This window comes from Amblyraja radiata, chromosome 16 (assembly GCF_010909765.2).
Source record: "Amblyraja radiata isolate CabotCenter1 chromosome 16, sAmbRad1.1.pri, whole genome shotgun sequence".
Taxonomy (NCBI): Eukaryota; Metazoa; Chordata; class Chondrichthyes; order Rajiformes; family Rajidae; genus Amblyraja; species Amblyraja radiata.
Window position 1 is genome coordinate 22,343,760 of NC_045971.1, and position 108,476 is coordinate 22,452,235.

Here is a 108,476-nt window from a genome sequence, read left to right on the forward strand (position 1 = left end):
CCCACTAAGTCCGCACCAACCAGCGATTCCCGCACATTCCCGCGATTCCTCGTATGTTGCAAAATATACTTGGCCAATAAAGTATGATTATGATTATGATTATTACGATTATGATTAATACTATCCTCCACACACTAGGGACAATTTACAATTTTACCAAGCAAATTAACCTACAAACCAGTACATCTTTGAAGTGTGGGAGGAAACCGAAGATCTTGGAGAAAACCCACGCATGTTACAGGGAGAACATACAAACTCTGTACAGACAGCACCCGTAGTCAGGATCGAACACTGGTCTCAAGAGCTGTAAGGCTCCAATTCTACCGCTGCACCACCGTGCTCTTTGTTCAATGGACATTTTCATAGCATTGAACCAATGAGCGCCATTCACAAATGCATGCTCGTGGTGAACATCACAACATGGTAGGGCACTGTTTTATCTGGCACCTGCATATCTGTTCAGTCTGAAAAGTTGCATAGCAAAGTTAGATCTAGCAGGACATGCAATAAAACAAAAGGTTTAATGAACTGATTGAATTAGATGAACAAACACCACAGAGTGAGAACAGAATTAAAATAATTTGATTTGACTCAATGGCAAATAATAATAAGTAGAGAACAAGGAACAGACCGAACATGGGGAGGCTGACAGAAGAAGAAAAAGTGGATAGATAAAACAAACAAGGATGTATTAACTGAGCCCGAGGCAGCTGTCTGCCGAGATAGTAGGTTTTGATGGTTTTCAGCAGATGGGTTCTGTGAAATATATCCTGACACTGCTACAGCTAGGGCTACATTCCTTCTCCCCAGAGATGCTGCCTGTCCCGCTGAGTTACTCCAGCATTTTGTATCTATCTTCAGTTTAAACCAGCATCTGCAGGTCTTTCCTACACTGCTACAGTTAAGTTGGATGCCAAATAATTTCTCTGCAACTGATAAAATCCACAGAAAGACTGAATTACCAGGGTCTATTTTGGTAAAATTTGATCCCAATGTAAGTGAATCAAGGAAAAATAAAACGAGGACATTAGAGAACTGTTTGAGAGACCAATGAGTAGCCATTTTGAATGGTCTTATAGGATTGTGAAAGAATTGTATCGAGTCATAGATTCATACAGTAGTGAAACAGGCCATTCCACCCCACTTGTCCACACCAACCAACGTGCCCCATCTACACTAGTCCCACCTGCCTTCTTTTGGTCCATATCCCTCTAAACCTACCCTATCCATGTACCTGTCTAAATGTTTTTTAAACGTTGCGATAGCCTCAACTACCTCCTCCGGCAGCTTGTTCCTTACACCCACCAACCTTTGTGTAAACAGGTTACCCCTCTGGTTCCCTTTAAATCTTTCCCCCCTCACCTTAAACCCACGTCCTCTGCTTCTCGATTCCTCTACTTTGGTTAACCCAATCTATTCCTCTCATGATTTTGTACACCTCTATAAGATCACCCCTCTTCCTCCGGTGCTCCAAGGAATAAACCTCTAGCCAGCTCAACCTCTCCCAATAGCTCAGTCCCACGAGTCCTGGCAACATCCTGATAAATCTTTTCTGAAACCTTTCAAGCTTGATTACATCTTTCCGATAACATGGTGACCAAAAGTGAACACAATACTCTAAATTCAATGTGCATCATATCTAGTGAATTAGAGTGTTTCACAAGAATTTGTGTCAACAAGCACAGTCGGCCTATCATGAGTCACTACAGTAGCAGCAGACCTAGGATAGGAGGGAGACAATTCACATTCAGAGCAATATTGTGGACAGTCGAATCAGTGATTCAATATGCCTTTGAAATCATTTGTCTCCAGTATGGATACTTGAACAAGGTATGTTGACTTGTTGGAAGATTATAACTTCGTTGTAACAGCACATACATGACATGGGACTCCAAAATGAAATGCTGAGCATTTAACATCAAAATTGGAAGAAATTACATTGTTGTGGGTTTATCTACCAGGTACAATTAGGTTCTCTTCACTATTATGTGCAGTTGGCAGTCGAGAGAGTCAACAACCTCAAGTTCCTGGGTGTGCGTATGTCTGGACTATGGGATTGGTGTAGATGGGACATCTTAATCATCATGGGCAAGTTGAGCGGAAGGGCCTGGCCAATCTGAAACAATGTGAAGAAGCTCAGTGGCTGAATCATTTGGAGGATGATTTTGAAAACAGCATTAATTGTTTGGTAGTTTCAAGGGATTGGCATGGATTTCATCTCATGTTTGCAGCCTGTCCTCATTTTTATTAAACCAGCAGCGGCCAGTATGAGACATCTTCCCTATTCACAATTGGGAGGGCACAAAAAACCACCAGGTACATATTCTTAAAGGTAAAGCCTGACATCTTAAAGGAGGGGGTGTCTCCATCAGTTAAGGGATAGTAGGGAACATTATGTTGCAGCAAGAGTTAGGACTCCCAGTCTCTCATGGGTAAAGAATGTTGAGTCACAGTTAGAGAATGGAATGGAAGGGCATATAAATGGTGGAAAATGTCAGTGTTTTTCTCCTTAGGACCTGTCTTTGGGAATGAATGACTGTACCAAGATTCATTCTTCCTCATGTCCTCTCCTATTCTCTACTTACTCCCTGTGAAACTCTGCTATAATTTGGAACCACCAAACTTAACACCCTTACTTCCCAAGCCCGACCCTTCAACTTGAAATGTGTTTGTGTTAACACAAGTTGCAACTAATTCAGAATGATAGAGCAGGATTCACTCAACACTACATAGAAACGTCAACATTAATGTATTTCGTGGTGAGCCCACAAATCTTTTAACTTCAAGGTAAGAGATCCCAACTGAGTCAAAGAAGGCACCAGTTTAAGCAATTTCCCTCCATGCCATAGTGCGCACAAAAATATGTTGCAACTGTTGGAATTTGTAGTGAATAAAATGATATCTATTCATTTTCTTTCATCACACTTCAATGTTGCTAATGCCATAATACAATAATTTTCTCAGCTTTGTATTTCAGAATATCTATCTATCTATCTATCTATCTATCTATCTATCTATCTATCTATCTATCTATCTATCTATCTATCTATCTATCTATCTATCTATCTATCTATCTATCTATCTATCTATCTATCTATCTATCTATCTATCAAACTGTGTGCCTGCCGCCTGCCGTCCGTCCGGCTGCCGGCTGCCTTTCTTCCTTTTGATTCGTTCCATCGTGTGATGTCACAATGCCCAATACTCGCAGATGTCCAATCGGAATGGATCCATTTACATGGCCGGCTGCCGGCTGCATTTCTTCCTTTGATTCACTGCAACTCCGAAACAAGACGCAGAATTGCCGACATCTTTTCCATTTCGGTAGAGATTTCACTTTTCTTTCCAAGTATCCACTCCTCATTACATTTCGTCGTGTTCAAGTACACATTTTTAATCAAATCCTTCCCCCCCCCCCCCCCCCCCACCCCAATATTTCAAAAATAAACTGGCTTCTCACCCATAGAAGCAGCCCCAGCCCCAGCCCCTGGTGAACGTTCCATCGTGTGATGTCACAATGCCCGATGCTCACAGATGTCCAATCGGAATGGATCCATTTACATATGCCTTTGCAGGAGCACAAGCACTTGGTCAACGTTCCATTGTGTGATGTCACAATGCCCAATGTTCACATATGTCCAATCGGAACTTAAGAGGGAATTAGATGTGGCCCTTGTGGCTAAAGGGATCAGGGGGTATGGAGAGAAGGCAGGTACAGGATACTGAGTTGGATGATCAGCCATGATCATATTGAATGGTGGTGCAGGCTCAAAGGGCCGAATGGCCTACTCCTGCACTTAATTTCTATGTTTCTATGTTTCCCTCTCCTTACCCCTCTCCCTCTCCCACCCATCCCTCTCTCCCCCACCCCCCTTCCCTCTCTACCCCACCCCCTTCCCTCTCTCCCCCCGCCCCCTTCGCCCTACCCCTCTGTCCCTCTTCCACCACTCCCCCTAGCCCTCCCTCCCCACTCTTCCACTTCTCTCCCCTTACCCCACCCCTCTCCCTCCCCCACCCCTCTCTCTTCCCCTCCCTTTCCCTCTCTCCCCCACCCCTTCCACTTACCCCTCTGTTCCTCTTCCACCCCTCCCCCGTCCCTCTTCCACCCCTCCCGCTACCCCTCTACCCCTCTCTCCCTCCCTCCCCACTCTTCCGCTTCTCTCCCCCTTCTCTCCTCCCCCCTCCCTCTCCTCACCCCTCTCCCTCTCCCATCCCTCTCTCCCCCACCCCCTTCCCTCTCTCCCCCTGCCCCCTTCCCCCTATGCCTCTGTCCGTCTTCCATCATTCCCCCTACCCCTCTCCTCCTCCCTCCCCACTCTTCCACTTCTCTCCCCCCACCCCCTCCACTCTCCCTCCCCACTCTTTCCCCTCTCTCCCCCCACCTCTCTCCCCCTACCTCCCTCCTCCCCTCCCTCCCCATCCCCCCCTCCCCCACATCTCACCCCCTACCCCGCTCTCCTTTCTCTCCCAAATCTGTCCCGTTTCCTCCTCCTCCTCTCCCCTCCTTCCCCTCTTCTCACCCCCCTCCCCCCACCTGTGTGTTTGGGGGGTGGTTAATGTGAGTGTGATGCCGCAGCCCCCCCCCCCAAATTTCAAAAAATACTGGCTTCTCACCCATAGAATCAGCCCCAGCCCCTGGTGAACATTCCATCGTGTGATGTCACAATGCCCAATGCTCAAAGACATTGTTGCCATAGAGGGAGTACAGAGAAGGTTCACCAGACTGATTACTGGGATGTCAGGACTTTCATATGAAGAAAGACTGGATAGACTCGGCTTGTACTCGCTAGATTTTAGAAGATTGAGGAGGTATCTTATAGAAACTTACAAAATTCTTAAGGGGTTGGACAGGCTAGATGCAGGAAGATTGTTCCAGATGTTGGGGAAGTCCAGAACAAGGGGTCACAGTTTAAGTATAAGGGGTAAATCTTTTAGGACCGAGATGAGAAAAACATTTTTCACACAGACCCTACCCCTCTCCTCCTCCCTCCCCACTCTTCCACTTCTCTCCCCCCCTTCCCCACTCTTTCCCCTCTCTCCCCCCACCCCTCTCCCCCTCCCTCCCTCCTCCACTCCCTCCCCATCCCCCCCTCCCCCACATCTCTCTCCCCATCCCCCTCTCTCAACCCCTACTCCGCTCTCCTTTCTCTCCCAAATCTGTCCCGTTTCCTCCTACTCCTCTCCCTTCCCTCCCCTCTTCTCACCCCCCCTCCCCCCACCTGTGTGTTTGGGGGGTGGATAATGTGAGTGTGATGCCGCAGCCCCCCCCCCCCCCCCCCCCCCCCCCCCCCCCCCCAATATTTCAAAAAATACTGGCTTCTCACCCATAGAAGCAGCCCCAGCCCCTGGTGAACGTTCCATCGTGTGATGTCACAATGCCCAATGCTCAAAGACATTGTTGCCATAGTGGGAGTACAGAGAAGGTTCACCAGACTGATTCATGGGATGTCAGGACTTTCATATGAATAAAGACTGGTTAGACTCAGCTTCTACTCGCTAGATTTTAGAAGATTGAGGGGGTATCTTATAGACTTACAAAATTCTTAAGGGGTTGGACAGGCTAGATGCAGGAAGATTGTTCCAGATGTTTGGGAAGTCCAGAACAAGGGGTCACAGTTTAAGGATAAGGGGTAAATCTTTTAGGACCGAGATGAGAAAAATATTTTTCACACAGAGAGTGGTGAATCTCTGGAATTCACTGGCACAGAAGGTAGTTGAGGCCATTTCATTGGCTATATTTAAGAGGGAGTTAGATCTGGCCCTTGTTGCTAAAGGGATCAGGGGGTATGGAGAGAAGGCAGGTACAGGATACTGAGTTGGATGATCAGCCATGATCATATTGAATGGTGGTGCAGGCTCGTAGGGCCGAATGGCCTACTCCTGCACTTAATTTCTATGTTTCCCTCTCCTTACCCCTCTCCCTCTCTCACCCATCCCTCTCTCCCCCACCCCCCTTCCCTCTCTACCCCACCCCCTTCCCTCTCTCCCCCCGCCCCCTTCCCACATACCGCTCTGTCCCTCTTCCACCACTCCCCCTACCGCTCCCTCCCCACTCTTCCACTTCTCTCCCCTTACCCCACCCCTCTCCCTCCTCCACCCCTCTCTCTTCCCTTCCCTTCCCCTCTCTCCCCCACCCCTTCCCCTACCCCTCTGTTCCTCTTCCCCCACTCCCCCGTCCCTCTTCCACCACTCCCGCTACCCTCGACCCTTCCCTCCCTCCCTCCCGACTCCTCTCCCCCTCTCCCTCTCCTCCTCCCTCCCCCACCCCCTTTCCCTCTCTCCCCCACCCCCTTCCCTCTCTACCCCACCCCCTTCCCTCTCTCCCCCCGCCCCTTCCCCTACCCCTCTGTCCCTCTTCCATCACTCCCCCTACCCCTCTCCTCCTCCCGCCCCACTCTTCCTCTTCTCTCCCCCCCTCTCCCTCCTCTCTCCCCACTCCTTCCCCTCTCTCCCCCTCCCCTCTCCCCTCCCTCCATCCTCCCCTCCCTCCCCATCCCCCCCTCCCCCACGTCTCTCTCCCCATCCCCCTCTCTCACCTCCTACCCCGCTCTCCTTTCCCTCCCAAATCTGTCCCGTTTCCTCCTCCTCCTCTCCCCTCCCTCCCCTCTTCTCACCTCCCCTCCCCCCACCTGTGTGTTTGGGGGGTGGTTAATGTGAGTGTGATGCCGCAGCCCCCCCTCCCCGCAAACGCCGTTAGGGAAACAGACCCAACGGGTCTGCACTTGGTCTAGTATCTCTTAAAGATTCAATAAGGTATAAGGTTCCAGTAAGTTTACTATATATACCAGTACATAATATTTTATCAATCAGGGAGCAGTATATGACCAACCAATGTCATGCTAAGAATATCCACCCTATAATTGTACCAAAGCATAATGAAAAATCTTTTTCTGTGCCTGTAGTAATACTGGTATAGTATATTATGGTTTTGTACATTGCAGGATGTGACCACAACGTACTTGGCATGTTAAGCCTCCCCCTTCTGAATCTCTACATTTGAATTAGGTTTTTATTTAAATGTATTTTTCTTTGGAAGGAAATAAGTACAGCCTGGTTAATTGTATAAGGAATGAAATAGGGCTCGCTTTGGATGTGTAAAGTGAAAACATTTAACAGCCACAAAATAAATTCTAATCTTTTCCAGCTCCATAACAATTCTATGATACTGCATGATTCTACAATCAACCTCTCCAATGCTGATTCATTTTAACTCCTCTTCCCATTCCCATATTCAGTCCTTGGTCTCCTACATTGCCAAACTGAGTCCACACACAAACTGGGGAACAATACCTCATATTCCGTTTGGGTAGCTTACCACCCAATGGCAAGAATATTGAATTTTCCAATTTCAAGTGATAACCCCCTTTATTTGGATCGAGTGCAGGGTGGCTCATGAAAATACAATATTGCTTATTGGGCAGAAAATATTTTGTTCATCATTTTATCTTTTCTTACCTTCTCTTTTTGTGGTTTAATGTACCACGCAGGACACTACCATTGTTCCTTGCTCACATATCATTGCCGGAATGAGAAAATAAAGCTGGCACAGGGTGGCACAGTGGCACAACTGGTAGGTCTGGTGCCTTGCAGCACCAAAGACTCGGATGCAATCCTGACCTCAGGTGCTGGCTGTGTGGAGTTTATATATTCGGCCTGTGACTGCACGGGTTTTCAACAGGTGCACCGGTTTCCTCCCGCATCCCAAAGACGTACGTGCGTTGGTAATTAATTGGCCTCTGTATATTGCCGCTAATGTTTACGTGAGAATATGAAAGTGGGATAACATATAATTGTGTGATCAATGATCGGTGTGGGTTCTGTGGGCTGAAGTGCCTGCTTCCAATTGTTTATTTCAATCAATTCATTGAAAGCCAGAGGAACAAATGACCAGCAACTTGGAATCATACCATGTACTGTATCCATTGTGCTGAATTGAGGTTTTAACATCACGATTTAAAGCTAGAAATGTTGAACGTTGACAGAAATGTAACAAGATCCAGATGGGGATCCTCATTCCTAAGTTGGGCAAACGTGTTTCAACCAATAGCTATAAGACTTTATAATGAGCATAAATAACTGCACTTTTTTAAAATTAATTGTATTTTAACCTGTATTTTAACGTATTTTAACTTGTTATGTATGAAAGCGTGGTGTTATGTTTGTCTTGAAGCTGTCGTGGCACTGTAATTTCCTGAAAAGGATTATTAAAGGAATAATCTAATCTAATCAATGAGGTTGAAAAAGAAAATGGCCTGTCTATTCTAAGAAATAATGTTGGTTTTCCAACAATGGAAGCTGGGTCTATTATTGCAAGGTTAGAAGCAGAACAGTCTTTAAGTTTTACCATTCACTAAAAATCTAGTCCAACATAATATGTTAAAAAAAAATGTAAGCCCATTTGTTTAGTTTAGATGAGTTTAGTTGAGTTTAGTTTTTAGTTTAGTTTAGAGATACAGCATAATGTAGGCGAATAATGTTTCTGTAATCTGTGACACAGGTTTATAAAATATTGTGTTGGAAAACATCCTCGAGTACAAAACTAGAAATACTCCCATATCAAAATATTCCATTGATGAGAAGGATGAGGAAGGACCTCACTGAAACTTACCAAATAGTGAAAGGCCTGGATAAAGTGGATGTGGAGAGGATGTTTCCACCAGTGGGAGGGTCAAGGACCAGAGGCCATAGCCTCAGAATAAAAGGACATACCTTTAGAAAGGAGATGAGGAGGAATTTCTTTAGTCAGAGGGTGGTGAACCTGTGGAATTCATTGCCACTGACGGCTGTGGAGGCCAAGCCATTTGGTATTTTTAAGGCACAGCACCCAAGCAGGATACCGGACTTTTCTTTTATCCCTATTGCGATCTACATAAACTACCCCATGTCTACTCCACCATTGAGTGATGGATGATCCATCTTTCCCTCTCAACCCCATTCTCCTGCCTCTCCCCATAACCTTTCACACCCTTACTTATCAAGAATCTGCCTAACTTCGCTTTAAAAGTACCCAATGATTTGGCTTCTACAGCCATTGATGGCAATGCATTATACAGATTCACCACCCTCTGAATAAAGAAATTCCCCTCCTCATCTCCTTTCTAAAGGGCCTGTCTCACTTGGGCGTCATTTGCGCGTCACTCAGATGGCGAGTGAAGATTTTGTACGTCCCAAAATCCTGGGGCGCCGACGCACGACCGAACGTCACTGCCTACGTCATCATGCACCAGGCGCGTGTAATGCGCACCACGTCGTGCGTCGTGACACGTAAATTATGTCGCGTAAATGATGCCCAAGTGGGACAGGCCCTTTAAGGTATGTCCATTTATTCTGAGGCTATGCCCTCTGGTCCTAGACTCTCCCAATAGTGGAAACATCCTCTGCAAATCCACCCTATCCAGGCCTTCCAGATAGGCTTGGATTTGGCCCAGGCCCCAGGTGTTGTGAGGCAGCAATGTTAATGTTTTGTGCCACCATGCCCACTTTAAGATGACTTTATGTGTATCACTTAAAATCAAATTTCTTATCTGCATCAATGTTGAAGTGGCCATTGCAGACAATATCTATGGGGTCAACCAAATTGAAACATGGTTTAAATTCCTGATTATTATTTAGGGATGGTCTTTGCTACTTTTTTTTTTGGTGGGGAGACCACAAGCTTTCCAATCCTCACTCTGGCTGATAACATCCTTCAGACAAACATTGTGCTGCCTGGATGTACTTCAGTGCAGTTCAACCTCAGCCACTCATCTTCTATCAGCAATGGTTCGAGTCGACAATGGTTGCTTTGAAGAACCCAATCATAGTGAGAATACCAAGGAGGTTAGTTGCCAGTAAGTAGAAGATTGTGGAGATTAACAGCAGTTTCTTGAGGTTAATATACACCAGTATGTGAAAAGCTGATGAGTCACAGCACTATGGTTTGTATCATGTGTGCATTGGACACTCACACATCAATGGCAACCCATCAAATTAGTGCAGGTCTCCAAAGCAGCAATGCTTTAACATGGATAACTTTCTCTTCCTTATATGTGTAATGATTCAAATGAGTTTGAGAGGAAACATCTCTTTGTAAAATCTTCAAACACAACTTTGTATTTCCTTTTTCCCCTGTTTCCATGCTCTATGACTCGATGACTCTGTAATTTTAATTTGCTTCAATTAGTTTAGAGTTTAGTTTAGAAGTTCTGCATGGAAACTGCATGGAAACAGATTTTGTGCCCGCCGAGTCCACACCGACCTGTTCACACTAGTTTGATGTTATCCCTCTATCTCATCCATTCCCTACACAATAGAGGACATTTCACTGAGGCCAATTAACTGGCAAACCCACACATCTTTTAAATGTGGGAGGAAACCGGATAACCCAAAGGAAACCCACACAGTCACAGGAAGAACGTGCAAACTGCACACAGACAACAGAAGTTGTCGTTGTCAATAGAAGGCGGAAACCTAAGAGATAGGAGCAAGAGTAGTTCATTCTGCTTCTTGTCACTGATCTGTCATTCAATAAGATTGTAGTTGGTCTTTCACCTCAACATTAAAGAACACAATTTGCATTACATGGGCCACATAGGTTACAGTGCGATGAGGTAAACATGTTTAAATCTCTACTTCGAAGGCAACTACAGATTCTTCTGCACGACTCTCCATAATGCATGGTTCCTCAGGAAGGTAACGTTTGTGTTATAGCAGAACTATTTGTATTAGCTGCATATTCCTTGGTTCCTTTAATATCCACAAATTGACCTGATCTTGGCCTTGAATTACTCAGTAACTGAGGTTTCACTGCCTTCTAGCAAGGCGGATTCCAAGGATTCACTCTTCACTGGATGAATAAATTGCTACACATTTCACAGCAGAAAATCTACCTCATTGTGTTGAAAAAAGTTTAAAAAGGGAAACGGTGTCTTAACTTGGGAAAGTACGCAAGCAAAGGTGAAAACAAGTAAAGTTGCCATGACAAGTTGACCCAGAAATCGGAAGGATCACTCTGGCACTCGCTTTGTGTCAGAATAAAGCAAATCAATATTTGCAGCGCCACTATGGCAGTAGAAGAAAGTTAATGCACTGGAAAAGCCAGAATGTGTAAGGATCCTCAGAGAGTTCAATGAGTTTGATGTCATTTGAGATTTTTAGATTAGATTAGATTAGATTAGATAGCCTTTATTGTCATTCAGACCGAAGTCTGAACTAAATTGAAGCAGTCATACATACAATACAATACAATAAAAAACAACATATAAACACATATTAACATCCACCACAGTGAGTCCACCCAACATCTCCTCACTGTGATGGAGGCAAAAGTCTTAGGTCTCCAGTCTCTTCCCTCCTCTTCTCCCTCTGCGCTGAGGCGATACCCCCCGGGCGATGTTACAACTGTCCCGCGGCTCAATCACCGCGGCCCGGGGTGGTCAAAGCTGCCGCCCACCAGTCCTGCTGACGCAGCCGCTGGCCCGCGGCCGAACCCCGGACTCAGGCCACCGCCGCCAGAACGCCGTCCCAGCCACCGGAGCACCGTTCCAGCCCCGAGCCGGATTGCCCTCACGTGAGTACCGTTACCGTCTCAGCCTCGCGCCAGGCCGCCCCGACATGGGCGCCACTCCTCCCTCGGGCTGGGCCGCCCCGACTGGGCACCGCTTCTCCCTCGGGCTGGGCCGCCCCGACTGGGCACCGCTTCTCCCTCGGGCTGGGCCGCCCCGACTGGGCGCCGCTCCTCCCTTGGGCTGGGCCGCCCCAACATGGGCGCCGCTCCTCCCTCGGGCTAGGAGCGCCGTACCTCCCCGAGCTCGGCCACTCCGACGGGAGCACCGTTCCTTCCTCGGGCCGGCCGTCCTCACGGGAGCGTCACAGCCCCTCACAAAAGCACTGTCCAGCCCCGAGCCGGGCCGCCTCACGCGAGCGAGCCCAGGGTGAGTCCTGGCGGGCTCTGCCTCCTGAGCCTCGAGGTCGCCAGCTCCGCCATTAGGCCTCAGCGCAGACGGAGGCAGAGAAGGGGAATACGACAAAAAAGTCGCATTCCCCCGCAGGGAGAGACAGCAAGCCCTGTTTCAACCCCCCCCCCCCAAAACAGAAACTAAAAACCAAAAACTAGACTAACCAAAACAAAATATAAACAGCACAAAAAACACAAAACAATGGGAAGAATGCAGAGAAAGAATGCAGTGTGAGCTCAGTCGAAGGTGAGCCTTCCATCGTATGAAAATATGGGAAGTAGTTAAAGGCGTCAGTTGTTGGCGGCATTCAGAAAATTAGTAACTATCCCAACACATATCAGCTGCCATGTGTGATATCACATAAAGGGGTAGAACTTGCTGGTCATTTTCCAGAAAACAGGACAGCTTTCAAAGCAGGATGTCCAGTGTCTGACCTGGATCCATCTTACTGGAGTCATCAGTATCAGGCCCCCTCTAGAAATAAATACCAAGGCTAGGAAGCAAGAATTCTCTTCTGATTGTCTATTGTCTATTGTCTGTTGTCTATTGATTTGCCCCCAACTCGCCAACACTATGTTTAGGTTGGGATATTTTCACACTGAGAGTTGTGAGTCTGTGGAATTCTCTGCATCAGAGGGCGGTGGAGGCCGGTTCTTTGGATACTTTCAAGATAGAGCTAGATAGGGCTCTTAAAGATAGTAGAGTCAGGGGATATGGGGAGAAGGCAGGAACGGGGGTACTGATTGGGGATGATCAGCCATGATCGCGTTGCTTGGCGGTGCTGGCTCGACGAGCCGAATGGCCTACTCCTGCACCTATTGTCTATTGTCTATTGTAGAGGATTTCCTGCAATCACCATCCTCAGCCATTCCTTCCTGAGAGCTGCCTTGCCAACATTCGCTCAGTCAGGACATTGAGAAAAGTAGGCATGCCCACTTCCAGTCCTAGTCCTGCAGCAGCCAAGTAGTCTAAACACCTTATGTCTGGCTGGGATCAGTTTGGTTTATACCCCATATGGTATATTTTTATGATTTAATGGTTCTGCAGAGGCAACTGTTACTACACAAACTATGATCCTATTGTTCGATGAGACTTCCCATTGTTAAATATCTGTATATAGAAGATAGACACAAAATGATGGAGTAACTCAGCAGGCCAGGCAGCACCTATGGAGAGAAGGAATGGGTGACATTTTTGGTTGAGATCCTTGTTCACACTGAGAGAGGGGAGAGGGAGTCTAGAGATATGGAAGGGTAAGATGAAAGTGACAGATCAAAACAGACGATGAGAAGGAAATGTAGAATGGTTTATTGTTAGTTGAGGGGACGGTGGTAAGGAGGCATACAACCAGTAACATTAATCAGAAGGACAGTGAAACTAATTAGAGAACGGGTGGGGGAGGGATGGAAAGAGAAGGAAAGCAATGGTTACGAAGTTATATACATTATACAATATACGTTATCTACAATATACATTTCAGGTTATTTCATTTTTAACAATACACTGTGATATGTTCGAGACGTAGTTATTAATACCTTAAATAAAAACTTCTGCTGTAAAGTTAAATGCCTCAACTTGTTACCAGCTACTGTTTCTTGATCATTATCATGCTGAATCTACTTAGAACTTGTCTGCTGACAAATGGCACTATTGGCAAAAATAAAACATCTGAAATTTGTTCACCATTAAAGCTTAATACATTTTTGCAGACATTACTGCTGCATGTCTCAAAAGCAACTTTGGTATAATAATAATAATAATAATAATAATAATAATAATGGATGGGATTTATATAGCGCCTTTCTAATACTCAAGGCGCTTAAATAATCTGTCAAAGTAACCATCAACATAATGGGGACTTTGTATGTGCGTATCGAGAGAAAAAGGTGGCTCTAATGTTTGAAGAAGGGTCTCGACCCGAAACATCACCTATTCCTTCGCTCCATAGATGCTGCCTCACCCGCTAGGTTTCTCCAGCATTTTTATCTACCTTCGATTTCTCCAGCATCTGCAGTTATTTCTTAAATATTGGCTCTATGATTCAGTAGTCCCGATGCGGTGACTGGCATTCATTGCCACAGGTGGCCTGTGGAGGCCGTCAAATTCTTAAGGCAGAAATTGGCAGATTCTTGAATAGTACAGGTGTCAAAGGTTATGGGGAGAAGGCAGGAGAATGGGGTTGAGAGGGTAAGATAGATCACCCATGTTTGAATGGTGGAGTGAACTTGATGGGCCGAATGGCCTAATTCTGCACCTCGAACTTATGAATTTATGAACATGAAGTTATTAATGAAAGAAAAAGGCAATGAGCGCAATGATAAACGCAGCTCCACTAGGAAAAGAATGATGGCTAAAAAAGATGCAGCACTGATCATGGGTAGAGAATCATGTTATTGTAACAAGGCTGAGGCTCTTTGTCAGTACCTAGAAGTGAAAGAGTCATAGGGCCATACAACACGTTTTTCGTTGTTCGTTTTCCCGACATCATGGCTAAGTTGCATTCCATGACCAATTTATAAAATCTTATATCACAATAGCTTTATAGTGTTTGCAAGTTCACATCCAGATACTTGTGCTGATACCAACTCTGAAGCTGTTTTGATATAACAGGATTGGAATGTAGAAATAATGTACTGAAGCTTGCATTTTGCAATGAAGCAATCTCGAAATCTTATCAGGTTGAAATTCCAGAAGTTATTAAAATACTTAAGGGGATTTTCCCAAATTTTAAGTTGACCATGACACTTGGACTTGTCTGTGTGTGTTTTGTTTTAATACATTGCTTCATTAACACAAGTCATGCCATGATAACATAAACACCATTTGTTTCTGCACACCGCTACACCTTCTGTGTGTACGTAGGCATTCTATATTTTCACATTCCAAATCAGAAAGTGAATATCAGTGTTTACTTTATAAACAGGGTGGTATATTTTTCTTATTAAATATCACATTTCTGAAGTGCATTAACAGTACCAGGTAAATGCTAATGCCCAGAAATTGCACTGCACCGATTTTTGATGAGCTAAAACTTTAATATATTTCTTGAAAGATGCAGCAGGGAAACAGGCCCCTCGGCCCATCAAGCCCACACCAACCATTGATCATCCGTTCACACTAGTTCTAAGTTATCCCGCTTTCGCACTTACTCCTTACACACAAGGGGCATTTTACAGAGGCTGATCCTACAAAAGCCCACAAGTCTTTGCGATGTGGGAGGAAAGCAAAGCACCCAGAGGAAAGCCAGAGGAAATTCACAGGGAGAATGTGCAAACTCCATACGGACAGCATTTTAAGTCAGAATCGAACCCAGGTCTCTGGAGCTGTGAGGCAGCAGCTCTACCAGCTGTGCCATTGTGCTGTCCGCATTCTATCAGGTCCCCTGAGATAGGAGTGAAAAGGAATCATCTTCAAACTTTAGAACTATCTATGATGACTACGATTGTGCAGGTTCATAAGTTACGGTGCAGAATTAGGCCATTCAACCCATCAAGTCCACTCCGCCATTCAATCATGGCTGATCAATCTTTCCCTCTCAAATCCATTCTACTGTCGTCTCCCCATAACCCCTGACACCCATCCTAATCAAGAATCAGGAAACAAGCCTGGAAAAGTTTTGCATATATAACTCAGTGTTAGCGGTTACAGAGAAAAAAAACAATTTAGAAGATGATATGAGCCACCAGCTAACAAAAGATTAACAAGTTTAATAGATGAGATATTCAATAGACTGTTCAATAGATATTTTGTTTGAACCTTGTATGTTTAAATGACAATAAATGGCATTCTATTCTAGACTGGTCAAATAGTTAGTGGAATAATTTACCAACCATTTGTCATATTTAGTTATATGAAAGTCCTAACAACTTACAATGGAAACTTAATGCATGGCTGATTGTAGAAGCTTCACCACATATCGGATATGGTTCTACAGTTCAACTTAAGAATCAAGTAAACCTATGAAAGGGCATACACCATAGCTAACCAATATCCCATGCTATTTAATTCTTGAAAACTTTAAAAACTTTAAATCGTGTTTGTGCAAACCAGACAGAAAAAAATCAGATGATTATCTTGTTTTTATGTTAATTATATTAGTTGATGGGTAATATTTGCTGGAGCTGTGGAAGTTGGGGTGAGATTTGGCTGTGGAAGTTGGGGCGAGATTATATCTTCTGTTTATTTTCATCGGATTTGAGAGGACATCTACAACAGAAAAGCACTCCCTCTGTACAGCACTCCGCCTATCTGGACCAAGTCTTCAAGCCATGGAGTGGTACTTAAATGGTCATAGTCTCCTGACTCATTGACAATAATGCTACCAATGGATAGAAAAGGTTTTGAGGGATGTGGGCCAAATGTGGGCAAGTGGGACTAGTGTAGATGAGGCACCTTGTTCAGTATGGGGAAAGTCGAGTCGAAGTGCCTGTTTCATTGCTACATGACTCTATGACTCTATAACGTTGACAGCTTATATATATCCAAAAAGAGTGTAAATATGCAATGTCAGTAAAAGAACTACAATCTATCATTGTGTTCTTACTTCAACCAGAACTCACTAATATACACTACGATTGTTATGTGTTAGTGAATGACTTAAAGGAAATATGCAGTCACGAAATGCAGCTTGTGTTAACATGCAGAACCTCTGGCTTATTTATCATAAATATAATTTCTAATACTCAGTGCACAGAATATAGGAAAAGGTACAGCTGTTTTATTTCTATATATTACAAACATATTTAAAATATGTCATTAGAAATATCAACAACTTTCTTTTACAAATCTGTACAGTTTTTAAATGATTGGTAGATGTTCTTTGATTGGGAGGAACTATCAGTAAACATAAGTTCATTAGTTCATAAGTGATAGGAGTAGAATTAGGCCATTTGGTCCATCAAGTCTACTCCGCCATTCAATCATAGCTGATCTATCCTTTCCTCCTAACCCCATTCTCCTGCCTTCTCCCCTGACAGTCGTACTAATCAAGAATCTATCTATCTCTGGCTTAAAAATATCCATTGACTAGGCCTGCGCCACCTTCTGTGGCAAAGAATTCCACAGATTCGCCACCCTAAAGAAATTCCTCCTCAGCTCCTCCCTAAAGGAACATCCTTTAATTCTGAGGCTGTGCTCAACATAACCTTGAGCACCAATGCTCAACCTAACTTTGCCGTCTTTAAAAAAATGATACTGCTAACATAATGATGCTATTGAACAAAGAGCAGGATCTGAAGATATTTTTAATGCACTAATTTTATGAGCTCACCTCAAACTGGTTCCTGGCAGTGTCACAGATCCAGGCAGCATTTCTTCCTCACTTGTTTTTTGTTTCCATCTAGTTGCGTCTTCGTTGTTAGAAATTGGCCTCTTTTACCACAGATGGCCTTTCTTTATAATATTTGCTTCACGCTGATCGCCAGCCTTATACTGTAGGGCCTTTTGTTAGATAATTCCTTGTTAGACTAAATGTCTGCACACCTCTAACGCAAGTTCAAAGGCAGACAATAAAGCAACTCAGGTATAATGCACCTTGTTAAACTGGGCTGTAAAAAACACGTGGTGACTTCAGCTTCTGTATTGCAGATGTTTGTAAACTACATGTTATGTCGTTAATGTGTAATTATTATGAGAGGCATGGTTTAATTAAGCAGCAGTATCTACCTGGCAGCAGATGTTTCCATGACTTCAAAAGCAGCTTGATGATGAAAATAGTTTTTACACAATTATTTCTTTTGAAATTCGTTTCCATCCGTTGAATTTTAAGCTTAGGGCAGCAGGAAATTTAACATAATCAAGTTGAAATCATTTTGCATTTGACAAGAGCTCCTTAACTTTGAAATGCATTTCGAGTCATGCATCATATAAATGTAGAAAAATCAGGACCACATTTTACTAAAGGACAACAATTGACGAGTAACCTTCTCCATTTAAATGTAAAACATTTAGAACCAATGTCTATGAAACTTAAAATAAGCCATTAAATTATCCTGGCCAAATGTTATATGTTTAAGGAGATTACAGGGTTACAGTATATTTTGAGAGGATGATAGTGAAACTAAAGAGAGATAGTGAGGTTAAGAAATTGCAGTTAAAATTGCTACTGTCTATGCAATGGGTACTAATGTGTAACTACCCATTAAATCAGACAGAAAGAGGTTTAGGGTGGAATATTACAGAATTGTTTGCGTGATGCTAATTTTGCAATAACTATCCGTATTATAATGAGAATAGTTTAATGCAAAGTCTCAGGATTATTATATTTTAACAGTAATAATCACCCAAAACCAAAGGTATTCAATTATGCTTTGGGACACCATAATTGAAATATTTAAAGTTTAATTGTCCTTTCTGTTATTTTAGCAGCTGTATCACCCAATTTACTCTGGAAATGTAGGAACTATGTATTTATCTTTGTCCAATTTTGAATAAATATTGTTTCTCTCCTGGTCGTTAAGCAATGAAATAAAAATAAAGAGATTATTGTGTCGTAAAGTCATCAGATGTCAGTGCAGTGTATTCTGCCTCCAAACTGCAGTCAATTTCAAAATTTACTGTGAGAATCTTGATTTAGAGATGATGAGATCAACTTAAGGAAATATGAATGAGCTACATTTTCTTTTAAATGTATGGTTTTAGTCCAGTTTCCAGTGAATACGTTTCAATTCTTTACTAACAATTTTCAATTCAAACAAAAACAATGTTTTCTTTTTATACTGTTCTAAATAACAATGCATAATTTACACAAGAATGTCATGGTACAACTGTACAAGTCGTTGGTGAGACCCCACAGGGAGGATTATGCACCGTTCTGGTTGTCCAGCTATGGAAATGATGTCATGAAGCTGGAAAGGGGTACAGAAAAGATTCATTCGGATGATACTGGGTTTTTGTGGCTTGACTTAGGCCAGTAACCTTTTTGGCACCAGTACGCGCATATGCGAACAAAATACTGTAAGTGGTATGTACCTTTGTTAGGTTCCTAAACATGGGATCAACAAATTGATATGTTATTTGTGTCCCCTTCACGACCCCCAGGTTAAAAACCACTGACTTAGGCTGTAGAGGCTGGGACTTTTATCTCAAATCTAGTAGGAGGTTGAGGGATGAACATTGAAGTTACACTAACTACATAGCTGGATAATGCATGTGTGTTGAAAAAATAGCACAGATTGAGAATGCAGGTCTTGACAGGAGCACGATCAGCTTCTATTGGTTTTGTTAAAGTGTTGGTTAATATCTGAGGCCCTGTCGGAGAGTCCACCATTAAAGTATGGATTTAACTCCAATGCTCCAACATGTTTCAGAAAAAAGGTTAGTTGGTTAGTTAGTTTAGCTTATTGATATGTGTGTCAAGGTATTGCTGCGTGCTATCTAGTTAGCGGAAAGAATATACTTAATTAGAATCAAACCATCGACAGTGTACAGATACATGATAAAGGGAATAATATTTAGTGCAAGATAATGTTCAGTAAAGTTCAATTAAAGATAGTCCGAGAATCTCCATTGAGGTAGATGATAGGTCAGGACCGCTCTCCAGTTGGTGATAGGATGGTTCAGTTGCTTGATAACAGTTGGAAAGGAACTGGCCGTGAATCTGGAGGTGTGCGCTTTCAAACCTCTGCACCTCTTGCTTGATGGGAGAGGGGAGAAGAGGAAGTGTCCGGGTGAGACTCATCCTTGATATTGCTGGTGGCTTTGCTGAGGCAGCGAGAAGTGTAGATGGAATCAATGGAAGGGAGGTTGGTTTGCGTGATGGTCTGGGCTAAGTCCACAATTCGCTGTATTTTCTTGCAGTCTTGGATGGAGTTGTTCCCAAACCATGGTGTGATGCATCCTGATAAAATGCTTTCCACAAAGCATCTGTAGAAGTTGGTGAGAGTTGATGGGGGACATGCCGAACTTCCTAAGCTTCACGGGAAGTAAAGGCATTGATGTTCTTTCGTCGTCATTGCTTCAAAATGACTCTAATGCAGCCCACAATTATTTGCATGCATATCTATTACAGTAAGGTACCCAAGCATGCAACAGGGATTTGGGATGTACGCTCCTACATCTGTCTCAATTCATAGTTATATCAGCTGATTCACACACCCTGTAGTTCCTGCCGTGCTCTGCCACTTTAAATGGTCCCATCTTGGAGGGAAACCAAACAGGGATGTCAGAGATTCCCGGGTGACTTCTGAAATTGGACGTGGCTGTTGTACAGAACCACCCAGCAATTGCTCAGGTCATGCATCAATCTGCCGTGTTTACCAAACCTTCCATCCACCACAATGTCTAATTTGGATTTTAATCTCAAGAATTAAATGTGAAGTTTATGGCACAGCTTGAACGTTCTGGAACCTTCTGGGTAGTGCCTGCATTTTCCCACATTAAATGTCTAATTTTAGCCAGACCACACTTGGGAGGGACTGAAAAGACATCAGAAGGTTGCCCACAGAGAGAAAACAGCAGAGGGAACCTACTTGGTACATTCCTGCAATCATCTTATTCAGTTAACGACTGGCCCTTTAACACAATTACATCGTGCTCCAGTTAAACCCTGCATAGGGAGAGCAGCTGATCACAATCCCACAACACATTTCCTGCTTCTTCTGCTCCCTCCGTCAGGGAGACTTGGGCAGAAGGGACAGCCTAAGGTGCAGCAGAATATCTCAGAACATTTTAATTCCACAGCAGTTACAGGTTTCCTGCCACTTAGGTGGGCAAACTGGAGCCATTGAGTCAACTTTGGCTCCAACTAACATTTTCATTGGCTTACGAACCCAAACAGAATATTGAGGAATTGGCTTGATTTCAGTGCAGTGTGGTCGCTGAAAATATGATCCACTTCAGCTTGAAACCAAAAGCATTCTACAGCATTTCAATGATCTTTCTGACACCGTTATGACCATCAGGAGCAGAGGATTTCTGAAAGAGGAATGGAAAGTAAAATTACAAACAGCAAACCAATCCAACAATGGATCATTTCAAACTCCAGTCAAAGCTGTAACGTTATGCTTCACTCATCTGAAAATACTTTAAGGTTTGGCTGCATGGTCACCAATTAATAAACCTGTTGCCAGAATTGTTACCTGCTTGGCTCCAGTTCTGATTTATATTACCCAATGCAAGTTTCTCTGATCATGCACTATGTTATAAAGAGTAGAATTTCCATTGAGGTACTCCCAGTCTCGTTTCTACCACTTCTGCAGGATTTCCTTTGCACTTCCATCTAAACCACAATCAAGGATGAGGTTGGGAAAATGGCTGACATTATCAAGGACCTTTCTCACCTTGGTCATTTCCACATCTCCCCTCTCCTGACGGGCAGAAAATACAAAGCCTGAAAGCATTTATCAGCGATTCAAAGACAGCTTCTTTCCCGCTGTTATCAAATTACTAAATGGTCCTCCCACAACCTAGAGTGTAATCCTGATCTTCCAACCTACCTTGAATTTTTTCTTTGTCACGATAACAGTGGAACGCCAGAGGCTGCAAGAAGACTGACAGAAGTTTTTTTTTAATTATGAGAGGCATGGATAGGGTAGACAGTCAAATCTTCCCTTCCAGGGTGGAAAAATCAAATACTAGAAGGCATGGCTTTAATGTGAAAGGGGCAAAGTTTAAAGGAGATGTGTGGGGACAGTTTTTTACACAGAAGGTGTTTAGTGCCTGGAACGCGCTGCCGGGGTTGGTGGTTGAGGCAGATATGACAGTGGCATTTGAGAGGTTTGTGGATAGGCGTATGGATATGCAGGGAATGGAGGGATGTGGATTACGTGCAGGAAATAATTCACTTGCTATTCATAGTTATATCAGTAAATTCAGTCCCACTGGAATTCCTGTTGTGCCCTACCACTTTACATGTTCTCATCTTGCAGGGAAATGAAACAGGGAAGTCAGAGATTCCCAGGTGACTCCAGAAATTGGACATGGCTGTTGTGCTGAACCACCTAACAGTTGCTCTTCTGCCTCTCCTTGCCCACTTCCACCCATATCCTTCCCTCTAGCCTTACATTTCACTTCACTCCTCCTCTTCATTCCTGATCTGACACCCTTTTCTCTCCCTTTCACCTCTAGCCATTGTCACTTGCGCCACCCATCTATCAATCACTCCAACCCCCCTCCCCCCCCCCCCCCCCCGGCCCTTCCACCCATCACCTGTATCCACCTACCACTCGCCAGGTTTTGGCCCATCCCACCTCTCTTTTCCAGCATTCATAACCCGAAATGCCGTCGGTCCATTCCCTCCGCAGAGGCTGCCAGACCCTCTGAGCTCCTCCAGCACATCGTTTTTGTGCTATGGTTTACACTGCTCACACACGGGATTCCTTACACATCATGTGTATAAGGAAATACAGAACCCACTACCCCGATAAAAACCTGGTTCCCTCCAGTGTGTGCTGCTATTTTAGTGAGTGTTTCCAGACGCTTCGTGATTTCTTTGTTCTTTAGTGTTAAATGTATGTGTGAGAATCGGCACAAGCAACACTCATCTCTCTCTGCAATGTTGGTTTCATTACCATCGCAGGGCGTGACTGGGCAGGCAGAGCTGAGAACAGCCAGCAGACTATACTCATCCACCTGTTTACCGAGAGGAACATGTTTGTGAAGAGCTTTGTACGATTAACATCAAAGCATGTAGTTCTCAGCTTTATCTGAGGCAACTTTGAAAGGAATGTGTGTTCTGTTTACTAAATGATGTTGGGCAACAACTGCAGACACTAGGAGAGTTTCATACAGATGAAGCCAAGGAGAGAATGGCTCTGTGGAGAACAGCAGAGACAGGGCCTTCATACTGGTGCTACTAAAGGATTATACCAGCTGTGTTTTCTTAATCCTGAAATCCAAACAACCCGAAGGACAAATGATTCCGACAAACGTGGCAAGATTTTGAAAGTTCTGCACAACTATTCCATGTGAATAGCCGGTTTTGATTAAAAGCCACCCTTTGTTTACTTAAACTGATTTATTTTTGATATATATATATATATATATATTTATTTTAAATGTAGATATTATTAGAGAAGATATAGTGGATGTGGAGAGGATGTTTCCACTAGTGGGAGAGTCTAAGACCAGAGGGCCCAGACTCAGAATAAAAGGATCTGCCTTTAGAATGGGGATGTGGAGAAATTTATTTGGTCAGAGGGTGGTGAGTCTGTGAAATTTATTGCCACAGACAGCTTAGTTTTTTTAGTTTAGATATTTTTTGTTTAGTTTAGTTTAGAGATACAGCGCCCTTTGGCCCACCGGGTCTGCGCCGACCAACGATCCCCACAGATTAACACAATCCTACACACTAGTGACAATATTTACATTTACCAAGCTAATTTACCTACATACATGTACGTCTTTGGAGTGTGGGAGGAAAATGAAGATCTCGGAGAAAACCCACAAAGGTCGCGTGGAGAACGTACAAACTCCGTACAGACACCACCCACAGTCAGGATCGAACCCGGGTCTCCGGAGCTGCAAGTGCTGTAAGGCAACAACTCTACCACTGCGTCACAGTGCCGCCCATCTTTAGTTTTGAGATACAGCATGGAAACAGGCTCTTCAGCCCATCGATTCCACACCGAGGAGCGGATCCCGCACATTAGCACTATCCTACACAATAGGGATAATTTTATATTCATACCAAGCCAATCAACCAAAAAACTTGTACGTCTTTGGACTGTTGGCGGAAACCAAAGATCTCGGAGAAAACGTATGTGGTCACGGGGAGAACATACAAACTCTGTAAAGACAGCACCCGTAGTTGGGATCGAACCCGGGTCTCTGGCGCTGTAAGCACCGTAAGGCAGCAGCTCCACTGCTGCGCCACCGTGCCGCTGTGGAGGCCAAGTCAATGGGTATTTTTAAAGTGGAAATTGACCGATACCTGATTAGTAAGGGTGTCAAATGTTATGGGAAGAAGGCAGGAGAATGGAGCAAAGAGGGAAAGATAGATCAGCCATTATGGAATGGTGAAGTAAACTCAATGGGCTGAATGATCTAAATGTGCTCCTATTACATGAATATGAAAATAAATGGTGAACTGTTTGGGTCACTCAGCCTGAAACGTGGCACTGAAGCTTGAGTACAAGATGAGCTGTCTATGACATTTCTCCAGAACTGCCAGTGATATTTCCTTGCACCGACTAGATATCTGTCTGATACATGACCCTAATGCCCCTGTCCCACTTAGGAAACCTGAACGGAAACCTCTGGAGACTTTGCGCCCCACACAAGGTTTCCGTGCGGTTCCCGGAGGTTGCAGGTGGTTGCCGGAGGTTGCAGGTAGTGGAAGCAGGTAGGGTGACTGACATAAACCGCACCGCACGGAAACCTTGGGTGGGGCGCAAAGTCTCCAGAGCTTTCCGTTCAGGTTTCCAAAGTGGGACAGGGGCATAAATCAGCCCCAGAGATGATCACCAAACTCTGCCACTGTTACTTGCATGATTGTTGAGTCTACTGTCCCACCAACTCTGTCGTCCCACCAATGGGAGGATCCTTGAGTACTGACAGACTCTGGTCATCTTTCCACCATAAGTCCTAACCCCACAATCCTTCAAACTGATCAAACTTGGCAAAAAGTGGAATATTCCTGTTCAGGGTCTATCAAGAAATAGATTTATGAGTTTGGAAGTGGGGTCAGGGCTTGCAAGAAAAGGTGAGGATGGGTGGGGAGTTGAGCAGTAATCAGGATGATTGGCTCAATTGGCTGTGGTGGGTCAATAAGTAGTCACAGGGAGGTAGCACAAGCTCAGTCTAGTTGGGGATACTTGGTCAGTGGCCAGGGGGTGTTGGTAATTAATGGGTGTGCTACAAGACCCAATTTCTTGGTAAATTTCTGTTTAGATTTGAGCTGAATTTTTTATCATAGGATGATGGAGGGTCTCGACCTGAAACGTCACCTGTTCCTTTTCTCCACAGATGCTGCCTGACCCACTGAGTTACTCCAGCATTGTGTGTCTATCTTTGGTGTAAGCCAACATCTGGAGTTCCTTCTTACACATCATAGGATATAATTTGGTCATAGTGATATTAGATTTTATTCGTGGGATGGGGGGGAGGGGGGAGGGGAGGTGGGGGGGAGGGGAGGTAGGAGGGAGTGCAGGGGGAAGGGGGCACTACCAGTCTCAGATCCAGTTTATACAATTACCCTTGTCTCTTGCAACTGATCAAAGCACTGCTGGAGAAAAATCATATCTACTGATGTCTACATATTACCTTCCCTTTGTGATAGATTAGCATGAACTGGAGTGGATTATCCAGGAAGAGTGTGGTAAAACCATGCCTAACACCTGAAAGATGTTTCTTTTTAACAAGTGATGTTATCACTTATTGAATTGAATTGAATTGATTTTATTAGGGACAGTGCATATTAATAAAACATTTGCATGTAATATGCAAGATTGTAGCCAGTGGCTAATTTCCATCTTTAGTCCCACACAAGATAAACACATCCCAAACAAGGTAAAAACAAAACACAAAAACAAAAACAAAACAAACAATATGGTTTAGCCTGCAGTCATAACATAGAATAAATAACAAACACTCAACACAGTTTAAAGTCCCAAAGTCATTGTCTCTTCCCTCCTTGCTCTCCCTCTGCGCTGAGGCAATCCAAGCCTCTGATGTTGTGACCCCGCCGGGTGATGGTATGTAAGTCCCGCAGGCTGAATCCGAGCTCCGCAAACGGGCCGGTTCAAACTCCGCGGCCCGGGGCGGTCGAAGCTGCCGAAGCTGCCGCCCTCCAGTCCAGCGGACGCAGCTGTAGTTGCGGGAGCTCCAGAAAACAGAACTCGAGCTCCCGATGATGTCGTCCACTGGCCCGCGGCCGAGCCTCCGAGGCTCCAAAGTCGGGTCGGAAATTGTGCCGCACCGCAACCACAGCCCCGAAGTCAGCCAGGCTCGCGTTGGTAAGTCCTGGCTCTGCTCCACAGCCTCCACAGCCTCGAGGTCGGTCGCAGTTGGAGGCCGCCAGCTCCGCGATCGGCCTCAGCGCAGACGGACACGGAGACGGGGGATACGGCAGGAAAAGTCGCATCCCCCCGAAGGAAGAACCAAAAAACACACCACACCCACCCCCCCCCCCCCCCACACACACACAGCCAAACAAACTGAAACAAACCGCAAAAACAGGACAAAAGAAAACAAAAAACAGAAAAGACAAACGGACTGCAGGCGAGCCGCAGCTGCAAGGCATAAGGGTTTAAATCATAAGGGTTTCATTGTGTTTCCCTGTGTCTGACCAGCTGCACTGGATTAGAGGTGCGAAGCAAGCCTGGGCCTATGTATTCTTCTAGCTATCTATTGATCACGAAACTGGAAAAAGCATAGCAGCAAATATTCTTACTAATGCCTCAATGCAACTCCCTCTAGAAAGAGATGAGACATTCTATAACGCGGACCATAACCTGGCAACTCTCGCATGCGGTCTCCGCGGACTGTTTCTATGCACCTTGTATTAATTGTGGATTGTGCTTTAGGTATGGCAATACTTTACTGAACCATATGCAAAAAAAGAATTCCACTGTAGGTATGTACATGTGACAATAAAAAACCTTTGAACCATTGACCCATTGAACAATTGAACTCCATTGAGCATGGGATTGAGATCCTTCAACCTCCAGGCCAATCCCAACCATACAGTCACACACTCCAGATAAGTTCTGAACTACATAGTCATGGGGGTAGTTTGCACCAATATTGTTGTTTTGTTTTTTATTTGTATATATGTCTGTATGTGTGTGTGTGTGTGTATATATATAAGTGTATGTATATACACACACACATATACATACACACTCTGAACTTTCTCTCGTTTATTATATTGTTTACAAAGTACTATGTTTACATATTGCGTTGTGCATGTAAGAATTCCATCGTTCTCTCTCGGACATATGACAATGAAACACTCTCGACATATCTCTTCCCAGGATGTGAAACTTTGTGGAGTTACTGTCTGAAGAATACCCATTTTAGAATATATTTAAAGACGCTAAATATTCAAATTGTGTCCTTTATGTCACTTCTTAATTCAGATTTCAGATACAATTAAAGACAAACACTTAATTTGCAACAAAGGGACACAAATTGCTGGAATAACTCAGCGGGTCAGGCAGCATCTCTGGAGATCATAGATAGGTGAAGTTTGGGGTTGGGACCATTTCTTTTGTGTAAACCAGTATCTGCAGTTCCTTGTATCTGCATTTAGTTAGGCACTATATGTTCTTATTACCCATAGCCAATTAAACAAGAAAATAAATTTACCAAAAATTAGATGCAACTCAAAATATTTTGAAGAAATATCCAAAATATAATTTTGTTTGCTGTTCTCCTTTCACAAGCCACCGTTTTTTCCAAAAATAATTTTCCATCTTCAGCATAAATAAAATTAATTAATTATTGCAGAGCTCTACATCTTATGCTTTCCTCAATGGATGAAAAATAATGAGAACATAAGAAGTTAGAACATGTGTGAGAAAGGGAAACAATCAGCGGGAAAAGAAATATCGGGAAGGGCGCAAAAACCGAGGCCCCATCTCACTCTTAATGCTGATTGTAATGTTCTACCCAGGCCATTGCTATTGGTGCCAAGTCTGCTCTGGCCAGGAGTGAGAGGGTGGGGGTATGCAGGGAGGGGGTTGGTGGAGTGGTAATTTGTCTAGGTTGGATGTGTGTCGTTCTTCGTGGAAGGATCTCCAACAACCTTACAATCTTCAGAGAATGTTCATCTACATATGGGATAGGGGACATATGCTAAATCAAAGGAGTGGCACAGTGGCTCAGCTGGTAGAGCTGCTGCCTCAGAGCAGCACAGACCCTGGTTCGATCCTGACCTTGGGTGCTGTCTGCGTGGAATTTGCACATTCTCCTTGGGTTTCCTCTGGATGCTCCGGTTTCTTCCCACATCCCAAAAAGGTGCGTGTTTGTAGGTCACTCTAAATTGTATAGGGAGTGGATGAGAAATATATTCATCGTGATTTTTAGTGTATCGATCACGATAAGTTTATATCAGGGGATGATCAATCTGGTGAAAACCTGCCGATATGTGCACAATGCTGCTTTCTTCTTGGGAATTTGCCATTTGACAATAGACGCTAATCTGCAGCAGTCCAACGTGGCATTTGGATCCAGTGGGAATCACAAAGTTAATGAATGAAACACATCACAGCTTCCCTGCAGCATCTGGGCATTGCAAATTAAAGGAGTAGGAAAAATAATGTAAAGATCATGGATTGAGAAAGACTTAGATTAACCTTGCAACACAGTGGGCAATGCCCAAACAAGCACCGTGTGAAGTTTAGCTTTAAGGCATAAAGAGAAAGAATGAAGGGAACACAAAGAACCATCAAATTGTCGAGAAATATGGCATTAAACATGAAAGGTGAGACAGAAGACAAATTCACAACTGACAGGTTCAGAAATCGAATCAGGCAAAGCAGCTAAACTAATTTCACTCCCCCTTAACTAGCAATGCCTTTTAAAGCTTTAAGTTTCCTTACTTATCTTAAACAGCCCCATTTTTCCCAATAACTCACCTCTTATTAATCATAGCAAAGAAACTGGAACACAATTGTTCAAATTTTACACCATCATGGACAAAATAAATGTTCTTATTTCATACAAATTTTAAAATAAAATAATATCTGACGGAACGTCAATATTGAATTTAATTTGCTCTTTTATACATAGTGTGCTATTTCATAAGTTATGGGAGCAGATTTGGGCCATTCGGCCCATCAAGTCTACTCCGCCATTCAATCATGGCTGATCTATCTTTCCCTATCAACCCCATTCTCCTGCCTTCTGCCCATAATCCCTGACACTCGTACTAATCATGATTTCAGGGAATGTTGTGGTAATTTGGATCAAGGGAGAACCATTGTAGACACCCACCTGATGGGATGTGAGGATATTTTAACCCATGTTTGTTAATATATTTCACCTACGTCAATAGTTGACTGACCAATTACTGAAGGCTTTTAACAGATTTTAATGAATTCACAGGTCACCCTGTTGTTTTAAGTTATTCAATTTACTGACTATTTGTCAGTGGAAAATATTTTTGAAATATTCTCTTTTTTGAAAGTTGTATTTGTTTTGAGGGGTTGCAAAGACTTGAAAAATATTTCTGGGTTTCATAGCAATAACATGTGACAACACATTTTTGTAGCATGTTAACTACAAGAAGACGATATATACTGAGATCTCATCAAAATAAGCTACTTTGAAGAAGTTCTCAGAAACTCAGCAGGCCAGGCAACACTTGTGGAGGAAAATAGACTTGGTGGTGAATCTGAGGAATTAATTGCCACAGAGGCTGTGGAGGCCGTCAATGGATATTTTGAAGGCAGAGACAGATAGATTCTTGATTAGTACGGGTGTCATGGATTATGGGGAGAAGGCCGGAGAATGGGGTTAAGAGGGAAATATAGAGCAGCCATGAGTGAATGGCGGAGTAGACTTAATGGGTCGAATAGCCTAATTCTGCTGCTAACACTTATGAACTTATGAAAATTAACATTTTGGAAAAAGAGTCTTATCAGTTCTTCCAGCATTCTGTATTTTAAAACATACTAGACCAAGGGCAGACCCGTTGGGACTGCTCCCCCAACGCAGCCGTTCCCTACCCGTAGCCCCCACGGGAGACGTGGTCCTCCAACTCAAGCGGCCCAGGAATGAGCAGTGCGGCTGGTTTTAAATGGCGTCTTTGAGGCGAGATGCGGGCGCCAGCAGCCGTTATGGTCGCTGGCCAGCAGGAGGCGACAAAATGAGTGAGTGGGGGGGGGGGGGGGGGGGGGGGGGGAGAAGGTTTTAATGAAAAATGCGGACATAAACATAACGAAATCTAATGAGGAGTGGATAGTTGGAATGGAAAGTGAAATGTCTACCGAAATGGCTGCTTCTATGGGTGAGAAGCCAGTTTATTTTTGAAATATTGGGGGGTGGGGGGGGGGGGGGGGGGGGGGGGGGAGAAGGATTTGATTTAAAACGTGTACTTAAATACGACGAAATGTAATGAGGAGCGGATACTTAGAAAGAAAAGCGAAATCTCTACCGAAATGGAAATGACCTCGGAGATTGAGTGTCTGGATTCGGCGTGGCAATGAATCAAAGGAAGAAATGCAGCCGGCAGCCGTACATGTAAATGGATCCATTCCGATTGGACATCTGTGAGCATCGGTCATTCCGATTGGACATCTGCGAGTATTGGGCATTGTGACATCACACGATGGAACGAATCAAAAGGCAGAAAGGCAGCCGGACGGCAGCCAGACGGCAGGCGGCAGGCACAGAGTTTTAATAGTATATAGATTCTCATGATTTTAATCCCCTGATGTCTCCTTGAGATTGATATACATAGGATTTTTCAGTACTGCAGGTCTACTCGTGGACAACTGCCTGTAGCAACAAGAATGTTCAAAACCACTGATGCATATTAATTCCAAACAAAACAAAAGCAGCCTAAAAAAACTTGGAAGCAACAACTGAGCTCTTATGACTGATAGCACACATCAAAAGCCTTCTATTATCAAGGAGAAAAATGACTCGGGTATCAAAGTCTTCCTAGGTATAAAATAAGTTAGTGCATCAATTCAGGCCGAGGGAAGTGAAAAAGGTCCCAGGCAGCTGTATTTACAGCACAGAGATAAACATGGTTTGATCGTTGAACGCCACAGAAATGACAAGGGAAGTCCTCATTCTCACCCAGGCCATTGAGGATGAGCAGTACCCGTCCCCAACATGCAGAGATGTCAAGGCTGGAGAATGAAACTGCAAAGAATTTTAATAGAAGTGAAGGTGGGTGACGTGATCATTTCAAAAACCCACATAGATTTTTGAAGAAAAGCAGCAACAGCCTTCTGAGGCAGATACGATAGAGGCATTTAAGAGGCTCTTCAATAGGCACATCGCTATGCAGAGAATGGAGGGATATGGATCATGTGGAGGCAGATGGGATTATTTTATCTCAGCATCTGGTTTGGCATAGATATTGTGGGCCGAAGGGCCTGTCCCAGTGCTGTACAGTGCTGTGTTCTACGAGATCATTCACTCAGGTGACACCTTCTGCTTCCACTTCCTTCCTAACCTCCTTCAGACTTAAGCCTGAAGCTTTATTTTGTTTACTCTGGCTTTCCTTCTCAGCCCTCTCAACTTGTCCATCATACTAACCCGCTGTATTTTTGATAGCAGTCCCACTCGATATCCCTTCCTGATTTCCACGTGTTTGCATCACACCTGGCGCCCTTTCCTCAGGTGAAGGAACCATGATATTTAAAACAACCTTCTTTAAAACAATCACATCCTGACTATCTTTGCAAACTGCCTTTCTGCCTCTAACCTATCGTTCGAGACCTTTCCAAAGACCTTCCACAGTTCCAAAGCCCTTGGAAGTTGTCACTTCCCAGTCATTCCTGTAGCTCCTTGCTTAAATATCTTGTATCAAGGTTCCACCTCTGCTATTGAATCAAGTTACCTTGATTTGACTTGGGGGGGGGGGGGGGGGAGGGAGTGGGAGAAGTGATGTGGGGGAGGGCTTGTTAGATCGTTAATTACCTAAAATTGGGTCATTCAATGTTCGTACCATTAGGTTGTAAGCTACCCAAGTCCTTTTATCCCCTTCTCTACTCTGTGCCCCACATGGATGTGCACCCATTTCTCCTCTTCCACCCGTTCCACATACATTCCGTCCTCTGGCTTCACATTTTTGCACGTCTTCTATCCTTATAGCTTTATCTCACATGTTTTATCTTTTCATCCTATGCCTCTGTCCTACCATTTGGCAAACAGAAACCCCCTTCACCTGTATCTACCTATTACCTACCAGGCATTGTCCCACCTCATTTCTCATCCAACTTTCGCCCCCCCCCTTTACAAACAGTTCACAACCAGAAACAATTTTTCCATGGTCTCCAGAGGTGATGCCAGACTGGTTGAGTTAATCCAACATTTTTTTTCTTATTTCCTGTATGATTTAGTATATTAAGCTATGCCTCCTTATTGCCTTCTGTTTTGTTGCAAACGTTGTTAAATTAACTAACTATCCTTCTCCAACCCTTCTCTTCTCCCATCCATCTCTATGGCACTCACTTGATTCCCTATGTACCTATTCAAATATATCCAGAGCATTTTCTGCAATGAGTTCACTTCATTCATCTACAGTGCCACCTCAGCAAATCCCCTGAGATTCAGCTCATCTTCTTTTCTTTTCCTCATTTGTCTTGGTCTATTTGCTCATACCATACCTGACCTGTTGTACTTTCTGCAGAGATGTGCATAGGACTTTACATTTGACATATTTTGGAAGGCCACATGCCCACATTCTTCATGTCTCTATGTGGGTTTTACGGTGGCGAAGCGGTAGAGCTACTGCCTTACAGCACTAGTGACCCAGGTTCGATCCTGGCCTCGGGTTCTTGTTTGTACGGAGTTTGTAGGTTCTCCCCGTGACCGCGTGGATTTTCTCCAAGGTATTCGGCTTCCTTCCACACTCCAAAGACATACAGGTTTGAAGGTTAATTGGCTTGGTATAAATGTAAATTGGCTCTAATGTGTTTAGGATGGTGTTAATGTGCAGGGATCGCTGGTTGGTGCAGATTCAGTGGCCGATGGGCCTGGTTCCATGCTGTATCTCTAAACTAAACTAAACACATGCTGTATCACTAAACTAAACACGTGTTGTATCTCTAAACTGAACTAAACACACCCATAACCTTATATAGTGTATAATTTGGGATGATTGTTGAAAGGGGGTATTGCAATTTGGGGTATCTCAAAGGGGGTATCACTCTATCTTGACTCTCTCCTCCATTTCATCTCCTGTATTTTTGAACGCACCCTGACTTAATGTTGTTACCAGATGCTAAACCTACGCAAGTTATCTCCTCTTCTAAATTAATCACAAGGAGTTATCTAAATCTTAGCATGAATTGAAATTCAAAGTCACAACTTGCTCCTTATTCCTCACAGTCTTTTCAGCCTTAAGCCGATGGATAAAGTGCACAGCAATTGCACATTGAAACTGAAAATATGTGAGCCCCACACAGTCAGGCACTGAAGAAAGTTGTCTTGTATCTGACACTAAGAAAGCATCTGTAATAATAATGATATGATATGCTCTCAAATCATGTTGGCTGAATATGAAAGCACTTTGAGAGGGATCCAGAGAATGAGTAACCCAAAATAAATCTTCTCACTTTAATTCCTTGTGTCGTTAGTTTAGTTTAGTTTAGGGATGCAGTGCAGACACAGACCCTTTGGCCCAACGGGTCCGCACCGACCAGCAAACCCCACATGTTAACACTGCCCTGCACACACTAAGGACAATTTTTACATTCATACCAAGCCAATTAACCTACAAACCTGTACATTATCGGAGTGTAGAAGGAAACCGGAGATCCTGGAGAAAACCCACGCCACGGGGAGAACCTACAAACTCCGTACAGACAAGCACCCATAGTCAGGCTGGAACCCGGATATCTGGCACTGTAGGGTAGTATCTCTACTGCTATGCTACCATGCCACCCTAAACATTGTGAACCAAAGTTCCCTGCTACCTGCTTTGACAGAGAGCATTTGCGTAAGGAATCATTCCTTAATGAAAAAAACAGAAGCTTTTTGTTCAAATATGATTTACATTTTTTCAGATAATTTTTAAATTTTCATCATCTTTCAATATCGCCTAACTTTGTGTGTGCAAAGAAAACTTACAGTCTCAAATAGTTGCCTTGCATTGAGGCTATGACTAACTCATGAGCTGGCCATAGGTTTTATTCAGTGTCTGTGCTGAATACATAAAACAAACAATGTATTTTGCAGCATCTTGTATTTTGCTTGGGCAGCTTACAATCCAGTGGTATGAATATTGATTTCTCTAACTTCAAGAAATCCTTGCATCCCTCCCTCTTTATCCCTCCCCCACCCAAGTTGTACCAGCTTCAAATTTGTCTTATTGGGTGTCATTGTCTATACTTGATTTCACCTAGGCCTCAGCTAACAATGGCCTGTTTCCTTTATCACGGTTACTTTTTTGTATATCTTTCGTTGATTTGTTCTACAATACAATACAATACAATATTTATTACATGTCATTTGAACCTCAGTGAGGCTCAAACGAAACTCTGTTTCCACAGCCATACAAACAAAGACAATTTCCTACAAGACATACACACAATTCAATTTACAGAAATACCATCACAGTGAGGAGGAGATTCACTGTGATGGAAGGCAAAGTCTTTTCTCTCCCCTGCACCATTTCTCTCCCAATGTCGAAACCCCAGGCGGGCGATGGTAAGTCCCACGGCCATTTTAGGCCGCGCCGGGCGATGTACGGCCCCGCTCCAGGTCTAAATGTCACGAAGTTGGAGCCCCTGGCGGGCGCTGGAATGTCCCGCGGCCATCTAAGCCGCGCCGGGCGATGTATGGCCCCGCTCCGGGTCGTTCCAACCCAGCGACACGGGCAGGAGAAGTTGCGTTGTGGGAGCTCCGAAAAGCGGTCTCCCACCCGAACCCACGAGCTCCCGATACCCGACAGTCCACCGGTCTGCAGCTGGAGCTTCCGAGCTCCGGGGTCGGGCCGCAGCAGCGAGCCACCACAGCTCCCCACGCTCCGAGGCCGGCCAACCCCACGATGGTGAGTCTGCAGCACCGCAGGCTCCGCGAGTGCAGCCCCTAGGTCGTCCCGGCTGGAGGCCGCTCCACGGTGCTAGGCCCCAACGACAACGGAGACCCGACAGGGAAAAGGTCGGGTCTCCCGTGCAGGGAAGAGATTTTTTAAAGTTTCCCTCTCCCGCCCTCCCGCCCCCCACGTATACACAGTTAAAAACAGTATTAAAAAACACGAACAGCTACATTTAACTAGACAAAAAATTAAAGAAAGACAGACAGGCTGTGGGGGGTGCTGCAACAGGTGAGTCGCGCTGCCAACTATATCTCTCTACATCACCATCTATATCTCTCATTTCCCTTTCCCCTGACTTTCAGTCTCAAGAGGGTCTCGACCTGAAACGTCATCTAGTCCTTTTCTCCAGAGATGCTGTCTGGCATGCTGAGTTACTCCAGCTTTTTGTATTTATCGTCAACATTTTTTGCCTCATTCATTGATTGGAATGCACAGCAGGGAAACACACCATTCAGCTCACCTAGTCCACCCATTCAAACTAGTTCTATGCTATCCCACTTTCTCATCCACCACACAAATTACGATCAATTTACAGCGGCCAATTAGCCGACAAACCGCCATGCCTTTGGGATGTGGAAGGAAACCAGAACACCTGAAGGAAACCCACACTGTCTCAAGAACATTCAAACTCCACACGGACACCGGGATCGAACCCAGTCTCCGGCCCTGTGAGGCAGCAGCACTAACAGCACTATAAAGCCCCTGTCCCATTTTCACAACCTAATTCGCGACCTCTGACGACCTTAAACGACCTAAAAAAAAATCAAGGTTCCGATAACCTATGACCTCCTACGACCTTCCATGACCATGTGTACGACCTCCTACGGCCTTCCACGACTATGTCTACGACCTCCTACGACTATGTTAAAAACCTCCCACGACTATGTTGAAGACGTCCCACGACTATGAAGAAGACCTCTTTCGACCTCCTTCGACTATGTGGAAGACTGGCTTCGACCATGTATGTTTTACTGCTGTTTGCAGTAGCCCTTTTGCTTCAGCAGCCTTTTAGGAAAGGCAGAAGGGGAAGAGCAAGGGTGAAGAGGAAGCACAAGAAGAGGTCTCAATGGGTGAATGGAGATGATGTGATGGACTGTCCCAGTACACCAGATGACTGGAAGAGAGTGGCGCTGGGTTTTGACAAAAGATGGAACTTTAAGCACACATGTGGGGCAGTGGACGGCAAGCATGGCATTCTTGTCCCTGTCCCTGTACCCCTCATTTTCCTTTTTGTACAGGATGGCATTCTGCTGGAACCATTCCTCAAGGTCCCCCTCCTGCTGCCTGGTGAAGGTGTAGGGCATAACCTTCCTCCAGCCCTCCCTCACCACCAATGGGGCATCTGCCTCCGATGCTGTGTCAGACACAGAAAAAAGGGCTGCTTTGCTGCCTTCAAATGAGGCAGTGAAGGATGCGGTGGTGGTGGGGACATATACTACCACCCTGGTCTCCTCCTCCAGGGGTCTCTCATGCAGGGCTACCTCCTCCTGCACTATCACCTCCTGTGGCATCACCTCCTGCCACTCCTCCTGGGTGGGCAACACCTGCATGGCCGGCTTTTTTGAGGGTTGTGCCCTCCCCCTGTGCTGCTGCCTTTTTGGTGCCATCTCTAAAACACAAGTCTCATCTCCAAAAAGCTCTCCAGCTATGAATGAACATGCCTTTGAGTGACAGAGGTGACGTTCAGCTGTTTAAATAACCTTTTTTTCCTACTGACCTTTTTTCACCCCGGAGCTATTACCTTCGACTGCCTCCGACTACCTACGACTACCTACGATTAGCATCATGACCTACTACGACCTACCTACGACCAACCTACAACTTACCTACGAGTAAAAAGTATTGATTTTTTCCATGCCGACCTTTTTGTTACTCGTGAACATTTTTTATCAGGCTAGAAATAACGCCCTGACCTACTTGATGCCACGAGTACCTACGACTAGCATCTCAACCTGTTAGACCTACCTACGGCCTCCTGCAACCTCCTATGACCTCCTACAACCTCGTGGCGACCATGCTGCGAGTACGAGTCAAGGGCAAACTCGGCAGAGGTCGTGAATTAGGTGGTGAAAGTGGGTAGGGGCTTTACATTGTAAAATGTGTGTGCTTTGGAGCTATTATACATTGCGAAAAAAACAAGCAATGTCTATATTAATTACCACCTCAAGCAGTGCCATATCATCTTTTCTGAAGAAGGGTCTCGACCTGAAACGTTACCTATTACCTTCGCTCCATAGATGCTGCCTCACCCACTGAGTTTCTCCAGCATTTTTGTCTACCTTCGATTTTCCAGCATCCGCAGTTCGTTCTTAAACATCTCTTTAAATATGTTTACTTATTTATATTACCCTGCGCGGGCCCAATCCACCCGCCGAACAACCGCGCCACCGACGACCAGAACGCCGACTGAAGACCGGAACTCGCCCCACAGGCCTCCCAGGGGACTGCGGTGAAGCCGGGCGACAAGGCCAGTCTGGGCCGAAGGAGCCTCAGCGGTGGCGGCGATGGGAGCCTTGGCGATAACAGCAGGAGACTCGGTGGCGGCAGCGGATGCCGCAGCAGTAGCGGGAGCCTCGGCAGCAGTGCGAGCCTCGGCGGCAGCAGGGGGCTTGTCGGCAACGTGGGCCTCAGCGGCAACAGGAGCTTCGGTGGCGGTGGGACTTCGCGGTCGATGAGCGTGAGGGGATAAGGGGAAAACAATCGGGACATAGCATGGGGGGAACCGCTGGGAAAAACATTGGAGACCCAACATGGGGGACCGCAGTGACGAACGGTGGGAGAACAAAGGGGACCCGGTGTGGGGGAGGGGGGGGGGGTGCACTCTAGTTTAGAATCCTCTGCCCAGGGGATAATTTAATAATAAGCCAACCAATGACTGTGTACAGGTTCTCTAAAGAAGGGCCCTGCATATTCAGACCACTACAAGGATGGACTTTTGTTGCTACAATAAGCGCTCATAAGTGATAGGAGCAGGATTATGTCATTCGGCCCATCAAGTCTACTCTGTCATTCAATCATGGCTGTTCTATCTATCCTTCTTAAGCACATTCTCCTGCCTTCTTCCCATAACTCCTGACACTCGTACTATTCAAGAATCTAGCTATCTCTGCCTTAAAAATATCCATTGACTTGGCCTCCACAGCTTTCTGTGGCAATGAATTCCACAGATTCACCACACTCTGACTAAAGAAATTCCTCCTCATCTCCTTCCAAAAGGAACATCCTTTAATTTTGAGGTTGTGCCCTCTGGTACTAGACTCTCCCACGTGGAAAATCAGCCATGATCACATTGAATAGTGGTGTTGCCTCGAAGGGCCAAAAGACCTACTCCTGCACCTATTGTCTATTGTCTTTTGTCTAACTTCTCCCATCCACTCGATCCAGACCTTTCACTATTCAATAAGTATCAATGAGGTCAACCGGTCATCCTTCTTAACTCCAGCGAGTAGAGGCCCAGCACCGTCAAATGCTCCACACATGTTAACTCACTCATTCTCGTAAACCTCCTCTGGACCCTCTCCACCACAAGTACAGAACGATCTACTCCTAACCACATCACATTCCACAGACCATATCTCTGAAAATACTCAGTGTGGAAACCTTCAGGCTTACAGTGTACTCTTCTATTCTAAAAAGAACGTACTGACAGAGACTAAACAGCCACGTCTGTAGCTGAGGAATAAGATCATCTTTGCCCATTGAACAAAAAAAGTGTTCGTATCACTAGCCCCAGTATTACTATTTAAATATTTTTGTCAAATAATCATGTTATCTTCAAGCAAACGCAGACAGTGAACATCAGCTTATGATTTGACATGTTATTTTCTCATTTTGCAAAAAGTTGAATCTGCGCCATGTCAGATCTCAGTTACTGATTTAAGCCCTGAAGAAATGCAAGAGACAACCCTGAAAAAATATCCCAAACCTCATCAACATCTCAATGAACACTACACAATTTACCAAAGAGACCATTACTTCATTAAAACCTAGCATAAATCACTTAAAGTAACTCATGTGAATAATTCATATACTGCCCTGAGTTTATTCATCGACCCAAGCAGAAGTACCATGATCACACTATCGTGAGCTTAAAATGAATGCATGGTTCAGCCTTGTATTGCACTTGAACAGGACCTACACCTTACTTTTTTAGTTTAGTTTAGTTTATTATCGTTACGTGTACTGCGGTACAGTGAAAAGTTTTTTTTGCGTGGTATCCTGTCAGCAGAAAAACAATATGATTATAATTGAGCCATTTACATGATAAGGGAATAATGTTTAGTGCAAGGTAAAGCCAGCAAAGTCTGATCAAGGATAGTCCGAGGGTCACCAAAAAGGTAGATAGTAGTTCAGCACTGCTCTCTGGTTGTGGTAGGGTGATTCAGTTGCCTTATAATAGCTGGGAAGAAAATGTTCCTGATTCTGGAGGTGTGCGTTTTCACACTCCCACACATTTTGCCTGATGGGAGAGGGGAAAAGAGGGAATGGCCAGGGTGCAACTCAGCTTGATTATGCTGCTGGCCTTGCCGAGGAAAGGTATTAGTGCTCCCTCAATATTTCCCAAATACACCATCATTCTCTGCTAGTTTTTATCATGAGTTCATTCTAGTTTTCACTGTATAATGAAGGACAGATTAAACACACATGTACAGCAGGAACAAGATACTGCTGGAAAAAAAAGCCATATTTGAGAAAAAAAAAGCTTGGCAACGCACAGCTGGGTGATTGGTTACAGCTGGGTGCAAGTCTTGCACAGGAAAGCTGAAAGGAAACACAATGCCATTGGATGCAGAATGAGGCAGAGGAACAAAGCCTTATGAATTCCTCCAGAAATCTTTCTGGTCATTTATTCAGTTAATTCTTAAGTTCTTGATGCTACCTCGTTCAAAAATGAACCAAGCAAAATTCTGAATCAGGTTGGGACTGTTTCCAGCATATCTTGCCATCGCGGTCATTTTTGGACAAGATGTAGCATCGCCAACCGTGCCGTAACTATCGCATGTGACTGCTTTCTATTCAATTAACAAAAGATCCTACAAAGGAAGCACAAAGAAGAAAAATATTAATGCATTTCAAGTTATCTTATTGGCAGCTGTTTCACCCTCTTAAAAAAAGACTAGGCAGAAAGAAAAACTGGGAAGGAAGTCAAGGAATTGACAAAATTGTTCTTGCATATACATAGGAATTTCCTTAACCCTCTGACTACTGGACCACCTCCAAAAAGAATACATTTGAAAAACATTAAATAAATATTTTTGGAGCAAAAGATGTGTAGAAATCCTTTTTACTGATAAAATCAAATGCACCAGGGAAATGCAAATAACTGCAGATGCTGGAATCTGGTGAAAAACACAAAGTGCTGGAGGAACGCAACAGATCATGCAGCGTCTGTGGAAGGAATCAGTCTGAAGATTTGTCCTGACCCCAAAAGTCGCCTATCTGTTCCTTCCACGGGCGCTGCTAGACCTGCTGAGTTACTGCAACACTTTGGATTTTACGAAATGTCCCAAGGATATTGTAAATGGCAGGCTGGTGATGACTGGTTTATAACTCAGCTCTCAAAGGGTTCCTGTAATGACCATTTATTTGTATGTGGAATAACACTTTGGGTAATTTTGTGCATCGTTTATAGGCCAGTGTGATTTAATGTGAAAACTGCCTCAACTTTATATTTAAACAATTGTAGCATCGCAATTAAAGTCTGGAATCACTCAAAGTAAAAGACGCAAGCTTCTTTCCAAGACACACAGTCCTAACATATGGATGTCACATATGGCGCATCGCAGAAAGCCAAGTTTAAAATGTTTCCAGGCAGAAAATGGGCATTTTGAGAATTTTATAAACTTAACTCCCTCAGTCTTATTATTAGTTGCTATCTGTCCCAGCAATTCCATGATAACAGCAAAGTGCATCCAGTGTTTGGGGTTTATTAAACGAGTTTCCACTGTTGGACAGAAAATGTAAACCTGTCAGTCTCATGTTAATCAAATTAAGTATCAATTCAAAAGCCTAGTGCCAGCCCTGTATATTGCAGTAATTTGCTAATACTCAGAGATCAATATTTTCATTGAGTCAAGAACTTTACTTGGTTACATATGAGGATATTCCGATCACTTTGCTAGTTGCAACACAAGCAAAGTTATTTCAGCTGCTCGAGGCAATAGAGCTCGAAGTTAAGGGCTTTCATTAGAACTTAGAACAGTACAGCACAGAGACAGACTCTTTGGCCCACAATGAACACACTGGCAAGATTAACCAATCTCTTCTGCCTGCACTTGATCCACATCCCTCAATTCCCTGCATATCCATGTGCTAATCTAAAAGCCTTTAAAATGCCACCATCATATCTGCCACCTCCATCGCCTACCCAGGCAGAATGTTTCAGGCATCCACTGCTCACTTGTTCCACTAAAAAACTTGCTCCTTTCATACTATAGGAGATACTAGACTAAGTGGGACCCGTTGGGTCCCATGTTCACACGGGAGGGCTGGTCCCCCAATGCAATATTCCACCTCTCCACCAATTCCAATATTTGCTCTCCAATATTAGTACTGGAGCACTAGTATGGGTGTTGTGGGCTGAAGGGACTGGTTTCCAGAGGGCTAGTATGGGAAATTGTGGGCCAAATGGATTCTTGGGGTGGCAGCTCACTCACGGCTGCTGGGCTGGCAGTTGACTCACGGCTATTCCTTGAAATTCCATTTCTAGCAGGGTGCAAGGCCACCGAATTCAAGTGCAGTTTCATACCTCTTCAAGCAGGGTGCAAGGCCACCAAATGCAAGTGCAGTTTCATGCCATTTCAAGCAGGGTGCAAGGCCACCGAATTCAAGTGCAGTTTCAGACCACTTCAAGCAGGGTGCAAGGCCACCGAATTCAAGTGCAGTTTCCGACCACTTCAAGCAGGATGCAAGGCCAACAAATTCAAGAGCAGTTTCATGCCATTTCAAGCAGGGTGCAAGGTCACCACATTCAAATGCAGTTTCATAGCATTTCAAGCAGGGTGAAACCACCATAAAACCACACAAAACACCACATAAACACCACATAAACACCACACTCACAGTTCAGTAGACATTCAATGTGTTCAGTTGATTCACAGCTCAGACAGAGTCGTGACCTCTACCTCCCCCATCTTGCAGAGTGAGCCACACCCACACTTCTGGGTTTTATAGTCCCTCCCCCTCCCACCTGACGTAGTGTGGCTTTCATGGCATTATTGACAGGAGAGAGATTCTCAACATATTTTAAACACTAATAACACTTTTATTTTTCATTGATGGGAAGAATCCTCTGCACCTGATGAGCGGAGGGGGACTGAGTAAGATGTCCAAAATTCACAGCCGTAAGTGGTAACGTTTTATCTAAAATCAATATACAGTGCAAACAGGAAGTTGTCAAGTTTCCACCACCAACTGCCATTTGCAGTGCTTCACTTCAAACCAACCACCACCAACAGCCATTTGCAGTGCTTCACTTCAAACCAACCACCACCAACGGCCATTTGCAGTGCTTCGCTTCAAACCAATCACATTTTCATTTTCAAACCACATTAAGGGCACTCAAGGTCAGTAAAATCACACTCACAGTTTAGTAGACATGTGTTCAGTGTTATTCACAGCTCAGACTGAGAGACGTGACCCTCTCGCTCCCCCATCTTGCAGAGACTGACTGAGGCACTCAACACTTCCGACTTTTATAGTCCCTCTGGAAGGAGCGTGGCCTTCAGGAGAGAGAATCTCAACATTTTTTAAACACCAATAACTCTTTTATTTTTCATCGATGGGGAAAATCCTCTTGTCCTTACTCTGAGTAAGATGGCCAAAAATTACAGCTGTAAGTGGCAGCGTTTTTTCTAAAATCAATATACAGACCAACAGGAAGTGGTCAAGATCAGACTTTTAGTAATATAGACATTGCCTTAAGATCAGTCTTTGTACTGTGAGCAACCAAAGGATTCACATGCACGTATTTCATTTATATTTACGAGTTTAATGAGAGCGTAATTCACCGAAGATAAAAGGGCAGCATCATGGTGGTGCAGCAGTAGACGTTGCTGCCTTACAGCACTTGCAGCGCCACAGATCCAGATTCGATCCTGACGACTGGTGCTGTCTATACAGAGTTTGTTCATTCTCCCCGTGACTGTGTGGGTTTTCTTTGAGATCTTCGGTTTCCTCCCACACTCCAAAGACGTACAGGTTTGTAGGTTAAAATGCTTGGTATAAGTCTAAATTGTCCCTAGTGTGTGTTAGGTAATGTTAATGTGTGGGGATCACTGGTCGGTGCGGAGTCGGTTGGCTGAAGGGCCTGTTTCCATGCTGTATCTCTAAACTAAATTAAACTCCTGTGTCAGAATGATGAACTGTGATACAATAGGGATCTGATGGGTAAGTGGTAGAATATAACTGTGATGAATGTGCCAATAAAATAGGCTCTAAATATTTCCAAGTGACATTATGCTGCTCTAGAGAAAGACAGGATGGTAGCAACTAACTAGACACAAATGGAAATAAATATTCCTGATGAATAAATTTCAATGGAATTTTACAGGTAACAACAATGTTCATTCCTATTACCTTTAATTTCCACGTTACCAGATATCAGGAGTGATATAAAATAGATTTCCAATTGTTTCACGTTGTTATAGTCTAAACTTTTCCCACTGCCTGTTAGAAAAATACAAAGTGCTGCAGGAATTCACTAGGTCAGACTGCATCTGCGGTGGGAATGGACAATGACATTCAGTCCTGATCCTAAACATCAACAGTCCATTCCCTCCACAGATGCTGACTGACCCGCTGAGTTTCTCCAGCACTTTGCATTTTGCTCAAGATTCCACCATCTGCAGTTCCTTGCTACCCACAGCTAGTTAATAATTTTCTTTCGCACATTAGTGTCTAATGAACATAATCGACAAGGGAACCAATGGTTGCACCATGGCACAGCGACTAACGTTGCTGTATCAGAGTTCCAGAGACCTGGGTTCAATCCTCATCTACCCCATTCTAATTTTGCTTGCTGTCTCTAGTGCGGGCTTAAATTCTTGCCCACATCCTAATGATCACTTTTTGTAGGTAAATGGTAAACTAAGATACAATAGGGATCTGATGGGTAAGTGGTAGAATATAAATTACTGCTGGAAAAGAGGAGGGAAAATGTGTTTAATAGGTTTACTGGACTATTCCCCTGGAAGGCAGCATGGACCCAATGGACTGAATGGCCTCCTTCTTCATTGTTATCAGTATAAGATGAATTTCGGTAAAAAGAAAGAAAGAAATTAAAAGGGATTCAAAACTTTGCAAATAGTCACAGGAGGTAGTGACTATTAGTTTACATATTAGACTTTTATAACCTGGACATTACGTTATTGTCCATAATTTATGGGCTAACTCCGAGTATTTCCCAGTGCCTGATTGTGATGATAATAGCTGTCGCGAATAAAAGTCACCTTGCCGATTAATTCCCATACGTTCTTCAGCCAGATTGCTAGGAATATTAGGGCTGCCCTTCTCTGCATTTGGGCATTGCTGCTAATCTAACATCAATCAAGATCCTTCCATGGGCAGCAAAGTGGCGCAGCAGTAGAAATGATAGCTTACAGCACTTGCAACGTCAGAGACCCCAATTCGATCCTGACTACGGACGCTGTCTGTACAGAGTTTGTATATTCTCCCCATGATCACGTAGATTTTCTCCGAGATCTTCAGGTTCCTCCCACACTCCAAAGACGTACAGGTTTGGTGGCTAATTGGCTTGATATAAGTGTAAAAATTGTCCCTAGTGTGTGTACGACAGTGTGAATGTACAGGGATCGCTGGTCGGTGCGGACTTGGCGGGCCGAAGGGACTGTTTCCGTGCTGTATCTCTAAACTATACTAAATTAAGAAGAATTGATTTCATTCCCAAGATAGACACAAAATGCTGGAGTAACTCAGGGTTCAGGCAGCATCTCTGGAGAAAAGGAATGTGACATTTTGGGTTGAGACCTTTCTTCAGGAGTTTGAAGAAGAGTCTCAACCCGAAACGTCACCTATCCCTTTTCTCCTGAGATGCTGCCTGACCCCCTTGAGTAACTCCTACATTTTGCCTCTATCTTCAGTGTAAACCAGCATCTCCAGTTCCTTCCAACACTTAATTTCATTCCCCATAGATTACTAGAATAGAAGACTTTCTTGTACAGATGCATCTCAATTTCAAAGATTTGCATCCTATCAAAACTAAATATTTTATGGAATGGCATTTTAAGCTATGCCCTCTCGTTTTTAACGTTTCCACCCTGGGAAAAAAAGGTTCGACTGTCTACCCTATTTATGCCTCTCATGATTTTATATACTTCTCTCAGCCTCAATTTTCTCAATGGAACCAACGGCAAAAAGAAAACATGGTTCCACTCAATAATTTTGTGTAGAACAAAATATAATTTTTGCACCTGAACTGTGAACTGTAGTAATACCTTTAATCAATCAAAATAATAGAAACTAAGTAGTCAAGCAATTTTTAATGAGATATTGTGTCTAGACTGACAGCAGGTCCAGATTTTAGTATATTGCCATAATTACCTTAGAAATTATGGTCTAAAGAGGCTCTTAAATGTATAGCATCATTGTCATAAAAATATGTGTTTAACAGGTCTTCCTTTTAGTGAAGCAAATTTAACAACCCCCCGTAAAAATAGCTGGACAGTCTGGTTTTATATTGTTGATTTTCTTCATGTTAGTTCATCTAATTACACAATACAGTTTCATGTGCCCTGTGTTACCTTTCTTCTTAATCATGGAGGTCTGAAATGTATCCAAGATATGTACCATTTCGGACAAAACAATCCCCAAGCAGACTGATGGAATGATTTTGCTCATTGAAGAGTTTGATGCTTTGGGGACAAATTTACCCGCATTTACTGTGACTGTATCGTCACAGTAGCTGAAGATTATTGAAGCAGATCTAATCCGTTACGAAGAAATCTTGTGCTCATAACTCGTGCTCAATATGTAACTGCTCTTCGCTGCTTCTTTAAAAACATTCAAATAGTCACATTTCATGAAGCTAGACAAACGTGCTAGAGAAACTCAGCGGGTGCGGCAGCATCTATGGAACGAAGGAAATGGGCAACATTTCTGAAGAAGGGTTTTGGGCCGAAACGTTGCCTATTTCCTTCGGTCGATAGATGCTGCCGCACCCGCTGAGTTTCTCCAGCACTTTTGTCTACCTTCGATTTTCCAGCATCTACAGTTCCTTCTTAAAAAGTTCATGAAGCTGTTCTCTTTTATGTTGCCATTTTGTTTTTACTGAATTAGAATCCAGCAGTATCAACAATGATGGCCTCAATCGGACAAGTATACAACCTCAAAGTTCAGATCCTGCACAGAGTCTACTGGGCAGAAAGAAGCCAGTCCCCCCCATCAAACCTCCGACACGATTCTTCGAAACAGTTAACCACTTTTACCTCATTTATTCGGTGTATTGTACATTCACACAAGTTTTTGTTGAGCTGTTGTTGAACATTTTGTCCCGAAGGACAATGCATGCCTGATTAATCAGGAGACTATTTTCTAAGACTTGTACGTGCACAGGACATTATGTCAAAGATAGCCTATGTGGTGGATGTTCGGCAATGGTGAGGTTCCACTGCAGCCGGGTGGGTGAGTGACTGGATCAAGTGCAGCCTGCAGTACCTGCACAGATTAATGGTGTCAGGAAACAACAGCATTGTGCTGGGCCAGACCAACCCCTACATTGTTCATCCAGTGCTGCCAGCACACCAGACATTAGAGTGGGAAAATAATTAATTACACATCTCCTTAGGCCCAGATCGGACGTTTCAGAGATTTGAGCCTTGAAAGTACAAGATGGCGACTCTTTGTATGCCAAGCCAGAGGAGGATCTACTTATACTCTTTTAGAAACAAGAAACTGCAGATGCTGGTTAATACACAAAAGGACGCAAAGTGCTGCAGTAATTCAGCAGATCAGGCAGCATCTCTGGAGAACATGGATAGGTGACATTCTGGATAGAGACCCTTTTTCAGACTGATTGTAGGGAGCTAGAAGAAAGCTAGAAAAGGGGAGGTGCAAGTCAAAGCATGGACATATGCGAGGGGGGGTTGATAGGCAGGTGGTCGGGACAAAGGGCAGAGGCAGTTTTTTTTAGTTTAGTTTGAGTTTGAGTATAGCGGGCCAGCCATCTGCCTATCAAACATTTCCTTGCATATGTCCATCTATTACCTGCCACTTTCTTCTCCGCTTTTCCAACTTTCTTCTCCCCCACCCCCCACGATCAGTCGGAAGAAGGGTCTCGACCTGAAACGTTACCCATCCATGTTCTCCAGAGATGCTGCCTGACCTGCTGTGTCACTCCAGCACTTTGTGTCCTTAGCGTTTCACTCTTTAACTTGTGTGTGATTGTAGACATTTATAGTATGATTTGACTAGATAGCATTTAAAACAATTTATTTTACTATGTCTTGGTGCATGTGGCATTAATAAACTAAAGAGTCAAAGATTTCAAGATGTAGGAGTCTCTCCATGCAGTGCCCACTCACTGGCCAGAGGATTACACCTAGTCCAGACAATGAACAAGTCGCAGATGTTGGCAGCAGAGAACATGAGGAACAAGCATCCAATGCCCTCAGCACTACAACCAGCAAAGATAACATCAGACTCTGTACTTCATTCATTCTTGTTTATCAATTGTCCCAATCAAAGCACTGGAGTTTCTAAAAACAAAACGGCAAATTCTGGGAATATTCAGTTAGGCCATTTTGGGTGATAAATTTAATAAACTGATATCTTATTCTATTGTCTAATTGTTAATGGTGAAACATGAATCAATATTAACATTCTATCCATGGGGAATTTAACTTGCTCATTAGAACATATGAGCCACAAAGTGTGGGGAAGGTGGAGAAGGCATAATTGTAAGTTCAGTGCGCTGCTTCCTGGTTTGTGTTACCAGTAATGATTCATGAATGGTGATGAACATAGAACATAGAGCATAGAAAAGTACAGCACAGGAACAGGCCCTTTGGCCAGAATGTCCATGCTGAACATAATGCCAAGTTAAAGTCATCTCATCTGACGCCATATGATTCATATTCCTCCAGTCCCTGAATATCCATCTAAAAGACTCTTAAATGCTGCTATCATATCTGCCTCCTTCGCCACCCCTGGCAGCACATTTCAGGCACCCACCATCCTCTGTGTAAAATCGTGCCCTTCACATCTCATGAAACTTTGCCCCTTGCGCCTTAAAGCTAGGCCCTCTAGTTTTTGACTTTTCCACCGTGGGATAAAAGTTCTGACTGTTTACCCTATTAATGCCTCTCATCGTTTGTGATACTTCTATCAGGCCTACCCTCAGCCTCCAATGCTCCAGAGAAAACTTCCAAGTTTGTCCAACCTCTCCTTATGTGATGAAGTGTCTCGACCCGAAAAATCACCCATTCCTTCTCTCCAGAGATGCTGCCAGTCCCGTTGAGTAACTCCAGCATTTTGTGTCTACCCTCTCCTTATAGCCGATACCGTCAAATCCAGGCAGCATTCTGGTAAACCTCTTCTGCACTTTCTCCAGAACCTCCACACCCTTCCCGTAATGGGGTGACAAGAACTACACACAACACTCCCTGGCCTAACTAAAGTACTATAATGATGCAACATGACCTCCTGACTCTCATAGTCAATGTCGTGTTTGATGAAGGTAAGCATACCATCCGTGATTGGGATGAGAAAAGGATTGTGTAGGCTTTTGTATCTGAATTATCTGGTTTGGGACACTGAAACGATGTATAAGGCTTTTTTTTGCTGCATTAACATCACTAGCAGTGGTTGAATGGCACACTGTGGCTTACGTCATTCCTGTTTGGACATGTGGAGTTGGCAGGTTAATTGGCATCTGTAAATTGCCACCTATATGTAGGTGAGTGGAAGAATCTGAGGTAATTGATAACAATACAGTGAGAATACAGTTACATAGACACAAGATGCTGGAGTAACTCAGCGGGTCGGGCAGAATCTCTGGAGAAAAAGGATAGGTGATTGCCTCAGGTCGGGATCCTTCTTCAGACAATACAGTTTAGTGCAGGATCAGTGTCAATGGGTGGGTGATGGTCAGCATGGACTTGGTGGGCTGAAGGGCCTGTTTCCATGCTATACATATCTCTATCTATCGCATGTCTATATCATGGTAATTTCGCTGCCTCTTATTATTGACTGAAAGCTTTCAAGACCATTCATTGTGATTAATGCCAATACTTTGAGTCTGCTTGGCTTTACAGTTGAACCAAATTTTTAAACGAATGTTACAGCTTTTCACTGGACTGAGTTAGCTCCATGTGTTTTATATTTACAGAGTGCCACGTAGATGTCAAGTTGCAGGAATGCACAAAAAAAATCTACGATATGTTAACCCTCTCCTGCAAGCATTATACTGTTCATGGAGACAAAGGAATCTGCATTTGTAACAAGAATTTTGTATTTTGTATGCACTAATAAAATGTGAAATGTGATTAAACTACTTTGTGTGTTGTGCACTCACACATTTTTACTCTTTGAAGTCACCTTCATTCATAACAAGAGGTGTTTTTCAAAGAGCAAAAACGTGCGAAACTCTTACTTAAAATATAACTGTGAAGATACACAGAAAAACTAGAATCGCAAAGATCCAGCTGATATATTAAAATTGTCCTCTTAAGAAACGGTCGCACAGTTACACATCAACAATCTCCCCAGTGCCGTTAACGTTTAGATAACCAGCATTTCATGCTCTATGACTAAATCTTATTGATCATGTGGAGTAAAGAGAAGGTTGGCTTTCTTATTTAGAATTGATTTTGAAGTTCCGACTCCCCATTTTTAATAACTATCTCCATTACATCTCAGTGTAGCATCTTTCAATATAATTTAAAATGGTTTAAAATGGTTTAAAAATCTCAAGGATCTTCTTGTGTTTTTCCCAATACTAACATTATTCTGCCATATGCTCCCATTGATTTTACTGACTCTTTATGGGGGCCTCTCAGAACTACAGACAGCACATCATCAGAACTTTGTCGTATTCAATGTTATTTATTAGGCCCACCAAGCCCACACCAACCAGCAATCCCACTCTATCCTACAAACTAGGGACAATTTACAATTTTTACCGAAGCCAAGTTCACCTACAAACCTGTAGATAGACATAAAAAGCTGGAGTAACGCAGCGGGACAGGCAGTATTTCTGGAGAGAAGGAATGGGTGACTTTTCGGGTCGAGACCCTTCTTCAGACTGATTAGGGATAAGGGAAATGAGAGATATAGATGGTGAGAGATGTAGAGATGTGGAAAGATAAAGAACATGAATGAAAGATATGCACAAAATGAGGATGATAAAGGAAAAATGCCATTGTTCACTTTTAGTTGGGTGAAAACAAGAAGCACGTGCAACTTGGATGGGGAGGGATAGAGAGAAAAGGGATGCTGGGGCTAACTGAAGTTAGAGAAATCAATATTCATACCACTGGGCTGTAAGCTGCCCAAGCGATATATAACCTATGCGTCTTTGGCGTGTGAGAGGAGACCAGAGCACCCGGGGAAAACCCACTCGGTCAGAACATGCAAACTCCGTGTAGATCGCACCCATAGTCAGGATTGAACCCGAGTCTCTGGTGCTGTAAGGCAGCAACTCTACCACTGCGCCACCGTGCCACCCCAAAGGCATCATTCCCATGGGGAGCGTGCAATCAGCGGTGTTAAACAGTCTTTCACTTTTAGATGCTTGTTGGTTGATCTACCTAACATTAGGGGCAAAGACTTGATCTGTAACATCACATATTATTATATATCTATATGAACAGAATCAAAGCTCATAACCAACAGGGAAGAGAGATCAGACTATGGTTCTTGTCCCTTGAAAAGAAAAGTGGTGGGATGACCTGAAGCTTTTGTGTTAAACAGAGCTTTGAAGTTATGAAATAGTTTGGTAACATGAAAAGAGAGATGTTTCCACTTATCATGGAAACCAAAACCCAGGATCATAAATATGAAATAGTGACTTCTTAAAACTCAATAAATGCCACATGAAATGAAAGAGAAATGATGAGTATTGGCATTGGTATTGTTATGGGTTTCTTATCATCATGAATATTGAGGTACTGTGAACATATTTTGTTTGCGTGTTATCCAGTCAAATCAAATCATACCATACATGAGTATAATCACACCATTTACAAATACAACAGGTAGAGCAAAGAGAAAAATACCAGAGTGTAGAGTATAATGTTACATAATGATATAGTGTCTGAAATGAGGTAGGCTGAAAGATCGGGACTACACTCTTTGGAAGGAACTATTCGGTGGTCTGATAATGGCAGGGAAGTAGTTGTTCCTGAATCTGGAATGTCAGGGTTGAAGAGATTCTCTTTGTACGAGAGTAGGACTGAATGAGATCAGTTCTGTGCAAAGTCTAGGGAAGCTGGAATTGATTGATTTATTAAAATGTTAAAATTATGTCGGGTTGGATGGATTAAGTATAATCAGCAAGCAAATGAAACACTCTGAAGATGGTCAAAAAAACACCTATGGGAAGAGAAGACTTATTTTATCACAATGATCTGAAATGTCCAGATTTAATTGTATCTTCCTAAACAGAAATTGATATATATAAGCAAAAAATGGTCTTCAAAGTGGGGACAGAGGAAGGCAGAATCAGTGCAAGTATAAAATGGGCTGATTCTTTGAGCCATTCACAGTTTCAGATGCAGTGATGTATGTAAATGATGGAGTTGGCACTTGTTTCAGTCCATACAAACAAAGCACTTATGTAAAAATAATATGTATTTTGGTTTTGAAAGTTCAATCATTGTCAACATTAATATTTACAAACTTCACCCTTTCAAAATAATTGCCTTAATATTGGTTATATACAACAACCAGGTTCAGGAATAGTTACTTCCCCTCAGCCATCAGGCTATTAAACCTGGCTCGGACAAAACTCTGATTATTACCAACCACTTTCTGTTATTTGCACTATCAGTTTATTTATTCATGTGTGTATATATTTATATCATGGTATATGGACACATTTATCTGTTTTGTAGTAAATGCCTACTATTTTCTGTGTGCTTAAGCAAAGCAAGAATTTCATTGTCCTATACAGGGACACATGACAATAAACTAACTTGAACTTGAACTTGAACTTATAATCCAATAACTTTATTACTTGAGCATAAAATTAAAATACTAATTCACTGGCAGATTGATTAATACTCAGTGTTGGTTCCAAACGCCAATAAAACTATTTGTCTTTGCTGAGGTTATTATGTGACTCCAATTAGTACAGTAAATGATAAGCAATACCCTTGTCTCAATGTTTATTTAGAGTCCAGACACAGCTTGTAGGGCTGCTGCCTCACAGCGCCAGAGTCCAGGCTATAATCCTAAACTCGGGTGCAGACTGTCTGGAGTTTGCACGCTCTCACTGTGACTAGTTGGGTGTCCTCCAGATGCTTCAGATTCCTCCCAAGTCCCAAAAGATGTGCAGGGTGATTGGTTTATCATCCTGGAAATTGCCTCTCGTGTGTAGGTGAGTGGAAGAGTCTGGGGAGATTTAATGTGAAGCCAATAAAATGAGTTTAGGATAAGATACAAGATACAAGATACAAGATACATTTATTTGTCACGTACCAATTGGTACAGTGAAATTTCCGCCGTTGCTGAAGCTCTGGACCGGGGCGAGGGCGCTACTCAGAGAATTGGCGTATCCTCGCCAGGAAGTGACTGGGAAACGGTTTCCCCCTTACCCTACCCCCCTCCCCCACATAGAAAAAGTGAAAGAAATCTCCAACACAAACTTTTAAAACTGACTAAAAATTAAAAATAGATAGACAAACAGACAAATGGTAGGCAGAGGCTGCCATCAATGGGGCGCCTCTAGTGGATAAGTGGGTGGTTGGTGATGGTATGACTCAGCGGGTCGAATAGCCTGTTTCCATGTTAAATGACTCCATGACTATGTATTAATGGGGTGCTGACAGGAGCAGAAGTCATCAGTGAATTCGGTCTGTACCGTGTTATGCCCAGCAAAATGATTTTGTGTTTGGTCAAAATCTAAGCGCCTACGATGCTGTGGTATGCAAGATTTTTTTTACTATACCTGTACCTCCCCGTACTTGTGCAAATGACAATAATGTTGAACTTAAACTTGACCTTGATTCAGTGCTATTTGACAACAGTTTATGACGTACAGTGAATTCAATTCTCCATATTGCCCAGCTTCAAATGGGGAAGAAAAAGATTGGTTTGCAATGAGAAAACAGTGATAAAAGTCACTATGAAAGATCAGCATACCATTTTCGGTATAAAATATTAAGCAATGTCAGACTCCATAATAGGATTATTCTCTGAAATGTTAATGAATGGAGAACACTAACTTGTCCGCTTTGAATTCACTTGGAACAGGACAGCACAGGAACAGGCCCTTCAGCCCACAATGTCCATGCTCTCCTTCCTGAATAGGGGGTCCTTGTTCATCAGTCAGTGAAAGTAAGCATGCGGGTACAGCAGGCAGTGAAGAAAGCGAATGGCATGTTGGCCTTCATAACAAGAGGAGTTGAGTATAGGAGCAAAGAGGTCCTTCTGCAGTTGTACAGGGCTCTAGTGAGACCACACCTGGATTATTGTGTGCTGTTTTGATCCCTAATTTGAGGAAGGACATTCTTGTTATTGCAGCATAGGTTTACAAGGTTAATTCCCAGGATGGCGGGACTGTCATATGCTGAGAGGTTGGAACAGCTGGGCTAGTATACTCTGGAATTTAGGATGAGAGGGTATCTTATTGAAACATATAAGATTATTAAAGTTTTGGACATGCTAGAGGCAGGAAACATATTCCTGATGTTGGGGGAGTCCAGAACCAGGGGCCACAGTTTGGGAATAAGGGGTAAGCCATTGAGAACGGAGATGAGGAAACACGTTTTCTCACAGAGAGTTGTGAGTGTGGAATTCTCCGTCTCAGAGGGCGGTGGAGGCCGGTTCTCTGGATACTTTCAAGAGAGAGCTAGATAGGGCTCTTAAAGAAAGCGGAGCCAGGGGATATGGGGAGAAGGCAGGAACGGGGTACTGATTGGGGATGATCACTTGAATGGCAGTGCTGGCTCGAAGGGCCGAATGGTCTACTCCTGCACCTATTGTCTATTGCCAAATTAAACTAATCTCCTCTGCCTGCACCAACCATATCCTTCTATGCTCTGCATATCCATGTGCCTATCTAAAAGCTTCTTACCAATTTTAAAGGGACAGGGTCGAGAAGCAATCAGGGAAAGCATCACAGCACAAGTTGTAGATACAGTATGAGTGTCGCTCTGCATGATAAAGCATGTGTATTAAGACTGTGGGTAGATCCATGACACCTACACATTACTGATACAGTGGCACAGCTGGTAGAGCTGTTGCCTCACAGCACCGGGTTTGATCTTTATCTCAGGTGCTGCCTGTGTGGAGTTTGCGTGTTGTCCCTGTGAATGCGTGAGTTTCCCACATCACAAAGACGTGCTGGTTTGTAGGTTAGCCTGCTGCTGTAAATTGTACCAAATGTGTAGGGAGTGATATAACATAGAAGTAGTGTGAACAGGTGGTCGATGTTCAGCATGGACTCCATTGGCCAAAGGCCTCTTTCCATGCTTCAATCAATCAATTAAATCAATCAATCAGCACCACTTTGCAGATCATGGGAAGTGCAGAAGTATGAAACTCGATTACATTGATAGAGACAGTAAATATGCCGTAGCTATTTATTTTTAATATAAGGCATACATTTAATATTGGTTGTGATTGATGTCAACTTTTTTAAAGGTTGTGCCATGTACCTTTCTGTTCTCTTACTTGCAGCAATTTATAAAGGAAGAGAAAGTCTTTGAAGAGCTTATGAATAAACACACACGTTTTATTTGAGCACCTCGAGCTCCGTGTGCATAAGGCTACACTCCTCAATGGGCTTTGTAAGAGGTTAGCAATCCAGTGAACGCCAATATTTTGCAATTAACAAACCTGAAAATCTTTTCATTTTCTTCTTCCTTCCAGGTGTTGGAGATTCCTATTGTAAGGTTTCTCTTCTATGCATGTCTATGCTATTATTTCCCACTTCAATAATATTTCTCACTCAATCTGATTCTTAAATATCAGAAAAATATTATGATGGATAGGGCTTCTCCTCATGCTTGAAAATTATTTCCAAAAGACATGAGCAGAATTAGGCCATTTGGCCGATCGAGTATGCTCTGCCATTCGACCATGGCTGATCTATTTTTCTCTCTCAACACCATTCCCCTGCCTTCTCCCCATAACCTCTGATGCCCTTACTAATCAAAAACCTATTCCATTAGTTCCCTTATATCGAATCTCCTCAGTTACCTGTTCCTCATGCAATTTATTTGTATGTCCTCTGGTCCTTGCTTTCTCGCTCACTGTTAGCATCCCATGGTTTGATCATCATCAGTTTTCTATATAAATTACTTTATATGAATTTGTTTTTGTTTTTTTATTTGATGTGGGCAAATGCTGACAAGGCGAACATTTATTGACCATTCCTAATTAACCGTGAATAGTACCTAATAAATAGCCAGCACGATCAGTTCAAAAGGCATTAATGAGTCAATCACATTACAATGGATCTGTGGGCTCATGAACGGTGGACAGGTAATGGCAATAGAGTTTTTCCCTTCAGGGCAGTAATAAAGCGGTTAGGTTTTTGTAGCAATTCATTAGTGCAATGATCACCGTATATATTTTTCTGCTAATTCCAGATTTATCTAATTAACTGACCAAGACTCTTCTACCCCGATTACTCATGAAGAATCCTGGTGGTTCCAAAGTTCTTCCATTTAAGATGACGGAGGCCACTGAGCTCTTCAGGACCTGCAATGCTGCAGAAATTGTTTTATACCCTTCCCCAGATCTGTGTCTCGACACAATCCTGTCTCGGAGGTCTATGGACAATTCCTTCGTCTTCATGGCTTGGTGTTTGCTCTGACATGCACTGTGGGACCTTATATAGACAGGTGTGTGCCTTTCCAAATCATGTCCAATCAATTTAATTTACGACTGGTAGACTGCAATCAAGTTGTAGAAACATCTCAAGGATGATCAATGGAAACTGGAAGAACGTAAGCTCAATTTTAAGCGTCATAACAAAGGGTCTGAATTCTTATGTAAATGTGATATTTCAGTTATTTCTTTTTAATTACTTTGCAAACATTTCTAAATACTTGTTTTCGCTTCTTCATTCTGGGGTATTGTGTGTAGATTGATGATCAAAAAAAAGAATTTAATCCATTTGAAAATAAGTCTGTAACATAACAAAATGTGAAAAAAGTGAAGCGGGTCTGAATACTTTCTGAATGAACTGTACACAAACTCACAAATACACATGTATATATAGATCATATATAAATGTATATATTCATGCACACGCACACGCACGTACACACAAAAAACAAACAATAATAGTGCGATCCTGACAATGAATGCTGTCTGTCGGAGTTTGTATATTCTCTCTGTGACCACGTGGGTTTTCTCCAGGTGCTCCAGTTATCTCCCACACTCCAAAGACATAGGGGTTTTGTTGGGTTAATTGGTTTCGGTAAAATAGTAAAAATTGTCCTGTGTGTGTACGGTAGTGTTAGTGTTAGGGGGTAGCTGGTCGATGCGGACTAGGGGGCAGAAGGGTCTGTTTACATGCTGTATCTCTAAAGTCTAAAGTCTAAAACCTCTGCACTGAATGTCAGTGCATGCTTCCACACACGGTGCGGCAGCTTGGACTATTCTGCCATTACACGCGATGGGCAAATCAAAATTCATCCTTCAATGAATTGGTGATCTTCTAGCAACAGTCAACATTTACTGTATCTCAGCCCATAGAGAGCAGAATCCTGTGATGTGCAGGTATTTGGGGTAAACATGATCCACTTCCAACCCTTAATACCTGAAAAACAGTTTGCTGGTTAGGGTTACCAGTCACGCTTGAAAATTATTCCATTAATTCCCCTTACCTTTAATCTCCTCGGTTTCCTGTTCCCTTGCAATCTTGATATCTCTTTGCTTGCTTGCTCATTGTTAGTATTCCCCGTGATTTGATCTGCACCTGAGATGGATACACGAACAAGTTCATAAGTTCATAAATCATAGGAGCAGAACTGGGCCGTTCGGCCCATCAAGTCTAGTCTGACGTTCAATTGTGGCTGATCTACAGTATCTTTCCCTCTCAACCCCATTCTCCTGCTTCTCCCTTTGACACCTTACTAATCAAGAATATGCCAATTTCCACTAAAAATACCTAAAGAATTGGACTCCACTACCACCTGTAGCGATGATTTTCACAGATTCACCACCCTCTGGCTAAAGAAATCCCTCCTTGTATTAAAAATCAAATTGGGCATTTGTTATTATAAATCTAATGTTGTCCAATGAGATAGACATTAATAACTTTACAGTAAACAATCATCTGAGAAAGAGTGGTCATAATAGAAGAGAAATAAACATTCAGGTACAGCAAGCGAAAAGGAAAGAAATTGATATAGAGACAGTGGTCCAATGGCACAGTGGTAGCGTTGCTGCCTTACAGCGCCAGAGATCCGGGTCTCGGGTTCAGTCCTGTTGGTATCGGTTCAGTGCTCCAAAGACACACAGGTTTGTAGGTTAATTTGCTTGGTGCAAATGTAAATTGTCCCTAGTGTGCGTGTAGGATAGTGTTGCAGGGATCGCTGGTCGGTGCAGACTCGGTGGGCTGAAGGGCTTGTTTCCATGCTGTATCTCTAAACTAAAGTAACCTAGACACAAGGAACAGCAGATGCTGGAACACAAATTGCTGGAGGAACTCAGCGGGACAAGCGGCATCTGTGGAGGGAATTGGTAAGTGAAGTTTTGTGTTGGAACCATTCTTCAGACTGATTGTATTAAGGGGAGAAAGCTGAACAAGGCATGGAGGCAGGACAAGGCCTGACAAGGGTACAGATAAGGGGAGAGGGGCTTGGTTGGCAGATGTGTGCAGAAGACAAAAGGGTGTCAGATAAGGAGATAAGCGGAATGAAATGTAAAGTCAGATTGAGGGTTATAGGTGGAATGGAAGAGGTGAAGAAAAATTGAAATATCTTTTGGAGGCAATACAACATATAATCAATAGATTAATTCTTTGGAGTAGAGAATGAATAAAATGGCCCCATATCATTTGGAGTTTAGATTTGATTTGAACATAATAGATTAAAATCTACAACTAACTAATCCAACAATATGCAATCCTCGCTGGCATGAAGAACTTCCCCTTTTCTATGTATCCAGAATTTAGCTCAACAAGTTCCCTGCGTTTAGAGGCTAGGCAGCAATTTAATCAAAACACTGACAATATACAAGAAAATAGAAAGCAAGGTTTAATTAAACTTTATATATACAGTTCTTTACAAAGACTGGAACATACACTTATGATTATGGAAGAAGTTAAAATACTGCAAATAGAGCTTTTAAAAATAAATACTTTAGTGCATGACTAAAAATTCCATATTATATAAGTATAATATTTTCACAAGATACAAGGAACTGCAGGTGCTAGTTACCAAAAAAAGACACAAGGTGCTGGAGTAACTCAGTGGGTCAGGCAGCATCTCTGGAGAATATCACTAGGTGACTACCCTTTTTCAGACTGATTTTGGTGGGGGCGGGAGATAAAAAGACTAAAAGTGTGAGATATGAATAGAAGAGGTGAGAATTGTGAAGCCAGAGGAAGGAATGTAAGTGGGAGGAAGGGGAGAAATGGGGCTAGAATACAAAAAACAGGGATGTAATGCTGAGGCTCTATAAGACACTGGTCAGGCCGCATTTGGAGTATTGTGAGCAATTTTTGGCACCATATATGAGAAAGGATGTGCTGGCTCTGGAGAGGGTCCAGAGGAGGTTTACAAGAATGATCCCAGGAATTAGTGGGTTAACATATGATGAGCGTTTGACAGCATTGGGCCTGTACTCGCTGGAGATGAAGGGGGACCTCATTGAAACGTACCGAATAGTGAAAGGTTTGGATAGAGTGGATGTGGAGAGGATGATTCCACTGGTGGGAAAGTCTAGGACTAGAGGTCATAGCCTCAGAATTAAAGGATGTTCCATTAGGAAGATGAGGAGGAATTTCTTTAGTCAGAGTGTGGTGAATCTGTAGAATTCTTTGCCACAGAAGGCTGTGGAGGCCGTCAATTGATGTTTTAAGGCAGAGATAGATAGATTCTTGATTAGTACTGATGTCAGGGGTTATGCGAAGAAGGCAAGAGAATGTGGTTAAGAAAGAAAGATAGATCAGCCATGATTGAATGGTGCAGTAGACTTGATGGGCCGAATGGCCTAATTCTGCACCTATCATTGATAATATGAACTTATGTCTCATGTAGTTTCAGTGAAAAGTACTTGGTGAGGGGGTGGTTTGGTTGGGAAGGGATGAATGAACCAAGGAGGTGAACAAGCTGCCTCTGCAGAAGGTGGCAAATGATGGGGATGCAAAGATGTGACTGACGGTGGGATCACGTTGAATGTGGTGGGAATGTGTTGTGTTGGATCCTAAGGCTGCTTGAGTGAAAGGTGGGGACAGGGGGGGGGGGGGAGTCTTTTCTTGTCCATCTGGGGGGAGGAGGAGCGAGAACAGAACTATGGGACACAGAGGAGTGTGGGGAGGGATGCATCTATGACACTTGCGGGGAACCCACATTCACTAGTTAACTAGCTGAAAGTGATCGACATTTATCTTTCTCAACGAGGACTGCGATCTGTCAATCGAACCAACTTTCAAAAAAGCACCCTCGTGGATTTTTGAAGTATAATTCTCCTCTGAATCCAATTATGATACTTGGCAGGGTGCATTCTGAGATGCATTGAGCAACATATAGACGATACACAACAGACAATCGACAATAGGTGCAGGAGTAGGACTTTCGGCCCTTTGAACCAGCACCGCTATTCAAAGTGATCATGGCTGATCATCCACAATCAGTACCCCGTTCCTGCCTTCTCACCTTATCCCTTGCCTCCGCTATCTTTAAAAGCTCTATATTGAAAGCATCCAGAGAATTGGCCCCCACTGTCTTCTGAGGCAGAGAATAAACAGTGCTTTTGAAACTGCTTTGACGAACACCCGAGGAAATGATAGACGCTATTTCTGGCCAGCTTCACTTGGAGTTGTGCTGGTGAGCTGAGAACGTAAAAGAGACGCGAACGCATTGTAATCATGGGCAAGGGACACGGTCTTTCTCAAGCTCCTAGATACAGGACGATAGAATGCAACACTATCTCCGCCCCCCGTCAACTCAGCTGCCCCCTTTAATGCCCAATAACTCCGGCGTGAATCCATCATTGCTATTTTTTTTTGTTTAAATCTTCGTTTTGATTTGTACTCGCCCAAGAAAACGAACAACTAAATTTAGAGCGATCTTTTCCTCGCTCCATCGTTCGTGGACAAAATGCCAACCCATACAGTTTTACATTCCTTCCCTATTCTAAAAACCCCAAAACATGTTAACTAATTCGTCCCATCTGCAGCTGCAAGAGTGTTGATGTAAGCGAGTTTAACGCAGCGCAGATGTCCCAATGCTATCAGAAACTTCATTCTTCAATTGCATGGAGTGGATTGAACACTCATTTTTTTGTTTGTTTCTTGTTAGAAAGAAATCTTAAACCTACAAAGATTTAAAAAAGTCTACAATAGTTTTTGTTCTGTGCTTAGCTGTGGACGCACCATTACGATTTAAACTAATTTAATGGAAGCCCGCCTTGCAATCGTTGTTTTTTTTCTCACAATTATTTTCCTCCCCTATTTATTTTTGAACAAATTTTCGACCATTAAAAAAAAGCATCTTCATTGAGTTGCTCAAACCTTCCCCGCGGCGGTTCGAATGTCTGCCACGCACCAGTGCCTAGTCCATCATTACATATGGACAGACTTGGATGAACGAGACTTTTCAGATCGAGATCACAGGGTTTAAGGGGTCGAGCCGAGGGCTGGGTGCGTTATCTTTTGAACCCTATCGGGCGGAGCGAGGGAGAAGGACTGAGAGATAAATTAATATTGGGGGGGGGGGGGAGGAGGGTGCAAGGTGGAGTTTGGCGTTTAGTTTCAATTGCCAAGTGAATTTGTATCAGGAGCATCACCAATGGACAACGGGGTTTAAAGGGTTTAGCCCTGCAAAACTTACAGATGATCAGTGTTGGTGAATATCGTAGGAAGATTAGCGTGATATTTCAAACCATTGCAATCCAATCATTAAAAAAAAACACCATTATAACACAGTTAAACTTCTGAGCCTTTTGCGAATCTGTTTCATTTTGGGGGGTTGTGATAGCAGTGAGGTTTACAAGTCCATGTCTCTCTGAGATACCTCCTCGGGGTCTGGTCTGACTGATATTTCCTACCCCCGGATCCCTTATGGTCATTTTGAAACGACCGAGCCAAGCGCTCCGATGCCAATATCTTGAGAAACTATGCTGGACCTTGCTGGATTACTCCAGCTTTCTGTGTCTATCTTCTGGACCATGAATCGTTGCCTCCGTTCTGCATTGTTGTAGGTTAGAGACCCAACTACCAGAAAATTGAGGCGGTCTCTGAGAAATTATACTGTTCTTTAAGATTTTGTACAGAAAGTCTAATCAAGCCGCTATTCCAGGCTGATGGACGAGCTACCTCAATTGGGAGAGTTACAGATACATTAAATATTGAGGGGGGTGCTAGGTCCTATTATTAATCGGGGTAACTTTAACTTTGAGACGCTGCCTACACAAGGGAGAGAATTCTGGTTACGGGGTCCCTTTTTTTGCAGATATTCCGCAACCACCCCCTCCCCTCCCCCGCTCAACAGATCGTCTTCGAGGAGGTTTGAGGGCTGACCATCGGGGATAGCGATAATTATTCAAGCAGGTGTATACTAAAAACCAGGTTGCTGCACATAACGAATCCATTGCAACCTCGCCGGTTTCCATTGTCGATTAAAGAGTAAAAGATTTCCGATTTCCATGCAAACAACGCAACGTATCGTTCGATCCCTTCGGTTCTCTATCCGCGATGTGTTTAGTCCAATGGAGTTGGAACAAGTACCTGCATTTCAACGATGGCACCAAGTGCCATTCGCGGATATCAACTTCCTAACTCTGGGATTTTCACACTTTTGCAAATTAATTAATATTCGATAATGGGACATGAAATCCACATAATTTCCCATTTTAAATGCAATGGGTGATTTATTGATGAGAAATTTAGCAGGAAGCTCTTCAAATACTAGTTTATATTTCAACGATTAATGTATTTTATTTAATTTCTTGGTGATTTTTTCTTCCATCACTTTCCCGGTGAAAGTGTTTTATCCTCTTATTGATAGTTGCCGTTGTTAAAAAAAAAAGTTTTTAAACAAAAAAAAACTGATGAGTTGGCATATCAATAAAATGGTTACGTGTGCGCTGTGTTAGTTAAATCAAAGCCATTCCCACACTTGAACTGTTTCCAATCTTTCTTTCCCCCCTCTGTGACCCAGTCAGGCTTCGACGTGTCTCTCTACTCATCGGTACCCCGCTGAAATTAAGCCAAAAAGCCGCCGCAAAGCGCCTTTCCTTCCATAAGAATAGGCTTCAACGTTTTTTTCATATATATATTTATATATATAATTATGGTCCATCAAATTGAATTCATGGGGAGGGTGTGTGGAGTCCATGCGTTGGTCCAATCGCCACATGGCGGCTCACTCCGCCATCCAGAATTGCCTCTTCTCCCCTGATTGGAAGAATGCAAGTGTCATGTACTGTCCATGAACATGCCTATGTAAATGTCAATGGATGGGATGGAATTGTGGACCCTCCCGCGGGCGGGGACTCCGATTCTTTCCAGCCGGTGAAAGAAACCAGCCAGCGGTGGGCGGCACCCGTTGACACCTCCAAAGGCAAGGCGCACATAAAAGGGCCATCAGTCTGCTAACGGAACAGTAGGAAGTTTCTGCTGGGGCACGGTGCTAAAGCTTGGAATTACATCTGAAATTGTATGTCCGGTCGCTAACACAGAATCCATTTTTACCCCAAAGAGTCTACATGTCTGAATAAGAGACATGTTCAGCTTTGTGGATACTCGGACTTTGCTGTTGCTTGCAGCAACTTTAGTCGTTGGAAGATGTCAAGCCGAAGATGATGGTGAGTCTTGCTGCCTCTTTCTTTTGTGGCTGTTTTCTTTCTTATCCCTTTACACCACTCCCCCCTCCCAAAAAAAAATTACCTGCCTTCGCGTGTTGAGAGTTTGCAATCTTGGAGTTTGAAGCGCGTTGGTGTTTTTGATTGTTTCCGATGGGAAGAAAGGGTTTGCAGAGTGCGGTGGACATGTGTGTGCACGCGAAGTTTAAATCTCTTCAAGTATCAGTTTCAAACAGTCAAGTTTTGTAAGTCACAAATAACTTACAAGATAAATCGCGATTGTGGTGGGGGATCACTTATTAGAATGCATTTTCATTTATGGAAGCGGTTTTATGATCCCTGGGGAATAGACTGTAAAAATAAATAAAAACAAATTCGCCATTGTTAGATATTCCAAGTAATTGCGCGCCAGCGCACAGATGATGGGCGTTTGCCCTTTCATCTGCGCTAAAAGGGAACGAAGGATTGAGGGGCATTGTAGACAGCTGGCGGAGATAGTTGTCCCGTCCGGAGTGGGTGTGTCGTTGAACGGTATGTGAGACAAATCCTTTGTGGCGAAGTTGGCACAAGTTGAGCTCCACGAACGTAAAGAAAACAGCAACTTTTTTTTAAGTTAGGATCTACTGGGAAGATGTTTGAAGGGAACATAAAACAGATACAAAAACAAGAGGACTGAGAGTCCAGATTAGATCACGAAGTTGTTCGAAATCCAGCTGTAAATGCTAAATATGTGCGTGGTATAACTTGCGTGCAAATGGCAACTTCCAAAGTCTCCATATTAAACATTCAAGCCAAGAGACTAAACTGTGTAAAGGAAAAGATTACAATCTCCGGTCTAGAGGTATTCCAGATGTTCTCGGTTCCCTCAGCTGGAGGCTGTGGTTCTGGACCATGGCTCAACACCGCCACCTGCAGTCGACATTATCACTGTCACTCGTTTACGAACTCCAAACTTTTATTGAATTGGATAAACTAAACTGAACTGAAATTCCCGCCACCGCCTCGCCACAAAACCCGCCCCGTAAAACCGACATCCAATCATTCCGAAAGCAGGTCAACGTTTCAAGTCAGATCTATCTCATCATTCAATTGATTTGCGACGTGTTCCTTGATTTTGAGGTTTTATTCACTGCAAGAAGGAAGGACTATTTGGTACTAATGGCAATTCATACATGGAGCTAAAGCGCCATCTGTCGAATCATAGCTGTTCTGGACTTCACTTGGATGCTATTATTAATGAAATATACTGAGTAGAATATAAAATAAGTGGACGTTAGTGAAATGAAGTAGTTGACACCTCAAAATGTCAGATTAAAAAAAAACACCTATATTTGAAAACATGCATCGAGATTTGTTGGGTTGAAAACTTGATTCACAAATAGAGGCACATTGTAATCACTGAGAAAATTTGTGTGCTGATTTTTTAATTGCAGTATATAGAATTTTTGCATCATGTCCTCTTTGTTTTGAATTGAGTTCACTTTTTATTAGTTTCCCGAGAAATGTCAATGCAGAAGACGAGGGGGCGGGCTTGATGTTGTATTTTAGCGCATCCGAGGGAGCACAGTTTTACTCAGACCCCGTGTTTGTTTCGTAGCCAACGAAAAGGGCTGCATGAAGGATGGACAAACGTACAACGATAAGGATATCTGGAAACCCGAGCCTTGCCAGATCTGCGTCTGCGACGGCGGCCAGGTTCTGTGCGACGACATAATCTGCGAGGAAACCAACGATTGCCCCAATGCTGAAATCCCCTTCGGAGAATGCTGCCCTATCTGCCCCGAACACGGACGTAAGTGTGACCTCTCTTACGCTTGGTTGTTTGGTCAACGACAGGAGGCTCCGGTCAATTGCTTTAAGAAAGTGCCAACTATCTCCCGCCCCCACAGTTACAAAATGTAATGTTATCATTATAAAGTCGAAAAAACAGCCAGGTGATAACGGCGGGACATGAAGCGATGGAATTAAAATTAATTAAGTTGGCATCTTTCGAAGTCGACTTTGTAAAATTAAAGCAAAGAAAGAACGTAGCAAACCAGTGCATTGATTATGTACGCCTTTTATTAAATTAGTGGAAACATTTTAAAGTGATGTTGAATGTTTTTAGATTAATCCAGAACTATAGTACTTTCACTTGCATGCAAACGGGGAGTAAACAACAAGTTTTATGTTGTAATAAGAACGTGAGTTTTCTTTCGATCGTGATTTAGAAGGAGGATTTGTTTTAGGGACCTGGATGTTTTAATCTGGATATATAAAATGACATAATTGAATGATTCAACCGTGATGTCATACTAAATTTAAGCCAGGACGGAATCTCAGAACCAATTAAGTTGCAATTCTCCTGACAACCGCTTTCCATCTCGAACTACTAAATAAATATCTGTTCATTCCCAATATATAGTTGTAATATTATCAATTATGCACAAAGAACAATTTATTAAGTAATCAAATTCTTCTTTCTTCACAGCAGAAGATGGAGGAACAGTAAGTGTATAACATTTTCAATTCTGTATTACATGAAAATAATTTACTTAACTTCCCTATAACTAACTTTTCACTCCTTGACCAACTTGTTGTTATTTTTCAGTATCCTACTGGCCCAAGAGTCCAGGTAAGGATACACCTTGTTCTGCACTCAACTTCAAAATTAAAAAACTAGAATGCAATCTCTTAATATTTATTAAGTTATTATAAATGTTAATGATTATTGTACTTTTTTTTTCCAGGGACCTGAAGGCCCTAAGGGAGAATCAGGCCCTAAGGGAGACAGGGTAAATATATGAGTGTTTCTTCAGAAATTTGACTATTTTGCTGCATTAAAAATATTGAGGATACTGATACAATACACCAATACACAGAGAGAAGCATCCAGCAGAGAGAGTCACGGCAACAGAAAGCAGAATTTTAAAATTAGAGCCAAGACATTTTGGTGTATTGTCAGGAGTCACTTTTTCACTTAAAGATTAGTGGTGTTGATTTAAAATCTATTGAAGTTAGGAGAGCAAGATCATTGAAAACAACACACGATAGATAGATGCCAGGCATGGCCTTGAGGGATCCAGAGCCAATAACTTAGATAGATTGAAGATACCAAACTGCAATGATCTCAGTGAATGATAGCACAGGCTTGAAGGCATGAATGGCCTCTGCCGGTTCCTACATTCCCTCATTCCTTTCAAAGTTGGATTGGATTTAAAAACTGGGAACACATGAAAAGGAAAGTGAACAGCAAGTGACAAAGAGTGTTGCCCAACTAGTAAATGCAGCAAAGATGGATGAATGTACACACCATTTTGATCTTTAACGACAAGCATATTTACCTTTGTATTTTAGGGACTTCCAGGATTACCAGGAAGAGATGGAATTCCAGGAACTCCCGGCAGAGATGGTCCAGCCGGTCCACCTGGCCTTCCCGGAACAGCTGGCGGAGTAAGTAACTCTCTCTCTCCATGGCGATTTTCGACCCAAACCAAGTACACCGCTTTGAATGATTTGCAATACATTTGACAGGTGCCAAGCAGCTAAGTTGACTCTGCTCTCTTTCAGAACTTCCTCCCACAAATGAGCGGTGGCTATGATGGTGGCTACAGTGAGAAAACATCTGGTGGAATTCCAATGCCTGGTCCTATGGTGAGAGCCTTACCTATTTATTCCATTCAATCAACATCAAACTAAATACAATATTTTATCGATTAAGTAAATAGGGGAAATATTTCTCATCGATTGCTCAAAAATATTTAATCAATTAAGTAAATGGGGACAACATTTCCCTTTGATTGCTCGCACTAGATGGCTGTACATTTGTTTGCCACTAGTCACACTTACAGTACCTCCCTGCATTCTCTTCTATTGACTTCAATCAAAATGAATGGAAGATGTGGTCTCTACTTGATTTCTAATACTCACATGTGTATTGTGTGTCAAAGATCACAGTTCACATTCCTTTTATGCAGTTTTAACTTGCTCAAAGCAAAAACTAAATGACATTTACTGAGACTAAAATACAGAAAACTATAATTGAAATGAAAGTTAAAATAATAATAATAGAGATATAAATAAGATCTTTTAAATAGTCAGATGCTTAGGATTTTGATCAAAGAGGATGATTGTCTTTGGTTTGGTTAACTTTGCGATTTTCTTCACAATAGAAAGTAAGAAGTGCGGTTGTGTGAATAATGCAATGTTTGCTTTATTGCTACAGGGTCCTATGGGTCCCAGAGGAGCTCCCGGCCCAGCTGGCTCACCTGTAAGTACGCAAAACAGTAACGTTCCTCAAATATAGCTTGTTATCAAACTCCCAAGATGCCTTTAACACTTGATAAAGAGAATGTTAAAAACGTGGCTATCCACATGTATGCTGTAAAATGCCACCCTCCATCCCTAATGGTTACATTCCCCATAATGGCAAACCTGCATTGTTATCTTCTTCTGAAATTCATTTCCATAGTGTTCATAGGACACAGGGCAGTACAGCACAGGGACAGGGCCCCCAGCCCACAATGTCTATGTGAAAAATACACCATGCCCAAGATAAGCTCACGTTTCCTGCCGACACCTGATCTATACCCTTCCATTCCATGCATGTTCATGTGCCTATCTTAGAGCATTTTAAATACCACTATCACATCTGCCTCCACCACCTCTCCTGCAGTGCCATCCAGCCACCCTCTACTTTCTGTGTGTAAAATCAAACTTGCCCTGTGCATCTCCTTGAAACTTTGCCCCTCTCACTTAGATCAAACTGAAATTTGGAAGTGAAATGTAAAACTCAGCCACTGCTAGGTTTAGTATTACCAACCTAGGATACATTTTGGGTGTAGAACTTTATTGAAAAGAACACAGGTTTTGAGCATATCAAAAGGGTGATTTTTAAATATATATTTTTGTCTATGTTTACTCTTTAGGGCCCTCAAGGTTTCCAAGGACACCAAGGCGAAACTGGTGAAGCAGGTGCACCTGTAAGTATTCAATAAAAATGTTCTCTTATTTCCATTTACCATCGAGCTACAATTGTTTCAAAACATGGTCGCCATTTTAACCTCATGCTTCATCCTTAACAATGCTACCTAAACAAATGTATGCTTTCAGACATCATTTACCCGAGGCAAAACCTCGACATATCTTTCCTCCACACATGCTACTTGACCCGCTGAGATTTTCCAACACGCTGTTTTTTCTACCTGGTTCCAGCAACTGGCAATAAGCATTTCACTACACCTATTGGTGTATGTGACTGAAAAAGAACCTTTGAACTGCAGTCTCTTCTACTTTCATTGCCTATCGAATTATTAAAGCGATTGCTATTGACTCTGACTATCTGTGACACACATCCTGCTTTTGGTTTCTGTGTTTCAATCTTCTTAATGGAATATTTTTAACCTTTTCAGGGTCCAATGGGTCCACGCGGTCCTTCTGGTCCTCCCGGCAAGAATGGTGATGATGTAAGTGGCTCAACTTGTCTGCCAAAGTACTGCCCTTTCTGTATTAGACAAACCACATAAATAAGTAGTATTTTACCAATAATAGCACATGTGATTTTGAACATAGAATCAAATCTAAAATGTTTTGTTGTTGAACTGTAATTCATTATTGAGATTGGTACAATAAAGTTTAACTCTGATCATTATGATACTAGATAATGCTATAATTCATAAAGCCACGTCCATATCTATCAGACGTTTGTCTCTCTTTCACTTACTATGTTCTGCTTTAATTTCTTCTGCCTTTTAACAATGGTTGCACTGGCTTTTTTACTTGACAGGGTGAACATGGCAAGGCTGGTCGTCCCGGTGACCGTGGTTCTCCTGGTCCTCAGGTAACAGATTCGCTGTTGATACTCATTGAACGTAACTCAACCTCCCCACGATACATAATGCATGCCCCCCTCCCACTGTCACGTGTTTAATTTGAAATGAGAGACACAAGCCATGCATAGATTGCAATCATTTTTGTTCATTGAGAAAAATAGTTGAACGATAAAATATTGCCTGTACATTAACAGATACAATTTTTTTTAAATAATGCAACGCTCAGCTCATTTCACCAAACTATTGTTACATTTATAGGGCGCTCGTGGTTTCCCTGGAACCCCCGGATTGCCAGGAATCAAAGGACACAGAGTGAGTCCAACCTTGCAACTTAAACAAACTATAGCGAAAAGTACTTGTTTTTGTAATGCATGAGAAATGTGTTTTACATTCAGAATGATAAATTAATTGGCAAGAATGTCACAAGCTTTATTTCTCATCACTTTGTCCTTTGTCTGCAGGGTTTCAATGGTTTAGATGGTGCCAAGGGTGAATCTGGACCTGCTGGCCCCAAGGTAATGTTCCTACTCAAAGATCAATGGTTTCATTGATCTTTTGTTTCCCTTTCTAACTGTAAATACCACATTTACTATTGCATTGCAATGATTCAGCTGATTCATTGATTTTTATCCCATTTACAATAGGGTGAGACTGGTTCCGCTGGTGAAAATGGAACTCCTGGTGCAATGGTAAGCAAGCTGTGCATTTTTCTGACCACATCATTTGTTGGATGTTAGAATACGTGCGAAAATTAACATTTATTTGTATGGTAAACCACCTCCTAGGGTGACCTAATACTGTGTGCAAAAAAAAGGTACATAGAGTGCAATATTGCTCAGTGTGATATACAGTTTGCTTCATAAAACAAACAAGATTAAAGTCTGCCATATTCCTATCAAGTAATCTGGACTAGATTATAAAAGAGGAGACTGAGAACTGTGTGCAATATTTCTATGAGATTCTTTGTCAATTCAGAAAAACTCTGCAAGTGGCTAAAGCCAGCCATCATGCACCTTTTTCTTTGGTAAGGTTTTGTTGATCACCTGAAACTTAACAAAAGATCAAGAGAATCCTTAAGAAATTCAAAGGCAGTACATTCTAATCAAAGTTGATCATCGTTGCTCCAAAGAGTTGTGAAACATTTTGTATCAAATCAATAACCAAAAGGATTTTACATATGTACTAAATGACATAGAAATAACGCCATGTTTTACCATGAACAGGGTCCACGTGGTATCGCTGGAGAGAGAGGTCGTCCTGGTGCTTCTGGCCCTGCTGTGAGTATTCAATGTACCTGTAAATTCATCACATAATCCATACGATTTACCGTAACATTTTAGCTACTTGAAATTTTCTGCCTCTCCACTCTGAACTGTTTGGAAACAATGTAACAAATGAATCTTCCTTTCATTGTTCCAGGGTGCTCGTGGTAACGATGGTGCCAGTGGAGCAGCTGGTCCACCTGTAAGTATCTGAAACCATCCTTTCTGCTGTTCTTATGCTCTCTGTAACTTTTTTTTTACCTGGATGGAACTGATCAAAAATCTTGTCTTTCAGGGTGCTGTTGGTCCTTCTGGTCCTCCTGGCTTCCCTGGTGCTCCTGGTGCTAAGGTAGGTTTGCATTCAAGGAACACCACCATTTGACACCAACCTTTGAGGCCCAATCGACACATAACCAAACTCTGAAAATGATCCCTCTGCACCCTGACACATACTCTTATTTACTCAAGTTTGTATGGCATCATGACGACACTGTCATGACTGAGTCATTTTCTCAATTATAGGGAAGTGGGGAATCCAACATGTGCTTCGGTGTTTACTGCTGGATTTGATCGTCCAAGGACATCTACTTGTTTTTACACAAAGAGGGTTCTGTTGACTTTAAAAAAATCCCATCTCTGTTGAATTCATTAAAGCAATGAAGTCTGGTGGGAGAAATACATCTGGGGTTGCATAGGCTCATCACAAAATCCATGCTAGGCTGAGTATCCAAAATTCAATTTCAATGGTACATTTGGAACGTCCATCTGAGAAGGCTAGATGTCGGGTACCAGCAGCATGGCATGCTGAAAGTGAATGCCATCTGCTCTATTGTAGGAATAAAGGAGCAAGCTCTTCATTTGAGCATAGCAAGCTGGTTTTGGACATTTGGCCTCAGATTAAAATCAGTGGTCCAATGGAGATAATGAATAAGATTCATAGGGACATAACAATGTAGTTAATATATTTTATAGTAAGATTATCTTGGAATTGTTAAAAGTACACCAATTCATAATTTAACAAGAATATTTCTGAAAGAAAAATGCCCCATCATTATTTTTTTTTTCATCGATTGTCTCACAGTAAATGCAATTTTTGCTATTTTTGTGGCCCAAACTGGGGAGCCATCAATGGATACCTAAATCCAAGACTGTAAATTATCTCTCTGCACCCTGACACTTTTCTAATGCATGCTCTTTATTTTGCCTAACTCTTATTAGAGATATTTACCTTTGAGAAATACATTGCCTTCCCAGCTTCAAAGGACAAAACCAGATGCCAATTGCTACTTTAACACAGCATCTAATCCTGCCAGTGCTGTTTACCTTTGTAACACTGATCATCGGAGAAACCTCGTGTTGAGTTAAAATGCCATTGTTGCTCTGGTTTAGGGTGAAGCTGGCGTCGCTGGTAGTCGTGGTGCTGATGGTGCTACTGGTGGTCGTGGTGAAGCTGGAAACCCTGGACCTGCTGGCCCAACTGGTGCCCCTGTAAGTATCTGGACCAAAAATCCACGAAGTGTCAAACAGTGCAAAAAAATGTCTATAATGCTTACGTTGCTAATGTACTACTTCATGCAATCTTTGTTTTTACCCTTTTTAGGGCAGCTCTGGTAGTGATGGTGCTCCTGGTTCCAAGGGTGGAGTTGTGAGTATAACATGAATCATATAATTTACCTCTCAAATCAAGTGCTGTCCAACAATTTGTGCCAGTCCCTGCCATTCTCCAGCCATCCTATTCCCTAACATTTGTCCAAAGCTGAACTAGATTGGCACTATGGTATCATACTTAACATTAGAGGAGGTTCAATCATACATCAGTGTTATTTCCTATCTCCACCTCTGTGGCAGCATCTAACTTCCCTTTCCACAGATCATCTTCTGCTGAACCCCACCATCTCCAGTCTGTTATTTCCAGTCTCGACTTTTGCGATGCACTTCTGGCTGTATCCAATCTTTAATCTTCCATAAAATCAAGGATACCAAAATCTTTAGTGCCTGAGTCCTCGCTCACATCCAGCACCATTTATCTATTGTCCTTGAATTCACATCATTAGCCTGTATGAAACCTTCATCCTTGTTCTTCAATCCCTTTGTGATGTCATCTCTCCCTGCCACTTCCACCCCTACCACCCTCTATCTGCAATAGCGCTATTTTCTCAGTCTCAGTTTTAGTCGACTATTAGCAGCCAGACTTTCCGCTGCCAAGACTCTGTTGTGAATATCCTACATCACTTTATTTCATTTGCCTACTACTCTAAACCACGTATCTATCTCTTTGATCATATTTTACTGTCAACTCCTTACGCAGATTAGTAGCAAGATTTGTACAGTAATGCACTTTTTAAAGCTCCCTAGAATATTTTAAAACATTGATGTATTAGCAAACTGGCTTTCTCTCCCATAGAATGGGAATGACATGGACTGACTGTTTTTCTCTTTGGGTACTAGGGTGCTCCTGGCATTTCTGGTGCTCCTGGTTTCCCTGGCCCAAGAGGACCAAGTGGCCCACAAGGTACTGTCGGAGCTACTGGCCCTAAGGGTAACAATGTAAGTCGCTTCTTGATCCATACGAATGAATGTTTGCACTATTGTAAATATTGAGTTACCCAGGGTAGTGTGAGGGAGTTCGGACTCATCCTATTCGGTGCTTATGGTTCTGGGAATTCCTGGGATGATACTTTTCACAACGTTTCCAATCAGACACTGACACTTAGATCTTCTAATATGTGTTAACATCAAAAGCGGCCTTACAGATATAATATAGCTGCAATTTATCTCTTGTATATAGAAAAGGAATATGAACAACATTCATTCTGTCAATTATCATTTTATCAATAAGATAGCACATAGAGACATCAGTATCAAATCATTTTTTGAAAATACAAAGTAATACCAGGTTTTTATTTAATTTTCACACCACTGATCAATGCACATTGTTCAATGCAGCTTCTAATAGCGAAAAGGAACCGGATATTTTTAGATTGTTTCCCTACTGTAATTCAAGCAATATAATTATGGACAAAGCTGTATCCCTTCTTCGGAAGTTCTGTAAATTGTTTATGAGGTGCAGGGCAGGACAAAAGAAATTCTCTGCTGAATTCCTGAGCTCAAGTCCGAATGTAATCATTATCATTAAATGAGGGTGCATCATTTGTGACCTCCTGACATTTACCCTTTTTTTTGTAATTCAGGGTGATTCTGGTGCTCCCGGTTCCAAGGGTGAAGCTGGTGGAAAAGGCGATACTGTAAGTGTACATCATGTGCTTTCTGCACTTATTGGTATTGAAGTTTTAATTAGGAATGTGATCAAATTCTGCAACATTAGCTCCAGTGGCCTGACCACTGATTACGTACTATTTTCTAGGGTATTGGTGGTCCTCAAGGTGCACCTGGCCCATCCGGAGAGGAAGGCAAGAGAGGTGGTCGTGGTGAGCCTGGCGTTCAGGGTCTCCCTGGTAACTCCGGAGAACGTGTAAGTTGTATATTGCTTTCATTCATAAAATTAGCATCAAATGTTTCCCCGCTCTGAACGATCTTGCTTCATTTGTCTTTCATTGCTTTGTAGGGCTCCTCTGGAAATCGTGGTTTCCCTGGTCCCGAGGGTCTTGCTGGTGCCAAGGTATGTTACTGTTACTCAAGCTCTTCTGTTTTGATCTCGATTGTGCTTTGTTCCTTTGAACTCATCTGATAATGCTTGCTTTCTATTCAAGGGTGTCACTGGTGAACGAGGCGGTCCTGGACCTGCTGGTCCCAAAGGTGCTACTGGTGAATCTGGCCGAACCGGTGAGGCTGGTCTGCCTGGCACAAGGGTGAGTCTCACCTGAAACTCAGCTACAGAGCTCATTGTACAAGCAATGTACCAGAAACCATCACTCTGTGGCCAATCCCATGGTGTTATCCTTGGAACGATGGCTTCCTTTACATAGCTTACACATACTAAGAACATTATCTAGACTATTTGTAGTTTATTTGTAAAATAAAAAATGATATGTATCATCGATAATTTCTTCAAAATTGCAGACAACACAGATTCAAAAGTTGTTAAAATTGGCAAATTGAGGAACAACTAGCATTTTTTTGCATACAGAAACATTGCATGTTTCATCAAGTTAGCTTAATGTATTTGGCACAAGCCATTGAATGCACTGCAAGGGAATGAAACATAAAATTTATTAAGCATTACAAAAGAAGATTGATATAATTTGTTAAAAGAAGCACATTTGGTCTTTGAGATAGTGTGATTGAAATATATCCCTATTTAATGTGTTGTTTGGGTTTTATTAATTTAAATGAAAAGCTAGTATCCTATTTGATTGCATGTTAAAGTGCTTGCTTCTGTTCAGGGTTGACATATAAGGTTATAAGACATGATTTGAAGAGTGGGAGACATTAGCCTGGCTTTAAATCCAGATATATTATTTAATATCCCATTAGTCTTCCATAGCTGTAGTTCATTGTCTGACAAGTTAGATGTGTAAAAGTGCCATATTAATTGTCATTTGTGTTTTAGGGTCTGACTGGTAGCCCTGGCAGTCCTGGTGCTGATGGCAAAGCTGGTCCTTCTGTAAGTATTAATGTTCTGTGAAACCTGTTTTAAGCTGAATACAGAATCCATACTAATTTAGGCACAGAAAACAGAAATAAAATGTCAACTCTCTCTAAATCTCTAAATTAAACTAAACAAAAAAGAATTGTCATTGTATTTTAAACTTAAATCGCATTGCATACGCACTAAATATAGAAGTAGTATGTGTTTCCACTGAGGACATCTCTGCCTGTTGCATCATGTTCATGGCAACTGAGATTTGTCAGCAACTTACTCTCAACGTTAACTCAACATTCAACCTTATTCTCAACCGTAACAGGGTCCAGCTGGTCAAGATGGACGTCCTGGACCAGCCGGTGCTGTTGGTCAAAGAGGTCAACCTGGTGTGATGGGGTTCCCTGGTCCCAAAGGTGCTGCTGTAAGTATGAAAATCACAGTGAATGGCAACAGAACTTGTGAAAGATGTATTAGAATCTGATGCAGCAGGTTTGGCAGAAAGCAATCCACTGCTTCAAAGGTTTAGGTTTATTATTGTCATGTACTTCGAGGTGCAGTGAAGAGCTTTGTTTTGCATGCTATCCAAACAGAACAGATGTACCATACACAGATACAACCAAGTCAAACTCAAGTAAAGTAGATGGAGCAAAGGCGAGGATACAGTGTAGAATACACTTCTCAGCATTGTAGTGCATCAGCTCCTTAGACAATTACAACACAATTGGGTTGAGATTGACAATATGTGCAAGAGTAGGCCATTCGGCCCTTCGAGCCAGCACTGCCATTCAATGTGATCATGGCTGATCATCCCCAATCAGTACCCCATTCCTGCCTTCTCCCCATATCCCCTGACTTTAAGACATGCCTAGTATCATACAGACGTACCTAGTGTCAGTCCCTTTTCTAACTCTGAACATGATTTGTGTACTGCGAGAGGAACTAAACCAACTTCAGCAGACTGAGATCAGTAATTTCTTAACGACAACCCTCTGTTAAAATATATGGGGAGTTAAAGAGCATTTGGTGCTCATCCTTGTCCACCATTATCAGAAGCAGTGATTTGTAGGCTCATGAATTGTGGTTGTTTTTCAAAGAAACAGTAGCTAAGTAAAATAAGCCAGACCATTTAGAGTGGAAACAATTGCATATACAGTAAACCTGTGAAGTTGGAGTCAATGGTAACAGGTTAATGTCAAGAAAATGAAAAGTTTGCATTAACCTTGTGAGCCTTTTGTTGAATCATATTCTTTGTCCTCTAGGGTGAGGGTGGTAAAAGTGGTGAGAGAGGTATCATTGGCCCTGCTGGTGTGGTGGTAAGTATTAGCAGAAATACCTTGGGAATCCAACATTCTGGTATCAAAACTTTAGTTGGCAACATTTGGTCGTTATGTACAGGTATAATTAAATAAATCTTTTTTCAAATTATAGGGTCTTCCTGGCAAAGATGGTGATATTGGCGCTCCCGGTTCAACTGGACCTGCTGTAAGTAAAATGTGAAAACATCCAATCAATTAAAAGAATAATATTTAATATGATAAAAGAGGCAACCCCAGTATTTACGTAAATGGCTTAGAAAGCACTGAGAAAATAATATTGCCCCTATTTCTCTGCTTTACAATCATTTGGATTAAACTAAAAGTTTCCAAATAAATTATCCATTAACTGTTTCTGCTTGTCAGAATTATATATATTGGGTTTTTAATCTTGTAACTCATGTTAAATTGGGTACCCAGTCACTTTTGTTAACAAGGCAGGGAATGAATAAACCATTGTATAGAGACATCATCTGTAACTTGTAACCTGTAATGTTTTCACACAGGGCCCCTCAGGTGAGAGAGGTGAACAAGGAATCACAGGACCAACTGGTTTCCAGGTAAAAAGATTAAATCATACTAAGAATTTAAGAGAATGTAAAGATGATTTTTCTAATGATCAATGCATTGGTTTATTTAATTATTCACACATAACATCTTGATTTCCTTTCTCTAGGGTCTGCCCGGTCCTCCTGGTGCTGCAGGTGAACACGGAAAGAGTGGTGAACAGGTTTGTACCTTGACAGCAACATGTATTTGAGTAAAATTGGTAGCATTTCGGCAGTCACTGTTTGTATAGTCCACAGATATTTTTGATGCCTCTTAAGCTTATAGAAACATTGACGACAGATCATAAGGAATCTTAAATTTGATGTGGTCTTATCCTACGGATGGAAACTATTAAATTAACTAGGATCACATCAATGCTGTTAGTTTAATTTGACAGAACTCATTTGTTCCTTTGTAGGGGACATATCTATGCCCTTTTCTTTATAACTTTCTAAAACAGCTTCTCTGGTTACCCGATAATCTGTATATTTATGGAAAACTATTAACAAATGTTTTCCTCTATTGGGTAAATTGTAGGGAAATTAATAATACTATTTATTTTAAGAATGTAAATTTCTACACCAAGAAGATGCCACTGTTTGCTGAGATTGTTACAGTTTTGTAATGGTGCAATTGCAAACTAACCTGAGGCATTGGAGCAGAATTAGAACATTCGGCCCATTGAGTCTGCTCTACCATTCATAGCTGATCTATTTTTCCCTTTCAACCCCATTCTCCTACCTTCTCCTTGCAACCTTTGACGCCCTTACTAATCAACCTGATGATAACAAAAAGATTTGATGTAGGTCTGTTCTGTAATCACACTGCTGTTTAATGACATGTGAGGATATTTTCTTTATTTTAATAACTTTTCCTTTGTTTTCTTTATGACAGGGTATTCCCGGTGATGTCGGCCCCCCAGGCAGTTCAGGTCCAAGAGTAAGTTTCTTAAGATATGCTCCCATTGCAAAGCATAGTACGAATTTTACCTCTGTGATGTTCTCTAATGTCTGAATCCCATTCTCTTTAGGGCGAGAGAGGTTTCACTGGTGAACGTGGTAGTCCTGGTGCCATGGGCCCAAGTGGTGGTCGCGGATCTCCTGGCTCTTCCGGTAGCGAGGGCTCTAAGGTACATCTTTGAACATGCATAAAAAGGAAGTGAATTCAGCCAGAAATAAGCGATAGCCTTTCCAGATAAATAACATGTTGGATTTACCATTCCAGAAAGTTACTCTGTAAATTTCTCATCTAATTTCACGGTAAAAATGACTGTTGTACTCTCAGAAGTTTATAAAAAAGAGCAAATGTAGATTTGGGATTAACATATTTGGGGAAGGAAATCGACTGCAGGTTACACTGAGCAAGATAATGGGAGGAACAAACATAGACTGGGGAAGATTGAAAATGAAGCACAGCTGTATGGTACACAGTTTGCAAGGTTTAGGTGAAAGGTTTGATTTGCAATCTTGGGTGGTAGATGTAACATGTGGAGCAGGGGGAGATACATTCAGCTTATAAACTGGGAGAGATGTGGCAATGATTGGTGGTGACTGTACCCTAGAAACAACAGGAACAATGACTTTAGGTTTAAAGATGCAATCAAAATATCATTCAGTGAAAAACCTAAACCACCTTAAACGCAATGCATATTTGAGATGGAAGATACATAATACAGAGCATAGACAACTACAGCACAAGAACAGGCCCTCAATGTCTGCCTTGAACTTGATGACAAAATAAGCTGATCTTCTCAGCCTTCACATGATCCATTCCCTGCATAACCATATTTTTTTTAAAGCCTCTTAAATGCCTTTATTTGCCCATATTTGCCTCGTCCACCACCATGGCAGCATATTCCAGGCACCCACCACCTCTGTAAAAGAAAAACCTTCCCCACATATCTTCCTAATATGAAGTTCCCACAACTCAGGAATATATGCTACATCTGGCCCCTTTAAAGTCAGATGGAAGTATACTTTCAACATAAAGGGAATATTTGAAGCATTCTTTCAATAGAGCTTTTGAAAATCCTCTAATTTTGAACATGAACTCAAAATATGCAAAAAGAATCATTAGTGCTGCACCACTATGTACAGAAATATGTTTATTTTAATTTTGAAAGTTTTGAATTAACTTCGGAAAACTTTTCATTTAATCACATTGAGCCAATGATGTTACATGAACACTTCCTGGTTTCTTTCAGGGTGATGCTGGCCCACCAGGTGCTCCAGGTGGCCAAGGTGCTCCAGGTCTGCAGGGTATGCCCGGTGAGCGAGGTTCTAGTGGTCTTCCTGGTCTCAAAGGTGGAAGAGTGAGTATTCTTATCTTGATTGCTCATCAGCATTTGATCACATTTTCACACAGTTGGCAACATGCACCTGTTATCACATAAATTGTGCTTGTGCTTAAATGTAATAACTTTCTTCTGCTCTTCCTTCTCTAATAGGGTGAATCCGGTGTAAAGGGAGTTGATGGTGCACCAGGCAAAGATGGAATAAGAGTAAGTATTCCTTGAAATTATTTATTTTTCTCGTTCATCCTAAGCATGAGCATCTGCAGGAAGTTGCCAGAATGGAGAGTCAGGATTATAACACACCATTCTGCAATCACTAAACATTATATCCTGCTCAGAACTTGAGATCTATGAATTTAACTTATTCCTATGTTCAAGCAAGTTTCATTATACTTGGAGTCTATGATGTTTTTTGCAATGTTAAAATATTCACAAGTCACTGACAACTGGCATACTAATTTTAAATGTTATTATTCCTAGGGTATGACTGGAGCAATTGGACCACCTGGACATGCTGGTATCATTGGAGAGAAGGTATGACATTTGAATGTTATTCATCTATAACAAAATACCCTTCAAAACATTGCAAAGTTAATAGCAGACACTATATATCCTCAGCATGGCATCACTTCAAGGACAAGCAATAAATACATTGACACTTTTCAACTACACAGAATATATTTCTTTCCATTGATCATTAAACAACCAACAACACTTTTTTAATTCCAACCAAATGACACTATTCAGGTATACAATGCGAATTGTTGGCACTTGAGGAATGTCAACTTCAAGTGCCTTTTGAAGTTAGGTTCTATTGTGTGGTAACCATCTCATTGTTATTTTCTTTGGTGACAGGGTGAAGCTGGTCCTCCTGGACCTTCTGGACCTGCTGGCGCTCGTGGTTCAAATGTAAGTAAAACTTAATCACAATGCTCATGAACTAGAACATCATCTTTCCCTGGTTGCTTGCACTTATTGCACAATATGGTCATGGTTTCACATCATAACTTCACTCCCAAACCTCGGTTCCATTGAAATAAGTAGAAACAAATTTGAGAACCTGCATCTAATGTGCAGCTTCTATTGTTATACCACAACAAGTAATGACATTTTTAAGTCATAGAGGTGTGAAGCATGGAAACAGGCCCTTCAACTCAACTCATCCATGCTATCTAAGATGCCCAATCCAAGCTAGTCCAATTTGGCCATGCCAAATACACCTCTATAAGGTCACACCTCAGCCTCCAGCACCAAAGAAAAAAGTCCTAATCTGCCCAGGCTCTAATGCTCAAGCCCACAAATCCTGGCAACACCCGTATAAATCTTCTCTGCAGCCTTTTCAGCTGAAAGGCATCTTTTCAAAAGCAGTGTGACCTGCTATGTTGGAAATTATTTTTCAATTTGAAGGTAATTTATTTTTCCCAAAACTCCCAAACTGTTGATGGGTATCATATGTAATTGGTGGGAATTGTAAAATTAAAGGGAGAACATGTATAATTTGTAACCTCCGCAAATGCACAGTCATACAGCATGGAAATAGGCCCTTTGGCCCAAGTTGTCCATGTTGATCAAAGTGCCTCCTACCTGAGCATTTGCCTGCATTTGGCTCATATCGATCTCGCTCTTTCTTATGTACATGCCTATCTAACTATATTTTTAAATGTAATTTTGAAGCCCATTTTTATCTTTTTATTCTTGAATTTCTTGCATTTAATCAATGGTAAATGTTAAGTCTATTCAGCTTCTAATGCTAAATCTCCTTTAGAACATACAGTATAACAGTGCATCACTGGATGATATATGTAATTAACCTTTTACTTTGCTCTTTAGGGAGATCGTGGTGAGTCTGGTGCCCCTGGCCCTGCTGGATTTGCTGGTCCCCCTGTAAGTTTGTTACCTTATTATATTAAAAGTTGTAAATAGTTGGTGATTCTGGTCGACACATTAATAAATGCAATTTAATACTAAAAAAGACTGACAAAGATTTTGCAAGAAGAATTACTAGGGAACAGAATTTCATCTGCACCGTTTTTTCAGTTTTAACACCCACGAGGGACAGACCTAACATTGTCTCAAAAGAGTTTAAATATGATCATGAAATTAATTAGCACCAAACAATTTTGTAACAAGTTCTGGTGGGTTCCTTTGTTAACACTACTTTCTTCAGGAGCAGAGGGCATAGCAGGGTCTCACCACATTAGTACAACTTTAGATGTTAAAAGCTGGTGCATCTGGAAATACATAGAGTAATCGGATGCAAAATCTCACCAGAAGCTAAATTTTAGTATTGCACTATTAAAATCTTTGGGGAAAAGTGAAACTGCAAATGGACATGATGGTTTCATACCAAACAAGTTCATAATCTATTAGTTACTGACATTAACTCACCTATATAAGTGTTAAAACTGCTTGTTTTTCTGGGGTAGTTCAGATGAATTTCTAGGGACTTATACTTAAAGGAGTGTCAGACTACATCAAAGTAATGTTGGTATTTGGCTTCTATTTAGTGCAGCTGATGTCATATAATTTCTTAAATGTTACCTTAGCCCCCTGGGAGCATGGTAGGAAAAATAATAGAATTGACTCAAGATTTATTCTGTCGATGAAAATAGTTGTGAGTAATCATCTGTGAGGTGATCATGGCCTATTGTTGATTCTTTTTCATAATTGCAGGGTGCTGATGGGCAAGTTGGTGCTAAAGGTGAAGCTGGAGATACTGGTGCAAAGGGTGAAGGTGGTCCTTCTGGTCCCATTGGTGCTGTTGGAATCGCTGGTCCTCCCGTAAGTAAACATCTCCGACACAAAAACTTTCAAAATAAAACACTGTTAAAAAGGAAACCCGATTTCCTTCAATCTCGATTTATCTAATACAAACCCATCTCTTTCTGCAGGGTCCTACTGGTTCTACCGGTGCTAAAGGTGCTCGTGGTGCCTCAGGCCCACCTGTAAGTTTCTATTTTGAACTCTGTAATTATTGAGATCTGGACCAGTGCAATAGCATAATGTTCCAATAATGTTGGTACACATTTCAATTTCAAATTCCAGTAGACTGATTTGAATCGGCTATTAATTTCAGTCCCGTATCTTGGCCACAGATGGAAAAAATTCAGTCCATATATTGATCCTTAGCCATTCATGTAGCTGCAAGTTTGGATTCAGGTGCAACACAGTATTATCTGCAAGATAGTATTTAGCTGCAACATAGTATTTAACTTCAAGACTATTATAACTTCAAGACTATTATAACTGCAAGACTATTATAACTGCAAGATTATTATAGCTGCAACATTGTATGTGGCTGCAGCTTTGTATGTAGCTGCAACAGGGTATGCAGGTGCAATATTGTATTCTTTTCCACCACTATAATTCAGTTCAATTGACATCAAATAGAAAATCTGATGCAATCAAACAGGGAAAAATGATTGAGTAATATGGGCACTGGCACTACATACAAGCAAGGGTCAGTTATTAAGGTGAGTAGAACCAACACGTGGAATCCACTATTCAACAGGTATCAGTACTCGCTTATGGTTTTAGTCCCACCAATCCAAGAATGTTTCCTCCCCACCCCTTCCAAAACTCATGCTCTTTGAGATAAGATATTAGAACTTGATTTAGCAGTGTAAACTAAGACCAGGATATAATGACATTTGAATTAAAGTACTAATTTGAAGCTACTTTTATAAATGAAAAATAATCAGTGCTAATTGCATTTAATAAATGTCTATTAAAACACAGACCTTTGTAAAATTTTTGGGACTATTGATAAAATCATTCACTCAGTAAATGTTGTTTATCTTTAGTAAAAGAACTACTCTCTACCCTTCAATAAGACGATGATTAATCAATTTCCTGCTCAAACCCCACCTCCCTTTATTCCCTTAATATTATAAAATCTAAACATTGATACAGTAATGACATTTGGAGATAAAAAATACAGTTAAGTGAATTGTCATATTAAATATAATAATTGTGTGATCTAATGGTATTGATTATTACTTGCTGTGTTTTAGGGTGCTACTGGATTCCCCGGTGGAATTGGAAGAGTTGGTCCACCCGGTCCTAGTGTAAGTACAGATGCTAATTTATCTTAATATTCAGATTTTACATCCGAATCAACTGGGTATTTATCATAGAGGCATAGACATCAAACATACAGTTTGGAAACAGGCCTTTCAGCCCAACTTGCCCACACCAACCAACATGCCCCTTCTACAGTAGCTTAGTCCTGAACCTTTCCTATCAATTAATAAGGCTGGCACAATGGTGCAGCTCCCATGCTGCCTCACACTGCTGCCTCACAGTGCTAGAAACATAGATTTGATCTGGACTTTGGGTGCTGTCTGTGTGGAGTTTGCACATTCTCCCTGTGACTGCATCGGTTTCCTCTGGGTGCTCCGGTTTCCTCCCATATCTTAGAGACATGAGGGTTTGTAGGTTGTTGGCCTCTGTAAATGTCCCTCATGTGTAGGGAGTGCACTTATAAGTGGGATAACACGGAACAAATGCAAACGGTTGATCGATGGTCAGCTAATGGGCCTGTTTCCATGTGGTATCATTCACTCAATAAATATTGTAAACTATAGTATTTATCTAATTATATAAAATAGTACCAAATGTTATCATTCCAAAATATTAGAACATGGAATAGTGCAGCACAGGAACAATGTACTGTTCTTGCCATAACAATATTAAATATATTAAACGGGTTTGGTATGGCAATACTCTACAGGGCTGTTTGTCCCAATTAAAATAATGTCACTGCGTTTGCACTTTGCAAATGTGACAACATAGCACCATTGAAACATTGGCAATGCACGGATATTTTCTGAATTGTTTATTTATCATCATTAAGGTTAAGTGACAAATTGAGACTCGAGTAATTTACCTGTTGTATTTATCTGTAGGGAAATGCTGGTCCTACTGGTCTTCCTGGACCTCCCGGCAAAGAAGGCGGCAAAGGTATTCGTGGTGAAACTGGTGTTGTTGGCCGTCCTGGTGAGCCCGGCATTGCTGGACCCGCTGGCCCTAGTGGCGAGAAGGGTGCACCTGGTTCTGATGGTCCTTCTGTAAGTATCCTCAAACATCACTTATCTTTCTAGGCAACTGCTTCACCGAACATTTGCCCTCTGTCCGCCAAGTCCTGCTGGATTTACGCGATTGCTGACCATTTTAACTCCCCATTCCGACCTTTCTGTCATTGCCATCCTCCATTGCCAGAGGGAAGACACACGCTAACTGGAGGAACAGTACCTCCTATTCAGCTGGGGTAGCTTACAACCTAATTCTATGAACATTGAATTCTCCATCTTCAAGTAATACCCCCTCATTCTTTCGAATGTCCCCCACCCCCACCCCGGTGTATTCCCATTTTCCCATTATCTCCATCCCAATTTCAAGTCATCCTGCACCTTTCCCCTCCTTTGTACATTCATCTCCCATCCCCGAGTCTCCCATTTCCCTTTTTTTACCCTCTGCCCTGTCTCCTTTCACCCACATCCCCCCTCTATCTTTGCATTTCACTCCCCCTTTCCTCATCTGACACCATTTTGTCTCCTTTTCACCTTTAGCCTTTACTACACCATCTGCCTATCAGACTCCCCTTCTCTTTGTATCTACCTGTCACTAGCCAGGCTTTATCCCTCCCTCACCTCTCTTCACCAGTTTCCTTCTCCCTACTACAATCAGTCCGATGAAGAATCCTGAACTGAAATATCATCCAGCAACTTCTCTCCACAGATGCTAACCTGACCCACAGAGTTCCTCCCACACTTTGTGTGTTGCTTAAGATTCCAGTATCTGCAGTCCCTTGTGTCTCTCCAAGTTAACTTTTGTCCTACATTAAACAGTCACTTAAAAAATTCCTATCATGACTCACATTTGGAAAGAAAAAAATATTAAGTCAAAGTAACAAGAGTCCATAAGGGAACATTTTAACTGAACAGCATGTGGCTGGGTGGTACCCTTCCATATTTCTTCCCTCTCTATCATAATCCAGAAACAGGAAAACTGGACATCTGCTAAATTGCATTTTGTATAGTTAAGAGCTTAAGCTTTTAAATCCCTTAAAACGACGTAAATTGGTGTATTCAATGCATCAAAATGATTTATAGGGTACCTATGTGTAGGAAGGAACTGCAGATGCTGGTTTAAACTGAAGATAGACACGAAATGCCGGAATGTCAGGCAGAACGGGCAAAATCTCCAAAGAGAGGCCTAAGTGACATTTTGGGTTGAGACCCTTCATCAGACTGAGGATAGGATACCAATCCTTCATATAATATTTAATGCAAATTGGAGAAATACTTTCACTATTCAGATGCTTAAATGATTGGCACTTAATGATATCAAGAGCAAATTATACTGTGAATAATTTGTTTTAAAAATGAAGCAAATATATCTCCATTGTTACTCACGCTCTCCAATTAAATGTTTTTGCTTCATAGGGTGCTCCTGGTATGCCCGGACCCCAGGGTCTTGCTGGTGTCCGTGGAACTCTGGGTCTCTCAGGAATGAGAGGCGAACGTGGTAACATGGGTCCCCAAGGACAATCTGTAAGTTGTAGTTGTATTGTATTTACACTAAGTTACAAATGCAAGCATTGTACTTTTCATTTTGTTCTGTAAAATTCGTCATGTAGCATGCAGCCTTTGCCGTAAATTACATCTCGTATAAACCTTCGAGCACCCTACAAAAATTAGCTTCATAATGGAATCTACAGAAAGCATGTAAACATTCAGACCTGTCTTTAAGGATGTTTCCTGTTGATTATACTTTTAAGTCCAGTCTTATTTTCTTGACAATGGATATGTTTGATATTCATTTCCTACCTTGTGTTATCATCTGTCATCTTTCAACATTGCATTACATCTTCTCCTATCAAAAGTCTTTATCCTTCTCCATTGTACCTAGGGCGAGTCTGGCAAGCAAGGTCCAGCTGGTTCATCTGGTGAGCGTGGTCCTCCTGGACCAATGGGTCCTCCTGGTCTCGCTGGCCCAACTGGTGAAGCTGGTCGTGAGGTATGAACGCAACCAAAGCAAACCCCTTGGAAAATTGATTTAAATCGGTTCTATAATGTAACGCTCAAACACTTGCTTTTCAACATTAGCATCTTTGCATACACTTTTTCCTTGTTTGCAACCTCCCAATATCAATTTTTTTTAAACTTATTTTTAAAAATGTACACAGATATAATAGGACTACTTTGGGTAAATACGATCAAAAACTAAGTCAAGCAAATCCTCGCATCAGCTGTTCAGCTTCTAGACATGCATCTTCTAGAAATATTCTAGTTGGAGTGCATGAAGTTGCATTTACACTTTCACCTGCAAATTCCACAGAGGGCCAAAAGAATCTTCAGGTGTAATCTTTAAAACTGTAACGCTAATACCAGAAAACGATGGCTGCACTTCTCCACAATGACTTGTGCATTTTCACAAGAGTCAGGAGGAAGAGACAGGGAAGAGAAAGTGCCTCTGGACATTAGATATATGTAGTGTCCATAAGATATTGAACCCATCTCATTCTGTATCATGGAGTAAGGTCACTTTCTCTTGGGAATCTCATTCAATTTTCACCCTGGCATTGTGATGGCCCTGGCTCTTGATATGAGCTGTATCCCGGGTGATATAACCAGAACATAGTGACATCTTGTTGTGAAATTAAATCTCCTTGCACCAACAATGCAGTCTACAAAGTCGAATGTAAATTTAAAATGTTGGCGAAAGGAATAAAAGTGATATGTTTTAATCGCAAAGCTCTAGGTTATTTACATTTTCATTCTTATCTCCTACAGGGTGCTCCTGGAGCAGAAGGTGCACCTGGTCGCGATGGTGCTGTTGGCTCCAAGGTCTGTAGCTTTCCTCCATTTCCCGGCTTCCAAATATTGATAATCTGACCAGTTAATTGTTTTTGTGATGGTCCAAAAATTGACTTTCTACTCATTTTCAGGGTGATCGTGGTGAAGCTGGTGTGTCTGGTGCCCCTGGCGCCCCTGGTGCCCCTGGTGCCCCCGGCCCAGTTGGTTCCTCTGGAAAGACCGGCGATCGTGGAGAGCCTGTAATTATACCTTTTGTTTCCTCTGCCTTCTAGTATTTGAACTCCAAAATTGGAATCCTTTTCACCAGTTTCACTAGAACCATGCAGCATAGAAACTGGCCCTTCACCCAACTTTCCCAAGTCGAAGAACATGCCCCATCTCCATTAGTCCCACCTGCCTGTGTTTGGGCCATATCTCTCTTAAACTATCGTATCCATGTACCTGTCCAAATGTTTATTAAATGTTGTGATATACAACATGGGCAGCACGGTGGCGCAGCGGTAGAGTTGCTGCCTTATAGCGTCAGAGACTCGGGTTCGATCCCCGCACACTATGGCAGCTCAGTGGCAGAGTGGTAGAGTTGCTGCCTTACAGTGCCGGAGACCCGGATTCGTTCCTGACTACGTGTGCTGTCTGTACGGAGTTTGTGCGTTCTCCCCGTGACTTGCATGGGTTTTCTCCGAGATCTTCCGTTTCCTCTCACACTCCAAAGACCAACAGGTTTGTAGGTTAATTGGCTTTGGTAGAATTGTAAATTATCCCTAGTGTGTGTATGGGATAGTGTTAGTGTGCGGGGATCACTGGTCGACACAGTCAAGGTGGGCCGCAGGGCCTGTTTCCATGATGTATCTCTCAACTAAACTAAAAATATAACATATCAAAGATTAAAATTAAGTTTAACCACCTAATGTGGTTAGTCAAAACTGCACTATTTCAAATGTACTGATCTTTAAAATGCATTGAAAACTAAACAATTTGTTTTGTTTTTCAGGGTTCCGCTGGCCCTGCAGGTCCCTCTGGTCCAATGGGTTCACGAGGTGCAAATGTAAGTACCATTTGCTTTTTAACATTGTGCTTCAGATTGTTCAACTTAGTTCAACTCACTCTTAGCAAACAACCTTTGCAGATGCATTTATATAAATTTAACGTAAATGCAAAAATACAACTTAAGGAACTAAAATGCTTATTAATTTGTTTTCTTAGTTTAATTAGTGGAACCACAAAAATAAATTAACTGAACCGACTGCATAATTGTCTTTGTCTGAAAAGGTTTAAGTTTGACATAAAAAGAGTGCAGGACGAAAACTCAACTAAACCCAACCCAACCCAACCCACTTACTTCGATTTCCAGAATTGCTAATAAGGACTCTTCAGATATCGGTAACTAAATGGAACTTATTTTCAAATAGGGTTTAACTGGTCCACGTGGTGATAGAGGTGAATCCGGTGAGAATGGCGCAAGAGGCATTAAGGGACACAGAGGTTTCCCAGGTGCTCAAGGTCTTCCTGGACCACACGTGAGTTAACCACTTTCAAGAAAAAAAAAACACTTATGTCTAACTCTACAAATTCTTTATTTCTGCATAATATCATTCACCGTGCTTAACTATTTTACTTCACCCAACAGGGTCCTCCTGGTGAACAAGGTCAATCTGGTCCCTCTGGTGCTGCTGGTCCACGTGTAAGTATACTCTCCATTGTTGTGTATTGGTAATAATACGAGGCAGTCGTTAAATATTGTTACATTCATTAAAACAAAGTATCTAAAACTATGCAATTTGGAATGGAGGCATGGGGGCGCAGCAGTAGAGTTACTGCCTTACAGCGCCAGGGACCCGGGTTTGATCCTGACTACGGGTGCTGTCTGTACGCAGTTTGTACGTTTTACCCGTGACCTGCGTGGGATTTCTCCGGGTGCTCCGGATTCCTCCCACACTCCAAAGATATATATGCTTGTAGGCTAATTGGCTTTGGTAAAATTGTACATTGTCCCTAGTGTGTGTGGGATAGTGTTAGTGTAAGGGGATCGCTGGTCAGCTTGGACTCGGTGGGGCAAAGTGCCTGTTTCCGTGCTGTATCTCTAAACTAAACTAAATGCATAACCTTTCTACAAAATCCCTGATTTCTTTAACTTTGGGGAACATCTGGTAAAATGATCACAAGTTTCACCTTCAATTACGTTTTCCTTTCTTCTAGGGTCCAGCTGGGCCTTCAGGTTCTTCCGGTAAAGATGGTGTAAGTGGCATGCCTGGTCCAATTGGTCCTCCTGGTCCTCGTGGTCGCACTGGTGAAATTGGCCCTGTTGTAAGTATTGTCAACAAATGCCATTACAGCTAATTATGAACCTGATCTTCGAGGGATGTTTTCTCAACTAAATCTTAACTACCCCCTTAGGGCTCCCCTGGATCTCCTGGTATTCCCGGCCCCCCTGGTCCATCTCAAGGAGGATTTGACTTCCAATTTGCAGCCCCACAATCCGAGAAAGGCCCAGACCCACTCCGTTACTTCAGATCAGATGATGCTGGCGCCGTTGCAGACCGTGACATTCAAGTCGACACCACCCTGAAGTCCCTTACCCAGCAAATTGAGAACATCCGCAGCCCCGAAGGTACCAGGAAGAACCCAGCCCGCACTTGCCGGGACCTGAAGATGTGCCACGCAGATTGGAAGAGCGGTAAGTCGAGATACAGACCTGTTCCACTCTCTATACAGCCGTGGCTGAATTTATCCACAGGGTAGATTCGAATGTCGAGATGATTACATTCTCAAGCCAAATGCAAAGCTATAATCTAGAAGAAGAATTGTTATTTTGAATAATATAAAATTAAGCTGCCAAAAAAAAGTTGGGTTAAAGTTAACTTTTAGCCTTGTCAGAATGTTATAAAGTTCCGCATCATAATAGAAGCTAGTCTGGATGAATTATTAGCAGTAGTTTAACCACACCTTCCATTTCTCATACAGGAGATTACTGGATTGATCCAAACCAAGGGTGCATCCTGGATGCCATTCGTGTCTATTGTAACATGGAGACTGGCGAGACATGCGTCTATTCAAGCCCACAGTCCATCCCACAAAAGAACTGGTACACAACCAAGAATCCAAAGGAGAAGAAACATGTCTGGTTCGGCGAGAACATGGATGGTGGCTTCCAGGTATGAACAAATGTTTTAAAAGGATATAATGTGCAAGAGTAACTTAACAAGTCAGGCAACATCTCTGGCGAATATGGAGAGGTGATGTTTCGGTTCGAGATCCATGTTCTCCAGTGAGGCTTTCTTACCTGTTCAGTTACTCCAGCATCTTGTGTCCTTTTGTGTATTAACCAATATCTGCAGCTCCTTGTTTCTACATGAACAAACATTATTTTTTAACTCTATCAATAATTACTTATTAAATTTAATTATGTCTAAGTTTATATTAATAATAATGAGATGGTAAATTAAAATGATTTTTTTTAGCAAAGAAAGGTAATTCAAAGTGACTTTAAACCATTTTATTGTTTGGAATTATGCTTCGATATTTTAAAATGAATAAGTTCATTTTTCAGAAATTGTAAGAAATAATGGCTTTATTCTTTCCGGATTTTAGTTTGGATATGGTGGTGATGATGGCGTTCTTGCTAGCGATGTCGCAATCCAGATTACCTTCCTGCGCTTAATGTCTTCCGAGGCAACACAGAACATCACATACCACTGTAAGAACAGCATTGCCTACATGGACGAAGAAGCTGGTAATCTGAAGAAGGCCGTCTTGCTGCAAGGTTCCAATGAGATTGAAATCAGAGCAGAAGGCAACAGTCGATTCACATACAGCGTTACTGAGGATGGTTGCACGGTGAGTTCCCGTCAACAGCATTAACAGCATCGCGAGGGCCGTAGAATCATAGAGGAACATGATGAATTCTCCTCTAACATCGGAGAATTAATATATCAGGAAAAGTGCATCCCAATCTTCATGATATTGTGTTTAATCTTTGTTATTTTATAAATAGCTATATATTTAATCTTTAAGTTATTGAATTTCCATGATATAGATAGACATGTGCAAATATAGCAGAGCTATTTTGGTAAGGTACATAATATCTTCAGGGACAGATATTCACTTTCATCATCAGTACAATTTGGGAGGAAAAGCAGGCAAGTTCAGTGGGATGAAAACCTTACACATCTTCCAGGTGGCAGATAATCCAATGAGCAAAACATAGCAGTTTCCTCATTTCTCCTTGTTTCTGTATTCTATAGCAGTTGATGTGTGATTCCAGGAATTATTGATGATTCTTGATTTTCTTTTAACCCAACAGACACATACTGGCGATTGGGGTAGAACAGTCATTGAATACAAAACAACGAAAACATCACGACTGCCTATTATTGACATTGCACCTATGGACGTTGGTGGCGCTGATCAAGAATTTGGTGTTGACATTGGCCCAGTCTGCTTCTTGTAAAACGGACTTGAAATTTACTTGCAGTCATCTCTAAACTTTCTATGCATTGAATCCTAAAATCATTCGACAGCCACGGTCCACTTGCTTAAACTTCGGGCCTGAAGACGGGTGGGACAACTACAAGGACACTTTTTTTATGTTCTCCGTTTCTATGGCAACAGGAAAATCATACTTGTCAGGTGTAAGCTTCCCCTTGGAGTTCAGAGATCACTGCAGGTGACATTTTGCCATATACCACTGCAGAGAAAAACTGAAAGATTGTATGTACCATTTTCAGGTGGCAAAATAAATTTGAAAAAATGTCAAACGTTTGTTATTGTCCTTCTACATGTGGCAAGAAACCATCAAAATCTGTTCTTTCCTTTTTTGTAGTGCAGAAGATTAAAAAAAAACATCCTTACATCTTCTAATACATATCTTTTAGGGCTACCTCACACAAATGTTACCTAGAATATCAACAAGCCAGTGAATCAAAAAGAAATGCCGGGATAGGTTACACAGCTTTAACAAAATAATGTATAAAAGAAAGGTGCTATTTAAGCTTAGGTTCTTTTAATCCTTCAATACATCAAGGATAAGATCCTTTGACTGGTGCTGAGATACATTCCTCACTGTTAAGGAAGACAGTGAATTTCTGTTCCATATGAGGTGCTATTTAGAAGTGTTTGTCTACACTAGGAGAAAGCTTTTATGTACAAAACAAAACACCGTAAACTGCCTGTCTTTTTCAAAGTTAAGCATGTGGATCCCTTTCTACCCTGCCATTCCTGTTCCATCATCTCAATGCCCTTCTCGTGCTTTTTTTTAGCAATACTTCTTTTTTTTTTCTACTCTAGAGGGGGAAAAAGAGGCAGACATTTCTGGGGCAAGTACATGGATATGTACCTGTTTTGTATATGTATAATAATTTGAGATGTTTTTAATTATTTTGAATGCTGAAATAAAGCATGTTAAATGATCTAAGAAATACTGGTGAATATGTATTTTTCACTCATTAGTTCACATAAATCCATTAATACTTTTAAAATCAGTCAGAAAAAGTCAAAATCAGCCCAGTTTTTTTTGCATTCCTTAAACAACCATAAAACAGTACTGAAAACATCTGCAAATTTCTTAAAACGTTGAAACAGGAAATTAAAAAAAGATTCACTTCAGGAATGGCACTAATTTAGATGGCTTAAAACTTTATTTAGAACTCGCTAAAACTAAGTAGTAAACTAAGGACATCAATGGCCGTGCAGAGTATTAAGTAAGCGAACATTAACACACTATTTCAAAAAGATAACAACGCAAAATAAATAAAATATTCACAAATTAAACTAAATCATAGTTCTCAACTTGTGGAAATAGGATATCCCAGACTTCATCAATATTTTTGCCTTTGTTTATTCCCCACAGATGTAAGCCACACCCACAAGGAGAATGTTTTATCGCTACAGTGATGGGCATTGGTTCTATCCAAGTACTAAGATCATAATAGCATATCCATACTCTCCTAAATCAAAATGAAAAGCTTTATTTTCACTCGATGCTGATTTTCCAAATTAATTCTGGTTTAAAAAAAAAAAAAAAGAATTCAATGTCTGCATAACCTACGCATTAGCTATTTTTTATTCACCAATATGCTTTCACACTTTCATATTTCCAGTACTTTAACAAAATGTCCCAACATTTTGGTTTAGTTTGGCTTGTTATTGTCACATGTACCGTGTTCTGCGTGCTATCAAGTCAACTCATACCATCAGTACAAATCTACACAGGTAAAAGAGGGAATAATTGTAGATAGCGTGCAAAGAATCCCTAGGTTCCGACACCATTTTGCAACTTTAAAGTCTCTGAAAATATTTGGTCTGATCTTGGCCTAAGGAGATAAGTTTTTCTAATTTTCTCACTTTAAGGCCCGGGTTCCTGAAGGCACTGGATCAATGAAGTCGGGATTGGCCTTGTTCAACACAATGCTGTCAGTTCCTTTCATGGCCGTAGCGATGTGTGCAAGATAACACGTCACATTTAATTTCCTGGTGCCATTTTATATTATGTAAAACCACAGATTCTAAAAGACCTTAGTCCTCCAGCACCAACTTTTACATTTTTGCTCAGCTATTCAAAATTCAGCCACTTGTTCCTGAGAGCCACGTGTCTTTTCATTCCATCATTGTTTTTTATCTTTCTTCCTTTACAGCTCTGCAGCAAATGGTCAGACTTCTTTCCTATTAATATCTCTTCCATTCCTGCAGCTAATATTGCTGTAACTGCATCTTTTGCCCCATTCTCTCCTCATACAACTGCACTAAACTAGTACCATCTTTGAATGATGTTACAGAGAAATTGGATTTATCATAGAATTGAAGTAGTACTTTTATTTCTTTCATTTCAACCATTTCAGCTTATTGTTTCAGAGAGTGAAACTAATCTTGTGTTGACAGAGTGAGAGTATTGCCCTTAACTAGACTAAGTGGGACCCGTTGGGTCCTAGCTTCACACGGGAGGACTGGTCCCCCAACTCAATATTCCACCTCTCCAATTCCAATATCCACACACACACTCACACACAGACAGACTCACACACACACACTCACACACACTCACACACACTCACACACACATACACACACCCCCCACCTCACACACACTCACACATACACTCAGACACACCTCACACACACAATATCCACACACACACTCACACTCACTCACACACACATACACTCACACTCACCCATATACACACACTCATTCACACACTCACACACACACACACACACACACTCACACACACACCCTCACACATACACTCAGACACACTCACACACACACATACACACACACACATACACTCACATACATTCACAAACATACTCACACACATACACTCACAAACACATACACTCACACACACACATACACTCACACACACTCACACACACTCACAAACACACACAGACACACATACACTCACTCATACACACATACACTCACACACACACACACACACTCACACACACACATACATACATACACCCACACACACTCACACACACATACACTCACACACACAAACATACACACACACATAGGCTCTCACACACACACACACACGTACACACACACACATAGGCTCACACATACACACACACACACACACACACATTCACACACACAAACATACACACACACATACACTCACACACACACACATACACACACACACATACACTCACACACACACACATACACTCACACACACACATACACTCACACACACACAGAATCACACACACACACACACATACACTCACACACACACACAGAATCACACACACACAGACTCACACACACATACACTCACACATACACATACACTCACACACACTCACACACACACATACACTCATACACTCATACACTCACACACACACACACTCGCACACACACACATATACACACACACACACACTCACACACACACTCGCACACACACACATACACTCACACACACACATTCACACATACACTCACACACACATGTATACACACTCACACTCACACACACGCACACACTGACTCACACACCATATATATGACAGTAAACTTTCTTGAATCTACTCACACGGCTGAGCGCGGCTTCTCCACTGTGGGGCTTCCGCAGTCAGCGGAATTTCCGCAATCAGCGTGACCTCTGCACTTACCGGAAATTACGCAATCATATTTGCATTCAGCTCAGTTAGGCAGGCCATGTAGGTAGCATGCCCAACAATGACCACCTAAAACAGACGCACAATTTCAAGATCCAAGAATATGGTCGAAGGCAAGATTCATAACAAGAGGATTTGAGTATAGGAGTAAAGAAGTCCTTCGGCAGTTGTACAGGGCACTGGTGAGACCACACCTGGAGAATTGTGTGCAGTTTTGGTCTCCAAATTTGAGGAAGGACATTCTTGCTATTGAGGAAGTGCAGCGTAGGTTCACGAGGTTAATTCCCGGGATGGCAGGACTGTCATATATTGAAAGAATGGAGCAGCTGGGCTTGTGTACACTGAAATTTAGAAGGATGAGAGGGTATCTTATTGATACATCTAAGGTTATTAAGGGATTGGACAGGCTAGAGGCAGGAAACATGTTCCGGAAGTGGCGGCTCTGCCATGCAGCTGCAGCTCGCCTGCAGTACCTCTGTCTTTTCTTTTTTTTCCGTTTTAGTTTATTTTTCTGTTTTAGTTTATTTTTAGTTGTGTATGTGTGGGGGGTGGGGGAAACTTGTTTTAGTCTCTTCCTTTGGGGGGTGCGACCTTTTCTTTGTCGTATCCCCGTCTCCATCTTCTTCTGCACTGAGGCCTAATCGCGGAGCTGGCGGTCGCCAACTGGGACCGACCTCGAGGCTCCGGAGGCAGAGCCAGGACATACCATCGCGAAGCTGGCCGACTTCGGGGCTGTGGTGGCGCTGCGGCGGTGGCGGCCCGACTTCGGAACCTAGGAGGCTTCGGCCGCGGGCCCAGTGGATGACAATATCGGGAGCTCGCTGGGAGCTCGCAGGTCCCAGGTTGGTGACCGGGTCTCCGGAGCTCCCGCAACAACATTAGCTTCGTCCGCTGGACTGGAGGGTGGGAGCTTCGACCGCCCAGGGTGTCGCAGTTCGAATCGGTCCGTTCGCGGAGCTCGGATTCGGCCGCAGGACTTACCATCACCCGGTGGTAGACCCAACATCGAAAGCCTGGATCACCTCAATGCAGTGGGAGAACAAGGAAGGAAGAGACAAGGACTTTAAGACTTTTGCCTTCCATCACAGTGAGGAGGTGCCTGGTAGACTCACTATGGTGGATGTTAAAATGTGTTCATTGTGAGTTCTGTTATGTTATTTTATTTTCTGTCATGACTGCAAGGTATACATTTCATTCTATGTTTGAATGACAATAAAGGAAACTTTATACTTTATGTTGGGGGAGTCCAGAGTTAAAGGCCACAGTTTAAGAACAAGGGCATTTAGAACGGAAATGAGGAAAAACAATTTCACCCAGAGAGTTGTGAATCTGTAGGATTCTCTGCCTCAGAAGGCAGTGGAGGCAGATTCTCTGGATGCTTTCAAGAGAGAGTTAGATAGGGCTCTTGAAGATAGCAGAGTCAAGGGATATGGGCAGGGCCGGCCTTAGGAGGTGCGGGGCCCAATTGGGAAAAATTTTGGTGAGCCCCAGGTTCCCAGCCAAGGTCTGTAGATTCATGGAAATATAATTAAAGTCTATTATAGACTTTATACCTCTATGGTAGAATGGAAAGTAATCAAAATGTGCGCTTAAAAAGTGCCTGCGACTTAATGGACCAAACAGATCTAAACTACATTTTAATATATAATTGCATGCATGTAAGCCTACAAGTAACAAACAAAATGTGTAGATCACCTCTGTGGGAGGGAAGGAGAGAAGGGAGGGAGGGAAGGGAAGGAGAGAAGGGAGGGAGAGGGCCGGCAGCGGGAGCGAATGCCGGGGTCTGGGCAGATGGGTGTGAGCTGAGGCCGAGGTTTGTAACTGGTGCTCCAAACCCCGGCCCGGCCCTCCGTGTATTGTTCACTGCGTCTCCCCTGGGAGAGAGAGGGGGGGGGGGGGGAGCCAGGGCTGTGTGCGTGAAGCACGGCGACTGGAGGGGCGGGAGCACTGCCGAGAGCGAACGACCTATCTCCACTCTCCCCCTTCTCCATTCCCCCTCACACCCCCCTCCCCGTCTACCCCTTTCTTCCCCCTCCACCCCTCTACTCTCTCTCCGCCCCTCTCTCCCCCCTCCACCCGGGGTAGATCTACCTGAGCCGAGAGTAGATTACTCTGGCGCGGGGAGAGAGGGGGAGAGAGAGAGGGGGAGAGAGAGGAGGAGGGAGAGAGAGAGGGGAAGAGAGAGAGAGAGAGAGAGATAGAGATAGATGCTAGAGAACGAGAGAGAGAGCTGAGACGAGAGCAGAGAGCGAGACAGGACGTGAGAGAGAGACGCGTAGCAGAGTTAGAGAGAGAGAGACGAAGAGAGCGAGAGAGGAAGACAGAGAGACATGAGCGCGAGGGATAACGATATGAGGCGAGAAGAGATGTGACGAGGAGTGAGGTGACGAAGGAGAGTACAGAGATCAGGGAGAGTGGACTAGGAGGGGAGAGGGAGAGGTCGCGCACGATGGGAGCGGGCTTTTCTGGGAGCTCGGGGGGAGAGGGAGAGGAGAGGGAGAGGAGGAGAGGGAGAGGGAGAGGGAGAGGGAGAGGGAGAGAGAGAGAGAGAGAGAAAATTTTTTTTTTAAATGACAGAACTTGCTGCAACTGTGAAATGAGGAACAAAGCATTTTCTGTGAATAGAACAATACCACACAAGAACAGGCCCTTCAGTCCACAATGGTTGTTCCAAACATGATGCCAAGATAAACTAATCTTATCTATTTCCATGTGATCCATGTCTCTCCAGTCTCCGCAGAGTCTGGTGCCTATCCAAAACATTTTTTTCCATGCCACTATTGTGTCTGCCTCCATCCTGGTGCCATGTTCCAGACCCCACAATCTGATACTTTAACCCAATGTAAGCTTTTTCAACTGACCTGTGAGTGTTTCCATCATTTTCTGTTTTCATTTCAGATTTGTAGCAACTGTAGCTTTTCTTTATTTCTATTTCCACTCCAGGGGAATTCATTATCAAGATTTGAAGAGAAATGATGCATCAAATGTCATGTTGTCGACGCCCTTTATGTGGTGGCTCTTTGCATACCTTGGATATGCAAAACAAAGGATTTCACTGTGACTTGTCACATGTGACAATGAAGTATCCATTCATTCATTAGTAGCAATAACAACAATGATAACTTCACACAAAGGGTGGTGGATATCGGAATGGTACCATTTGACGCCGCCGTTTCAGCGCCGCTGTTTCGGCGCCGTCGTTTCGGCACCGCCGTTTCTGCGCCTCCATTTTGGATGTGTGGAGTATATGGATAGGCACTGTTTTAGATCAGGACCCTTCCTCCGAATGATCCTGGTTGGGCACAAACCAGGAGGCCTGGAAATTGAGCTGGAAGCCATCTAGCACAAAATGACGGCTCAGGCTAGTGCTGAGAAAGCACACCTGGTTGTAGTTGTGAGTCCAGGTCTGACCCGAAACATCACCTATTCATTTCGGAAGCGCCGAAAAGTACCCGACCCGGTGGATATATGGATCGAGCTGCCAGAGGAGGTAGTTGAGGCTGGGACTATCCCAAGGTTTAAGAAACAGTTAGACAGGTACATGGATAGGACAGTTTTGGAGGGATATGGGCCAATTGCAGGTCGGTGGGACTAGTGTAGGTGGGACATGTTGGCCGGTGTGGGCAAGTTGGACCAAAGGGCCTGTTTCTACGCTGCATGACTCTAGTAAAGTTTCAAAGGGAATATCATTGTAAATACAACTGCATAAGTTTAACTAGGAAAGCTAATTTTTGAAATTGTTAAAGGATGAGTTGAAAACCAATATTGGGAAAATCTTTAGTGCATGTAACATTTAAATAGAATGCATAGGAAGGAAATGCAGATGCTGGTTTAAACCTAAGATAGACATAAAAAGCTGGAGTAACTCAATGGGACAGGCAGCATCTCTGGAGAAAAGGAATAGATGAAGTTTTGGGTCAAGACCCTTTTTCAGATATCCTTGTGTGATTTGCAAAGTGGCTGCTGTATAGGTGTTGGTGAATGTCACGGTCTCTAAGTGGTCTATATAAACGGCCTTGAACAATCTTGAACATTTAATTTCTCAATGAATTCACGGGATAAAAACTAGAAATCTCAGCTATATCAAGTAAAGCGACTTGCACAAGTGAAATTAGCCCTGACTGTAAAACAAAACGTCAGTACTTTTAGAGAAGGTACACAAAATTGCTGCAGTACTTTTAGAGATATCGACTCCAACTGGACCAGGTTACAGTAATAATGCTCTATTAAACTAAGCCCGTGAACCTGACTGTTTTTAACTCCCGATTTTCCTCACTTTAGAAGATTTTCACCCTTGAAAGTAACATTTATGTTTTACTTTAAAAACGATGGCTTTTGAATCAATTGTTTATTCGGTTTTGTAGTACTGTGTTGTGCGAATGAAAGTCCTGCTTTCATAGCGAAATGTAGGAACGGTTTATGTGTAGGAATGAACCAACTTGGTAAATTCAAAGTGAATATCTACCACCTACGAATTTTGTGAAATGCAGGAGAATAAAGGTATAACCTTTAAATACCAGCGATGTGTAGAACGTTTCTGTGGGTGACACCAGTTCACTGCAATGCTTTTTATACTGAATGTGATTCTAATCACGTCACTGTGACCGAGCCTACCCACAGGCGCTCAGTATAAGATTACAAAAAAGTGCAAGAACTACAGCCGTTTCGTGCCATTTCTACAAGTCCCCCAGCTTTCAATTTTGCTAGAACACGGGGAAGGAGCTCTGCGAGATGTCTTCGGCTGAATTACATTGAACTGGTTTAGATTTCTTTCAGCTTGGACTTCTGAAGAGACGTTTGTGCAACGCTGCTTAACAGAGCAGGCTTTGTTTTACGACGGATCTTGTTTTTTCTCGTTTTATATTTTCGATCCAACATTTCAGTACTTTTTAAATCGTCTTGGATACACACTTTCAAGTTAAATTCATTGGTCTGATGAAAACAGAACCAAACATAAAAACGAGTTATGTTTTCTAGTAAAATGTATATTGTGAATATATTGTGATCGTGGTCTAGCTCTTAGAGCGTGAGTGATTTTTGTTTTTGCCTCGTGATATTTGTGCGTTTTACTTTGTTGGTTTAGGGATTGACTTAGGCTGGTTTTTCAATATATTTCATATTGTAAGATTTGATCTGTAAATTAGGTATGAGGACGTCCAAGATGCAATACTTTTTCGATAGTAGTGCTGCATTTCTAGAATGCCAGCTTTGTTTTTACTTGTACTAACAATTCTTCTTGGGAGTTTTTGTAACCACTATTGGCGATTAAAAGATCTGATTTTCATTGAAATGTAAAAAAATACATTGTTATCAAAACTACGCCACTGGATATAAAATTGCACAACTCTCTGTGTGTGTTCGAGGTGTGGCGTGTGTGTTTTAAAACATGCCAGTTATTAAGATTGGAAAAGCCCGGATCCTTTGTATTTAAAGTTTAGCAGACGAAACTTCAGCCAACCAGTTAATATAGCTTCAGATTTACAGTTCTAACGACAGTGAAACTATCTGAATTATTGAAACGTGATAGCAATTTGCCTGTTAAACTATTGTTAAACTTGCAAATCCAGGGTTTTTTTGCCTGGGATACATCGCCTTTCCAGGGGTTTTTCTTCCTGGCGCGGTAAAACATATAATCAATGAACCATTGTTACCAGAAAAGGCACTGGAGATGTTAAATTTTGTTGAATGAAGCGTATGTAGTAACTCAAATGGATGGACGATCTACTTGATCCTAAGAATATTTTATTTGCTAAGGGTTGTCATTTGTTATTTGGTGGTAATTCATTAAAATACTTTTTAGCATTTCATTTCCTGCATTGCAACTTTTAGTTTTGTTTTATTTTCTTTAAAAAAAAATGTAAATGCCGATTACACTAAATGTTTCTTATTATTATCTTCGATGTACTTCACCTGCACGTCGGCGCAGCTTAGTTTAGAGATATAGCACGGAAACGGGCCCTTCGGCCCAACCAGTTTAGACCGACCATCGATGACCGATTTACATGAGTTTTGTGTGTAGGAAGGAACAGCAGATGCTTGTTAAAAATACGCCGAAGCTGGACACTAAATGTTGGAACAACTCAACGGGTCAGGCAGCATCTCTGGAGAGAAGGAATGGGTGACTTTTCCGACCGAGCCCCTTCTTCAGACTGAAGGGTCTCGACTCGTAACGTCACCCATTAATTCTCGCCAGAGATGCTACCTGTCCCGTTGAGTTACTCCAGCATTTAGAGTCTATCTTCGGTACATTAGTTCTATGTTATCCTTTGTTCTATGTTATCTTTATGATCTGGACGCCATGAATCCCACAGGAAGGCGTCAGGCTGGAAGTCACGTTGGAATGGGGGGAAAACCAAAGTCAGGGAGCCCAATAATGATCGTTTACAGCAAAGATCATAGAGCGCTGCGATCTCTGGTTTGCAGCTTATTTTGCAGTAATTACATTTCTTTGATGCAGAACGCAAAATCCAGGTTGCACGTATAGAGGACAGGAATATTTAGCATTAATAAAGTGGAAATATTCTCTTCATACTGCTTCTGTGAAATTCATTGCAACACTTTGCACACCGAGGACATAAATATTTGTTCCGTTTCTGCTTCAAAGAAGCATCGCAGGAAGCCTTTTTAATGCTAATCAACCTCACATAATGTTAGGTGGAGTTGGCAGATTTCGCAGGGCGGAGGTAGGCTACAAGTACCATCAAGGTAGCAAATTTAAAAGATGAAAGGGGGAAACTGGCTAGAAATAGCCCTGGCAACATGCGTTAAGTATTTGTTGGATTCTGAATCGTGTTTATATATATATAAATCATGCTTTAAACATTGCAAAAAAAAAACGCTTGCATTCGGGAGACACAAGAGACTGCAGATGCTGGGGAACAAGAAGATCTGGAGCAAAAAATAAACTAATTGCTAGAAGAACTCATGGAGTCCAGCAGCATCTGTGGTGGCAAAGACCTGCTGCACAGTCTCTTAGTTCCTCCAGCAATTTGGAGGGTTTTATTTGCTCTCACATTAAGGATTTTTGTTTTAAATTTCAATCCCAATCAAGTTGGTATGTCAGAGAAGATTCTCTTGAACCTCTACAGGTGTACAGTAGAGAGAATATTGACTGGTTGCATCAGGGCCTGGTTCAGCGGCTTGATCGTCCAGCGGTGAAATAGACTGCAAAAAGTTGTGAACACTGCCCAGTCTATTGCTGGGACTGACCTCCCCACCATCGAAGGGATTTACCGAAGTCGCTGCCTCAAAATAGCAGCCAGCATCATCAGAGACCCCCACCACCCTGGTCATACACTCATTTCACTTCTGCCATCGGGAAGGTACAGGAGCCTGAAAATTGTAACGTCCAGGTTCAGAAACAGCTTCTTCCCTTCAGCCATCAGGCTATTAAACACTACAACCCCAAATAAGCTCTGAACTACAATAGACTATTATTATTATTGCACTACTACGTGTTTTTGTGTGTACGTATGTATATATATATATATATATATGTGTGTGTGTGTGTATTTGTGAGTATGTGTAAAAACACACACTGAACTTTTCCTCTCGTTTATTATATTGTTTACAGTGTACTATGTTTACATATTCTGTCGTGCTGCAGCGTACGAATTTCATTATTCTATGTGGGACATATGACAATAAAACACTCTTGACTCTTGAAAGTTGATGCTCAGGTGCCACAGATGAAACTGCTAAAGAAGATGAGAGCCCATGGTATTAGAGGGAAGATACTAGCAAAGGAAGGTTTCAGTGAGTGGCAGAAGGCAACTGTAGGAATTAAGGGGCTTTTACTGGTTGGCTGCCAGTAACTAGTGACATTCAGGTCGTGTTGGGTCCGCTACTTTTCACGTTGTATATTCATTGATTTGGATGATGGAATTGATGACTTTGCGGCTAAGTTTGCAGATGATATGAAGGTTGCTGCAGGACCAGGTAGTGTAGAGGAAGCAGGGAGCCTGCAGGAGGACTTGGACAGAGTGGGCAAGGAAGTGGCAGATGGAATACAGCATAGCAAAGTGTGGAGTCATGCATTTTGGTAGTAGGAATAAAGGCTAGACTATTTTCTAAATGGGGAGAGGATTTAGAAATCAGAGGTGAAAAGGGACTTGGGAGTGCTGGTGTAGGCTTTCCAAAAGGTTAATTTGCAAGTTGAATTGGTAGTAAGATGGCAAATGCAATGCTAGCATTCATTTTGAGAAGACTAGGATATGAAAGCAGGGATGCAATGGTGAGGCTTTATCAGGCACTGGTCAGGCAGCTTTTGGGATATTGTGATCAGTTTTGGCCCCCGTACCTGGGGGATACGTTATCATTAGAAAGGGTCCAGAGGAGGTTTACAAGAATGATCCCAGGGATGATAGGGTTAATGTATGATGAGTGTTTGACAGCTCTGGGCATTTACTCGCTGGAGTTTAGAAGGATGAGGGGTAACCTCATTGAAAGTTACTGAATAGTCAAAGGCATGGATAGAGTGGTTGTGGAGAAGATGTATCCACTAGTGGGAGAGTCTAGGACCAGAGGGCACATCCTCAGCAAAAAAGGTCCTTTAGAAAGGAGATAAGGGAAAATGTATTTAGTCAAAGGTTGTAGAATCTGTGGAAATCATTGCCGCAGATGGCTATGGGGGCCGACTGGGTATTTTTAAAGCAGAGATTGACAGGTTCTTGATTAGTATGGGTGTCAAAGGACACAGGAAGAAGGCAAGAGAATGGGGTTGAGAGGGAAAGATGGATCAGCCAGAGTAGACTCGATGGCAGAGTAGACTCGATAGCACGAATGGCCTAATTCTGCTACTCTGACATGGGCTTATGAACTGATAAGCTGTACGTTGGGCAGCACTGACTGGTTCGGGTGCTCCCCCTAGTCTCTGTTCTGACTGGAGCTGATGCGTTCGATCATTTCCGCGGAAAGACACGCACAGTTATGTGGAGAGATTTCCCACCACGCATGGTTGGCAACTGGCCAATCAACGGCCTGAAAACAAATGATCCCTCGCCAGGTTGGTTGCTGGAGCGCGAGCGTGAATGGCTGCTTTTGGAGGGCAATTCGTCAGTGATTGGCCATACACTAACCCAAGCCAGAGGTGAATGGTTGGCGAGTCCACTGCCTGATCTGTGATTAAAGCAAAAAATCCCCCAGAGCTGCTGGAAACCACAACGAGAGAACAGTCCTGAACTACCTTACACCTCATTGGTGACCCTCGGGCTATCTTTGATCGGACTTCACTGGCTTTAACTTGCACTAAACATTATTCACTTATCATGTATCAGAGCACTGTAAATGGTTCGATGGTAATCATGTATTGTCTTTCCACTGACTGGTCAGCATGCAACAAAAGCTTTTCACTGTACCTCAATACACATGACAATAAAATAAACTGAATTGAACTAAAGAGTCTGAAGAAGGGCCTCGACCCAAAATGTCACATTTTTTCTATCCAGAGACGCTGCCTGTCCCGCTGAGATACTCCAGCATTTTGTGTCCCTTCTTAAACTAAATTAAAATTAGATAACAGTTTGGTTGATTGTGGCCATTCTATTGTCCATTTATGGTAACACTATGAAGACTGATTGTCATTTGGGACATTGAAGAGCAGTAGTTGGCTGTGTGCTAAGGAGATTGATACCTCTGGTTTGGAGCCTAAAATTTTCTTCCCATCTTTGAAGTTGGGCTAAATTCTTGCTCATTGATAACAGGGAACCAGTGATGGATTAACCATTAATTCAGTGAAAGACACTCTTTGGTCTGCCCGAAATATGTTGGTCTTCCAGCACAGCGAGATGTCTGTCAGGGAATGTTGCCAACTAGCCCATTCTTGACCTCACATGAAGGGATAGTAGTTTGGTGCTGGGGTAAGGTAGGGTTGGTTAGGATGGTTCAAGAACCTGATGGTTGATAGGAAGAAGATAGGTTGATGGTTGAATCTGGTGATAATGGTTCTCAGGCTCCTGTACGACCTGCTCACCGGTGGCAGTGAGAAAGGAGCAGAGCAGGGTGGCGTAGGTCTTTGAAGGTATCTGTCTCCTTGAGCAGCACATCCTGTAGATCCTTTCGATGGAAGGGAGGTCAGCAACTGAGATGGACCAGGCAATGTCTACCATTTTCCGCAGCCTCTTTCATTCATGAATTACCAATCCAGACCATGATGCAACGAATCAATATGCTCTACATCAAACACCTGTAGAAGTTCGATACAGTAGTCAGTATCATGTTGAATCTCCTCCAACCTGATGAAATGGTGGCATTGGTTACTGGCTCACTTGTCGTACCCGTTATTCATCCAATGGTCAGTGAATATAAAGAATGGTAGGAGATGTGTGTAGCTATACAATCATGAGTATAAAGGGAGTTGAGGTGGAGACTGAGCGAGCACACTGCCCTGAGGTGTCCCTCTACTGATTTTCAGTGAGGAGGTGTTGTTGACGATCCTAACTGATTGAGGTCTGCCGATGAGGAAGTCAAGGACCCAGTTGCATAGGGTGGAGCTCCCTGAATTTGACCATGAGTTTGGAAGGGATAATCTGCAGTCACTGAAAAACATGAGTAGGAAGTAACTGCAGATGCTGGTTTAAATCGAAGATAGGCACAAAAATCTGGAGTAACTCCGCGGGACAGGCAGCATCTCTGGAGAGAAGGAATGGGTGATGTTTCGTGTCGCGACCCTTCTTCAGACCCCTCAAGGGTCTTGACCCAAAATAGGCAACTTTTCGGGCCGAAACCCTTCTTCAGTTTCGGCCCGAAACGTTGCCTATTTCCTTCGCTCCATAGATGCTGCCGCACCCGCTGAGTTTCTCCAGCACTTTTGTCTACCTTTGATTTTCCATCAGCATTCCTTCTTGAACACCCACTCTTTCTCTCCAGAGATGCTGCCTGTTCCGCGGAGTTACTCCAGCTTTTTATGTCTGTCACTGAAAATCAGCCTGAAATACATGTTCTCTTTAATGCAGAGTGCAGAAGCAGCGAGATGGCATCTGCCGTTGGTCTGTTGTGGCAATATGCAACAAGGTCATTGCTAACAATAGACACAAAGTGCTGGTGTAAATCAACGGGATGGGCAGTATCTCGGGAAAAAAATGGATAGGTGACATTTCAGGTCGGGACGCTTCTTCAGACTAATTGTGGGGGAAGCAAGGAAAGACCAGGACAAATCAGGGCCAGAAAAAGATGACCTCAATGAAGAGAGGTTCCATGATAGGCAGATTGTTGGCGAGGGACAGTGTGATCCCAAGAGGGATACATCATTGTAAACTGTGATATTGATTAACCTATCTTCAGTGAAGAAAGGGAGACAAGGGGAGTTGGGGGGGAGGGGTGTGTAAAGTGAGAGGAGGGGGGAGAGGAGTGTTTGTAGAAGCTACCTAAAATTAGAGAAGTCAATATTCATACTGCTGGGATGTAAGCTACTCAAGCAAAATATGAGTTGCTTTTGCTCCGGTTGTGTGTGGCCTCACTTTGGCAACAGAAGAGGCCCAGGACAGAAAGGTCAAAATGGAAATGGGAAGAGTTAAAATGGTTAACAACCGGGATTACCAATAGGCCTTGGTCATTACTGAGGCAGGAGTGAGATTTATGTCTGAACCAGCCTTTCGAAGTACTTCATCACAATGGACGTGAGTCCCACCCGTTGGTTTTTATTGAGGCATGTCACCCTGCTCCTCTTGGGCATTGGTATGATGGATATCCTTTTAAAGCAGATGGGGACCTTGGACCATTACTGATAGGTTAGAGATGTCCATAAAAACTACAGCCAGTTGTTCTGCGTTTAGAGAATGCTACCTGTTGATGAAGAAAATTTTCACCCAACCTTCTCCAATCTGAGAATTCAAATCTGGGAACTAATGGCATACAAATGAACCATTGATTATAATTAGGATACCCTTCCACTTCTGCCATTTCTACAACTGAGGAAGGCCATCAGATATTTTAGCGGTTAATGTAAACTGAAATGCAGAAGCGGATTATACAATAAATGTAGCTACAGCTGTGTATATATTAAGCCTCATGGCAGTCTGCGAATGTTTGTTTAAAGAATGCCTTGCATGAGAGCTCATTTTACAAAGCAGTAGATCAAAAATAAGTTTGAATGTGGGCACTGAATATGTGGCAGGAATGGATCAGTTAGAAGCCTACTCCAATTTTCGGTCAACATCAAAATCAACATCAGTAATGTGGGCATTAGGGAGGCGGTACATGAGCCTCGGGTCTCGTACTAGTAGGATGAGGAACAGCTTCTACAACAACACTATCACATTGCTGAACTCGGAGTCCCGCCGATAGATTTCTCCAGTCTCTCCATCCACATTGTTTGCTTATTCTGTATTTTTATTTCTATATTGCACTATTACTACGGACTGACGCTAAACTGCATTTCGTTGTACCCATACTTGTATCTGTGCAATGACAATAAAGTTGAATTGAATTGAATTGAATTGAATTGAATTGAATTGAATTACGGTGGCACAGAGGTATCATTGCTGCTTTACACCACAGAGACCCGGGTTCCATCCTGACTACGGGTGCTGTCTGTACGGAATTGTACGTTCTCCCTGTGACCTCGTGGGTTTTCTCAAGGTGCTCCGTTTTCCTCCCACATTCCAAAGTGGTGCAGGTTTGTAGGTGAGTTGGCTTCTGTAAAGTGTCCCCAGTGCGCTGGTTGATGTGGGCCGAAAAGCCTGTTTCCACTATCTACCTCTAATCTAAACTAAACTAAACTAAACTAATGTAACAGCCTTATTTCGTGGTGAGTTATCTGAACTACACAGAGTAGTGCTAAAATGTGACAATATCTTTAAGAAACTTTGAATTTTGAACTTAAACCTGCAAATTGGCAGTTTTGGCAATTCAAACTAATATTTTCCACTAGCAATACTTTAAAATATAAATATATTGATATATATATTTTTTATGTTCCCCAAGATCATTCTGGATTAGATTTTACAATATGTGTGAATTTGTCAATGTGACTACTGTGCAAGGTGCCGAGATTAAGTGTTTAAAGCTCATCATGTTGGATTCAGCATTTTGAATTCAGTTGTAAAGGTTTGAAATAAAAAGCTGGCTTCAGCAAAAGTAATCACAAGTTTGCCACTGGCCATGTGCGCGATTTTGGCGCCTTTGTGGGAGGGGTGGGGTGGGGGGCGGGGTTAAAAAACGTTTTTTTCCTACCTTGTCCTAGATTATATTTGGTTGGAGTGCAAGCTTTTGCTGAAGAATCGTTCCGACGGGCGTTCTGTGTATTTTTTTTTAAATCGCCCAACAAGTTCAGGGCTGGAGTAATTTTAAAATCAGCTTCTAAAGCCGTCAACACCGACAATGGGGACGGATTTCAGATGCGGGACAGGTAAACGAAAGCCGTTTATTTTATGTATAAAAGTGGTCCTTAAGATACCTTTAGTTCACATTTTAAGTTGCGAAACGGTGATTTTTTTCCAGTGATTTTTTTCCCCATACGAACCGGCAGTATTTTTCATGCCGATACAGGTCTAAATTCACTGCAACCGCAACGTTCCAAATGATCGCGTTCCAGAAAAACCCACTCGCATGATGATTTAAACGGCCATTAATTTACAGGTATTAAACATTAAATTCCTTCCATTTGGCCTATAAATCCATGACAATGAGATTTAAAAATTATGTTATATTGTGAATTCTTGTGTGAATGTTATTTGGACACTTAGGCTATTTAAAATGTTAATCTATTCTTAAGAAATTGATAGATGTTTAGATCTAATAATTGAATTTTGTAATTAGCTACAATTAGGTAACTAACTAATTATATGCTTTAATTCCAAGTCATCTAAGTAAGATTGTTTCATATTTGTTTCAGAATGCTTCAATCTATAATAACTGAAAATTTATTTCAGTTCTCTTAATTTTTAAGAAAGTTATGGGCTTTTGACTGTCCTCGATCACAGCTTTTGTGTTAAGTCAATTGAAAAGCAATAGGGAACAAGATGCTAATTTCAGAGTATGAAAATGGTCA

General features: G+C 42.3%; 1 protein-coding gene and 3 long non-coding RNA genes across 9 annotated transcripts; 2 read left to right on the forward strand and 2 right to left on the reverse strand.

Annotated features, from left to right (window-relative positions):
* Positions 1 to 39,062: 39,062 nt before the first annotated feature.
* Positions 39,063 to 60,602, reverse strand: LOC116982045. Of its 2 annotated transcripts, none has more exons than XR_004414338.1 (3): positions 60,501 to 60,602; positions 56,613 to 56,704; positions 39,063 to 39,629 (listed from the first exon to the last, which is right to left on the reverse strand). It is a non-coding gene; the product is annotated as an uncharacterized LOC116982045 (long non-coding RNA). The 2 variants fall into 2 exon arrangements; XR_004414339.1 differs by having other exon boundaries at positions 60,467 to 60,602.
* LOC116982044 lies at positions 44,201 to 56,116 on the reverse strand. The gene is made up of 3 exons (XR_004414337.1): positions 56,083 to 56,116; positions 48,248 to 48,252; positions 44,201 to 44,229 (listed from the first exon to the last, which is right to left on the reverse strand). It is a non-coding gene; the product is annotated as an uncharacterized LOC116982044 (long non-coding RNA).
* Positions 60,603 to 62,534: 1,932 nt separating the features above from the next.
* Positions 62,535 to 91,752, forward strand: col1a1 (collagen type I alpha 1 chain). 5 transcript variants are annotated; one of them, XM_033035323.1, is made up of 53 exons: positions 62,535 to 62,760; positions 64,355 to 64,549; positions 65,228 to 65,244; positions 65,348 to 65,371; positions 65,487 to 65,531; positions 66,094 to 66,189; positions 66,307 to 66,390; positions 66,962 to 67,006; positions 67,665 to 67,718; positions 68,148 to 68,201; positions 68,522 to 68,575; positions 68,826 to 68,879; positions 69,029 to 69,082; positions 69,212 to 69,256; positions 69,791 to 69,844; positions 69,987 to 70,031; positions 70,125 to 70,178; positions 71,219 to 71,317; positions 71,430 to 71,474; positions 72,278 to 72,376; positions 73,021 to 73,074; positions 73,194 to 73,301; positions 73,395 to 73,448; positions 73,540 to 73,638; positions 74,340 to 74,393; positions 74,695 to 74,793; positions 75,632 to 75,685; positions 75,801 to 75,854; positions 76,192 to 76,245; positions 76,362 to 76,415; positions 77,129 to 77,173; positions 77,265 to 77,363; positions 78,438 to 78,545; positions 78,681 to 78,734; positions 79,008 to 79,061; positions 79,383 to 79,436; positions 80,358 to 80,411; positions 81,201 to 81,308; positions 81,419 to 81,472; positions 82,541 to 82,594; positions 83,435 to 83,596; positions 84,974 to 85,081; positions 85,440 to 85,547; positions 86,324 to 86,377; positions 86,479 to 86,586; positions 87,339 to 87,392; positions 87,757 to 87,864; positions 87,975 to 88,028; positions 88,544 to 88,651; positions 88,742 to 89,021; positions 89,309 to 89,499; positions 89,936 to 90,181; positions 90,648 to 91,752. In XM_033035323.1, exons 1-53 carry the CDS (start codon positions 62,679 to 62,681, stop codon positions 90,792 to 90,794), a joined length of 4,395 nt encoding a protein of 1,464 aa, XP_032891214.1. In that variant the 5' UTR covers positions 62,535 to 62,678; the 3' UTR covers positions 90,795 to 91,752. The 5 variants fall into 5 exon arrangements, with proteins under 5 accessions (XP_032891214.1, XP_032891215.1, XP_032891216.1 ...); XM_033035324.1 differs by having other exon boundaries at positions 65,231 to 65,244; positions 90,648 to 91,101; XM_033035325.1 differs by lacking the exons at positions 66,962 to 67,006; positions 67,665 to 67,718 and having other exon boundaries at positions 90,648 to 91,101.
* A 7,167-nt stretch (positions 91,753 to 98,919) lies between these two features.
* On the forward strand, positions 98,920 to 101,018 carry LOC116982046. Its single transcript, XR_004414340.1, has 2 exons — positions 98,920 to 99,284; positions 100,801 to 101,018. It is a non-coding gene; the product is annotated as an uncharacterized LOC116982046 (long non-coding RNA).
* Positions 101,019 to 108,476: the final 7,458 nt, after the last annotated feature.

Bases quoted from the DNA above. Each gene is read 5' to 3' on its own strand.
- col1a1 (XM_033035323.1), top strand. From the start codon at position 62,679: ATGTTCAGCTTTGTGGATACTCGGACTTTGCTGTTGCTTGCAGCAACT. The intron at 65,372-65,486 runs GTAAGGATACAC...TTTTTTTTCCAG, and splicing joins CTACTGGCCCAAGAGTCCAG to GGACCTGAAGGCCCTAAGGG. The intron at 81,473-82,540 runs GTAAGTTTCTAT...GCTGTGTTTTAG, and splicing joins GTGGTGCCTCAGGCCCACCT to GGTGCTACTGGATTCCCCGG.